Genomic DNA, 126,729 nt, shown 5'->3' with positions numbered 1-126,729 from the left:
TTCCAGGATCCCACAAAATGCTTTGTAAGGGGCGTGCAAATGTTTGATAACACACCGTGCGCTGTGCTCGTGGCGCTGAAACTCAAATTGTTGCAGAGCACGAGCAACACCTTGGGCAGAACGTAATGTGCAGCACTTGTATAGTCACTGGACCAGATATACTAAGGGTACAAGGTATTACAGATATAAGCAAATGGAGTTGTTTATGGATCACCATTGCTTGGGGATTTTTCTTTAGGGTCTTGTTTTACTTTACTTTGTTGTTGGGAAGCAAGAACAAGAGGAGGTGAATAAAGATTTTTTTTTTTTTTTTTTTTTTTCTTTCTGGGAATTAAACTGAGTTTCCTGGTAATTGTAGATTTTAAGTTTATCATAAGCTTGAGATGGCGTTTCACTAGCTAATTAATGGGACTTGGCTTCTGCATAAGTTATCAATGGAGCAGGTAGCTTGAAATTAATATTTGTTTCATAATCAATTTCTCACCGATGTAATTTCCCTTTTCTAGTATTTACAAAAAAATTATCAACATGTCAAATCACGCTGTAAATAATTTATTCACATTTTAATCGAAATTAAAATTCTTATAATATATTTTTTAATTAATTTTTTTTCCAAAGGCAGAATTAATTGAGGGAGCTCAAATGCCCGAGTAAGGGATTACATAGTTGTTTTGTATCAAAGGATTACAAAGAAAGAAAATATCATGGTGTTGTCCCAAAAATAGTCCAAGAGGGGGGTGAATTGGACTTTAACAATTTTTCGGCCCTTGCTTGTAACCTAATGAAAAATTGTGGCTATGTTCAACTAAGTATTTCTCTATATGTAATGAAAACAATATGAGCTTCAACAATGTGTTCCTAAGATGCAATTTAACCCTCAATCAATGTATATGGCAATATCTAACAAGGCATGCACCATACAATATACAATTGATTTCTCAAGTCACTTAATATGTCCACAAATTTATCAAATCAATCTATTTAACCAATATTCAATATCATGTATATGAAGAAAAATTTAAAATTGCACATAAGTAAAAGGGTAAAGGATAGAGAGATCAAACACAAGGATTTTTATAGTGGTTCGGCTTAACTAGCCTACATCCACTCTCTCAAAGAACCCTCTTTGAGTCTTCTCTCCACTATTTGCTCTTTTGAAGGCAAGAGACCAAAAGCCCTTTACAATTTCTCAACACCAAGCTTTTACACCAAGGTAGCTTGAAACCTTCTCAAGTGCAATCACAAGCACTAACTCTCCCAAGCTTCAATAGGTGCTTGTACAACCTCTCTTGAATGCAATTCAATGTTTCAACACTCACTCTTACTCAATACAAATCAAACTATAAAGAAGAGATGAGTTGATTTGCCAATGGTAGCTCAAAATCTTTAAAGCTCTTGAATAAAAGCAATAAATGAAAAATCAATGTTGGAGTTCAAATGTAAGCTTTCATTAAGTGTAAATGAAGTAAAGAATGTGTATTTATAGTCCCAAATCATTTTAGACCGTTTGAAACCCTTTTGGAACGTTATACACACTGTCCAAGACAAAATAGTCGTTATTTTGTCCTTTTGTGCGAAGTTGAGCAGCTCTGATAAATTAGCAAACTCATGAAATTTTAGGAGCAGTCAGTAAACTGGTTAGTAAACTAACGTTTTAGCAAACTCATTGGCAAACTGAAAAATTTAGCAAACCAGTTAGCAAAGTAAGTCAACAGCTACATATCTCAACTTGCAATGTAAAATGATTTAGACCTTTAAAAAATGTTTCAATAGTTGTGTTCAAGGTCATGATGAGAAAAAGTAATCAGAAAATAAATTTTCATTTTTGAGCTCCATATGACTAAATTCTCATCTATTCTTTTTCACAAAAAGACCTAAGACTCTAACACTATGCTTTTCATACCTTTGCTTTGAGTCTTGATTTCCATAGCCTTTTTCTCATTTTGGATTTGTCTTTAAATACCTTTGAGTATCCTTTCTCCTTAGATACAACTTCAAAGGTTCTTTATGCATAAGACAAAGAATCTACACATCACTTTAAGGTTAGGTTAGATAGATTCTCTTTGAGTTTTGTTATCATCAAAATCAATGCTCATTTTGAGCTACACGGGGTCAACAATCTCCCCCTTTTTTATGATGACAAAACTCAACTGAATCAATCAGTCAAAAATAAAAGTGTGTGAGAATTTATGTGAGCATGTAAATCCAAGTATAGTATACCGAAAATGCTCCCCCTAAATATATGCACATAATATCCAAGAAATCCATTTTCTGTACATAAGCTCCCCCTGAAATTATGCTATAAAACATATTCACACTTCACAAGTATCAATCACAAGTATAAGCATATATCCAGCAACACAAGTATCATCACATATATATATCACCACACTTCATAAGTATATATATATCAACACATTTCCATATTTTCATGGTCATCAACACATATTCACATATCCATAACCATTCTCCCCCTTTTTGTCATCAATCAAAAAGGAAACAGGAGAAAGTACCCAAAAAGAATCATGTGAGCCAGAATGTAAATGCAGTAAGATAGACAGTAGCAAACTAAAAACCAATAGCAGCAAACAGACTAGTAAACTAAATATGCAATCAGTAAACTAAAAATCCAGATGAGATGCTATTTAAGTCTGTTACTCCTGTGAGTGGATTTTGAAGGCACCATTTTCTTCCTAGGGAGTTTAATAACAGGGGGCTGAGGTGCTTGTTCAGCCACTTGATCATCTTTCTCGGGCTCATCTTCTTCAGATTGTGGTTGAAGAGCAGCAGCGAGGGTCTGGTATGGATTTGACACTATTGACTTGTACATTTTCTTACCTTTCTTTCTTTGCGAGGCGACAGCTGCAGAATCGAGTTTGAGCACTAGCTTGGTGATCTTTTAAAGAAGGTTGCTGGTGCTGCGTAGGAGCAGCAGCTGGCTCAACTGTTGGTGCAGGTGGAGGTTCAACAGCTTTTTCAGATTCTAGAACTTTTTCACCTTCCTTTGGTAACTCACTTTCAGCTTCTACAACCTTTTTGCCATCAAGCTCAGTAGGTACATCAGCTGTAGTACCAATCTTAGGTTCAATGACTTGGTGACCAGCATGCTCAACATGGGTTTCCACTGCAGGTTCAAGGTCAGGTTCAGCTACTTGGCCACTTTCATGTGCCATAGCAGCAGGAGACTCATCAACTTTGTTGCTTTCTCCCTTATCAGCAGAGACTTGAGTAGCAGCCTCAACTTTAGTTGGAACACCAGTTTCCTTGGCCTGTTGAAGATCCATAATCAACTTTTTCAATTCTTCATTTTGAGTGAGCAGGTGACTCACTTTGTAGTCAACCACATCCACAAACTTTCTGAGAATGTCAAGGGACTGATTTGTTGAACTAAAATGTTCATTAACAGTAGCTTTTATCCCTTGAATTTCATTCAAAACTTCACTAGCAGAGGCAGAATCAACCTTAGCAGAGGAGGAACCACCCTTTTCAAATCTTGTTTTTCTCCCATCAGTGTCTGAATGTATTTCTCTAAGCACTATCAAGTCAGCCCTAGAGCTTTCCTTAGTGACATTCACCTTTAGCTCTTTAAACACAGCAGTTAACAAATGTGCATAAGGCAGTTTTCCAATCCCATAGGCTTTGCACATGTTTTTGAAAATTAAGTAAGCTAAATTCAACCTAACTTTATTCACAATGTGCCACATAATACACATGTCCAAGTGACTCAAATAGCCATAACTGCCAGATTTCGGACAGAACACATAGTTCACCATACTGTGAATAATTTTGATATGCTGGAGGGCTTTGGTACTGGTGGATTTCTCATTTTTGGCAGTGTTAGCAGGGAACACCTCATTTTCAAACTCAACCAGATTGAATCCTGCTACTCTAGCAACATCCTTATGTGTGGAAATTCTATTTCCATCATTGGGCAATTTTAAAGCCGTGGCTATCAGTTCAACATAAACACTATATGTATTTGTATTTAAAATTACTTCAAATCGATCCTCATCATCAATAGTTCTCATGGTTCTATAAAACTCTTGAACAAGCCTAGGGTAGTACTCATTCACACATTCACATACATCCAACCATCCTTGAAACTCAAAAAGCTCTTTAAATTGAAAGTTTACCTGATTAAAGTTCTCCCATTTGATGAATTTGCAATCCAACAGTGCTTTATCCACTGAACCCGAAAGTTTTTCGATACCCATTTTTCTTTTGGCATCCATCCCTTGCTTTTGTACTGTCTTGTTCTTTTCTGGTGTCGATTTAGGGGATTCGACACCCTTGGACGAGTGAGAAGACTCACTAGCTGATTTTGATTTCGGCACGTTTTGCTTTCCTTTCATTTTCTTCCGCAATGCCGCGACAGGAACATCGTCAGAGGCTGACGAGGAAGATGAAGCAGCTGCAACAACAGGGGATTTTCGTTTGGTGCGAGCCATTGAAACAAAAATGAAATCGGGTAATGATGGTTCGGTGAGTGAAGAGAGGAAGAGGAAAGGAAACTTGAGATTTTTGGTGAGTTAGGGTATGTTTCGCCAGATAGAGGTATCGGGTATGGTTTGGGAGGTGTCGGAAATCGAAACAGAGGAGAGAGAGAGAACGCGTGGGGGTTTCATGTGGCAAAGGGTTTAAGTCCTCTTGAGTCCCGCGCTTTTCAGTGTCATTGTATTTTCAACTGAACCAGTTTTCTTACTTTTTATTTTATTTTATTCTATATTTCAAACAAGTTTATCTGTCCCTATATGCACACCTAAACATTTTTACATGACTGACATAGCACTGAGAATGTGATATCAAATGTGAAAAGATAAATGCATTGCTGGACATGCAGAAAAATTTCAAGAACAATCACCTTTCGGTTTGAAATTTGAACAGTACAAGATATAGCAAACTAATTTTCGTCACGCAATATTAGCATACAACTTAGTAAACTAATTTCACGAGTACACAAACAAGTTAGCTAATATTCTTTAAAGATTTCTTAGCAAACTTATATTACAGCAGTTCACTCACATATTAAACAAAATGTAAAACATGAAATTATTATGAATTAAATTTCAAATAAACAGTTCACACATACCAATTTCTCTTCTAATTCTACAAAATGTTTCTTCATTAAGAGGCTTTGTAAAAATGTCAGCAAGTTGATTTTCAGAGGTAACAAACTCAATTTTGATATTTCCATTTTGAACATGATCTCTAATAAAATGATGTCTGATCTCAATATGTTTAGTTCTTGAATGTTGGATTGGATTTTTGACCAAGTTTATGGCACTTGTGTTGTCACACCTAATTGGAACAAGATTATATTTTAAACCAAAATCTTCCAATTGCTGTTTCATCCATAAAATTTGAGCAACACAACTACCAGCAGCTATATATTATGCCTCAGCTGTAGATAAAGCTACTGAAGTTTGTTTCTTACTGTGCCAAGAAACTAGTGCAAGACCAAGAAATTGACAAGTACCTGAAGTACTTTTTCTATCCAGTCTACTTCCAGCAAAATCAGAGTCACTATAGCCAACAAGATTAAATGATTCACACTTTGGATACCATAAACCAATTGATTGTGAGCCAATAAGATATCTAAAAATCCTTTTAACTGCACTTAGATGAGATTCTTTTGGACATGATTGAAATCTTGCACACAAGCAAACACTGAAGTGTATGTCTGGCCTAGATGCAGTAAGATACAAAAGAGAGCCAATCATACCTCTATAAAGCTTGGTATCTACTTCTTCATCTTTTTCATCACTGTCCATTTTAATTGTTGAACTCATAGGAGTGTCCATGCTCTTCAAATCTTCCATTTTAAATTTCTTTAGCATATCCTTAATGTACTTTGATTGATTTATGAAGATGCCATCTTTCATTTGCTTAATTTGAAGTCCAAGGAAGAATGTGAGCTCACCCATCATGCTCATTTCAAATTCATTCTGCATAATCTTAGAAAATTTCTTGCAAAGAGATTCGTTAGTAGCACCAAAAATTATATCATCAACATAAATTTGCACAATGAGCATATCATCATGATGCTTTTTAACAAAAAGTGTTGTATCCACTTTGCCTCTTTGAAAATCATTTTGTAAAAGGAATTTACTAAGCCTTTCATACCATGCTCTAGGAGCTTGCTTTAAACCATATAAAGCTTTAGTGAGTTTATAAACATGATTTGGATGCTCATGATTTTCAAAGCCTGGTGGTTGTGCAACATACACTTCCTCATCAATATAACCATTTAAAAATGCACTCTTGACATCCATTTGATAAAGCATAAAATCCTTGAAACATGCAAAGGCACACAACATCCTAATAGCCTCAATTCTAGCAACCGGAGCAAAGGTTTCATCAAAATCAATCCCTTCCTCTTGGTTGTAGCCTTGAGCCACTAGTCTAGCTTTGTTCCTAACAACATTGCCTTTTTCATCCATTTTGTTTCTAAAAACCCATTTAGTACCAATAATTGAATGATCTTTTGGTTTAGGCACTAAATTCCAAACTTTATTTCTCTCAAATTGATTTAGTTCTTCTTGCATAGCAAGAATCCAACTTTCATCATTTTGAGCATCTTCAAAACATTTAGGTTCAATTTGTGAAACAAAAGCAACATTACCAAAATATCTTCTCAATTGAGCTCTAGTCATCATCCTCTGAGATGGATCATCAATAATGTCTTCTTGAGGATGATTTCTATGGAATCTCCATTCTTTAGGTAAATCTTCATGTTGGGGCTCATTTACTTGTAATTCTTCCAAATTTGGTATTTCTTCATTAATTTGATCTTCATTGGCATCATGGACATCTATTGTAGTTTCTCCTTGAGTTTCCTCATCTTTGTCATCAACTTGTTCCATTTCTTGACTTGATATTGAATTTTCTTTTCCAAAAATCTGCTCATTATTATCATCACAAGCATTTTTCCTTCTAATAGAAGGGTTAGTCTCATCAAACAAAACATGAATAGTTTCCTCAATAACCAAAGTTCTTCTATTGAACACTCTATAGGCTTTACTCTTTGTTGAATACCCAAGAAAGATTCCTTCATCGGATTTAGCATCAAATTTCTTTAAGTTATCCTTCTTGTTATTTAAAATATAGCACTTACAACCAAATGCTTTGAAATATGAGATATTTGGTTTCATTCCTTTCCATAGCTCATAGGGGGTCTTTTTCAAAATTGGTCTAATCAAAACTCTATTCAACACATAGCAAGATGTATTAACAGCTTCAGCCCAAAAGTATTTTGGCAAATTATTTTCACTCAAAATAGTTCTAGTCATTTCTTGCAAAGTCCTATTTTTCCTTTCCACTACCCCATTTTGTTGTGGTATTCTAGGAGCTGAAAAATTATGATTAATTCCATGTTTATCACAATATTTCTCAAACAAATGATTTTCCAATTCAGTTCCATGGTCACTTCTTATAGATGAGATGCAAAAGCCTTTTTCATTTTGAACCATTTTACTAAAAGAGGTGAATTTTTCAAAAGTTTCATCTTTATGAGCAAGGAAAAATGTCCATGTATATCTTGAATAGTCATCAACAATAACTAAAGCATATGACTTTCCACCAAGACTAGTAGGAGTTACGGGTCCAAATAAATCAAGATGAAGCAATTCTAATGGCCTAGTGGTAGACACAATATTTTTAGATTTAAAAGATGCTCTAGTATGCTTTCCTAGTGCACAAGCTCTACATTGAAATTCATTTTCATACTTAATCTTAGGAAGACCATTAACAAGTTATTTCTTAGACAATTTTGAGAGTGTATGCATGCTTGCATGACCTAGTCTTCTATGCCACAAATAACTAGAGTTATCAAGAGATACTAGACATGTACCATGATTAGTTTCAAAATTATTCATGTCAAGCAAGTAAACATTATTGGATCTATTGGCAATGAACAATGTATCATTATCTAAGTTATTGATTGTACACAGAGAAGAAGTAAACTTTACCTCAAAGCCTTTATCGCTGAGTTGGCTTACACTTAGCAAGTTGTATTTCAAACCTTCAACAAGTGATACATCTTCAATACAAGGTTTGGTTCCAATTGTGCCATTTCCAATTATTTTTCCTTTCCCTTTATCTCCAAATTTTACATATCCTCCATCTTTCATTGTGATTTTTGAAAACTTGTCCTTTTCACCAGTCATGTGCTTTGAACAACCACTATCTATATACCATTTATCACTTTCCTTCATCCCTTTGCAACAAACCTGAAATTTAATCATTTAGCTTTAGGTACCCAAGCAACTTTGGGTCCTTGGGGGTTAGTGACCTTAGGTAAGGTTCCCTTTGGTACCCATACCTTCTTTACCTTAAGATGACCTTTCCTAAGTGCACAAGAGCTAATCATATGACCTCTTTTATTGCAATAATAACATGTAACATTAGACAAGGAAGATGTAGATGCTTTAATGAAATGATTCTTGTACTTGTCATAGTTCATGAAACCATCAAAACCAATTCCATATTTTTCACTCGAAATTCTTTGGTTTCCAAGAAGTACATCTAGAGTTTCTTTTCCTTTTGTAAATTTTGTCAAATCATTTGTCAAAGACTCTACTTTAGTTTCAAGAACTTTATTTTTCTCAATGAGCATTTCACAAGTATCTTTTGAGATTTTCAACTCTAAATCTAGTTCTTTAAACATGGCAATTTGTCCTTTGTAAAATTCATTTTCTTTATACACATTGGACATGGCAATATTTTGTGATCTCAATGATTCAATCTCTAAATTCATTTTAGTGCACTTTCTCTTGTAATTTCTATACTCATCATATACTCTAGCAAATGCAAGTTCAAGTTCTTCTACATTAGGAGATTCATAAGAGTTTACCTCATTGTCACTTTCTTCTTCCTTTTGTGAACTTTCGACTTTCTCTTCAAGTGCCATCATACAAAGAAGAGCAGCCTCTTTGTCACTTGATTCATCATTTGAAGATTCTTCACTGTTGCTCCATACTACTTTATAGCTTTCTTGCTCCTATCTTCTTTTCCTTTCTTCTTTTTGAGCAATGGACATTTGGGCTTGATATGTCCAGGTTTGTGACACTCATAACATACAATTTCTTCTTTTGAATCTCTGAAGTGTTTATCCTTGGGAGTATACTTTTTCAAGAATTTCTTGTATTTGCTTCCTCCTTTCTTGAAAGCTCTTTTAAATTTTCTTGCAAGCATAGCCATTTCATCATCATCTTCACTCGAAGCACTTGAGTTGTCACTTGAGTCAACTTTGAATGCAACTCCTTTCTTCTTATCTTCATCCTTATTTGACTTGAGAGCAATACTTTTCTTCTTCTTTTGCTCATTTTCAACTTCATCCTTCTTGTATACCATCTCATGTGCAATGAGAGAACCAATGAGTTCATCATAGGTGAATGTTTTGAAATCTTTGGTATCTTGGATAACTGTTGTCTTTGCTTCCCAAGACTTTAGAAGTAATCTAAGAATTTTCTTCATAAGTTTAGCTTCCTCAAATCTTTTACCAAGCGCTTTGAGAAGATTTACAAGATCAGTAAACCTTGTACTCATATCCGCAATTGATTCTCCTGGCCTCATTTCAAACAGCTCATAATCTCGAATAAGAAGGTTTGCTTTGGACTCTTTAACAACATCAGTTCCTTCATAAGTCACTTCAAGCTTATCCCAAATTTCCTTAGCAGATTGACATCCTGAAACACGATTGTATTCATTAAGGTCAAGTGAGCAATGCAAAATATTGATAGCTTTGGCATTTATAGAAATTTTCTTCCAATCATTGTCATCATATTCATCTTCAAGTTTTGGAACTTTTGAAGTTCCTGGACCATTCTTTTGAGGAACATGTGGACCATTTTTAATAATTCTCCATGCATCAATATCTACAGATTGTATGAAATTTCTCATTTTACTTTCCAAAAAGAATAATTAGTGCCATTGAAAAGAGGTGGTCTAGTGATTGAGTAGCCTTCAACTAAAGGTGCAGGTATACCGACAGTATTACTAGATGAACTAGCCATTATGGATCACTCTAAGGTTGTAATATCCTAAGCAAGAGAGTCAGGCTCTGATACCAATTTGTTGTCCCAAAAATAGTCCAAGAGGGGGGTGAATTGGACTTTAACAATTTTTCGGCCCTTGCTTGTAGCCTAATGAAAAATTGTGGCTATGTTCAACTCCTAAGATGCAATTTAACCCTCAATCAATGTATATGGCAATATCTAACAAGGCATGCACCATACAATATACAATTGATTTCTCAAGTCACTTAATATGTCCACAAATTTATCAACTTAATCTATTTAACCAACATTCAATATCATGTATATGAAGAAAAATTTAAAATTGCACATAAGTAAAAGGGTAAAGGATAGAGAGATCAAACACAAGGATTTTTATAGTGGTTCGGCTTAACTAGCCTACATCCACTCTCTCAAAGAACCCTCTTTGAGTCTTCTCTCCACTATTTGCTCTTTTGAAGGCAAGAGACCAAAAGCCCTTTACAATTTCTCAACACCAAGCTTTTACACCAAGGTAGCTTGAAACCTTCTCAAGTGCAATCACAAGCACTAACTCTCCCAAGCTTCAATAGGTGCTTGTACAACCTCTCTTGAATGCAATTCAATGTTTCAACACTCACTCTTACTCAATACAAATCAAACTATAAAGAAGAGATGAGTTGATTTGCAATGGTAGCTCAAAATCTTTAAAGCTCTTGAATAAAAGCAATAAATGAAAAATCAATGTTAGAGTTCAAATGTAAGCTTTCATTAAGTGTAAATGAAGTAAAGAATGTGTATTTATAGTCCCAAATCATTTTAGACCGTTTGAAACCCTTTTGGAACGTTATACACACTGCCCAAGACAAAATAGCCGTTATTTTGTCCTTTTGTGCGAAGTTGAGCAGCTCTGATAAATTAGCAAACTCACGAAATTTTAGGAGCAGTCAGTAAACTGGTTAGTAAACTAACGTTTTTAGCAAACTCATTAGCAAACTGAAAAATTTAGCAAACCAGTTAGCAAACTAAGTCAACAGCTGCATATCTCAACTTGCAATGTAAAATGATTTAGACCTTTAAAAAATGTTTCAATAGTTGTGTTCAAGGTCATGATGAGAAAAAGTAATCAGAAAATAAATTTTCATTTTTGAGCTCCATATGACTAAATTCTCATCTATTCTTTTTCACAAAAAGACCTAAGACTCTAACACTATGCTTTTTATACCTTTGCTTTGAGTCTTGATTTCCATAGCCTTTTTCTCATTTTAGATTTGTCTTGAAATACATTTGAGTATCCTTTCTCCTTAGATACAACTTCAAAGGTTCTTTATGCATAAGACAAAGAATCTACACATCACTTTAAGGTTAGGTTAGATAGATTCTCTTTGAGTTTTGTTATCATCAAAATCAATGCTCATTTTGAGCTACACGGGGTCAACACATGGAGACACTTTCTTGCAAGATTGTGAGCTGCAGAATTTCTCATCCTATTAATATGAGAGAAAAAAAATGAGATTGAAAACATGTGGATAATTGCAGCACATCTGATAGAGGACCTTTGATCGAAAGCTGGGTTGACAATCCTTGCAGAGATTGAATAACCATCAAAGCATCTCCTTCGATAAGAATGTTAAGGATTCCTCTAATTCTTACAAGCTGCACAGCTTCCCTACAAGTAATGGTTCCAAAACCAGGGTATCAACAATTCTTGAGATCTTCTTGCAAATCCAACTGCATAGAACACTAGAGGAATCACTTGCAATAGCCGCAACAGAACCACAATTGCGTATTTTATCAATAGCACCATCGAAGTTGACCTTGACTACTCCAGGTGGGGGATCCAATCATTTTGGAATTGATGGAGCGCCCTTTGTAGAGGTATAGGGGTTGAGTCCTGCTATGGAAAGAAATTCTTGAAATATGATAAAGCGGAAGACAACATTTCTTGATGAAGTTGCACTTGATCCCTGAATATCAAGTTGTGGAATTAATTTACTTTTGATTGATATTCAAATATAACATGTTATCATTTTAAAAATAATTGTAATGATATTAAAAATAAAGAAAGTGTCCATGCTCTTGACAATATGTTCTCCAAAATTCAGCTATTGATATTCAAAATTTATTATATTAATAATATATTTATTATATAATATTTGTTACATAAATATATTTATTATATATAATAAATAATATAAATATATTCACTTTTTAAATATAAAACGTAAATAAAATTTCAAAAATTTAATTGTTTCAGATAAAAAAATATAATAAAGTGCATTTTGATAATTTTTAAAAATCAATAATAACTTAGACAAAAAAATTAAATAAATGACTGATTTATATATATGATAAAAAATAAGAATTAAATTATTTAATTTTAAAGATATAAAGATTAATTTATAGATTTCACCAAACCTTATAAATTATATTATAATTTATCAATTAACTTTCTCAAATTCAATTTTACTCTTTGATTATAATCAAACCCAACCAAAACACTAGACTTTATTATCTAAAATTAAAAAATTTGACTTTGGACTTTTAAATTCAAATAAAATAAAAATTATTTATTTAATTAAGCTAATTGAGTTAAATAATATAATACTTGACTGAAATTTATTTAGTTGTTTTAAAATTTTTTAATTAAAATATATTAAATTTAATTATTAATAATAATATATTTTAAATGATATTTTCATTAACGATAGCTCAAATAACATTATAAAAATATTTACTTAATTATACAGTTGGGACCAAAGCCCATCAATTTTGCAAAAGGCCTATAGCTAATGTAGGAACGGCCCACTCATCCACTCGTGGCCTGAAAGTCAAACAAGCTATCGTCAGTTGATCAAGTATCGTCGTGGATTTCTAACCCTTAGATTAACGTAAACGTATCGTGGCCCTCCAATCTTTTTATAGGAGAGAAATAAATGGCCGTCGGCTTTGCTTGGTTCTACAAATCTGAAAAGCTTCAATCTAGCTTGACGACTCCTACAGAGAAGACGGCCTTAGCCTTCTTCACCTTTCCAGGTTGGAACTCCTCTGATAACCTCACTCTTTCTATGATTCTCGTTTAATTAGCCCTTATTCTTTGTTTTCAGTTTCAATTTTTCAATTAAAATTATGTTTCGTGTTGGTGGATTCGATTTTTGAGGGTTTGTTTTTAATGGATGCTTCAAAAAGATTATATCTTTTCTCTCTCTCTCTCTCTCTCTCTCTCTCTCTTTTTGGGTTTTCAATCAAGATTTTGATATATAGATCTGTTCGCTTTCCTCTTGATACCTTTCGCTTTGGAGGTCTATCTGCACATATGTTCCTTTCCTCTTTCTCTCTCACTTAAAACCTTGAGCAATTGATTTCAAGAAGGGCTACTTTTTTAAACCTACCATGTATGTATGTATATTGGGTTCACTCTGTAATCATATGGAGCTGAGTTTGATTTTTATGGCTATGTTTTTGTCCACCATTAGGACTTCTTCTCCTTCCCCTTCTTCAAACTTTTTGGGAAAAGATGCCAATTCATCTCCTTGCGTAGGATGGGAAGTGTTTAAATTTGTTTAGGGATGTCTTATATTCTTGAAAAAAAGTCCTGGTTTCAATTGCTTTTTGTTGGCTTCTCCCATTATTGCTGAATTGTTTAATGGTCAGGCTTTTTCTGGTGTCGAATTGAAGAAACTAGGAACTTTGTTTCCAGATGTTCATTAAAACGTTGTTTGGAATATTCTATTTGCTGCAGCTTGAAAATGCCGCGTTATGACGATCGACATGCCAATACACGTCTCTATGTTGGTCACCTGGCATCTCGCACAAGGTCACGAGACCTTGAATACCTCTTCAGCAAATATGGAAGGTAAACTCTAGTTGAATGTTAAAATTTTTGGGTTTATTGGCTCAGAGTGGTATATATTGTTTTCTGCCTAGAAACAGTCGCAAGTGTTCTATTTATTCTTAACCAGTTGCAATAGCTCCTCCAAGTGAGCTCCGTAGCCTTTCCTAAATGCCATTTTAAGTATGCCTTTCTATCTTATGCCGCTCCCTGATTATTATCTTTCTGCTTTTTCGTTTAGCTGAATAAATCCTTGGATTAACAATTATTGGTCATAGGGTATGCAATTAGCCTCCTGAAAATAGGACAAATAGCTCCTCGGCAGCTTGTTTTGTGTTAACTGTCACGTTATCTGTGTGGGAATCTTGTGGCCCTAGGTGTCATGTTTTTTTTAACTTGAATGATCTTGTTGAAGGTTTCTGGGCTTTTGCCTAACCTGGAGGCCTATGGTGAGAGGGTTGCCATGGTGGAATTGGTGGAAATTCTTGCCAGAGTTATAGGAGAGTTTGGCGATACTTTCTATTATGTTATTGCGTGTTTTTATGGAATTGGCAACAATCTCAAACTGGTGTTTAGTTCGTCTATGAGGGGTGAAGTATCATACACTTGCAGTACTTAAGTAATGATGGCCTTACTGTTTGTGGAAACCGTTTCGCAGAGTACGAGATGTGGATATGAAGCGTGACTACGCATTTGTTGTAAGTGTTTTTCCTTGTGTTTTCCATGGCATTAGGTCTTCAAAGCTTTGATTGAGCACGTGTAATTTTATTTGCTATATAGATATGTTGTGCAAAATATAGTGTGCTTTTATGGTTTGTGTTCTTACATTTCTAAACAGGAATTTAGTGATCCTCGTGATGCTGATGATGCAAGATATCACTTGGATGGTAAGGAGTTTGATGGCAGCCGTATCATTGTGGAATTTGCAAAGGGGGTAGGTTTTTTAACTTAATCTTTCTTTAGGTAGAATATTTGTTGGCTTAAAGATTGAAATCATCCATTGTTGTTTTATGGAAAAATTGAAGGAAGGATTTCTGAAATTTTTATTATTGTTCATGTTACGTTACAAAGATTGCTTCTACAAATTATATGATTTAGTTCTTCACTTTTCCATTTATGAAGTTTGTTGATAATAATTAATGAAAGGGAAATTTGTGTTTTTTTACTGTGTGGTTAGGTACCTCGTGGTTCTCGAGAATATTTGGGCAGAGGTCCTCCTCCAGGATCTGGACGTTGCTTTAATTGTGGCATAGATGGCCATTGGGCTCGAGATTGCAAAGCTGGAGACTGGAAGAACAAGTGTTATCGGTGTGGAGAGGGGGGCCATATAGAGAGGAACTGCAAGAACAGTCCCAAGAAACTGAGGTAATCTCATTTTCTCTAGATTTATCCAACACCATCCTGTATTCCTGTTTTGGTTTGTGTATTTCGTTTTAGAGGAAATCATTCCCTGCAGATGTTCAATGCATTAAGTGCCCTTAATTTGTTATTGCCTGCTCTCCCTATGTTACAGGCGTGGTCGGAGTTATTCCCGATCACCAGCTAGATCGCACTCTCCTCGCCGTGGCAGAAGTCGTAGCCCAAGTTACAGCCGAGGTCGAAGTTACAGGTTTGTGGACTTTAGTCAGTGATCAAATGCTAATCTGCTTTGTTAGATTGTAGTGCTTGCTCTTTTTTTTTTATTTTTTTGATAAAATATAATATTATTGCATTAATTGGATCTCCTGTATTTGTTAGCCGGTCAAGATCTCCACCACCAAAGAGAGAGCCAAGTGTTGAGAATGATGACAGGTCCCTGAGCCATGAGCCAAAGAATGGTCTGCCCTCCAAGAGTAGGAACCGCAGCATAACGCTTGATGAAGGCAGCCCAAACCCTTCTGCCAAAGCTCGGAAACTGGATGACCAGCAAGAGAGATCAGAATATAGTGGTAGCCTAAGGGGGAGCAGAAGCCCTGAAAGACAGAGCCCTGGAGATGGGAGGTATGGAAGTCCAGCTCAAACTAATGGCCGCAGCCGCAGTCCCAGTCCCAGTCCCAGTCCTAGGGATGACAGGAGCCCTGTTGATGATGATTATGAGGACAACCGCCGCGCCCCAAGAGGCAGCGAGTCACCCTAGAAGTTTGGCCTAATGGAACTGGAAGTGCCTCAGTTGCACATGCATCTCATCTGCAACTTCTGGTGTTTTCCTCTTCTATTTAAGCAATTGTAATCATTTGATTGCTTTGGAAGTACGGAACTATACTTGAAAGCTCTTGACTTGGTTTAGGAAGCATATTTTGAATTCTGGTATTGGGAGCTATAGTTGTTAATCAATTTTATTATTCTGTTTAATATTACTTTTTCTGGACGTAGAATCTAGAATCCCAGGAAATTGCAAAGACATGAATAGGTAACAGATGCGGGAATTATGGAAGTGAGCATGAATGTAAATCAACCACTTTGAAGAAATTAAGTGCAGGTTTGAAATAGTGCATGCGTGTATATGGACTAACGCAAAAAGATTATAGGGTTTCTGTTCGGGGCTGTCTATTTGCTTGAGAAGGTGAGATAGGCTGCGGCTTGCCTAAGCAAGCAGCCCCGTCGGGGGCCAAGATAGTGGTCCATGGAGCTTGTGTGGGTTTTGGAACCAGGTAAGCCATTGCAGTTGCAGGTCTAGTGTTTCCATCAGAAGCTGAGATGTGGGAAACAAAGGGTAAAGTCTAGTGAGATGGAAAGATAAAAATAGTAATATCTTACTTATATCAAGGTGTACAAACACCTAATCTTGATTTTTGATTTTAAGGTGTATAAACGCCCAACCATAATTTTAATCAAGATAACAAATGGAGGGGATAATTGTGACCCACTAATACTATAAGACATGAAGATAAAAAAGCAGAGGGAAAATGGCTAATAAGCCCACTAATACTATAAGACGTGAAGATAGAAAACCACAGAGAAAAAGACCTGGTTAAAAGGAGCGTTGACATTCATCCAGAAGTTCAATTATTTGTGAACTCCACTCCGCTTCTATCTTATATTTAGGTCGTCTGGTTATAGCCAAAACATTTATCCAATTAATATGTCTTACTCTTGCGTCATCACTCTGCCGTCCTCTCTTAACGCCAGCATCTCGGCAGCGCACCGGCCATGGCATAGTGGAAAGAACAAGACCAGGCCCCAGGCCAAGAGGAATGAGCAGCTATGGCGCTGCGTGGAGGGCTGCGGTGCATGCTGCAAGCTTGCCAAGGGTCCTTCCTTCGCCACTCCCGAAGAAATCTTCACGGACCCTTCAGACATTGAGGTGCCGTATACTATATATGCTCAAATTTCAATTTCAAGAAATAAATGGCGAGAACTTTCAGAGACTATTAGTAACTGGTTTTCTGTCAGCTTTACAGAAGCTTAATGGGCCCAGATGGATGGTGTATACACTATGACAAAAGCACTCGCAAGTGCTCTATTTACCCTGGTCTTCACTCATCAATCCCGCCATGTATTGTTCTACAAATCTGGGTTCTTATATTTCATGCTTTACATATTTTTCTTTCTTTAAATAGATCGTCCATATTTTTGTCGCGTGGAGCCAGATGTATTTCTCTCACTCTATGGCATTGGCAAGAAGAAATTTAACAAAGAGGCTTGCAGGTCAACCCATACTCATCATCTCAATTCCCTACCATTTCGACAGTTGACACCATCTTTTCTTGCAGATCCTGTCGAGACACAATTAAGGCAATCTATGGTTCCCAGTCCAAGGAGTTGGGTAATTTCAATCGCTCCTTGAACAACTAGTCGCTACTAAAGTGGCTGTTTGGATGATAGCACAATGGTTCCAAAGTGAAAGATCACAGAAACACTTGTGCTATCCATCTATGATAATAAGGTCTTGGTTTAGATTTGTGAGGAAGTTCTATATTAGGCAAAAAAAAGCCCGCCTACCCATCTACAGCTCGTCATGCACAATTTTGTTCAGTTCTAAATTAGTCGCATAGCAGCACCATACATCATGTTCTCTCTCTGTTTTCTTTTCCCTCGCTTCTGCGACAAACAAACGTAAAGCTAAGGAGGGATGCTGCTGGCCAAAAGCGTCGCAGAAGTGCTCAATGTACTGATTTCACGTATTTATCCTAATATTGTTCATAGTTTACTAATTTTCTGTTTTTTTGGACGCACGCTCCCAATACCTTCACCTTTTGATACAATGATATAAATTGAAGAAGGTGAGTTTTCTAAGCATCTTAGTTCCTGGTGGCGTGATCCTTGTTTTCTTGGTTTAAATGCTTTCGAGCAACCTGTTTTGCTTTTTGTTGTTGGATCATTGTATTTCTAGATTAGGCTTAGTTTAGAGTTTATCATGAATTTATCATTGTATTTCTAGTCTGCCAAGTGTAATATTTTCTATCTTTGTGATTAAAATAGAACTTACATGCCACAGTCGGATGACAATCTTCTAGTTAAAATGCTATTTGCAGCTGAGCAGTGAGCAACTAAATGCCAACACCTATGTTGATAGAAAATAGAGGAATTTAATTGTAATAGGAGGAACAGAAATGGTGAGCGAAAGAGAAACGCCTCCTATTCCCATCCACCAAGTTGAAGCTGCTGCCTTGAGCTTAGTGGGTGAATGAGTATTTAGCGCTTCCCGCCTCTAGAGCACTGGCAATTTGTAAAATTTCCTGATTCTGCATAACCAAGTCTGAGGTTGTGGGTGGTGTGATATCCACCATGACCTCTTCCACTAATTATATGCAAGAACTAACTGTCACAAACGGTTATTCTGCTCCTTTTGGTCATAATTTTGATTCTGATGGCATGTATGAAGAGCGTCATCCGATATTAGAAGCTATAAGCTATCTTTGTTTGGTATCAGACTCATACTCCCCTTACGAAGAGGATGCCTTATGCGGCAACTCAATTTCTTCACCATATGAGAAAGATAAGGTCTATCTTGCAGCTAGCTACTATGAGCGAGACCAGCTGCCATACAACAGCTGGAGGAATTGGGATGGCGAATATGACAGTTGCTTAAGTGGCTATTTTGATGATAACTCTTTCTCCTACGGAGATGACAATAGATTGGAAAAGGCAGAATGTTGGCTACAAAGTGATGAACGTGGAGACAGTTACGGTAGTCATCATGACAATGCAGAAAGCCATCTTTCTTTTGATGATACTGCTTGGTGTGCCTATGAATCATGGTTTGGACGTGTGGAAGAGGATGATTTCTATTACTATGGAGGGCAAAATCTCACATACGCTTGTAGCTACAAGCCGGATGAAATGGGGCTTTTTCAAGGTATTTTCGGTTACTGGCCTTGTTTGCACCTGCAACACCCACAAGCATATGGGGAATAAAAAGTTCACATATAGATGCATCGGAGAGGATTCTATTATCTTTGAGTCAGAATAAAAGATAAAGGTCCGTCAAGGAGGCAGTGTTCAATAATACCTTTTTCCTGCAACTAGTCAGTAAATCCATCCAGCTTTAAGCAAAGGGGATCAGAGTTGAATATAAACTAATAAAAGTTTGCCTAAGAAATGTAATTCTAGATAGTAGACTGTACTAGTAATCATTAACCATTTACTTTTCCATTGTTCCCCTTTCTGAGCAAAATTCAATCTATGATGGGTGCATCCAGTACTCATTTTCATAATGTTTTTCAGTTCTAAATAACAGTTCAAATTCAAAAGATTATATCATGTCTCTATTGAATTACCATAGACTAACATAAGTTGACTGGCAGAGATGGGATTTTCTTAACATTTTTCCTGATGCAATACAAACGAGCTCTCTACAGACTGGTAACCACTAGTCTGATGTATCCCAGAAACATGTTCGGCAAGCAACATGATGTTTTTTTTGTCTGTCTTTTTCATTTGGCATATGTCTACACCCCCATCCCACTCCTCTGCGCGCGCGCGCACACACACACACACATAGCATTTTATTTGATGTTATAGTCCCTGGTAAAGATACTCGTTTCTAAAGGCAAACAAGATTGTTTCTGCTTCATTATGACTTTGGAGACATGATTAGGGTAACGTCTATGTTGAAAATCATTCGCATAGCAATTGCTTATTTTTTGCTAACCCCCCAAATGATCTGTTTTTAACAAGCAAAAGATCACTCTACACAGAATTTCAGTATAACTCCATCCAAAACGTGTATAAAATTAACAGGCTGTACAGATGATAACAAGTTAATACCATTCATCATATTACAGTGCCAAGTCCCAGTTCATCCTCAATGTCATCCCCATCTTCAAACAGCTTCAAAAATCGAGCTTGTTCTTGCTCCCTTTTCTTCTGTTGCCAGTGCTTGAACACTACCACTATCCCAAGAATCAATACAGTTGAAACCAGAGCACTAATCAATATTACCACAGCAACATGCATTCCTTTACTCCCTCTATTATGCGAGCCTGAGGCAGAGTTGGAATCTAAGACACATGAAGAATCCAATCATGACCATTCTTCTAAACAAAGAAAAGGTTATACATCTGAGTTTCGACCACACATACAAGCAAGTCAAAAATTAGCATGCATATTGCCAGTCACAAGATTGGAGGCAGAACATTTCAAAGCCTTCTCATTCTAATGGACTAAAGAGGTTGATTTACCTCCTCAACCAATGAGAAAACAACAGCCTGATTAAGGTATTCAGCAAAAGTATCAAGAGCATCTATAAATTTGGAAACATCATGAATGAAAAATTAGCGCAGGCAGCAGGATCATGCATAGATGTAAACTTACACATGATCACTCATGTTTGACACAAACCCCAGCACACAACTATAGTAGTCCTAGCCAAAACCCAGAAACAGATTTATTCCTTGCTAGTACTGCCAAAACTGTCTAGTTATCTGGGGCAAATTCCCCACAATCATTCATCAAAGTATCGAGCTCTCACTAAAGTAACATATAGAAAATTTTTTTTTCTCAAATTGGGATTAGAGCAGTTAATAATGTAAAGCACAAATGAAAAGCAATTACATACCAGCAGCTAGAGGTACGCACTGTGGACACAAGAACGTAGCATCAAATTCCTTGTCCTTAATTCGCCTATATTTTCCATCAGAATCCACAAAATCAGAAGGACAAAATTCCCATTCATCAAACACATCATCGGATTTCAACTTGTCTTCCTCGTAGAATCCACAGCGCTTGCACTTCTTACTTGTAAATTCCGTTAGAGGCTAAAATTGATGAAAAAAAAATGAACAAGATTATTGTTATCGACATCAAAATTAAGGGAGAAATCATTTAAATAATAAAAATTTACATTTACCTGCCAAGATTCTTCGCCTTTGAAAGCATAGGAGACATTAACTTCCTTGACATCGGGCAAATGGGTCTTGTTCTCCCTTTTACAATAGAAATACACGATTGGCTTTGAAGTTTTCAGCCATTCGTGAGAATTGTAAATTTTAATTGAATCAAGCGTCACAACAGCTGATATAACAAAACCTGGCAAGCATAAACATGCTCAATCAATCAGTCAATCAAAAAAGTACAGATTTTCCATTCCTCAATTATGAGAAAACAAATTTACCTGGAACACAGCTCACGAATAATAACAGATGCCAAACAGACATAGCGAGCTTTACTTTGATGAGACCTTGACGGCGGCTATGAGATTTCTGATTTCAGTTTCGTGGAGATGATTTCGAATTTGATTCCGTTCGCGTGCCAAGGACGGAGACGACTGGTTCGCGCTGCGAGTTATTAACAGGGTTGTTGTATATGATACGCTTAGGTGCGCAATTCGCACCGACCGGTTTATTGCCACGTGAGGCGTAGGGGTGCTTAATATAGGAGTAATTACATAGGAATGAATATATATATATATATAAGTGAATCTATGAAAATTATAATTGTCAAATAATTATTTAATAAATTTTTTATTTTTAAAATTTAATAATTATTTTTATTTATTTATAATTTATTTTTTATTTATTATTTTATATAAATTTATCTATATGAAATTACTGTAATAGGATATAATTTTTTTTAATATATATATATATATATTTTTTTTAAATTATAATTTTGTAAAATGATAATCCTAAAAGTGCGGGCTTTCGTGTCATTGACTGAGGTTTCTTGTCCATGAAAAAACAAATCAAATGCAAAAGAAAAAATAGTAGTAACATAAAAATTATATATCTAATAATAGGACCAATTAAACTCAAACTCATCCAGATAAAAAAGAAAACCATCCTTTTCCCTTGCCCTGTTGCTCGCTCTCGCATTCTGCAGGGGGCGACCATCATCTTCTCCATCTAAGCATGTCGCCATTTCGGTTCCTCTTCACCATACTCATTTCTTCCCTTTTCATCCTCTCCGTCTCCTCCATATTCCCACTTCATCGCCGCTTACCAGATGAATTGCATCCAGTCGTTCAACTAGGGAGAGCAGCAATGGCTCACCAATTCATCGTTGCCCACAACAACGTCAGGTCTGCCTACGGCTTGAAACCCTTAAGGTGGAACAGAACATTGGCCAAATACGCTCGCCGATGGGCCAACCAACGCATTGACGATTGTGAGCTGCAGCATTCTCCTGATAGTCCCTACGGCGAGAACTTGTTCTGGAGCTTGAAAGCCCACTGGGGTCCAGCAGAAGTCGTTAAGTGTTGGGCCGATGAAAACGTCTATTACAATCAGAAAACAAATGAGTGCATCAACGGGGAGATGTGCGGCCATTTTACGCAGCTTGTATGGAAGACCACCGAAAAGGTAGGGTGTGGGCGCGTTGAGTGCCGCAATAATAAAGGCTTCTTATATGTTTGCTCCTATGATCCTCCGGGGAATTACTATTTTGAGGGCCCATTCGGTGGCACTTTTACCAAATCCATCGTCTATCCTCCCCCCGGCAGTGCATAATTGCCAATCCTCCTTCTAAGATTTTCAGGGACCTATAAAATTTCACATATGTGGATTCCAACATACATATGTATTGGATATACAAGCAAGAATTTCCCAATATATTGGCTTGGATGGCTGAGTATTGTAACTATGTATGTTTTTATTCTTATTTATATCTAGTGTTAAACATATGTACCCTGCAGGCATCTTGTTCTAAATCTAATTAAAGCATGCCTGGCAAGTTTTTCAGCTTTTGATGGAATTTGATTTGTAATAATCTTTTTCTCCGATCTGTTCCAATTAATGATCTTTATAAATTGCCCTAGTTTCCAATTTATTATTGAGGTCACCCATAGTTTAACTGCAAGGGAAACTAGACTGGAGGATTGAGTCTGTCTGCAAATTGTTCTCCACTAGTGATCATTCAATAAAGTATTAAATTAGATAGAAACAAAATAATTATACAAGTTTTGAATGTAAACGAGGCATCCACTCTGAAATCCCAAAATTTTCTGGCAATTCAATTTGTTAATTCTAGGTTTCTAGCCACCCCCACAAAAAAAAAAAAAAAAAAAAGAGAGAGAGAGAGAGAGAGAGAGAGAGAGAGAGAGAGAGATTGTTCTTCATATTTGATCTCAAGGTATAAGAGGGAGAATCAATCATTAAGGAGTCCTCCTTGATCAAAGTGTTACTCGGAAAATGCTAGAATTTTTCACATTTCAAGCATTACATTCAAGGGATTGTATAAATGGTTTTTCTTTTTTTTTTTTTTAAAGAAAAAGAAAGACCAACACGAGAACTCAATCTGAGCTGAAGACCTTAGTTTCTAACTGATAAGCAGGTGTGAAGAATGCAGGCCAACAAAGGTACGTAGACATGATACTGCTAACAGTTGATGCGCCGATGAGCATGTTCATTACCACAATTTGTAGTTGAATGGCCTCCAATGGAGAAGCTCCTCCCATTATAAGGCCAGTCATTGCTCCAGGAAGCGAAATCAGACCCACAGTTTTGGCGTTGTCCAGCACTGGAGAAAGAGCAATGACCAGAGCCCTTTTCACTTGTTGAAGTGTGGCTTGGCGAGGAGTTGCACCAAGTGCCAATGCTGTCTCTACCTGCCAAACAATAGAAAGTTAGAAACCACCAAGTTCAATTCGTATCGAAGGCATTCACTGTAACTTGTGAATTGAGAATAAAGATCTAAAGAAAAGTTGTCATCAACTCTCTATACCAGACTCATTTGCACTTTAATATCATCTCGAAGTCGTTTCATTGTAACCCCAGTGACTGTCATTGCATTGCCAACCATCATTCCTGCAACAGGGATGATGTATCTCGGAGTAAAGGGGAAAACATTCAGAATAACAAGCACGAACATGGTCACAGCAGTTCCTGCCAGGATAGAAGCTCCAGCCACATACTTTCCTCGAGGAACATGCTTGGCTCTTTGACCAGCTGTATAACCTGCAACAGAGACCTACAGGGGAATTTCAAAACAATCTTAGGAACCCATCAAGCTTTTGTTATGGAAATGGTAAGAAGCAGCTGCCATGAGTAAATTTTCGAGGAAAAACGCAAGAAAATTTCTGGGTCTTTGAGGGATTTCTTGGTAGAACTAAGTAATAAGAGAGTAACAGAAGACTACCATCTGCTTTCCCTAATTTTCTGTTCAGTCATTACTGATAACATCAACATCTAAGCCTTAAACTCAAACTAATTGGTGTTGGCTATATGGATTCTTTTTTCCATTAAGCTGTATTTGTTTTAGATCAGTCATTACTGATCACTTAACAGAAATCATCCATGGTCAACTCAACTAGGAACAAATAAAACAGTGTAACTTTCTGTTTTTCATGTGGGCTAGGCTGGGGCAGAACAGAATGTGTCCGTATGATGGAATTCCGAGCTCAATTCACAGCCTAATCTGCAAGATATGGACAAGACAATACACACAATCTGCAAACTTATTTGAACCGCAACAGATGAACAGATAGGCCAACACCAGTACCAACACCAGTACTTTCTCTAATTAAATACAAATAAAAAAGTAGCAGTAGAGAAAAATTATGAATTCAAACAGAACTATTTACTGCTGAGAAAATTAAAAGGATATTAAATAAAAACTTCAATTCTCAATCTTTTAAGTAATGATCCCCAGGAAAAACCAATCTACCACCCCAATCAGATTCAATATACATGTCTATAATTTCATGTGAGTTCGTGGAAAGAGCAGGGACAATAAAGTTAAAATTCAACACTCTGTATTCCCTTCACCAACAGAACAAATAGACCTTTCAATTGAAAAATAACAAAAAGCAAAGAATCAACCAGGAAAAAAAAGGGGTTAACCATGAAAAGGTAAGCGACAATGATCCAAACGCTACGGTCCTGACTGAAAATGAACTGCAAAACAAACCCAATAACAGATAACTGAAGAAAAGCCCTAAATATGGAATAAATCATCTCTCCCTCCAAACCCAACTTCTGCATAAAGGATAAAAGCACCGCCATAAGCACCACTGCAAGGGCAGCCACCGGCTTTATCATGCCCCTAAGAAACTCGAGAAGCCACTCAACATCCATTGATGAAACTTGGAAACAGCTGCCAAATGCAGCAACTGACTCATAGACTGCAGACTAGTGCACACCCAGAGGGTTTTGTCTAGTAGGAAAAAGGGCTTGAGTTAACGACTTAACGGTAGGTTTTGGCGATGGTTAGATGAAGAAACGACCTTCCCCTAATAGATCAGAGGTATCTTGTGAAGTTACTATTTGAAGAAGACAAGAGAAGAAAAATTCAAGGGTGGGCAGGGCATGTCTCTTGATCAACAATTATTACTTTAATATTTAATTAATCACCCATCACTTATGACTGGAAAGTAACCGAACGTACGTACGATTTGCTACGAAATCTGCAAGAAAAAGTTTCATTGTCTTTTGTGTCAACTCGCTCTTCCGGCTGAAGGAAGGGCTTGACACGAATCCAGACCAGATTCTTTGTTTTGATGGCTTCACGCATCATATGTAATTTTACGCGGCATGCAAATTTGACAAGCAATGTAAGAGAAATAAAATGGTTAATTAATAAAAATAAATAAATAAGTAAATAATTGGAGAATATACACAGGATAAGGTGAATTTGGGCCAACAACAATACTCAATAAGGCCAACTGGAGAATATATATATATATATATATATATATATATATATATAGCTGTATCGATTATCATCAACTTAACTAATAGTATATTGTAAAGTTTTAAAATTTGCATGTGAAGTTGCAATTATAAACTCACACCTTGCAATATTTTCTGGCTGTGCTGCCACCTCACGTTATTGTCATCAAAATTATATATATATATATATATATATATATATATATGGGATGGGATGTCTACATACATACATATAGGTCTTAACTAGTTCATCGATTGCTTACATGTTTAATTAAAGAGGTAGCTTTTTTTATTATTTTTTTATTATAAACTAGTTTAGAATTTTTAATTTGCTGCCGTTTGTTGAATTTGTTAGTGTGAGATTTAAAATTATAATAAAATATTATATATATATTAATTTAAATGAGAAAAATATTTTTATTTTTTATATAATTTAAGATTTATATTTTAGTGTTATTAATTTCTATTTAAATGGGTTCTTATTAACATTAGGATTGAATATACTAACAGTACTATATGAGCATTTTAAGAGAGATAATTTAAATTTAGTTCATGGATGAAAAAAGAGTACAAAATTTAAGAGGATGTAACCCCTTATTGAATGGTTATTAATTATGCATTTAGTGAAATCATTCATAATGTATTGCAATGTTCAAGTAGATAATTTAATTGTGTAGAGAAGAGTGAGAGAGATATTATTTTATTTACTATAATGTAATGTGATGTGTTTGAGAGTGGTATTATTTGGATGTAATTAGATTAATAGGTAAAATTTGTAATTGTAACCGTTAATTGTAATGGGTCTGACCATAATTTATTGTATATATATTCGTTTCACTTGATAAAAATTTGTAAAATAGAGCTCTAATGTAACACCCCTAATTTTTAAATTTATTATTTTATGGGTAAATATTAATATTTTATTTTATTTAAATTTTAGGAAATTATTTGAAATTTTTTGGATTTTAGAAATCGGGTTCGATTTTTCAAAAATATAAAACTTTGATGATTTTTAAAAATTAATTTAAAGACCACGTGGTAAAACTAAAAATATATTTGGACTCTACGGATTTTTCTGAGTTTTCTAGAATTTTTTTCGAAATTTTTGGGCCTCATTTTCGGTCCCAAGGCAGAGTAAAAATTTAAAATTTTGTATCCTGAATAGGACCGGCCGAATCGAACCTGACCGGATCGGACCTGTCGAATCGGACTGGCCTTCTTCTTTTTTCGTCCCCCCCGCGCGTTCCCGTCTCTCTTCCTCTCTCTCCCGTTTTCTCTCTCCTCTCTCCCCCCCCAACTCCACGTCGCCGCCTCCCCACCTCGCTGGCGCACCGCCCCAGCCTTTCCCCACCGCCGGTCGGTGCTCCAAATGGCCGGAAAATGAGCGCGAACTCCTCCCCTGCGCACGCGCGACGCTTCACCTTCCCGGCCAAAATTCGGCCGATTCGCCCGCCAATCGGACCGGGTCTTGTGTCAAACTTCATCTACATCTCGAGAGCTTTACATAGACACCAAGAACACCAAAATCCATTGAGCGATTTGCCCAATTTTTGTCCGGGAAGTTTTAGCCCATTTCGACTTTTGGGCTAGATTTCTCGCAAACCGTGAACCCCACAAGAAAACCGAGAGTACCGGAGAGCTTCGTGACAATATAAATTTAAAAATTTTTCGGCATTATTTTTTGGTGGGTTTCATGAAACTTCGTAGTGTTTTTCTTAGTACTAAATGAGCTTACAAAATTTTGTAAAAATTATGTAATAACCCCCGTGTTGTGGGCTTCGTGTAGGTACCTTCAATTCGTGGAAATTCTACGGTTGCCCAAGTCTGCAAATTTCCGACGAGATAAACAGGCTACCAAAAAAGTCTTAGAATTGGGTCAAGATTTTGGCTACCCTACCATTGTCAGACGTCCCGAGCGCATCTCCGGAGTCGGAATCGAATGGAAGGTTTATCATGGACCCAGTTTGTAGAGCTGTTTATCAACAGGATTGTGCCAGAAAGTTTCAGAGACCAAAAGCAGTGGGCCTTTGAGGCCTTAAGGCAGAATAGCAGGTCTATAGATGAATATGCTACAAAATTTCTGGAATTAAGCAGATATGCCCCTACAGTAGTGGCTACAGAAAGTATGAAGGTAAAAAGGTTCCTAAAAGGGCTGGACAGGAGGTATGCAAACATGGCCATGATGTCTGATCAGTCTTTTGATATGGTAGTTGATCGAGCCCGACAGATTGAGATTAGCTATACAGGAGATGACAGTGGAAGGGCAAAGAAAAATAGAGCAGAGGGTTCTTCAGGTGTTTCTCACATGGGTACTACGGATAGCGGAGGCCAAAGTAATTACAGAAGAAGAAGTAGGAACAAGAAGAGTGGTTTTAGACACAAATCTCTAGGATTCAGGCTGTATTGATCCAAAGAAGGGTCACGATCCGATACAGCAGCCTGGTGCAGTTCAGGATCCTCCTTGGCACCTTATGCACAATGTGGAAGAAGACATTTAGGACCTTGTATGATGGGTTCAGGAGTATGTTTCAGGTGTGGCCAACAAGGTCACTTTGCTATGGAATGCCCCGTGTTCAGCGAGCCACAAATGGGGTCACAGGGTTCTACTGTAAATGTTCCTCGTCAGTTTTATCCTGGTGCTTCCAGCATGGCAGGCAGTCAGTTCAGTGGTCAATAAGGCTGAGGACAAGGAGGACATGGATTTGGAGGCAGATCAGGAGGTAAAAGTCAATATCAGGGTTCTACAACGCAGGGTAGGGGTCAAGCTCGGGTTTTCACCCTGACCCACTAGGATGCTCAGGCTTTCAATGCAGTTGTGGCAAGTATTCTTCTAGTATATTCCTATGAGGCTCGTGTTTTGATAGATCCAGGTGCTACACACTCATTTGTCTCCCTAGTATTTGCCATGAGATTGGATAGGAACCCTACTGTTAGTAGTATGCCCTAGAGCATATCATTTAGTATGTATCTTGTACATATTTTTAATAATAAAAGGCATTTCCACTTTTCTGTTTACATAATATATTTATGTGTAATAGAAAAGGTCCATTGATATTTTGTTAGAAATATTATTCTTAAGTTGTTAAGAATATGAGTGACAATATTTCTAGCACAAAGTATCATAAATAGGTTCACAATCGAGGATACTTCATAATAAGGACATGACTTATCCAGAAAGATTGTATTCATGTTTGTTCCCAAGTTATTTATATGAGATATAAATAAGATGGAATGGTGAGTCTCATGCCATATAACAAACATGATAGGCACTTATAAATGATAAGTAGGCCGAACCAGTGACACTTATGACAAGCACATGGAGTTTACTCTTGTCAATGTTTTGTCATAAATCATATCAGTGCATATAATCTTTAGACCTGAGATAGCACAGTTATCTTGTATATAGGTAGTTTGAGTTTGATATTGCTTTCATACTTGTACTATGTATGGGTATATGGGCATGTGTTGGCTCCTGCTAGTTATATATGGAGGTAGGTGTTGATCAAGAAGGAATCTGTTACTCTAAGTAAATAGAGATAAAATCCTATGTTCATTTAATTGTTCTTGATGTTTCAAGTTCCTGGCCAGGACAGATAGATTTATTCAGAAAAGAGTTTCTGATGAGAAAATCTTTTAATCAAGAACTGGAATTAAAAGAGAACATAATATTCATAGCAAATGGAGTTTGACATAAACAATGACTCCAGATTGAGTTGAGATTTTGTAACAGAGAGATTCTAGTGCATGGTAACATATGATTATAGGTTCATTTAAGGTAAATCTTATTACTAATTGGGTGGCCATGGCATGCTATGCTAGGTGTTAACCATGGTTTATGAGGTTCATAAAATGATTTAGAGAAATCATTTATGGTAAGAAAGAGTTCTGATGATATTAAGAGTTGATATCATGTCTCATTGCCAATTAGTGATGAGCCTAGTAAGTCACACACATACACAAGTTATCACCTATTTAAATATGATTTAATTAATTAATTAAAGAGTTTAATTGATTAATTAAATAGATTTGGTTTGCAATTAAATTGCAAAGTCCCTAGCATGACTTGAAACCAAATCTAGATTATTGGATGTGTAGTATAAATTAAATTTATATTTAAAGTGTTTAAATATGAATTTAATTGATGAGAAATTAATTAATAGAGATTAATTAATTAATTTATATTTGATATAAATTAATTAGAAGAAGAAAATAATTATTTTGGGTTAAGAACTCAAAATTAAGACACAGGGGCATTTTGGTCATTTTGCAGTGTGACACGTGGCACCATGAGATGGTGACACATGGCATAACACATAAGCTTGCCAAATGTTTTCTAATCATGTAAGATGATTAAAATCAAGATTAAATATAGGTTTGACACTTGGCACAATGTGATTGGGTCACTTAAACCTAGAGCTAATCAAAAGGTGACATGTGGCTAGGGTTTAATGTGTTAACCTAGCTATTTAAGTGTGGTTATGAAAAGAAAACATAACCAGCAGCCTCTCCTCTCATATGTCACGCCACTTTGAGCCTCTACAGCTATTTCTCTTCATCTCTCATCAATTCAAAGAGATTAGCCATCAATCTCTTGAATTAAGAACACTAGAAATTGTTTCTAGTGTCCTGTTTACATCTCTAATCTCTTAAAAGGCAGAACTTGAATTTCTAATTAATAGAAAAGGCTTTAGAAGCTGTTCAAGGGCTGCCATAGGTGTTCTTGGTGTGGACAAGCTAGAGGGACAACACCTGGTGTCCTGAAGACGAATCTCAAAGGCGCAGACACGCTGCAAAGACATCAAGAGGTTAGTGTAATCGTTCTTGATTTAATCTAGGGTTCTAAAATTAATCTGATTAATTTTAAAATCTTAAATGGCAAATACAGATCCAAAAACATATTAAAAGAGTTTTAATATGTTGTTTATCATTGAAATCAAATAGATAAAAATAAATCTTGCATGGTGCATGTGACCCTAGGTGAAAATTTTTGAATTCAATGGTATAATCGTGTGTTTTTCACGCCTGTTCCTTCAATTGGTATCAGAGCCACTAAATTTGCCATTTAGATTGTTGATTATATAATTTAATTGTGTGTATGATCATGAGATCAAGAGATTATTGCTGGTTGCAAAGCAAGGTGAGGCGACAAACATGGTGAAGCCACCAATGGTGGCGGCATGCAACAATGGTTCCATGGGTGATTCAAGGTTTGGCTTTTAATTCTGCAATTGTTGTATGATCTTAGGCTATTCTTTGACTAATTAAAGTGTTTAATTAGTTGTTTTAATCACACAATTAAATTATGATTCAAATCAGAATTTTAAATAATATTTGACTGTGATTCAAATGTGAATTTTAAAAGTTGTTTGAATGTGATTTAAATCTGAATTTTTATAGTTTTTTGAATCATATTTAAATGTGATTTTTAAAATTGATTCAATAAAATTCAGATCTGATTTTTAAAAATATTTGAATATGATTCAAATATGATTTTTTAAAAAATGTTTGAATGTGATTCAAATCTGAATTTTTGAAGTTGTTTGAATGTGATTCAAATCTGAATTTTTAAATTTGTTTGAATGAGATTCAAATCTGAATTTTTAAATTTATTTGAATCATATTCAAATATGGATTTTTAAGTTGAATATGAGATATTCAATTTAATATAAGTATGTATGTTTTATTTAATTGTTAAATAGTGATATGCATGATGGATGATCATGGACTATAAAAGACCAATGTGATTGGATTTATTTCTTTTATGTTTCTTTGGGATTGTAAATTAATTAATTTATTTTAATTTATTTTGGGCATGTATTATTAAGTTTGTAATAATTTTTGGGTTGTAATTTCATTTATTTAAGTTCTTGTAAATTCGCCTTGGTATGCCAAGGATTACTATGTAATATTGGATTGCAAGAAGTTCAAGGAGGTCAAGAGCATTGGTGGGACCAGTGGGAGGAATTCAAGATCAAGTGTTGATTATGTACTCCTTCAGCAACTCTTGTAAAATGAATGAATGAATGAAATGCACCTAGGAATGCCCTGATTCAATTCTTGGTGGCTCAGAATTGAATCCCTTAGAAAGTCCATGATCATAACATATTTACTACTTATCCATGAATGCATGAGATGTATGGGAATGTATGCAATTATATGATATATGCATGCTAAATGGATAATGTGCAAAGTGAGACCTTAATAGTAATTAGGATGGCTATAAAATCTTCCAAACAAATGATTAAGTTGGAAATGCTATAATTAAAGTAATTATAACATAAGCCCTCCATTGGGGCAATTATTTTAAGAAATTTTAAATAGTTGCATGAGATGCAATTAATTTAAGAGATTTTCTTAAGAATAATTGTTAAGCATGAGATGTTGTAAATATGTAAATGGTTTGGTGGCCAATATTGGATGTACCTGAGGACATTAAAATTATTTGCATAATTACTAGCTCAATGGGATCAACTTAACTAATGCAAGATAAGTCAATATTGGATGTACCTGAGATTTTGAGCATTAGGGGCTAGCAAAAGGATTGAACCTCACATGAGATGTGATGGGCAAGGAGTTGCTCACTTATAGTTTATTGTAATTCCAATAATGGATGTACCTGAGGATGATCAATAGAATTATAAGAATTCAATCACCCACTAGAAATCCATCCAACTAGGATTTCCGTTTTTCTACTTTGGAAGTGTAGGATTCGCTAAGTTAGTGGGAGGACCAATTTGATTAAAAGACCATAATCATTTTGGTTAATTACATGATACATTTACTAATTAATCTGGTTATTTTCTGCAGTTAATTTTATGATAAAAATGAGAACAAAACAACCACCACCATCCAATATCCTTGCAAGCATACATGATCACAACAGTTGACAGACCTAACTGCCTAATTGGCTAAGAAATTTGAAACTTGTCTGAACCTTGAACATATAGGATATGTTCTAGATTCAAATGTTCCTGGTCCCTTACCTCCAAAGGCCACACAAGAGGAACATGAAACTTTGGACAAGTGGAAGGAGCATAATATGAGAGCTAAGTGTTACATGCTTGCTTCTATGAGTAATGAGTTACAGAAGCAACATGAGAACATGCAGAGTGCGAGTGAGATCCTCCTTCACCTACAAGAGTTGTATGGTGAGCACAGTAGGAATGCTAGGTATGAGATATCTAGGCAGCTGTTCCGCATGAAGATCTCTGAGGGACAGAATGTTGGGGATCATGTCCACAAGATGATTCGGCTGATTGAGCAGTTGGAACATCTTGACTTCAACATGGATTTCCAACTACAAACGGATTTGATCCTTCAGTCCCTTCCTGAGTCTTTTGGGAATTTTGTGATAAATTTCCATATGACTAAACAGGAATGCACCTTAGCTGAATTACTCAACATGGTGGTTATTGCCCAAAAGAATATGCTGTGCAATAAAGGAAAAGAGGTAGCTTTGGTTACATCTTCTTCTCACTGGAAAGTCCAACAAGAAGAAGGGCAACAAGAAAAAGAAACCTCGATTCTGGTCCTTCCAAGAAAATAGCTAAATGTAAAAGGAAGACTAAAGCTGATAAAGGCAAAGGAAAGTGTCTCCACTGCCAACAGGAAAGTGTTTCCATTACCAACAGGAAAGTGTTTCCATTGTCAGTAAGAAAGTGTTTCCACTGGCCAGAGTATAGCAATCTAAATGAATGCAATGCCATGGTGAAAACCAACTCAAGTTCAAAATATATTTGGCACTTAAGGTTATGTCATGTTGCAGAAGAAAGGATTGCAAAATTAGAGAAAAATGGGGATTTTATCCTCATTGGGTTCTGAGCCTACTCCAACTTGTGAATCTTGGCTTCAAGGCAAAATGACTAGATCACCCTTTGTTGGACAAGGGCTAAGAGCTGAAAATATTTTGGAGCTAATACATAGTGATGTATGTGGTCCATTTAAAAAATGGCTAGAGGGGGCTTTCATTATTTTATTACCTTTAATGATGATAAATCAAGGTTTGGGTATTTGTATTTGATGAAATACAAACATGAATCTTTTGAAAAGTTCAAAGAATTTAAATCTGAAGTAGAAAATCAAACAGGAAAGAGTATTAAAGCTCTTCGATCAGATCGTGGAGGTGAATATTTGAGTACTGAATTTGATGAATACTTGAGAGAGCATGGAATTGTTTCTCAGCTGACTCCTCCAGGAACGCCACAGCTGAATGGTGTATCTGAAAGGAGAAATCGTACCCTATTGGATATGGTACGTAGTATGATGAGCTATACTGATATGCCAATCTCCTTTTGGGGATTTGCAGTAGAATCACTTTATATATTCGAATAGGATTCCATCAAAATCGGTTTCTTCCACACCTTATGAGATATGGCATGGAAGAAAACCAAGTCTTAAGCATGTTAAGATTTAGGGTTGTCCAAATTATATCAAAAGTCGAACACTGATAAATTGGAGACCAGATCAGAAAAAGGTCGATTTGTTGGATATTCAAAAGATAGTTTTGGATATTATTTTATTTGCCTACTTCACAAAAGTTGTGATAAGTAGAGATGCCACATTTCTTGAACAACAATTTGTCCAAGAAGGAGGCAAAGGAAGGCAAATAGAGTTAGAATTGGAGAATTCGACCAACCAATGCATCGGATGGATATAGATCCATCTAGTCAACCTATACCCATTGATGAAACATCTACACTGCTCCTCGTAGAACAACTGTGGTATCTCACCCACTGAGATATGGTTTTCTTCATGAAGAAGAACAAGAGTTGTCTACTCATGAAGAAGTAGATCATGGAGATGATCCACTTACCTATGAAGAAGCTATATCGGATATAGACTCTTCAAAATGGATTGATGCTATGAAATCGAGATTGATTCCATGTATAAGAATCAAGTTTGGGATCTTGTTGACCCACCAAGGTATTGTACCTATAGGGAACAAATGGGTTTTCAAGAAGAAAATTGGTTCTAATGGAAAGGTAGAGACCTATAAGGCAAGGCTAGTAGCGAAAGGGTTTCGCCAAAGGCAAGGAATAGACTATGACGAGACTTTCTCTTTGTTGCCATGCTTAAAACAATTAGGATTTTATTAGCAATAATGCATACTATGATTATGAGATTTGGCGGATGGATGTCAAAACGCTTTTTCTCAATGGATACTTTGAAGAAAACATTTTCATTGAACAACATAAGGGATTTGAATCCCAAGATGGTTCCAAGGTATGCAAGCTAAAGCGATCCATTTATGGGTTGAAACAAGCTTCGAGGAGTTGGAACATCCGTTTTGATGAAGCCATTAAATCCTTTGGTTTTATCAAAAATGAGGATGAGCCATGTGTATATAAGAAGGTTAGTGACAGTGCTATCACTTTCCTTGTCTTATATGTGGATGACATCTCGTTGATAGGTAATGACACAGGTATGTTGACGACTATAAAGGTATGGTTGTCAAATACATTCTCCATGAAAGACTTAGGGGAGGCAACCTATATTCTTGGGATTCGCATCTATAGAGATAGAGCGAAAAGAATAATTGATTTATCCCAAAGTCTATACTTGGAAAAGGTGTTAAAGAGGTTTAACATGCTTGATTCCAAGAGAGGATTGTTACCAGTGAGACATGGTATCCATCTTTCTAAAGAGATGTCTCCAAAGACACCTGAAGAAAGAGATAAGATGGCCAGGATTCCATATGCTTCGGCTATTGGAAGTTTAATGTATGCAATGTTGTGTACTAGGCCAGATATCGCATATGCTGTTAGTTTGACTAGCAGGTATCAATCCAATCCAGGTTTAGAACATTGGATATCAGTCAAGAATATCCTTAAGTACTTGAGAAGAACTAAGGATTTATTCTTGATTTATGGAGGTGGAGACTTGCAATTGGATGGTTATACTGATTCTGATTTCCAATCAGATATCGATGATAGAAAGTCTACCTCTGGATATGTGTTCATTTGTAATGGAGGTGCAGTCAGTTGGAAGAGTTCCAAACAGAGCACGACTGCAGATTCCACCATCGAGGTCGAGTATATTCTTTGCATCGATGTCGCAAAAGAAGTCGTTTGGATAAAGAAGTTCGTGACATAACTTACAGTAGTTCCTTCCATTGAGTCAGCAGTTCCACTACACTGTGACAATAATGGAGCAGTCATACAGGCTAAGGAACTAAGGTCTCACCCAAAATCCAAACACATAGAAAGGCATTATCACATTATCAGAGATATAGTTGGGCAAGGCGATATAGTCATGCAGAAAAATAACATCAGCTGAAAAATTCAGCTGATCCATTCACTAAGCCTTTGTCATAAGCTCAGTTAGACTGACATCTTGAGAAGATGGGTCTAAGATATTATAATGAATGGCTCTAGTGCTAGTGGGAGATTGTTAGTAGTATGCCCTAGAGCATATCATTTAGTATGTATCTTGTACATATTTTTAATAATAAAAGGCATTTCCACTTTTCCGTTTACATAATATATTTATGTGTAATAGAAAAGGTCCATTGATATTTTGTTAGAAATATTATTCTTAAGTTGTTAAGAATATGAGTGACAATATTTCTAGCACAAAGTATCATAAATAGGTTCACAATCGAGGATACTTCATAATAAGGACATGACTTATCCAGAAAGATTGTATTCATGTTTGTTCCCAAGTTATTTATATGAGATATAAATAAGATGGAATGGTGAGTCTCATGCCATATAACAAACATGATAGGCACTTATAAATGATAAGTAGGCCGAACCAGTGACACTTATGACAAGCACATGGAGTTTACTCTTGTCAATGTTTTGTCATAAATCATATCAGTGCATATAATCTTTAGACCTGAGATAGCACAGTTATCTTGTATATAGGTAGTTTGAGTTTGATACTGCTTTCATACTTGTACTATGTATGGGTATATGGGCATGTGTTGGCTCCTGCTAGTTATATATGGAGGTAGGTGTTGATTAAGAAGGAATCTGTTCCTCTAAGTAAATAGAGATAAAATCCTATGTTCATTTAATTGTTCTTGATGTTTCAAGTTCCTGGCCAGGACAGATAGATTTATTCGTAAAAGAGTTTCGATGAGAAAAATCTTTTAATCAAGAACTGGAATTAAAAGAGAACATAATATTCATAGCAAATGGAGTTTGACATAAACCATGACTCAAATTGAGTTGGGATTTTGTAACAGAGAGATTCTAGTGCATGGTAACATATGATTATAGGTTCATTTAAGGTAAATCTTATTACTAATTGGGTGGCCATGGCATGCTATGCTAGGTGTTAACCATGGTTTATGAGGTTCATAAAATGATTTAGAGAAATCATTTATGGTAAGAAAGAGTTCGAAGGATATTAAGAGTTGATATCATGTCTCATTGCCAATTAGTGATGAGCCTAGTAAGTCACACACATACACAAGTTATCACCTATTTAAATATAATTTAATTAATTAATTAAAGAGTTTAATTGATTAATTAAATAGATTTGGTTTGCAATTAAATTGCAAAGTCCCTAGCATGACTTGAAACCAAATCTAGATTATTGGATGTGTAGTATAAATTAAATTTATATTTAAAGTGTTTAAATATGAATTTAATTGATGAGAAATTAATTAATAGAGATTAATTAATTAATTTATATTTGATATAAATTAATTAGAAGAAGAAAATAATTATTTTGGGTTAAGAACTCACAATTAAGACACGAGGGCATTTTGGTCATTTCACGCAGTGACACGTGGCACCATGAGATGGTGACACATGGCATAACACATAAGCTTGCCAAATGTTTTCTAATCATGTAAGATGATTAAAATCAAGATTAAATATAGGTTTGACACTTGGCACAATGTGATTGGGTCACTTAAACCTAGAGCTAATCAAAAGGTGACATGTGGCTAGGGTTTAATGTGTTAACCTAGCTATTTAAGTGTGGTTATGAAAAGAAAACATAACCAGCAGCCTCTCCTCTCATATGTCACGCCACTTTGAGCCTCTCCAGCTATTTCTCTTCATCTCTCATCAATTCAAAGAGATTAGCCATCAATCTCTTGAATTAAGAACACTAGAAATTGTTTCTAGTGTCCTGTTTACATCTCTAATCTCTTAAAAGGCAGAACTTGAATTTCTAATTAATAGAAAAGGCTTTAGAAGCTGTTCAAGGGCTGCCATAGGTGTTCTTGGTGTGGACAAGCTAGAGGGACAACAGCTGGTGTCCTGAAGACGAATCTCAAAGGCGCAGACACGCTGCAGCACATCAAGAGGTTAGTGTAATCGTTCTTGATTTAATCTAGGGTTCTAAAATTAATCTGATTAATTTTAAAATCTTAAATGGCAAATACAGATCCAAAAACATATTAAAAGAGTTTTAATATGTTGTTTATCATTGAAATCAAATAGATAAAAATAAATCTTGCATGGTGCATGTGACCCTAGGTGAAAATTTTTGAATTCAATGGTATAATCTTGTGTTTTTCACGCTTCCGTTCCTTCACCTACAATGTTAAAATGCCCTTTGTCTATAGCTACCTCGCTTAGTGACAACATAGATGTAGATATAGTTTTTCTGGGTAGTCCAGTAGTAGTGGATGGAAGAATCCTCCCAACAGACTTGGTTCCTCTACCAGTAATGGATTTCGATGTAATTTTGGGAATGGATTGGTTGGCAACTCATTATGCCACTTTAGACTGCAGGAACAAAAAGGTGTATTCACATACCTGGTGTGAAAAAGTTTAGTTTTGATGGTGACAGGAGCGTAGCTCCATATAATTTGGTGTCAGCAATTAGTGCTAGAAAAATATTAAGGCGTGGATGTCAAGGGTATTTGGCATTGGTGAGAGATACATCTGTAGAAGGTGTCAACATGGAAAATGTTTCTGTTGTCAGAGAATTCATGGATGTCTTCCCTGAGGAGCGTCCAGGGTTGCCACCAGGAAGGGAAATAGAGTTCTGCATTGATGTTGTGCCAGGTACAAACCCCATATCAATGCCGCCTTACAGGATGGCACCAGCAGAATTGAAAGAGCTAAAGGAGCAACTACAGGAGCTTTTGGACAAGGGTTTCATACATCCGAGCACTTCACCCTGGGGTGCTCCAGTTCTATTTGTGAGAAAGAAAGATGGGTCATTGAGGTTGTGCATTGACTATAGGCAGCTGAATAAGGTGACTGTGAAGAATAAGTATCCACTTCCTTGGATCGATGATCTGTTTCATTAGCTCCAAGGGGCTAGATTCTTTTCCAAGATAGACCTATGATTAGGCTACCATCAGTTGAGAATCAGGAATGAGGATGTGTCCAAAACAGCATTTAGGACAAGATATGATCATTATGAGTTCTTGGTGATGTCTTTTGGACTCACTAATGCACCAGCAGCCTTCATGCACTTGATGAACAGGGTGTTCAAGCTATTCCTGGACCGTTTTATCATCGTATTCATAGATGATATTTTGGTATACTCTCAGACCAAGGAAGAACACGTGTGGCACTTGAGGATGGTGTTACAGACTTTGAAGGAGCACCAGCTATATGACAAATTTTCAAAATGTGAATTTTGACTAGAAATCATCTCATTCTTGGGACACGTGGTTTCTAGTGAAAGCATTCAAGTAGATCCCAAGAAAATTGAGGCTGTAACTGATTGGCTTAGGCCTACAATAGTCACTGAGGTGCGAAGTTTTCTGGGCCTAGCTGACTACTATAGGCGTTTTGTGCAGGATTTTTCCAAGATAGCAGCTCCCCTAACTAAGTTAACTCGAAAGAATGTTCCATTCATTTGGACAGATGATTGTGAGGAGAGTTTTCAGAAGCTTAAGGAGTGTTTAACCACCGCCCCGGTGTTGACACTACCGATGAGTGGTGAAGGATATACCGTGTACTGTGATACCTCCAGAGTTGGCTTAGGGTGTGTTTTGATGCAGAATGGAAAAGTAGTGGTTTATGCTTCAAGGCAGTTAAAGAGGCATGAACAGAACTACCCCACCCATGATTTGGAAATGGCGGCTGTAGTCTTTGCACTAAAGATTTGGAGACACTACCTGTATGGTGAAGTGTGCGAGATATACACTGACCACAAGAGTTTGAATTACATCTTCCAACAGAGGGATTTAAATTTGAGATAGAGGAGATGGATGGAGCTTCTGAAGGACTATGACTGCACCATCCAGTACCACCCTAGGAAGGCTAATGTAGTAGCAGATGCTTTGGGCTAGGTCTTGTGTCAAACACCATTTACACCTCGAGAGCTTTTCATAAACACCAAGAACACCAAAATCTATTGAGCAGTTTGCCCAATTTTTATCCGGGAAGTTTTAGCCCGTTTCAATTTTTTGGACTAGATTTCTCGCAAACCGTGAACCCCACTAGAAAACCGAGAGTACCGGAATGCTCCACTCATCGAGACCTTCGCGGCAATATAAATTTCAAAATTTTCTGATATTATTTTTCAGTGGGTCCCACGAAACTTCATAGTATTTTTTCGAGTACTAAATGAGCTTAGAAAATTCTGTAAAAATTATGTACTAACCCCCATGTTGTGGGCTTCGTGTAGGTCTGTAAATTTCCGGTCAGACAGATAGGCTACCAAAAAGTCTTAGAATTGGGTCAAGATTTTGGCTACCCCACCATTGTCAGACGTCTCGAGTGCGTCCCTGGGGTCAGAATCGGCATAGATAAACCCGAACCTTACTTTTTCTTAATTGTTTAGTGCTTGAATTGGATTAGAAATTCGTAAAATATTCATGGTAGCTCAGAAAATTATGATTCCTTTTGCATTAGCTTAGTAATATTGCTAAGGACCGCAGGGCAAAGTTTTAGAATTTTTAGAGCTCATTTGGTTAGTTTTTGCAAAAGGGTCAATTATAGGGACTAAACTGTAATTTTACATATTATGATTGATGACTGTTTGGATGGGCCCAGGAGGGGTTGTGTGATGTGATTGAGTTATGAGTGTATGATTTGTAGATATAGAAGTGCGTTTTTAGCCCTTTTGCAGGTTGGGTAGGTCCTAGGTACAGGGGAGACTCTGCTAGATTTTTGGCACGACTTAGGACATCTTTGATCTTTTTCTTAGTTTGTATTGAGTCAAAAGTATAAAATAATTATAATAAAATTTTCAGGTGAGCCGGAACAGCCTTCCTCCTCCGCCCAACCGCCACAGTGACTGCGGTTAAGTCTGTGAGTAAAATATTAATTTTAATTGTAATTTCAATATTATTATATGTTCAAACATGCCCATGCATCACTTATATATATATATATATATCTATATAGTTAAACTCTAGGCACGTTTTATGTTACATTCACAACTGTTAAAGTGCCATGGATGTTATTTGTGGTAATTTAGAGCAGTTTGCGTGCGTTGACGTGCATGTGATATAGTGTTGGATATGGACAGGACGGATAGACACGGCTTAAGATCTTCGCTGGGACCCAGTCCTTCGGGGTAGACACGGCTTGAGTTCTTTGCTGAGACCCCGTATTTGGTTTATTAAGCGAAAGTCCGGCTTGAGATCTTGCTGGCAGAGGTTGGATTAAGAGGGCTGTATAAGGGATCAGCTCCCATATATGTATTGTTTGACACTCTCGGGTGTGTGAGTGCTCCAAATTCCTTTTTGATGTGATTTGTATGAAATTTTTGACGATGTTGCATTTCACTCTACAGGGTGCATTAGCTTTAGATAGCTATAGAGATTATGGTTAAAATTGATATTTTACTCTCTGAGTCGAACGCTTACTCTTGTTCATTTATTTTTCCAGGCTACAGAAGGATTATTGTTGTGGTTAACCTGCTTGTATAATTCTGTTAACTCCTAGAAATTTCTTCATGTGTTAGAAATATTTATTTAATTGCGTCTGTAATATAATTGCCATGTTGGAATTGTAAACTTATTAAATGCATGTATGGTTGGATTGGATAAGGGAGCCAAGCTCCCATTTATTTTTACGACATTTGATTATGTGGAGAGTGAGCTGAGCTCCCCAGTTTATTATATATTGTGTTTACAGGTCGGGCGAGTCAAAAACTCCCCGTTAAATGGCCCATGTTATGGCCGGACTCTGTCCGGTTGAATTCTTAAAATTGGGCCCAAATGGGCCTTAGAGTTGAGTTGAGTAATAGTTAGGCTTACTATGGACCTCGGGAGCTTTAGGCTGGCCCAGGTCCTAGTTTCGGTCTGGCCCATAGTGTCACGACCCACAATTCTGAACTGTGACCGGCGCATAATTTAAGTATTCTTAAATCATGCAAGCCTTATCAGAGTATCTTGAATGAATATATTGTCACTTACTAATCCCAAAAATAGACAAAATCCAAATAAACAAAATGCTGAATAAATATCATAAATATCCCATAAGTAAACTGCGGAGCCTCTAAGGATTTCAAATAAAGACTTAAACTGTTCAATAAACTAAACTAATTATTAGCCCGAGAAAACATAAATTCGGGCATACCATGAGAACAAATCAAGTTATCCCTCTCCAGAAAATGGACTGAATATTTGGATCAGCTGCAGAATTCTCACGATGCAAAAGCAGATAATGACAGAAAACGTGGTTTGAGCTAGATGCTCAGTGAATGATAATTATAGCACACAACGAAATAGGAACAGGCAGATGCTTGATTAATTTCACAATAAATTTTCTATTCAATAAAATCATGCTCATGCTGTCAAAATCATTAATAAAATAACTTCATAAAATATATATATAAAAGAAATTCATTCAATAAAAATTTTATGGTACAGTGCACCAGGGTGATGATACCCCACATCACCAAAGGCCAGATAGTAAGCGCGCTATCAGATATTAGATACCTTCCTCCTCCTTCACAGATATCAATGCATATGATACTAATGCAAACCATAAACTGCAATGATGCATGACTCGACAATGCAACCTAATACCGTGATAGTCCACACGGTGGGGCCAAATAACAGAAACAGATACTGGGCACAGGTACCAATTCAAAATAGAAAAAATCAATTTGTACAAATCAATCAAAATCAATTAAAAAAATTTCAAATAGCAAATAATAACTGATAGTGCAATTCTAATAGTGTATTTTAATAATTTCAGAGAGTCAATAAAATCAAATCAATCTCAAATCAATTCAATGTAATACATCGGTAAATTTTATAATCAAGTATCAATCAATATAAATACATTAAAGGCCTGTTCTCGGAATCCTAATGGGTCTAATGCAAAGATAGTTGACAAAATCAATTATTTAATTAAAATTGAAATAAAATTCAATAATAAAATAAAACTCTAGAAAATCACATATAAAATAATTGTTAAAATATTGATTTAAAATTTCATTTAATAATAAACTTAATGCTAAGAAATTTTAAAAGAGACTAAAACGGTGTTATGTACTATAATTACCACTCACCTAGAACCTCCAAGACAATAGTTATTTTCAATGGAAGAGAGACAATTTCAATTGACTAATTGAATATTCAAATCTCCTACACACTTAAAATATTAAAAAATATCAAAAATAATAAAATAAAATAACATATATATATATATATAACAATCAATTATTGTTCAACAGTAATTAGATCAACCCAATTCAATACTAATGATCAAAGAAAAAAATAAATAAATTTCTAGGGTGGTTGTAACAAATCAATGAAAGAAAATAAAATCAAATTCACTCATTATTGAATAAATAATAAGAATTTTTACCTTGAAAATAAAATCGAATGTGATGAATAGAGAAGTAAAAATTTAGGGATTCTCTGTTGAGAGTATTTGATAGAAAAAGGAGGTGACAAATAAGTTTTGAGAGCAAAGTTTAGCAGAAGAGATTATTAGGGTATATATATATTTCAAGAGTTCTATTAGGTGTAGAATGGGATAAGAGTTATTATTGAACTGGTTGTTCAAATTGCAGATATATATTTAATTTCAAGAATAAAAAATATATATATATATCTAAAAATAAATAAACAGACCATCAAATGAAATATATATATTTTTTATAAATATATTAAATTATTGTTAGCTAATTAAAATAAAATAATAATAAATAATAAATGTATATGGGTTTCCACACATAAGTTGGGTCGTGACATCTAAACTTATTGATGTGATTACTTATACTGTATTTATTTTCTTTGAATAAATAACACACTTCTGCGATTCCAAAAATGTGGATTTCAAATATGGTAAATTAATATGATAATTTAGGGATGACTACAATGAGTTAAATAAAAGGTAGTGCTACAACAATATGAAAAAACTCACTTGCAATTAAGCTTATGGCTTTATAATTACTAAAATTAAAAAGCTCTTGATATGCATAATGAAGAAAGTTTACAACATGAAAATCAATTTTAAGAAAAAAAGCAATTTATACCCAAGATGAGTTGAAGATTGAAAAATTGGAAGATTTAAATCAAAACTTACATGAAGATTGATAAATCAAAGACATTTAATAATTTAAGGTTTACATTGTTGATGAATTTTGAGTCAATGTAAATATATAGTTGTTAGGGTGTGACTCAAAATCATAATGGAATTTGAAGAAGAAATATTTTCCTATTTTGAGTAGAATAATATTTTCCAAATGAATGAGAGCATTATAGGAGATGTTATTTAATTTTAATCCGTGGATGGAGAAAAAACAAATAGTTTAAGAAGAATAGACTCTTGTCCATTATTAAAAGGATATTACCTGTATAAAACATTCTTTATGGTGCATTGTTTATTAAGAATCTGAATAAGAAAAATATTGTTTGTGGTGTCGCAATGACTTTGCGGTCACCGGACGATTCTCACCGAAGTGGGAAAAGTGAGGAGTCGTCACTTTAATTTTGAGGGAAATTAAAGAAAACCATTTGTAAAAAAAACCACTTTGAAAACAGAGATTCTAGGTTCGAGGTCTGTATACGGGTAGAGAAGGTGTTAAGCACCCCACCTCGTCCCTCAACTAGGGTAAGCAGATTTAATGTTATGCTCTTTATAAATTGATAATTTAGGGGTTAGAATGATGATGTTAATCCTTTGTACGGATGAAAGGAATATTTAATATTTCACTATTTTATGTTGCCCAAGAACACGAGTACATGAGATGGCCCTTCAGTGAATAGGTGCTGTGTAATGAATTTTTATTGGGGGTTAATTTGAATACTAAAGTTGTGATATTTTAGTTTAAATTCAAGCTAAGAGAATTCGGGTAAGAACTCTCTCCCGATCTCTTAATGTATTCTGTTAAAATTTAGCGGATTTCGGGTAAGAATTCTCCTCCGATCTCTACATATTTTTAAGATTTTTTTTTTTGCCGAGAATTCGGATAAGAACTCTCCTCCGATCTCTTGATATGTTGCGTTAAAAAAATTTATGCTAAGTTCTGGTAAGAACTCTCCCCAGATCTTTTAATATTTTGCGTTAAAAAAATTAGGCTGAGTTCGAATAAGAACTCTCTCCCGATCTCTTAATGTATTGCATTAAAAATAAGGCTAAGTACAGGTAAGAACTCTCCCGATCTCTTAATGTATTGCGTTAAAAATTAGACTGAGTTCGGGTAAGAACTCTCCCCCGATCTCTTAATATATTGCGTTAAAAATTAGACTGAGTTCGGGTAAGAACTCTCCCCCGATCTCTTAATATATTTATTAGAATTAGGCTGAGTTCGGGTAAGAACTCTCTCCCAATCTCTTAGTATGTTGCGTTAAAAAATTAGGCTGAGTTTGAGTAAGAACTCTCCCCCGATCTCTTAGTATGTTGTGTTAAAAAAAATTAGGCTGAGTTCGAGTAAGAACTTTCCCCTGATCTCTTGATATTTTTATTAGAATGGTGTTTTATAAGAACTTCGAACTAAGGATTCAGGCAAAAGGTCCTTTTTTACCCCATTTATATGGAAATGAAGTACCGGAGACACAGGAGACTCATGTATAAAGCTTTTCCTAGCCTACGGGACCTTGTAACTAGATGGCAAACAATAGGCCAAACTCCTTGTTGATCTTTCACATGATCGCTTTGTCAGAACTCTTTGATTCGTGACATTCGATCTCTTTTTGGTCACTCACCCAGGGTCTGAACTTATCTTGATTCCCGATCTATTGTCTTATATCCTGGGTTCGTTCCAAGGCCCGATCTCATGACTTATTTGTTTGACCTAATCTTGTTTCCATCCTATTTGACCTTTGCTACACCTATCTTTCTTTATCATTTTTTATTTATTTAGACCAATAACCTTCATGTTAAAGTACTCCTGCCTATATTCTTTAGAGTATTCATGAGTCGCCGAGGACTCAAACTTCTACTCTCGAAAGGATTGAAAACAAGATAACGATAAATGGAGTTTACGAATGAATTAAAAAGAAGGCACAAGAAATAACTACGGGCCTAGATAGCCTATTCTGAGATTTAGTGTGACTGGATATGAAAAAACTTTAAAAGAAAACTGGGGAAAACAAACCAAGGGTATTCAACGAAATGACAGTTTACACACTTACCTGTGGAAAGTTGAGGAGGCAGGCGAGTTGACCCCGGTATCTACAAATCTTAGAGAGGTGAAAGCTGATGGCCAAAGGACTTGAGCTCACCTGAGGTAATGGGAATAGATTGGAACGAAATTGAGCTCGGAGGGTATTGCATAGATACTAGGGCAGTGGGAATGAGGCAGAGTGAAGATGGTTTCACAGAGTAGTGCACAATTACTAAAAATGAAAATTTCAACATTTAGAGCTCCTTTTGATGAAATATTTCAGAAAACTGGTTTCTAAAGTTTCTCAACACTTTGAAATTTCCGAATGACAAGCAAGACTTAATCAAAGCCCAGAATCTTTCCACGATAATCACCACCTTCCCTTTCTACAGTGTTGCATGCAGGTATTTATAGGGAATGGGTGTCCAAAATGGAGGGTCAGGATCTTATTAGGGGGAGACGGAAGACTGAGATTCAAAAGGACATAATCTGATGTCTGAGAATTAAAGAGAATCAAAATGAAGAGTCAGGATTCCGTTCAGAATATCTGTCCTTTTTCCCCTTAATCCAACAGTCAAAGATCTTGCCGTACGAAATGAATCCAAAGGCTGGGAATAAAAGGTGTCGAATCTGTCATCTGCTTTTGATCTAAGGGCTCCAGATCCATCCTTACAATTATAATCAACGGTGTAGATCAGGATGTACAGGGCTGCTTTAACCGTTTTGGCGTCTGGCTGCTAAGAGGGTGTCCTTGCTAATGAGATGTGTGGTGAGAATCTGATCATGCTTGCAATGCTTTAACTAACTCGGATCTAATGGTGGGGGAAGCTAATTGAAGGCCATGATTGGTAGTTATTCAACTCCCTGAGTTCTCCGATGTTACGGGTCATTCCTTGCTTTTCCGATCTTCCCATTATGACCATCCCCTTTTTAGGGTCATTATTCCGATCTCTATCTCTTATATCGGGTCCCTTCTTATTTCCCAATCTTTCTCATTCCTGATCTTTCCTTTCTATCTAACTTGCATTGATTATTTTTTCAATCTCCGATAAGTGTACTCGATCTGATCCCTAGACAAATCGCCATTCGCCGATTCGTAGATTTGGAAATTTGTTTAATCTGATGACCTTAGTTGATCGATCTCATTTATCCGATTTTTTACTATGTTTCTGGAACCTTCTTGTGACGTGTCAAAGAGGCGGCCCGATCTCGCTAACCGATGCGTTACTTGGGACTTCGTGAGCATTTAATGCTCAGAAGGGTATAAATAGGGGAGAGGTGAGTCATTTGTTTCCTTATGTCATTTTCAGACCTTCCCCTAGCGATTTCAACACTTTCTCTCACTTTCTAAAGTTTTCAGGCACCGATTCACACTCTAGTAAGGGTTTTGATCTTTTCTCAATTAATTTTCCTTTTTATTTTGTGAAAATGAGTGGTACTGAGGGTCAGAGAGCTGCGAGCCAGCCTTTCATCCATATTTCATGTACCTAGGAAGAAGACAACGCGATTAGACCAATCGGACTATCCAGCACAGCCATCATTCCTATTACTGGTCCGGCTATCAAACCAAAGCTTGGAACGTCTTCGAGAAAGAAGAACCTGCCAGTTGATGAGCTGTCGTCAGTCCTTAGAGAGACTGATCTCCAATCCATAAGTCAAGAATACAATCTGCGGATCGACTCTTTCGAACTGATCAGATGTTATGGCAATCTTCTGGCCGATAATTTCTTTGAAGAAGGCGAACTTATTATAGTGTACGAGGAGCAACTGAAGTCTGGGCTCCGTTTTCCCTTGGATGAATTTTACAAGGCCGTCCTAAAATTCTATCATGTCTCGGTAGCTCAAGTGCTTCCGAACTCCTAACGGACATTAGTAGCCTCCAGAGGCCTCTGCCGAGACAAGAAATTGGAGCCCATAGTTAGGGTCTTTGCCGAGATGCATAGGCTTGCCCGAAGAAAGGATGACGAATTCTGGTTCTTTCAGGCGAAGCCAAACTGCGGGCTTTTCACCGATCTCCCGTCTTCGCTGAAGAATTGGAAGGATCGATTTTTCATCCTTAGGAGCAAGGATCAAAATGGCTTTGAGGGGATCCCACGTAAATAGAATTATTTAGTCCCCCAAGTCCCTAAGAAGCTTACTTTAAATAAAGACGAAGATGCCATGGTGAAGGAATTAAAAACTCAGGCGACCACCCATAAATATTCATGCTTAGATGCGGTCATGGCCGAATTGAAATGGTGGATGATGCGGCTGATCTCCGACAAAGATTACGAGCTTCAGCTTTCTGACCTCGATCCTGCTACAGGTACAATCCAGATCTCTAGTCTCTCAATCTTAGCGAACTCACTGACTTCTCCTTTGTGCAGGTATAGCGGGTGGCGACGCTTCCAAAGAGAGCTGCAAGCGAAAGAGGGAGGTCTCCCAAAAAGTACGAGCGATGAAAGGGGCTACTGCCACCGCTGCTCAGACACCTCGACAAGACTTGGTAGAAGTATCGAGCTCCCCTCCTTAATCTCAGGAGTAGCCGGTCTCAGAAGTAGAGGTCGTCGTCTCTCCTCCTCAGCGGATTGAATGTCTGCCTCCTCCGATCTCTTCCAAACTAAAAGGGGAGTCTTCTGGCCCTACTGTTAGAACGCTCTTCCGAGGATCTCAACTTCTTATCCAATCGCTGGAAAGAAACCGTTCCACCCGAGGAAATCCTGGTCTTGCTAAGGTCATGGGTGCTTCCATCTGCTTCCAAGAAGATCGGAACTGGTTGGCTGAGGAGAGTATTAATGATATTCTAACTTAAACAATGAGTTTGGGCTTGGAGGCTTTTGCAAACCAACACGTGATCAGAGAAAAAGCCCACGTCTTAAGGAAGGAGATTCTTCAAGCGGTCTAGAATGCATCAGCTGCAAAGGCTTAGCTCTCCTCTGCCAATGATTACATCGCCAAACTGGAAGATTGGGTGAAGTATTGTGAAGAGAGGATAGCTGAAGTGGAGTGGGAACTTGAAGTCTACCAGGCTGGTCGATCTGCCAATCTCGCTCATTTTGCTAAGAAACTTCGGACGAAGGAGGAGGAGCTCCAAGCAAAGGAGGAGAAGAGCACTACAAAAGAGGCTGGGGCATATGTGAACGCCCATAATAACCTCCTGTCTAAACTAAAGAAGCGTTATCCTGAGGAGGACTTCTCCTGGATGGATAAGCTCATCTCATAGGTCGAGGAGGACAGTGATGAGGAGCCTGAGGGTGAGGAGGGAGAGAGGAATGTAACTGGGGCGCAGGGCGGAGCAAACCCCCCTTGCTAATTGACTTATATACATTTTATTTTTGAAATGAATTGAAGTCTTTTATATTCCAGTTCTTGACGAGAACGAAAAGCATCCAAACCAAACTATCTGAGTACTTAATTGATTGAATACAGTTAAACATTTAACCTAAGAGTGACTATTAAACAAAAGATATCAAATTACTCCAAGAGATCGGAAAAAAGTTACACGCGAACATGAGATCAGACGGAGCCATAACCAAATATCAACTGGAACTTTAGAATATTAGAATTGCAAAGATTTGACAATGACTTAAACTTTTAAGGTCGGAACCATTATTAGACCGAATAAAAACCTTTACTTCATTTTGAGGAATATCTAGGCAATTCGAGCGAGAAGCCCGATCACAATATTAGTCAAATGAAATTCTGCGATATTTGTATATAGAGAGATCGGAGAACAACAACAGGCAAGATTTGATGGTCCGAAGACCCAATATTGACTCGAATTCATCTGATAAAGACCAAGAGATCGAAAAGCAATCTAACTTGAGTGAGAGATCGATTTGTTCCAGGGACGAGCGATCAGCAATTTTGGAAAAACTACCTATGACTGGGACATCGGTCGAGAACAGATACTAAAGTTTCAATTTTAAAAGATTCTTGCTTTCGAAGGTCGGCCAAAATATGGTATCAACATGTGGTATATTGCAATATTAAAATATAACTAGTTTAGCTACGGCTAGAGGAGAATGATATATAAATATATATATTAAATTTTATATAAAAATTATAAATGTTAATTATGATCAAAGGTTTTTAAAAAGATTTATTAAATAAATTTTAACTTTTAATGAATCTGTATATTATCATTAAAAAAAGAAATCTAGTAGCTGTATATAGAATAAGTTATCAAATTATAATCATATATGCTAAGAGGCCGTTGAGATTCAACCTAACTAAAGTTTTTAATGATTATTCTTTTTATTTTTTCTTTTCTTAAAGAAGTTATTTTGAATTCTTTTTTATAATTGAATTTAGATATTTATTGACAAAAACAAAGGAATGTGTTATAGAGAAAAATAATAGCCCGAATCAATCACCATCATAATCAAGTTGGCATGTAAATGGAGGGAGCCATTACGTGGATTCCACCATCCCTCACCAACTTCAATATAAATAAAATCACTAATAATTATATCAATATTTTTATATCCATTAGGAGAGTGACACAGATCTTTTCAAAAAAAAAAAAAAAACTGTGAGTAAGTAAACCTTTGTATTCTATTTTGGCCAAGTTTCAAGACCTAAATAAGCTATTATTAGATGCTATATCTTGTGTAAAATAAGTAGCTACTTCATCTATTAGCTAAAACAAGCTGTTTCGTTATCCTGCTTAAGGAACTTGTCTTTCTGGATAGTGATTGAAAATCATTTGGAAGCAATTGCTGCCTTGATATACTTGCATTGCAAACTGTCTGTCCACTATGTTACAGAGAATCCCATAAGTTTACTTGGGTTGCTAGACTTTGCCAAGGTTCTGAATTACTGAAGACTCTCTGGGCATCCTGCTGAAGTGTGGATATTAAACACCAGGCTCTCTACAAGATTTCTCTGGCCTCATAGATGAGTTTCTGTTACCCTAATTGAAAATTCGCCACAAACATGCTGAGGTTTGCTTTGGTGTAGGAGATGATATTCCTTTTTCTACAGATTATATTTAGCATTTTGCATATTGTCTTTTGAAATTTGAAGACTGCTGCTAGAATGCAATAGTTCAAGCAGCAATGCCATCAGTTCATTCTTGCAGCAGGAAATCACAATAACTGGCGGAACAGATTATGAACAGGTTAAGATTCAACGACTACACAAATTTCATTTCAAAAATTGTACAGAAACAGAAGTTTTTCCCCTCTTCTACAACAATATATAATGCAATCACATACAATTTTGGTGTTCACATTACGTAGGATATAACGACAATGTAAAACATAACAATACTTGACCAGTGAAAAGTATTGCATTCTCAGTTTGATTCATCTTTCAACTTGGTTTTGCAAATTCAGCAGCCTTTATGCAGTCAGCGATTCATGTTCACCATCTGTTATTGATCTCTGGCTTTGAAATTTCTTTATGCACCTCTGTCTTCATTTCCATTACTTCCTATACTTTTAGACTTCCCAATTTTGCATCCAGTCACACTTTTCCCAGGTTTATAAATGGTTATCTGGCTCTTCTTAATTATTTTCAGTGCCAATGATTCAGCGGAACTACAACATCCAGAGGCAAAAGGACATCCTCATGCCAGTCAAGAACTTTGAATTCAACATCTTCATACACCACGCTGTAAACTTGTTTCCTTGTCAAACTGAGACACAGTACCAGTATAGTAATGGGGTCCAAATAACTTTTAACTGCCCTTCCATCCAACCATTCACCAAAAACTGTATTGCTAAGAAATTCTGCATCTAGACTTGTGTTTCTTTGCGATTCTGCATCACTCACATTTCTTGAGAGAAAAGAGAACTGTCACCTGGAGAGATGTCTGGCTACCCATTTATAACAATGGCAGATCCCCTGTAGCTCAAAAACACCCGTCGGTAAAGACTCTGATACTGGCTCCGTTGAACAGCTTGTTAAAGGAGTTGACAAATGTAAACAATTCTAAATAACTCTTCAATAAGTATTATTCAACAGCTGGAAGCTTTAGAGGCTAAGCGCTAATTAAATCATGCATGAAATGTGGAAAGAAAGGACTGGCAAGCACATAAATCGCGGACACACAATACATAGTTTCAAGCATTGTCTCTCTTAAGTTAAATGTCAGCCAGTCAAATTATTGGTGGATTGCCAGAAAACCTATGTTCATCGGTAAGATTTTCCCATTGCTGTAGTCATGGGTGACTTATTATGAAAGACAAGTCTATCATGCCTTTGATAAAGGCATTCTTTGGATGCAGATATGGCAAGCAGTCCTGTTTTTGAAAAACTACAGTGCAACAACTAAACAGCTTTCCTGGAACCAATTACTTTGTAAAAGGTTCCAAACAACCACCACAAAATATCTATGTTGAAGCTTCATATTTCCACGATCTACGCGTTGTATAAATTATTGTAGGTGTTTCAAATTCATGAAGTTCAAAGAAATTTACTTTCGCAATCTTTGACCTCTCCTACCTAACCTAATCTTGAGAAACTTGAGACCCTAATAAGTCATAAAAATGCAGATGTTGTCAATCATTTTCCACCATTTTTATCTGGTTGACTAAGAGAGCTTACTCTTCGAGCTTATTGAGCTTTGCCCTTGAACAGGCTATATAGCCTTTTAATATTACATCCTTCTGTGCTTTTACATTCTCCATATTCCCCTTCATTAATTTTCATAAATGATTCATTCATTCCAAAAGAAGACATTGCAAATGGCTAAGCTGCTACAAAGCCTGAAACATTACTGAAGCTATAAGTCAAAGATGACAAAGAAAGGCCCACATCAACACCAAAACAATTCACCCAGAGGGGAGGACAGAAGAAAAGTAAACAGCTTAAGCTAAACTAACTATGATTACAGCGAGCAGGAAGAAACAAGAGCAAAAACTCTACAGATTGCTCAAATAGCAGCAGCTAAGACTAAACATCAATTCCCCAAGTTCTACAAAGTGAAAGTTGGGTTAAGTTTTACTTGAAAGAACATAATCTTAATCATCCCTGAGATTGATTTCTTCTGGAGATGAGACTTCAGACTTGCCCCATAGATATCCCATCTGCCAGCCGCCTAAAGGTCTTATTATTTTGCTTTTCAACCATTAGATTTCGCAAAAAATTTTAAAAACGCTATGCTTTGATTCACATGGTTGCTACACATTATGCACTTGATATCATGAGTTACCCAACCCCATTTAATTTGATTATCCATGGTAGGCAAACATTCATGCCTAGGACTTGGAATCGAGTTTAAGCTCCACGACAGCATATACTAGCCAACTTTGTTCTTAAAGATTAAGAAGCGAACCCAGAAATGGTAATCACTAATCAAGGAAACACCTCACCATAAAAAAACTCAGCTTCTTCTTATAACCCTAGTTTAGTAATGATAAAATAATAAAAAATTATAAAAAAAATATTTTTAAAATAAAAAAATTATAAAATAAAGTAATTATTTTTTTAAATAAAACATTATATTTTCTCATATTATAATAATCTATTCAAATAATAATAATAAAAAAATTAAATTTTCTTTTCTCATCATTTTGTTTATTTGATTTCCATTTTATTTTTCCTGCATAATTTCAAGATTCAAACAAAAGGTCTTCTCCAAATAGCAAGTCAAACCCAAATACCAAGGCCCAAGCTCTTTTCAATACTCTCCTTAAAACGCCCCGTTTCACTAGAACCAAGTAAATGTTGATGAAGGGCCATCATCAAGCAAATGAATGATGAAATTTAACCATCTGATAAAATATTTAAATTTATTTTTCTTTAATATAACATTAAAATATTTATAAATATTATTATAAAATATGTTAAATTTAATTATTTATACATAAAATTTAAATGTCATCCCACCTAAATTTGGCACTAATATTATTTTTTAAATTTAATTATATATTATTTAAACTCTTTACAATAAAGTCTCATTAAATTAAATATCTAAAAATACTCGATTCATTATCATTTCAATGTGTATTCATAGAATGGTGGATAAGTTGGAGGTATTGAACATTGAGTGATGGTGCAAAAATTTAACAATTTGAAGAGTTTCTTTTCTTTGAGGAGAATGCAAGCAAGCTACTTCTAATAGCCAATGAATAATTATGCTTCCTTCTTGTATTCTTGTTTTTTCATTACCATTAGATTGAAATCATTTCCTACTTCTCCCCAAAGCATACTATCCCCTTCTTTTTTTTTCTTTGTAATAAAAAATTAAGTACGCACATCATTTGTAAATTAAATTAATTTGGTGTAAAAATTTTGTGTTACGAGTAAACCTACTCCCTTGAATTAGTTTTTAAGGCAAAATTAAGCTCTGTCATTTTCTTTATATGGTATCAAAACTTATCATACTTTAATGTTTGACCATTCACTCATAAATATATTTGCTTCGAATGTTCATGTCTAAATGTGAAAAGACGTGCGATCTTATATTTATTTGAAATAAAGACTTTATACTATATATAAAATTTAAATAAATTTTCTCTCTTAAACTAACTTTTGGGTAAAATTAGAACATGTATATTTTATATACAGTGGTATAATTATAAATAAATATATAATTTAATTTTGAATATTTTATATGCATATAATTATAGATGAAATCCACCTAATTTTTTTTTTAATAATGTGAATGTGGAAGCAAACATTTCATTGCTTTTGAATATAAAAATGCAAAAACCATTTATTATATATATATAAAAAAATGAAAACCCACATTTTAAAAAAGAAGAGGTGAATAAAGAAACAGGGACACAGTGGAGGAAGAAGACGACTTAAACTGGGTCAGACCTCACGTGACAGCTACAGGAAGAAGCTCGAATCAAAATGGAGTTCCTGTGATATCTTTCAATTTCAAAATTTGAATCTAATCTACATTGGTCACCTTCTTGTGTTGGGTGTTGTTGTACACCAATATAAATAAATGCTACTTAATATTTTCTCTATCTCCACTATTCTATACAAGATAACAATGGGTCAAATTTTTATAATATTAAAATAAATTTAAATAATATAAAATTAAATAATTTAAAATAAATTTAAATTTGAAAAATAGTATGAAATAAAAACAATCAGCTCAGAGAGGTGGCCAAAGTTTTTTTTTTTATTAGAAAATTATGATTTACATTGATGTCATCTTTGTATTTTTACTCAACGTAGATAGTTTAATTATAAAAATCCTCATTTTTTATTAATTAAAGTTGATGAATTTATTTTAAATATACATAAATTATTTCAAAAATATCACTAATTATAAATATCAAAAGGAATATGTTTGTATTAATTATTAGTCTTTCTAAAGAAAAAGAAAAATGGTTACATTTGCCACTTCTCCCTTCTTTCTCTTCATATAAATTTTTTTAGATTTGGGTCATTTCTCTGTCTTTCTTCTGCAGTTTTGGTCATTAAGCTCATTAAGCTGCTTCAGTGAGAACCAAGGAATAAGAAAATGACAACTCCTGCCAAGGAAGGCAAAAGATGGAGGTGGGTTCTTGTTAAATCTGTCTTCTTTTTCTTTTCTCTATCTCCTCGTTTCTCACATTATGATATGGGTCGTCTCTCAGTGACCACAAGAAAATGGAAGGAGAGGATAGCTTGAGGACTTTAGAATGTCTAAGAGGAAGATTGCTTGCAGAGAGACAAGCTTCAAGGGTTGCTAAAGAGGAAGCACAACGCATGGGAGATAAGGTTTGCTCTCTTCCTCTATTTGATGTTATTGCATGAAACATCTTTATGGTTCTAAATAGATATCTACAACGTACTGATTATGAGATCTCTGATTTCTTTCTTTCAGTTAATAGAACTAGAGAACAAACTAAGAGAAGAGACCAAATTGATGCAAAGGGCTGAAAAGAAGCTTAAATTCTTGAAGAAGAAGCTTGAGTCCTTGAAAATTTCTCCCACGTTTGAGGGATTAGATCTGTCAAGTTCATATGAGAATTGTGGGTCTTCTTGCACATCATCTACAAGCACATCAGGCCCCAAAGACCCTGAAGAATCTGCATTCTCTCAAGATATGAAGGATAATGTCCAAGACACAACTGCATTTTTTCAAAATCATTCTACTTTAGATTCTAACTCTGATCCTAAACTCAAAGATTCTCCACTGCACAAATCTAGCTGCCAGTATGCTTCAAGTTGTCAAGATTCAAAAGCAGATTCTCATTCTAAGAGGTAAACCCAATTCAACCTGCATTGCCTTTTTTTTAATTTCTTTATATTGTTAAAAGTAACTCATAATTTGCTAGATAGGAATTGTTTAATCTAATTGTAGATGAATGCTGATGATGTATTTCAGCTGTTCAACCTTAGAAGCTGCTAAGGAGAGAAATGGAAGATGTGAGAGTGACACAGAGGATTATGTGGATAACTCATTGGCATTAGTTCCTGTGAATGTGGCTGCACCGACCAAGACCAGTGAGTTGAAGATAGTGAACAAAAGTATTAGTGAAGTTCTTGATGCTTTAAGGCATGCCAGAGAAAAGATACAGAGCTCAATGGAGAGAAGAAACATGATTAGAGTTGGGCCAAGTTGAATGCATTGTGTGTTAATAGTAATGATGTTAGTTATAACACCTAGCAGAAAGGGACACTAAGATAGGATGGTCCTTGATTAATGTTCTTTTTGCACTGAAAGGAAATGGCCAAACAAAGATTAGGATTAGAGTGTTGGTCAAAATTAGTATTTTATTTATGAGACCACTAAATGGGTAATAAAGTTATGTGACTGTGATGATAAAGAACATGTGAAGTGAAGAATTCTTGGAGATTTTCTGTCTAGATGATGCTTTAAGCTGGGTCCCAACTTTGCTATCTACTTTTTGATTGAATCTTGAATTCTTGATGGGTTGGGTGTGGTCACTTGATGCCTGTGAGTGACCTGCATTCACATGTTGTACGATCTTGGGATTTACTAATTTGCTTTTGCAGTTTGGTGCTTTTGTTATCTGCATTAATAGAAGCTTATTCTTGACTAAAGCCTAAATGGGTCAAAAGAATGAGTTATGTTTCTGTAATTAACCTAGTCAAGCTCAAGAATATATTGTAGCAGGCGCAAGAGAATGTACAAATGCTTTTAGAAAGATGAATTAAGGCTGTGGAGACTTGGACAGTTGCAAGGGAACCATTTTCAAAGAATTCAAAGGTTTTGGAAGAACTCGAAAGTTAAAAAACATAAAATAGTGAATGAGGATTTTGTAAGTAATCGTAATTATGCATAAACAAACTTACATATAGGTGTGCTGTCCCATCATTATCATGTGATTCAGATTTCAGATAGTCTGGATTATGCACTCCCAAGTTAATGCAAGGTGTCCTATTCAAAGGCATTTCATCGATCCTAGGAGCCTCGTGAGTGAGCAGCCAAGCCTAGGAGTACCGTTTGTTTTTTTTTCCCCTCAAACCTGCATTTTTTTTTTTATAATGGATTTTTATCAGTACTCAATTTAAAATCTCATCAAATTTCATTGATTGCATATTGAATTATTATTGATAATGTAAAGATTTATTTACCTGGACTTGGTGAAGATTCTAAATTGAATTGAAATCAGCTTGAGTCAAATTCGAAATTAGTCTCGTCAATGGTTTAAGGGCATAAATCAACCTTGAACTTAATAAAAAAGTGTCAATTTTGATTTCTCTCCTCTTAACCCTAAATTGAAATAGGACAAGATTAATGATTTGGCCCAGTGATCCAATTATAGTACCAATTTTATTAAAAAAAATTAAAAGAAAAAAGCATGATGTGGTGGACATAGGAAGGTACCACATCGACAAAATCAATCCAAACCGCTTAAAAATCAAAATCAAAATTGAAATTAAAACTACTATTAAATGAGATTGAAATAGACTCTAAACCAACTTGAATCAAAATTTGCTAGAATTATCTAGGATTTATACGATTTTGATTCATTCATTTTCTCAATAATGAATCACCAGTCCAAAATCTACTCAAACCGAATCGGTTGCCAAGTCTATGTTCACCCATTATCCGAGGCCCTTGATATATTCATTGAAGTTAACGAGGCGCAGATGTAGCCTTACTGTAAACCAAAAAAGGTTTTAGAAAAGAGTAGAAAGTAGAAACAGCAATGAGAGAAAGGCTTAGTATACTATCCACCAAACCCAAACTACATCTTTTGCATCCAAGGGAGATTCTTTTTCCTTTTTGCCTACTTATGAAGCTCAATGCATAAAACTTGTTCCTCCAATTTCAATCAGCTTTAAACGCTAAAGAACTTAAAATTGGTGTTGAAGTTATAAAATTGAAGAATTAGGGTATCCTCTAAAACAACCACACCACCAAAATATATGCACGTGGATATACATCAGAAGAGTCTCTTCACATACATACATATATATATAGCATTGCCAGCTGAAACCACTTGACTGAGATATCAGGTATGCACTAACTGACATCCATTGTCTTCTTGTAACCATACAATAAATTATTATACTTTCATTAATGCCATTCAACTGGTGGTGCTTCTCTCTCATTTTTTTTTTTTTTTGGTTTTGTTTTCTGTATTTGGATGGCGGGTTGTGGCAGATGACATATGATATGAAGCAATATTTAGTGATAATGAAGTAGCCCAGTTGCAGACCAAGTTGATGTGAGTATATGCATTAGCTGTTTCAATATGCGGTGACGTTCTAGTGCATGTACCCACCACCTATCCTCTTCAGTTTCTCCACTGGACCCCCCTTGTCTCATGGTCCTGTTGTAGAGAATGCATCCATATGAATCCCTCTCTCTCTCTCTTTCGTTTTTCTTTTCTCTTTTTCTTGTAATAATAATGAACGAGGAAAAGACCCATCTTTGCTCCATGCAACAAGAACGTACAAAAATGTGGGACAATGGATTCTACTTCTAGCTACCTAGATAGCAAGTATTATAATGAGGCTGGCTTTGCTTAATTTTTTTTAGCTCCAACTATGCATTTGCTTGTTTATATTTCATATTTTAGAATTGTCTGACAACTGAGGATGGCTATCTATCCTAAACCCAAGAATGAGTTATCATTTAACTATTTTTTTCAATATAATTGAAGAAGAGAAGGAAAACAGAAACTGAGAATGGAAGTTGCCTAAGATGGTGGGTTATTAAACCCCCAAAAATCTCAGCCGTGGAATGGAAAACTATAGGAACCCCACTAGGCCACAACACAAAAGACAAAGCAACAAAAGAACAGCAATGTCAGGCATTTTAATTTAAATCTCTTTATTTCCCATGCTTGGATCTCATCTGACAACAGAAGTGAAGATCTTCTGCCTGAAAACTCCAAACCCTTCTCTTATCCTTTGCTCCATTGATCTCTCTGATCTCAGAACAGACTCTGTCACTACCAAATCCATGTCTTCTTTTACAGCTAAGTCTGTTTATTGAAATATGGCACACATGAAAGGACCAAACGTACTCTACCCAGATTCAAGGTACATAGCACCAGCACGCCTCCATGTTCTCTGAACTACAATAAAACCCATTGCCTTCTTGTCTCAATATACATTTTTCAGTTCACTTAGCCCATACCCTTTTGGTCTTTATTTCTCAATTGTACTTATTGATGCTATCCGGCTCAGGTCACCGTATAGCTTCAGTTTTGATTGGAGGATTGGAGCATAAGCAGAAACTGGATTTTGAGATTGGTTTACGTGGTCTTTTAAATAAATATGAATGTATAAGTTACATCCTAATCTTGCAGTCTTTGGTTTAAGTGTGATCTCTTGAAAATGGTTAAACCTTGTTGGAGGCCTCGTGTTGACGATGATGCCAGTGGGAAGGTTGATGGATTGTTGGGGTACAAAGACTTGGGGAACCATCTTTATGGAGAGTTCTCAATGGCTATAATTCAAGTCAAAAATTTATTAGAGGATCAAAGCCAACTTGAATCAGGGCCTTTGAGCTATAGCAATTCAGGTCCTCAGGGGACTTTTATTGGAGTGTATGATGGACATGCAGGAATTGAGGCTTCAAGTTTCATTCGTCACAATCTTTTCTCCAATTTCAAGGGTATGTTTCAGCTTTAATTGTTTTTGCTAATGTTTCTGCTAAAGCTAATTCTGTCGTTTGATCCCTTCAAAATGACTCAATAGCAATACAAATCAGCTCAATGATGTTTATCAAGTCAGACTATACATCATTTAATAGGTGAAGATAACTACACTTTGGTGATTTTTAGAACCAGATAGCTGAATGCTTATTGTTCTTTGTGATGCAGCATTTGTGTCTGAGCACCAGGAGGCATCAGAAAATGTTCTTAAGAAGGCTTTTTCAGCGACAGAGGAGAATTTTCTTTCTCTTATGAGAAAACAGTGGCTCAGTAGGCCCCAGATAGCATCAGTGGGATCTTGTTGTTTGGTGGGAGTTGTATGCAATGGACTGTTGTATGTTGCTAACGCTGGAGACTCTCGGGTAGTCTTAGGGAGAGCACAAAAAGGAAGCCGGAGAGTTGCAGCCATACAATTATCTAAAGAGCACAATGTAAATATAGAATCTGTGAGAAATGAACTTCGATCTTCACATCCTGATGATTCCCAGATTGTTGTCCTGAAGCACAAAGTGTGGCTTGTCAAAGGCATCATACAGGTAATATCCATTCCTAGAGCACAAAAAAGATTATCTGTATAGATGTTGCTTGTGTTAAATTGATGAAGCATTTTGGATTTCTTGATGCTTTATGACTGCAGGTTTCAAAATCCATTGGAGATGCCTATCTTAAAAATACAGAGTTCAACAAAAAGCCTCTACAGTCCAAGTATAGATTGCCTGAATCTTTCCACAAGCCAATCCTCAGTTCAGAGCCATCAGTCTTAGTCCATAAACTCCAACCAGAAGACCAGTTCCTAATATTTGCTTCTGATGGTTTACGGGAGCATCTCACCAACCAGAAAGCTGTCGACATTGTGCAAAATTTCCCTCGCAATGTAAGCCATGTTTTATAAAACAGATTTCATTACCTTAATTGCCATTATTAACGTCAAGTGTGATCACCTCAACACCTCTACTGCCGCGGATTTTTTTTTCCTGGTTTTCATGTCTAAACGACATTAGTTTTTATCCCTTGTAGAATTTATGGGTGTTCCGTAAGATGAGAAAGTAGACTATTATGTTTATTACAATACAGTTAATGGTATGGAATATGATTGTCTGAAGCCATTAACTAAGCATCTCTTTCAATGCAGGGAATTGCCAAGAGACTCGTTAAAGCCGCACTCAAGGAAGCAGCCAAAAAAAGAGAAATGAGGTATTCAGATTTGGAAAAAATTGATAGGGGGGTGAGGAGACATTTTCATGATGATATCACAGTTATGGTTGTGTTCATAGATTCTCACATGATCAATAGAAGCTCGTCCAATAATTATCCATTTTCAATTCGTGGAGGAATCACCAGCCCAGCTAACTTATAGTCTGCAAGATTCGGTGTTTCATCCCTCCAAACCCATCTATTATTTGTTGATAGAAGATGCGTTGGTTCTCCTGAGACCTAGAATGAGAGTTGTTAGAATGTTCCCTTTAACATGGAGCTTTACATGATGAATCCCCACTTGGAGAACCAAGAATGGCACTGGTGTTTCATCCCTCCAAACCTATCTATTATTTGTTGATAGAAGATGCGTTGGTTCTCCTGAGACCTAGAATGAGAGTTGTTAGAATGTTCCCTTTAACATGGAGCTTTACATGATGAATCCCCACTTGGAGAACCAAGAATGGCACTGGAAGAGTTGGGTGCAGAAAATTGGATGTGGAAACGAAGATTTAACACGCCGGGTACTTCGATATATCTTAATTGTATAGATATTTACAGCAATATGCATGCATGTTGAAAGTTTGAGGAGCCGCCAGTAGCTTGTTTTACCATGCCAATTAATCAAGATTGTGGATGTCTGATATATGCTTCATAACAAAAAAGACGGTCATACATTCATTTTCTCGCAAATATAACACCCAACTATTAGGAACACAAGTTTTTTTTTTTTCAACTACAATTTTGCTCTCACGTTATATACATACAATTATTATGGATACATTATTTAATTGAATGATATTGTATAGCATTTTCTATATCTATATTAATTTATTTAAAATATTTTTAAAATGTTTACAAAAGATAAAGTAAAAATATAATATAAAGAATAAATAATAACATAAAAAATAAAAAATAAAATGTATATAAAAATTCTTATAAGATAATATTAACTAAGTGATACCTTTTTGTGTTTATGATTCCTAATTTTCTTAGTATTGATTAAATTATAACTATTGTCATAAATTTTCTATTATGAGAAATTAAATACATAATTTTATAATTATAATAAATAATTAAAAGATAACACACCCATATATTGCAATCAGTGAAAATCACATTAATCCACAGATAAATTCAATACCATTTAATAATGTTATTACTGTTTTTAGGTAGATCAGACAAAAATCTACAAGTATCGAATGGTATTTTCCTAACTAAAACTACAAAAGCTTGGCATCATATAAAATCCTCTCTCACTCACATAAGCTTTTAATTAGGTTCCCTCCTGAAATGAATCCTACAAACCAAACAACATTCGTCTTATCTTCTCATAAAATGCAACAGCCTAGGTGCTATAGCGATGCTAGAATGCAACTATTAAAATAATAATATAAAAACATTATTATAAAACAGCATTAAGTTAAATTTCACAACCACGCCATATATCATGAGCATAGAGAAGCAAACTATTACCACGTACTTAAATAATATTCACAATACAACTACTTGAAAACAGGGAAAAAAAAGTACATGTTCCACCGATCAAACCCCCCGCTTCTTCCATCCCAAAATATCTTACAACCATAGAAACATGAACCCAGACGCTGTGTTCAATATTTTTTTAACAAAAAAACACTTCAAACAAAAATGCTAAAAGATTATACAGTTAAACAAAAATCCTGATTAACAAAATATCTTCTGTTCCCAAACCCTACCTTGCAGCTCGGCAATTTACTGTGAGGCCAAGAAGAAATCAACAACACCTTTGTAGTGTTCACTAATCTCAAAATAGCAACTAGAAATATCAGAAGCTCTGAAGCAATAGATTACACATATTCAATTTTGGATCCCACTTATCTGTTTGATAATCAATAATTACCAAAAGTTCACTGATACCTTCAAGTATGTTTAACTCACGTCAAACATGTCATTTCCAAACAAGCACCTCATGATCAAACTTCCAACAGCAGCATTAAGCAACATATGAGTTTATACAGTCCCAATTACACAAAGTACTGTTCTTAGAGTTCCATAAATACACAGGAGCACCTAATAGACTTGAACTAATGTCATCCAATTCATGATTAGCTATAAATGCAGTGCAAAAGCATGAAATAGGGAAAAAAATAAAATAAAAAAGAGTACTAAAAAAATGTAAAGCTACAGTCGAGTTGACCTATGAGTATGACTAAAAGAATATGCATGCTTTCTAGATCTCATTAATGCATTTCTTAATATGTGCGGCAGTTGCAGGCCTCAGAATGCATTGATCTTTTATGTTTCTACAACCTACAAATGCAAGTGCCCATACGACCATAGACCCATGCTTACATCAACCAAAATGAGACTTGTTACCAAGTAATTTGCAAGGTCAATTACCTATTCTCTAATTCAATTGGAAAATTATAAGCTATCCCCAATTTCCTCATGAACCAAAATAATACATTTTGAAATCTCAAGTTCTTCAATCAGATAATGCTACTTAATACTGCTGTTTTCTGATGGACCATAAGAGTGCAACTATATAAGAACAACACAAAGGCAACATGTTTTTGTGACAGGAGTTGTCAAATGAGAACCACCAATCATTAAGTACTTTGTACAAATCATAGGGATAAATTGATTTAAGAACTCAGAATTTCTGATATATCTAGTATATTTTAAGATAAGTTAATATACTTAAGTGGTTGTTGATTTCTTTAGGCCTCACAAGATAAATTTGATATTAGGCACATCTGAAGCCAAGAAAAATTCCTCCTCGTACCACAAAATCTAGTCCTCTGCTCTGTAGAGAATAATCTGTCTGAAAATTAAAACTGCTGCATCTGGGAATTCAGGTTGGAAAATAAAGAAATGGATGGAAGCCACTGAGGGAATCACAGGTTAGAACACTAGACCTGCCCAAATGACACCAGTGTAAACAAACAAAAGAATAAAGCAGCCCTAATGATATTTTTTAACAAACCAATGTGCAGGAATGATACTAAGTCAATGGTGCTGCAATTATCGATGAAAAGCATACACTAACAATACCTAACATTTAAGGAAGCTATCTCTTTTCAGGACCCTCCACCAGCCTTGCCTGCAATAGCTGCCTTCTGATTTAGAAACATGAGAAAAGTTAAGTTACAAAATAGAATAGTTACAAACACTAATGATATGCAAAAGTAATCTCTTAAGAAAAGGCATTACAGGTTCAATGTTTCCTTTGCCATTTATTGGCAGAGAATTAGAAGAGGGTTGTGAATTTCTGGAAGATAGAAAGTAATGTGTTAGTTCCAATTCTCAACTATATCATATTGTAAACAACACAAAGCATTTAAAGATGAAATGTTATATAACAATGATAAATGGAGTAAAAAGTTCATAAAAACCTGATATCTTTTGCCTTCCTTTTCTCTTCTCCCAGCACATCTGTTTTAGAAGTTGGTGCAAATCTTTCAAGTCGAGCTTTTTTCTTTGCTTCCTCATCAGCAGTCGCAAGAATTCCAAACCTATTAAAAAAAAGAAAAAAGAAAAAGAAGAGATTAGTAACCAACTGCTTGAAAAGTAATTAGTAAAGTTGCTGCAGTTCAACTTCCAAAAGCACATAATCAAAGACCTCTCTGCCCTAGCCTTCCTCTTCAGCTCCTCTGAGGTCTTTAATGCAACACCAGTGCCAAACCTGCGCCACATAAGTTTTGTGTTCAACAAGTTTAGCCAATGAATGGGAAATGAATTCAGGTCCTGTATGAAAATTTTAAGAGTGAGGCCAGTAGGGTGAGAGGTGAGGTGTACTTGGAAAAGAATTCGACAAAGCCAAAAAATAACATGCATACTGTCAAACACGCACCCATATTTTTTTTTGCACACTGCTCAAAGGAGCAATAAAGGTTCATGTGCCTAGCTTTCAAGAATGAGGTTATTATTTAGCAGGACCTAAAACTGGAGTTATGAGTGAAACAATGTGCACACCTGCTGCCATAAACAGCTCTAGATTAATGCCTACAAAATTTTAGAACAAACAAAATTAAAGTTCAACAACTACAAATAGCAAGTAGTGGATGAAGGTTCTATAAGTAATTCAGGCATTAGTATTACCTAGCCGCTACTGCAGAAGAACAAGTAACAAAAACAGTATCATTCAACAAACAAGATGGACAACCCCATTGCAGAGCTACTAGTATTATGACACATTAATAGTTAATATATGTGTATGAAGCAAATTACTTTGATTGGATCATCCAGAAACCTTAAAAAAAATTAAAAAAGAAAATTAAAAAAAAAACCTCAACATCGGATACACAAATCTAGCAAAAAAAAAAGTATAAAACGCGGAAAATATCTTAGATACCTTTCAGCCCGAGAATTGCGTTTTTCTTGCTCAGACAACTGAACAGTAATTCCAAAGCGCTCGGCGCGGCGGATCTTCTTCTCGGTGTCAGATACTGCAGCGGTATCCCCCGAACGCGAGACCGCGGTGCCCTTGCTGCTCTTCGAATCCTCGCCGTCGTTCTTAATAGTGTCCGTACCTGAACTAGCGATAGATGGGGAATTGATGGTGGAATCCTCTACTCGATCTGGCACGGAGGGGGCAGCGACTGTCTCGCCTAGGGTTTTGCTAGGGTTGTCTTGCAGAGCAGCAGCGGTTGTGGTGAGATTCTCCGTATCAGTGGCCATATCGAGAGAATAGTATAACGGAGAGTACGAGAGAGGGTTGTTTGGAATGCGCAGGGAAACTTAATGGGTTTGGTACCTTTTTATCGAGAGAAGACTTTAGACTCTCCTCCTATAGGCGGTCAAGCCACCGATTGGAGAAATTCTTTTTTATATATAAAAAACTGGCAGAATTCTTAATATTAAGATTTTTTTTGTTTTTTTAGCATTGTCACGCATCACTCATTTTATAAAATTATCATATTTTATAATTATATAAATTATTATTTTTTATATTAATTATCAATTTTTTATTTTTTTTAAATATTTTTATTATTATCAGTATTATTTTTTAATTTTTTTAAATATTTCTTCATCTTACAATATAAACAGATTATTTTTTAATATTATTACGTGACATCTATCTTATAATAATAATTATTATTTTTTATATTAATTATTTAATTTTATTTTTATTTAAAATTTTTTATTTTCTTTTTAAATATTATTGCTATTATTATTATTATTTTTTAATATTTTATTTAATTATAAAAAATTAAAAAATATATATATAAAGTAAGTTATGTCATCGTAAAATTTCCAATAAGTTAAAAGTAAAATTTTATCATGCGATCGGTCATGTTATATTGTAGTGAGTGTTGGACACTGAAGGAGTCGTATGTGTCTAAGATAATAGTTGCGGAAATGAAAATGTTAAGGTGGATGAGTAGCCATACTAAACTAGATAAAGTCCGTAATGAGAGTAATAAATAAAAGATAAAAGTGGTGTCAATTGAGGATAAGTTGAGATAATGGAGATTAAGGTGGTTTGTTCATATGAAGCGTAGACATACGGAGGCTCCAATTAGACAAGTAGAGCATATTAGGTAGGATAGAAATAAAAGAAGGGATTGACCTAAACTGATTCGGAGGAAAATAATATAATATGACCTATAGGAATTACACAATTTCGAGAATCTAATCCAAAATCGTTTAGAGTGTAAAAAGAGAATCCATATAGCCGACCATAAATTTTTTGGATAAATGCATAGTTGAGTATATATAAAGTAAGTAGAATTTTTTTTTAATGTTGCTATTTGAACAGGTTTTCTTTAAGTGTTATCACACGGCACTTACCTTATAAGAATAATTTATTTGGTTAAAGTTTATTGCTAATATTTTAGAATTTTAATATTTTTATAGTAATGTTAAATATTAAAATTCTTTTCATCAAAGAATAATCTTTTTTTAATTAACAATGATTTAATGGTCAAATTAAATCTAATTTGAATTTTCTCTATCTTTTTGCCTATAAATAGTTAATACATTCTGTCATTTAAAACTCAAATATTTTTTTTTTTATCAAATATTATCTCTACATCTAATTAGTCTTAAATTCTCTTTTAATTTGCTATATTATTTTTATTACTTTTTTTGAGAGTTATTGGTCTTGATTTATAAATCTTATTATTAATAATTCTTATTTTACTTTTTTCACTCCATTAAGTAGCTGAATTAAAAAATATATATATATATATTTTTAAATAGTTAAACAGACACAAATTATGAAATAAATTAAAATAAATTAAATAAAAATTAATATTATATTTTAATCAATTAATATAAAATCAACCTATATTTTCTATACAAAATTACTCAAATATACAATAGATACTCTTTTATATAGCTAATGTAATTGTTTTCTAAAAAGTGGAGAGTTACCTTTTAAATCTTCACTTTAATGGTTAGCTGTTGTTTTACACATTTCCCTTTTATTTTTTTTTATTCAATTATTTTCCTATTTTAGTTAAATAATTATATTTTTTAAAAAAATATCAAAGATATATGAAAAATAGAATTATATTGAAAATTTAACTATTAGTAAGAATAATTAGAAATATTAGCTGAAGTCAAATAAAAAAGTAAAATGTATATAATAATTTGGTCAACAAATCAAATATTAAAATAATTCAAATTTGTAATATTATCAAATTAGATAGTAAAATTTTAAATTATTTTTATAAATAAAATAATGTTATATATTTTAAATAAAGTAATTATATACATCAATTTATTTATAAACAAATTAAAAAATATTTTTTAAATAATTTTGCTAAAAATTAATTTAAAAAGTTACTATTAAATCAAAAGAAATTTTACTTAAATTAAATTAATTGAGAAAAATTTTAAACAAAAATTAATTTAATAATAAAATTTTATTATTATTATATATATGCAAATATTATTATCCACAGTACGAATATTCTATTAGTTAAATAATAAACTGATTCAGCTTCCTTTCCGTTGCTACATGAACGGCTATATATTATAATCTAAAAAATAATAAAATTTTATTATCAAATTAATTTTTACTTAATTAATTTAATTTAAATCAAATTTCTTTTATTTTAATAGTAATTTTTTAATTTAATTATGGCATGATTATTTAATAAAATTTATTATTGGGTGACGTTAAATTATTATTTAATCTGATAAAATTATAAATTTTAATTATTTTAATATTTAATTCATTGACCAAATTACTATATATATTTTATTTTTTGAATTTGTTTCAGTTAATATTTTTAATCATTTTTACTTGTATTTAAATTTTTTATGTAATTCTATTTTTCATGTGTATTTGGCATTTTTTTTCCTAAAAAAAATAGTTGTTTAATTAAAATATAAAAATAATCTAACGCAAAAATAAAAAATAAAAAGGAAATGAGAAAAAGTAACAGTTAATACCTTATAATGAACACTTGAAAAGTATCTCTTAATTTTTTTCAGAAGAAATTGCATTAATTGTATAAAATAGTATAAATAATGTATTTAGGTGACTTTACATAAAGAATGTAGGTTGACTTATATTAATTGACTATAATATAATATTAATTTAATTTAATTTATTTTAATTTAAGTTACAATTTGTATGAGATTAACTCTTTTTTACAAATAAAAATTAATTTATTTTAATTATCTTATGCTTAATAATAGAGTGAAAAAAGTAAAATAGGAATTAATAGTAATAGAAATAAAGTTATAAAATAAAATTATTGTGATAAGTGATTGTATATTTTTAAATTATTAGTTAATTAAAATTAACGAGTGAGCGGTGAATTATAAACTAATTAGGAAGAGCATATTTACTTCAATTATAAATAGAAAAGGATATGAAGAAATTAGTGGAGGTTAAAGAGAAATAAATAGTATTTGAAAATAGTAGTTATAAAATTGTAGAAAATAAAATATATATTTGAGGCACAGTGATGCTGTTTTAAGGATGATTCTAATACAAGCCACTGTCCCATAAAATTCAACAAACTCTTCTTAACGTTACAATGAAACAAGAATCAGCAAAAATATATAAATAAAATTTGTGAATCAAAACTAACAACTTTTGAAAAAAGCAATAAAAATAATAAAGCAAATCATAAAAGGATTTAAGAGCATTAAAAGAGAATATTGGTGAAAAGAACAAGATTTAACGTGTGTTAAATGATAGAAGGTATTAATTATTTATAAGCAAAGATAAAAAAAAATCATATCAAAATTAATTAGACTATTAAATAATTACTTATTAAAAAAATGTTTTTTTTTAATTATAAATTTTTAATGCTGCTATTTAAAATATTAAAATTCTTAAACGTTAGTCATAAACTTCAGGCAAATGAGTTAATAGATGCTCTTAAATTAATGACCTCAATGGCCATAATTTTTTTTTAATAACCTTAAGGTTTTTTTTTTTTTTATGACCATAAGTTATTATTTAATAATAATAATAATAATAATAATAAATAATGTGTTTAAAAAATTCTACTAAATAGTTTTGATTTTTTTTAAATAAACATGGGTTTTTATTTTACTGTCATTAATATTTTCAAATTAAAAATTAGAGAACATGATAATGGATGATAATTATATTTAATAATTAATATTTTTTCATTATTTAAATTTAAAAGATCAATTTAATTAAGGATTGTATTTAAAAAATTAAATTTTATAATAATTATATATTACAACGGTTTAGGAAATACAAAAAAATTAAATATATTCAATTAAAAATTATCACTTTACATAAATGTGTAAAAAGTATCAGGAGAAAATATATATGCTTTAATTCAATTTAAATTGCCACTTTGTAATGACCTAATCCTTGAAAAGGGATACATAGAATTCTGCTTGTTGAGAAGCTAACCTTTTTATATTGGGATACTCCCTTGACATGTGTCCATTTTTGACCACATCTGTAGCACTCATAAATTTCGAACCTGATGAGATTTCCTACTTCTAACACAACCCGCTCAAATCTTTACCATGACACAAGAGAAAGTCAATACCTCCAACATCGTAGTGTCGAGTAACCTTTGCATAGGAAGTTTCAATGTGCATACTTTTATTGATTCGGATGTATCACACTTTTTTTGTTAACCTGTATATAGTCTCAAGATTAGGATTGATAGTCTCAAGTTTAGAATATCCGTTGCTTTTTAGTAGACCCAAGTGTAACTATTTAGTAACATGAATGATTTGTTATGTTTGTCCAATGATTATTGAGGACAATTGTTTTTCAGCTGACTTAGTAATTATAGAATTGACAAATTTTGATATCATTTTATGAATGAATTAATTCTCAGTCAACTATGCTACCTTAGACTATAGAAGCATGATAGTAAAGTTCAGAGGACAGTATGGTTCGTTACATACTTGACATAAATGTGATAACTTTGAAATCTTACATGGCAACATCAAGGGAATCTGCATGCTTTATATATATAAAAATAAATAGATTATTTATTTATTTATTTATGAGTTTATTAAAAAAAGAAAAATCTCTTAATAAAAAAAATCTACCATTTGCAATTAAATGATACATTTCACTTAATGTTTCTTAATTTTAACTCTTACGACGATATTATCTCTAAATTTAGTTGGTAATATAAATTTTTTTAAATAATAATTTAAAAAATAATAAAAATTTTATTTATTTTTATCAATTTTCAATTACTAAATTAACATGACGTCCATCATATATAAAATAACTTATCTCTCCTCTCTTTTTTTTTTCCTATCTCTTTTCCACACTCAATTCTCTAGCCCTTATCTTTTTTTATTCATGTTTTTTTTTTCTTGAAAATGAAATATTTGCATCACTAAGGTTCATTGAGCAATAGTTACATGAAGGTGTAACAGTGGCTCATCCCAACCCTTTACAAGATCTAAAAATGTACGCCAGCTCATAAAAACTTGCCTTTCACCCATCAAAATCACCTTTGGCAAACTATTCATAGCAAAACCGTCGCTACCCTTGATGTAGACAAGCAGCGAAAATTGCCCAAACCACCTGTATAACATCGGTGACCATCTAAAGGAGTTGATGTATAGGCTAAGGCAGAAAAAAACATCGAAGACCAAGTCTCCTATCGCCTACCCATCTAAAGTAAAGACGGGGCTCCTTACTAGACCACCAACCTAAACAAGTTCAGAACACATAAGCAAGAACTAGCATAGAAAGCAGGCCCTTAACACCAAAGTCCAAGGCATTTCAGTCTCATAATAACCTTGGGTCGATTTTAATGCACTTTTGCTATGCAGGCTCCTTGTCAACTACACTCTTTCCTTGAGCCCACCTACTCCATGACAGAACTTTAACCAAACACAAGTTTAAACCGAAGCGCTCTCCTACATCTCCCAACTTGCAAAAACTAGTATGCAAAACATTTGTACACCCAACCTAGGGTGAGGGAGAGTAACACGGCCTAGTCAAAGACCACCACTAAAAACCTTACCCCGCCCATGGGTTAAGAGAAGCAAGGGGAAAAGAAAAAAAATACTTGGCTAGATCCAAGAAAATAAAGGAGACCAATGAGTTATTTAAGAGAAAATTCTCTCTTTAAATGGTGTCGTCTCTACCCTTTTATTTTTTTTTTCTTTTCTTTATCTTTATATGCAATTGTGTAACTCACTTTGCCTGGCCTTACTTGAGTCGTAGCTTGATATCCGCCATCTTATGGCATCCTCTCTTGACTTATTAGTGATTAGTAGCCTAGCTCATTCCCCCAAGGGCAAAACTAGAAATTTATTTTTGGGGCCAAAAAATATTAATAAAAAACTAAATGAAACTTTAATGAAAATATAAAGATTAAAGTAAAAATATAAAATATTAAGAAATCAAAATTATATAATATAAAAAAACAATGAAATTTACATAACAATAAAAATATTGGAGGGGAAAAAAATAATTTCCAAAAAATACACTAAAATTTATAGATAGAATATAAATTTTTAAAAAATTATAGGGAGCAAACAGTAATTAAAAAAAATACATTAAAATTGTGGGTAAGTCTTTAATTTTAGAAACTTGTAGTCATTGTTACCTTGTTGACGATGGATGTACATAGAGAATGTAATTAATAGATATAGATTGAAGCAATAAAGAAAAACTTTTGTCTTCATATCACGTTGGCTTAGAAATTAAAAAATTGATAAAAAAAAATCAATAATAATTCCTACCAAATAATAATAAAATAAAAAATTACGAGCGCTATAGTTGGTCTGCGACTGTAAACTGCTACTCGTCGAACCAGAGCTCTTAGGATAAGATTAAAGCCTCTCGCTTTCCTTCCATCTTCCTTCGTCGAATTTTCATTTACTCCTACACAAATCACATTTCTCATTCCTCAAATCTATGGGACTGGCTTCCGTCATCCACAATGGTTTTCATACTCCTCTTAAATTCGATTCTATTAGGGTTCCGCCATTCTCAGCGACAGCTCAAGCTCTCAAATGGACCAGAATTCACTTCCCTCCCTCCTATTCTGGTCTCTCCCTTTCTCTCTCCTTCTGTTTTTGCTCAAACTTGGAGTAAACAATCATCTATCAAAGTTTAATATATATTATATATATATATTTTTAATGTTGAATTGCAGTTACTCACATATTTCGTGATCAATATTATCCAATTGCTTGTTCTAGAGGCGCTGAACAGGAGGCTGATCTATCTACCTCAGGTTAAGATTGTCATGTTTAACTTTTATTTGTCCACTGTGCACTCAATTGCAAGAATTTTGTTTTCTGCCACTGAATTTATCTGCAGAATCTGAGGGCGGCAGTTCTCGGACGAATGATGAAGCTTCCCTTTATGTGGATAAAAAATTAGGGGAGAAAACTCAGGACCATGGAAATTATACAACCTCTATTAAAACTGTTGCTTTATGCGTGAGTACCTCTCAGCTTACTGTGACATGGGCATTTTAAGCAATTGGTTTTGTCCTTTCCTTAATTAAGATCTTTGTAGTCATTGATTCCATAGGTTTGCACTGCTGTGGCATTTGGCATTGGTATTGGTTTGAAAGATGGAGTTGGCAAAGCATCAGAGTTTTTTGCTGGGTATGCTGAATTTTACACTGTGAAAGTTATCCTTCAATTGTGTTCTTTTATATATGTATTTTGTCAACACAGAGAAACTTTCTTCATTTACGTTGTTGTACTATTATTATTTGCAAGTTTATATATTTATATCAAGCAATCTAACTTGGCATCATTTCCTGATATTGTTATGGAAGAATTTATCCATATATGCAACTGGACTGGATTTATGCTTTCTTGCAGCTTCTAGTTTCGCATTTCCACATATTTCTTTTTGTTAACCACTTTTCATTTTCATTAAAGAACAAGGAGAATATATTAGCTTCCCAAACTAATTAGAGAGTAAGTTTAGGGTGGTCTTTTGCTATAAATATGAGCCTTGTCCACTTTCTGTTTCTTTTCATTGTTAGTCCAAATAGGCTTTCTGTCTCTGGAAATACACAGTTACTATAATTTATGATCGGTTTGGTGGACTGCTGAGGTGTTGAAGTTGTTCCCTCCTCCTCCCTCCCTCCCTCCTCCTCCCTCTCCAGCATTGTTTCTTTTTGTGTTCGTTGTTGGGTAAAATTAGTTGAGAAACTACACCAGTTTGGCGCCTAATCTATGGCTTTAGGTCTTATGGTTATGACCAAAAAGAGTAGGCACTCTGGCTGTCTGACATTGCACATAGTTCCAGATTTCAGCATTTGTTTTTCCAAGAATAGGTTCATTACCCATATTGTTTTGTCTTTGGCTTGTCTGTCTGAAATCCTGCATTGAATTTGCTAGTTTTTTTCTGAAATTATTTTTAAGCTTCACTGTTTCCTCCATAATGACCATCATTGATTATTTCAGGTATATATTGGAGCAAAGTTTGTCAGTGGACAACCTATTTGTCTTTGTACTGATTTTCAAATATTTTAAAGTGCCACTCATGTATCAGGTGCCTTACAAACCTACTATTTGCTTATGAACATTATGATTATGCAATTTACCAGTCCATAGGTTCTCAAAATTATATATGATATTTGTTAACATTATTTTTTCTGCTAAATAATACATTGTATGTCAAGATGAGAATACGTGATGATTGAAAATTTGGTCTTTTTGGAAATATAGAATCGGGTACTTTCATATGGTATTGCCAGTGCAATCGTCTTTCGTTTGTCACTGATACTACTTGGAACAGCTACTCTGCAGGTAGGAGAGTTCATAATTTTATCTGTTTAATATTTACTGTTTGTTTCGGCACTTTCTGAAAATTTTCTGCCTTGTTTTTATAGAGGTTTGAGGCTGTCAACTTATTCCTGGCTATAATACTCTTGTACTCATGTTTCAAGGTGCCATTTTCTGGCTTGAATAGCAGCCATCTGTGAATTACATATGCTTTTAATTACTTTTTTAAATAGGCTGTTTTGTTTTATCAGTTTTCTCTGTTAATTCGACATGTTTGTGCAGTTAGATTTCATATGACACATCAAAAGATTAAGAATATGTAAACCACTTACTTGAGCTGGTTTTATTGGATTGCACTGCAAAGACAGGTATCAAGTCGCAGCTTGAGCCTGGATGCGACCTTCATTTGCCTTTCAAAGCTGCCACCCCAAAATAAAGAAGGGATGGGGAGATTGATTTACCTATTCCAACATTTTTAGTTCTTAAATCTATTATTTTGTGACAGTTCATATCAGCAGCAATTACTGCTGCTTCTGCTATTGTTATTATTGTTAATGTTATTATTTTTGCATGTGATTATTTCTGCTGATTTTGATTGCGTAAATGGTGAATTATAACCTTCTCTACTTTATTCTAGCTATTTGTCAGTGAAGAGGATGACACTGACTTATCCAACAACTTTGTAGTGAAGACATGCCGGAGATACATCCCTGTTACATGTAATCTCTGTCTAGCATTTATATTTTTGTATCTGTTCATCCAAGTTATGATATGTTTTCCTTCAAAAAAAAAAAAACGTTCTAATATGTTTTACGGATACATTCCATGTTTTATCACTTTGTAGAAATCTTTCAGTATTTTCAGGGCTTACAGAAATATGATGTTATCAGGGGAAAGCTAAGGAAGCCTAGATATGGTCAAACCCCATTAACATAAAGGCGTCCCTATGCAATTAGATATTGGTCATTCAGTTCAATTCTACTGAAATTAGTTATGGTTTGTCTGGATGAAAATAAATATAGTGCTAAAAGTAAAAAATCCTTTTTGGTATATTTAGAACGTGAATTTGTCAGTTGGTGAATATTCAAATAGTTGGGGAATGTGAGATTTCCAAATTAGTGGTCCTGGGCTCGATTCATGTCCCATTGTCATTGAGAAGGGAGTTGGTTTTATTTATGGGATGAAAGAGACAACCACCTATTACATGGCTTGAGATCCATTGGGCCTCCCTGATGGACAAAAAAGGAAAACAGAAGTTAGAAAAATAACAAAGCTTTTTCCTTGAGTTGTGCATTATGATATTATTTACCGTGCACAATCTGACATTTTTTTGGCATAAATTTTGAATTCTTCTTTTAACTTTTTCCTAATGTGGCAGCTAATTATGATGGGAATCGTTTCATAACAAATCAGGATGGTGTGTGGAAAGTAAGCCATTCATCAGACGTTGTTAACTGTTCAACATGTTACTCTGGCCTTTATAAGTATTATTATTGCATCATAAATCCAGTATACCAGCATTGCAGGCCACACCTTTGCTTCTCACAGTAGCAGTTATTGAGCTCAGTGATATAGCATTTGCTGTAGGTTTTCTCGTCTTCATCAATGTGATGTATATAAATTATAAAAGTACATAAATTTATGCGTTTGATTTTTTTAATAGAGCATTGATTCATTCTTCGTTTTTTAGGTCGATTCAATACCAGCTGTCTTTGGTGTTACGCGGGATCCTTTCATTGTTTTTACTTCTAATCTCTTTGCCATCTTAGGTAAATATTGTTTTATCCTTACCATAGGCTCAAAGGTGTTAATTGCATATTTGGAATTGGTTTTGGGCTGCCAGTGCCAACTTGTGAACTATAAATTTTGGCCTGCATTTTGGTTCCACATCATTAAATTTAAAAATACTTTTGTTTTACAATTTTGATTCTACATCTGAGCTACTTTGTAATTGAGTTAGAAATGTATTTGCAATTGCATTATAGAGATTTGTTGTGGAGTTGGATTTAATATTAATAGAGGCTAATTGGTCTCATCTCTATTGAATGTAGGTTTAAGGTCGCTTTATACGCTTATTTCTGAAGGTATGGCAGAGTTAGAGTATTTACAGGTAAAAGGTTTAATTTACCTTAATTTCCTATTCTTGTTGCATGACTTCTGCCTCATAATCTTATGTTTGAGCCGAATCATTGTGATCGTGGTGCACTTCTTATTCTTGTACCATCATGAAATGAATCAATATAAATGTAGGTGTTATACAATTGATAAAATGGATATCATAATAGTGCTTGTACACTGATTACACAATTTGTAATTATTATCAGATACTTGCACTATTATCTGGTGTTGGGATCCAAGTGTAGTATAGCCTCTCAAAAGTTGGTGTGGCCAAATCACATATGACTAAATGCATTTATCCAAGTAAGAGATCAGAAGAAGACAGGAAGCATGTGACGGCATTTTCTTTATTTGAACTCCAACAATAACTAAGAAAAGATAAAGTCTCAAGTAGTTTTAATGGAGTTTAAGTACTGGATCCAAAGTTGAATAACAGTTGATCTGTTTACCATCCGTCTAGTAATAATGTTGATGTGCTTAGTACTGTATACTGAGAATTGTAAATTTACAATTGACCTTTTTGGCTTGCTTTCTTCCCCTTTCTCAGCCTTCGATTGCTGTTGTTCTAGGCTTCATTGGTTGTAAGATGATCCTGGATTTCTTTGGTGGGTATCTTCATGCTCAATATTGTTCTTACATTCTGTTTGATTCTTAGTAATAAAAGAAGACAATTGAGATTTCTCAACTCTTAATGCAGGGATTCATGTATCAACTGAGGTCTCTCTTGGTTTTGTAGCAACGAGTCTTAGTGCAGGTGTGCTATTGAGTCTATTGAAGAAGTCTGACTAGTTATAGAAGCAACTGCAGGGTAGGTGGTAACTCTGCTCTATAAATTCTTTTACTCAACACAAACGACTGAATCGTTGTGCCTTCTTTTACCTGGTTCAATGTGCAATTCTTGTCTAATAAAAGGATAGCTGTTTGTCTCTTTCTTATGCTGAGAATTCATACTTGATTTATTATTCCGATATCAGTACATGTGCAAATCCAATGTGAGAATCTGTTCCATAATGTTAGTTAAAATGGACATGGCCTATTTCCAAACCTAAAAGGCACTTTTAGGGGGAAGATTGTTCAAGTCATATAAGAATCACTTTACCCATTTATCCATGTAGAGTCTCAACAGTTTTCATTGCATAAACTCCTTATTATCAAGAAGAGAGGGCGACCAAGGGAAAACGTTGGCTGTAATTGGAACTTGGAAGATCTGAATCTTCACTTTCACCACTTTTATCAAGATCCGAGTAAGAAACTGTAACTGTGTAGGAAACATTTAGATGCTTCTCTTCTTTGGATTGCGAATGCATTCCTTTTGACAGTGGCATCTCCTGTGATCCTAGTGCGCGATTTGAAAGTAAAAATGAGAAAAACTTAGATAATATTATTCCAAGATGGTGAAGAGGAGCTTCACTGTGTGCCATTGTGTCAGGAAACCTGCAAACTATGTGTCAGGATAGTCTAAAATTAAAATATTTCAATTCAATTTAATTTTTTTATTAATTTTTATAATTAAAAAGTTTAAAATTATTAGAATTTAATTTTTATATTTGAAAAATTAATTATTTTAAAATAGATAAATTCATGCCAAAATAACAGATTTCACAAGAATTTAAATTATTTAATAAAATTTTCTATTAGATATCTAAAGTACTCCTGCTTATGTTATATTTATTCCTTTATAAATAAAAGTGAAATATGAAAAATAAATGCATTTATTTTATTTATTAATTATTTCAAATAATAAAATTTAAATAAATTTTATCATTTAAAAAAAATATTTAATTTTTATTCTAGTTGAATCTTAAAATAATTTTATGTAATTATTATTTTAATTAATAATGTATAATATATTATATGTTATATTTTTAATTATTAACTATATAAATTTTAATTATAAAATACGTATATATCTAAAGATTAAAAATATATTATATAATATGTTAAAATATTTATAATTAAAAATTATAAGGTGATTTAATATTTTTATAATTAAAAATAATTAAGAAAAATTAAAAAAAAATGAAATATAGGATTAGATTGTATGTAATTTGTAATTATATTACGTAATATATAAATATATTTATAATTAAAAATTAAAAGGTATATATATATATATATATATATATATATATATATATATATATATATATATATATATATAAAACTGATTCTTCAATTTGTGATATAGTTTTGATTTAAATTTTTATAAAGAATTAAAATAATAAAATAAATTCAATATCATTTTGATCCGATATATATAAATCTTCCATTCAATTCAAAATTTATACCTGAATTTAAGATAAATCGATAACTCAATTTTTATATTTTATATTTTGATTAAACATTTATACCAAAATAAGAGATAAAAATAACTTTTTCTTCATATTTGAATTAAAAAAATAAAGTGGGCTAGACATTTCTATCATTAAGAGTAAGTATTCGGTTAATAAAATTGAATTAAATTAAAATTTTAATTAATTAAATTATTAATTAATTTTAAAAATATTAATTAAATCAAATTAAAATTAAGAAAAAATTAAATTTAATTTAAATTGAAAATATTTGTTCTATTATGGATTGTAATTGAATTAATAAAAAAATAAAATATATTTTTAATTTAATATTAAATAAAATATATTAATAAGAGAATATATATTTCGTCAAAAATACTAAATATAGTTTAATATTAATAAAAGAATAATTATAAATTAAATATTATTATAAAATTATAAAAATAATAATAATAAATAATATATTATTAATAAAATTATAATGAATATGTTAGTTGAAAGAAATTCTATTATTTCGGTTACACCACTCGTTAATGTAAACCCTAATTAAGATTATTACAAAAATGAAAAAAATTCTTGCCGGTAGCTGACATCACGTCGAAGCAATCGAAATCAGCACTGGGATAATCTGAAAGGTGAGATAAAAAGAACCACTATACCTGCTAAGGGACTACCCGCTTCAAATTAAATCCACTCTTTTTTTTTTCTCTCGAATATGCGGCTGTCCTTAACTGTAGCTTCACAGAATGCTGTGGACTCTGAGCAGCCCTAGCTGTCTCTAACTGACTGTCCCGCTCTGCACTTCGACGCAATTCAATATCAAAAGCACTCTACAGAAGAACAAGCATCAATCGATGGCTGCTACTCGTAAGAATTTCTCATTTTTCTTCCACTTTTCAATTCCATTTTTTTTTTTTTAACATTGTGCTTGAATCGGAGAAAGAAAAATAATTATAAAAAAAAAAAGATTAATAATAACAAATAAAAAATATATTTTTCTTATTACATTTAGATAATGGAAAGAAAATGTAAAAGAGAAAGTTATTTTATAAACAGTAAAATTATAATTTTATTTTTAAATTAAGAAATAAAAATAAAATAAAATTTAATTTAATTTTTATATTTATTGAAGATGTTTAATTTAGTTTATTTTTAATTTTGATCTAATTTAATTTATAAATTTTAATTTATACTTAAATTAGCCTAATTAATAAAAATGTGTAATTATTTAATTATTTAATTATTTTTTAAATATTAAAATATTATTTTTATATTGTATAATTAATTAATAAAAATAAAAATATTATTTTTATTATTCAATATTATTAATTAAACTGAAAATATAAAAAAAATATTTTTATATTTTCATATAATTAATTAAAATTAAAAATTATTACTATTTTAATTAATAATATTGAATAATAAAAAATAATATTTTAATATTAAAAAATAATTAAATATTAAATAATTTATTTAAATAAATTATTTGATATATAAACAAATTAATTAATTAATTATACAATATAAAATTAATATTTTAATATTAACAAAAGTCATTTTTTAATATTATTTAAATAAAATAATTAAATATTTTAAAAATAATATTAAAATATTATTTTTATATTGTATAATTTTTATAATTAAAATATTAAATAAATTATTTTTATATTATATTTTAACATTAAAAAATAATATTTTTATTAATCAGGCTAATTTGAGCATAAATCAAAACTTATGAGTTAAATTAGACTAAAAGCTAAAAATGGACTAAATTAAACCTCCCCAATGAGTGCAAGAGGCAAATTAAACCTTATTCCAAATAAAAACTTATATGATATAGGAATATATTTATAATTTTGTATAGAAGTGAATAAAATACCTTTATTTTTCTCTCAATTTTTTCTTCTTCTCTTATTTTCTCTCTATCCAAACACAAAATAATAGAAAATAAAAATATTTTACTCTCAAATTTTCTTCCCTCTCTCATTTTTCCTCTATCCAAACAGGCGTTAGAGTCCTGCTGCTGTTTCAATTGCCTCTCTCATCTCTTTTCCTCCCCCTTGGTGAGCTTCCCTCCTTCCCCTTCACATATGCTCACCTTTCTTCTTCCTCTGGTTCAAAGACACTCTTTATTGCAACTCAGTGTTCTAGTCCTTTTGTTGTATCCGAGTTTCGCCAAGTCTTATAATCCTGTCAGCATCTTCTTGTTCTCTGAAGCTTATGAACAATCATTTGCTGCTGCACAAGCACAACTGAACATTTGATCTAACATTTGAAATATTCCTTAATTCTAATATTGAGTAAGGATTTTGGAAAGAGTCATTGATGGTTGTTGTGCAAGAGGTTTAATTGTTGATTGGTAACTTGCCTCTTCACAAAATTCGGGTGCAGGAGATAAACAAGATTGAGGTTTACAAGCAGACAAAAACAGATCCTAAAGAGCTTGTTCAATATTACTCGAGTCGTCATCTGGTGAGCTATCAGACCTCGTCTCAATATGAATATTGCATTATAATAATTTGCTTTAGTTCAATGTGTTGGAAATCTTAAATATGAAAAGAATAGAGCAAATACAAGTGCTTGGGTTGCAACACTAAGAGACTTCATGTGAAGTATCTTGGTTGAGTAAAATGTTGTGTGCTTATTCGTTTGTCATGAATGCACGCACTTACTGATATTTGAATTATCAAGTTTGGTCTTTAGTTCTGTAATGGTCTACCTTGAATGCATAAATAAAGATAAAACTCGTACGGATTCCTTGAATGATGATAGAAGCAACTTAGACAACTGCTAGAGGATATATATACATGTGATTATTGACACTTCGTTTCTGTAAATATTTCTGCTCGAATCTGTTATGCAAAAGGATCATTGAGAACATCTTATTACATTATAATAATGAGCAAAAATACTGTTTGTTGGGATTTGTATAGTTATCATAACAGTTGAAGCAAACAACTCCTGATTGATTTTTTTTGATGAAAATGAATTATGAAGCAAAAATGATTTGATGGTGAGAAAAGGTCTCTGTAATTGGTTGCGTTTTAACTAATTCATACTAGTTATTTTGAGTAATTTCCTCATAAGATGCAACACTACTTGTGTCAAATTGATTGTCTCTAACCCAACCATGGCAACAGGAATATGAAGTTCACAGTGAGGAAATAGTCTTCTCCTCGGCAGGAATTGAAATTTTCTCCATTTTTTTCTCTTTGGAAGTACCCTTCCCTGGTTGGTAAAGGCAGAGCCAGAAAATTTATTTTGAGCAGCCTATGCTTTGTACAAATCTCTCTCTCTCTATATTGATTCGAAAAATAGGTAATTATACTAATTGATTATATGTTTTGAGAGAGTCAATATTAAATATTCAAAAATTATTATAATAGAGCATAAATAATTCAATTTAAAAAAAAATATTAATGATATAAAAATTTATTGAATATGTAACAAAAAAAAAAGTTTGATATTTTATATTTACTGTATATGTATATTTAATAATATTTTAGAATAGTTGGGAGTGGCAATCTCATTCCACCCACTGCAATATTTAATATTATCGGAATACCCGTACAAATTAATTTTTGTTCAAAATTTTTATTTAATTAATTTAATTTAAATAAATTTTCTTTTGTTTTAATAGTAATTTTTTAAATTAATTTATGGTAAAATTATTTAAAAATATTTTTTAATTCTTTTTATACATAAATTAATGTTAGTTTATATAATTATTTTATTTAAATATAGTAATATTATTTTATTTAAAAAATAATTTAAAATTTACTGATAATATCGGTGAAATAAATTGAGTGACACTAAATTTCTACCTAATCTGATAAGATTACAAATTTAGATTGTTTTAACATTTGATTTATTGATTAAATTATAGTATACATTCTATTTTTTTATTTGGCTTCAGCTACTTCATTTATTCTTGCTTGTTGTCAAATTTTTCTATGTAATTCTATTTTTATGTATCTTTGATATTTTTCAATTGCAAAAAAATATAGTAATTAAACTAAAATAGGAAAACAATCCAATAAAAAAAGCAAATAAAAAGGAATTTGGAAAAAATAATTGCTTACTCTTGTAATAAAAATTTGAAAGGTAACTTTTAATTTTTTAAGAAAAAATTATATTAACTATATAAAAAAGTATAGATTATGCGTTTGGGTCACTTTATATGGAGAATATATGTTGATTTTATATTAATTGACTGTAATATAATATTAATTTTTATTTAATTATTTTAATTTATTTCATAATTTATGTTAGCTGAACTTTTTTTTTAAAATTTATTTATTTTAATTTTACTTTACTTAATGAAGTGAAAAAAGTAAAATAAAAATTAAAAATAATAATATTTATGAATCGAGACCGATAACTTTTGAAATAACTTATAAAAATAATAAAACAAATTAAAAAAAGATTTAAGAACAATTAGATGAAGAGAGAATGTTTGACAATAAGAAAAAGGTTGAGTATATTTTGAGTGATAAAAGGTATTATCTATTTATTGGTAAAGAATTGAAAAAATTTAGAATTAAAAAAAAAATCCTATTCTTTAATTGAAGTAATTTTAACGTTGCTATTTAAAATATTATAATTTTAAAACGTTAGGTAAAAATTTTGGCTAAATAAATCGGCAACTACTCTCGAATTGACGAAAGTTTTTTTTAATGACTATAGGCTATTCTTTAATAATAATAATAATAATAAAATAATTCTTAATTTTTTATGATTTAATAAACTATTAAACGTTTGAATTTGTAAATTATTAGTAATTAAATGTTATATTTAATTATAATAAATGTGTTTAAAAATATTATATTTAATAATTTTGATTTTCTTTTACAATAAATGTGAGTCTATTTTACTCGAATTGATATTTTTAAATTAAAAATTAGGAATATAATAATGAATAATAATTATATTTTATAATTAATACTTTTTTAATATTTAAATTTAAAAAATTAAATTGATTAAAATTATATTTAAAAAATTAAATTATATAATAATTTTATATTTAATAAGAAATATAATAAATTTGAAAGTTTGTATGGCAGCACCAAGAGAAAAATCTACCTGCTTTATATAGATAAATGTATTGTTTTGCTCAAAAAGGAAAAGCATTGATTAAAAAAATAAATTTTAATTTTTTAAGAAAAAATTATATTAACTATATAAAAAAGTATAGATTATGCATTTGGGTCACTTTATATGGAGAATATATGTTGATTTTATATTAATTGATTGTAATATAATATTAATTTTTATTTAATTATTTTAATTTATTTCATAATTTATGTTAGCTGAACTTTTTTTTTAAATTTATTTATTTTAATTTTACTTTACTTAATGAAGTGAAAAAAGTAAAATAAAAATTAAAAATAATAATATTTATGAATCGAGACCAATAACTTTTGAAATAACCTATAAAAATAATAAAACAAATTAAAAAAAGATTTAAGAACAATTAGATGAAGAGAGAATGTTTGACAATAAGAAAAAGGTTGAGTATATTTTAAGTGATAGAAGGTATTATCTATTTATTAGTAAAGAATTGAGAAAATTTAGAATTAAAAAAAAATATTATTCTTTAATTGAAGTAATTTTAACGTTGTTATTTAAAATATTATAATTTTAAAACGTTAGGTAAAAATTTTGGCTAAATAAATCGGCAACTACTCTCGAATTGACAAAAGTTTTTTTTAATGACTATAGGCTATTCTTTAATAATAATAATAATAATAAAATAATTCTTTATTTTTTATGATTTAATAAACTATTAAACGTTTGAATTTGTAAATTATTAGTAATTAAATGTTATATTTAATTATAATAAATGTGTTTAAAAATATTATATTCAATAATTTTGATTTTCTTTTACAATAAATGTGAGTCTATTTTACTCGAATTGATATTTTTAAATTAAAAATTAAGAATATAATAATGAATAATAATTATATTTTATAATTAATATTTTTTTAATATTTAAATTTAAAAAATTAAATTGATTAAAATTTTATTTAAAAAATTAAATTATATAATAATTATATATGTAATAAGAAATATAATAAATTTGAAAGTTTGTATGACAGCACCTAGAGAAAATCTACTTGCTTTATATAGATAAATGTATTATTTTGCTCAAAAAGGAAAAGCATTGATTAAAAAAATAAATTTAATTAAATTATTGTAAAATTTTATTTTTTGAATAAGAAATTATATTTTTAAATATAAAAATTAATAAAAAAATAACTAAATCAAATACTAATACAATTTTAGCTTTTAAATAAAAGAAAAATAAATAAAAAAATTGTGATTTCTAATTGCATCCAATCACTGGTAGATTAGATTAAGTGTATATTTAATTAAACCGTTGAATACACCCAACAATAGCTGATAGATATATATATAAATAAATATAAAAATATTATAAATAATAATTAAACAAATTATAATATTCATTCTTATATGATAAAAATATATATACATAAAAATAATATATTTTTTTAGAAAACTTATGTTTAAAATTTAATATGTGTTATATGATAATTTTATTATTAATATTTTTTATACAAATAATAATAATTAGACATAATTTTATATCAATTTAGGATTTATAACATATCTGTCGTAACCAACAATTAAATCAAACAAAATTGACTAAGTGTGGTCTAACCCAAATTGTAAAGGTTATGCTCTAAGTTTAATTCAACTCATTTAATATAAATTAAAAAAAATTAAAATTAAATAAAATATTTAATACAAAAAATATTAAATATATAATAATTATATATAAAAATATTTTTGTAATATAAAAATTAATATTTAAATTGGACTAATCCTTGTCCAAAACTAATTCAAACATTTTGGATTGGACCAACCAGGCAGGGCAGGTAACGGTCCTGTGAAAATTGATTACATTATATAAAGTTAATTACTTACTTAATTGAACAAGCCTGTACATACCTCATTTTTTGGACAAAATTCAATCTCTTTCGTCACTGCTAAGATCACCGTAACTCTCAGCATCTCTATATAATGACCATTCCTCAATCTTCACTTGCCATCTCATCAGTCCAAATACCTTCACCCATTCTCATTTCTCCTTTGAAGAACTCGCTTCAACCAATGGCTGCTACTGCGTAAGAATCTCCAAATTTTCTCTTCTATTTTCCTTCTTTTTTTGTTGATTTCTCTAAATTTCTATCTTCCTTTCTTTCTTTCCATTTTAGTTTGGATAAGAGCGTGCCAGAGAAATGGCCTCCAGTGCTGGAACCCACTGCTGAGCAACCTCCTCTCTTCGATGGAGCCATAAGGTTTTCTTCGTTTCCTTTTTTTAATCAAACCCATCTGTCTTCGCTGTCTACTTTTATTGTTAATCTCAAATTTTTATTTTATACAAGTCCCATTTATTTTTGTTTATGTATTTGCTCAATTTTTTTTTCTTTCTTTCCCCTTCACTTGAAGGCTGTATACCGCCTACATATGTCCATTTGCACAGCGAGTGTGGATCACCAGGAACTATAAGGTTGCTTAATCTCTTTTCTCCATTATGTTCTCTTTTTAAAGATTTCTTCTTTAGGGAATTATGTGGGTTGCAGGGATTACAAGACAATATCAAGCTAATTCCTCTCAACCTTCAAAGTAGGCCTGCTTGGTACGGGGAGAAAGTTTACCCCGTCAATAAGGTCAGTATAATTTGCACAAGTCATATAGGTTATTTTTCATGAATTCATATAAATTTAGCTGCGATTGACCTATTGTTCTATTTTCTTCTGTGGAAATTGTAATTATTTATGAGGCATTTGAATATATAACCGTGAAGTCTGCTTTATTATGATCTATGGCACTTGGGAACCATTAGGGCAATGTTTGGTTTAATTTGGAATTGGACATGCAATGTAATTCTTAGAATATGATCTAATTTTCTTGTTTGGCATGTGACCATTAAATTATATTTGATTATCCAAAACTGAACTTTTAATGAGAATCAGCATTTATTTTCAAAGCAAACCAAATGTGCCCTAAAAGATATTGTCCTGGAATTTGTCATAGTTTTTGGACTTAAAATGGTTTTGCATTAGTTTAAAAAAATTTTGCTATTTCAGTACACTGCATTTTTTTGTCCGCTAATTGCATACTTTTGTTGATAGGATAAGAAATTGTTCCTAGTTTTCTTAGTTGATAATGAGTTCTTTATTTTTTATAGGTGCCATCTTTGGAACACAACGGCAAAATCATTGGGGAGAGTCTTGATTTGATTAAATACCTTGATAGCAACTTTGAAGGGCCATCTCTGCTCCCTGATGTAAGATGTACATAATTCTGTTTGCATCCGAGATGAAAGGCCATATTGTCTGTCTGTTTATGTTTGTGTGGGAAGTTGGGCTAAATTAATGCTGTAAATTACTGTAGGATCCTGCTAAAAAAGAGTTTGCTGAAGAGTTATTTGCCTACACTGATACTTTCAACAAAATTGTGTATACTTCATTTAAGGGAGATCCAGCAAAAGACGCTGGTCAGTTTCGGAACTTACTGAGGTTATATATGGGTAGCTTCCACTTATAAAATGTGCTAACTAAAGTTATTAAATTGCTTTAGGTCCTGCTTTTGATTACTTGGAAAATGCTCTTCATAAATTTGATGATGGGCCATTCTTGCTTGGCCAATTCAGTTTGGTAAGTTGCCTTCTCAATTTTGTGTTGATATTTCCTGTCTAACATATTAAATATTTATCTTTTAGTTTGCAATTTGGAAATGAGTGTCATAGTTAAACTATTGCCATAACACATTATTTGAGCATTCTTCTTGACTTTGGTTAAATTGTGTGTTGTTCAGGTGGATATAGCCTATACTCCATTTGTTGAAAGATTCCATGTCTTCTTATCAGAGGTATTCAAATATGATATCACAGCTGGCAGGCCTAAACTTGCAGCTTGGATTGAGGTATGGGCAATTTCTGTTACCAGATGACTTGGCCTTTCCATTTGTGCTTGAGATACTGTTTAAAAGATATCGATTCCCCTATTCAGTTAGTGTTACAGTTTAGAATAAGTATATTTTGAGATCTTCTAGTGTTCTCTCACTTTTCCATTTCCTCTTATTTGGCAAGCTTCCCCCTCCTTGCATACACACACCCTTGTTGTCTTAAGCTTATGAACAATCATTTACTGTTACACAGTTTATTGTTAGAACTTAAATTTCAAGCATTCCTTAATTCTTGTCTTGAAGAAGGATTTTGGAAATGAGCTGGTGTCGGTTCTTAGTTTTTAATTGTTGATTTGTAACTTTCCTTCGCACAAAATCCTTGTGTAGGAGATAAACAAGATTGAGGCCTACAAGCAGACAAAATTAGATCCTAAAGAGCATGTTGAATTTTTCAAGAAGCGCTTTCAGGTGAGTACATAATGTCAATATGATCATGACATTGTAACGATTTGCTTAAATTCATGGGAGTTGTGACAAAATAATTTATTGACTTCTATGTGTATCCTTGTTTGCAGGCTCAGTAATGCTCTAGGCAATGGTGGTTTTACTTATAGACTGAATAAGAGACTTAATGTCTCCTACATAATGTATCTTGGTTGAATAAAAATATTATGTGTATTATTAGTTTTGCAAGGATCAAACTCATGTTAGTAATGTATTGATGAATGGTTTGCCAATAAAGATCAAACTTATTTAGTCATATGTTTTTACGTTACTGTTGTTTCATTTACTTTGATCAAACATTAATGTAGTAAACTTTTAATCTTTCATGGTTGTTATTGAAGATTCTTTAGTTTAGGAGCACTGAGAATGAATAATATGTGCATGGGTTCCTCCAATGGTGATGAAAGCACCTTGACAGTTGCATAAAAGAGACATTTTTATGCTGTTGGTTGGGAAGCATGCCTGATTCCATCAATGATTATACATGAAGAAAGAAAGAAAAATACAGAAACATCTTGGAAACAACAGCCTAAAACAAGTATAACAGAAAGTTCTTCCTAGGATGGCCTGGCTGCTGTAAGTCTTCAGAATTCCTTGGTTGATAGTAATAACTGCATAATTATTAGAAGACTAAAGTCAATTGTAATATATTAAATTTAAATTTTAATGTTTTTTAATTAATATATTTAAAATATATGTTTAACAAAAATTTTAATAATAATATCAAATAAATTCTATATTAAAAAATAATTAAAAAAACTTGTTATTTTAGAGTTTCCAACAAAACTGCATTGTTAATTCAAGGTAAATTAAAAATAAGTATCTTGCAATTTTGCGCATAATAAAAGGAAAAATTGATCCTGTTACAATTTTGTAAATACAAAGCACTGGTAAAAAAGTAATAACCTTGCTCCTGTGGTAGAAATGGGTTTTATTATATATTATTTTAGTATTAATTAAAATAATGACTTTTATATTTAATTTTTTTTACAAATAAATAATATATTTAATGTTATTTTTAATTTGTTAAAGTTCATTAATTATGTTAGAAGAGGAACATAATATTTTTTATAAAGAAATATAATTAATGTTACTTTAATTTTCTAAATTTTATTACGTTAAAAGATAAAAATAATATTTGTTTATATTTAATTTAATTGATTTCAATAACAACACACAGTAATTTTTTTTTTATTTTAAATAATTCAAATAAAACAAAATTAAAAAATGCTGTTGTATTTCTAATGGTAATGAAATGTAGTTTTCATTAGTTATATAAAAAAAACAACAATAATATTTAATATTTGTAATTATCTTAAATTATAAATTAATATTGAATATATTATGTAATTTTAAGCAATTGAGTTTTGGAAATATTAATTTACATAATTCATGAAATGAAAAAAAAAAATCAATTGTAACATTAAGTATAATAATTTAAAAGTGCCAAATAATAGTATTATTATCTATATTAGATAATCAAATTAAAAAAGTACAATTAATTAAAAATTAGATAATATCTACATTAAATAATTTTTTTAAAAATTTATAAAAAGAAAATTACCATTAAAATTAATTGCAATTACAGTATACATTGGTATTAAAATGAGTTTAATGAATCACAAGAATATTGATAAATAATATTCAAAAATTTAAAAATTGTTTCAAAATATTAAAATTTTTCCTAGAAGTAGAGAATTTTATTCTATTAGTATATTTTTTTTTGTTTTCACTTAAATTTGAATTTCAAATATATAAAAAATACACAGAGCAATTTGAATTTAATTATGCTATGATAAAATTTTGAAATTTGATAAAAAGGCATATGATAAAATTAAATACTGGAATTTTAATTAAATATATAAGCACCTAAATAAAATTTTAATTTTTTTAATTTAGATGTAAATGAGAAATCAATTTAACCAATTAAAAATTAATGATTTATTAAATGATAATAAATTTTTATATCACTTTTTACTTAATTAAAATAGAGAACAATTTATTATTATCAAATTTAATCGTAGACTTTCTTACTTTTTTATATATTAAATAATTATATCATGTTAATTAGTTTAATGGTGTTAAGGTAAAAAGTTTTCTTTGCCATTGACGCATAACATAAGATACCACTTAATCAAAAATTTAATTTTTTTCAACTTAAAAAAATACTAAATAATTATACATACATATATATATATATATATAGATATATTTTATAATTTCTAATAATTAATTATAAGAATTTGTAAAAAAAAAACATGAAATATTAGTTAAAGATAATAATTGAGTAAGATATAATATATTATATTTAAAATATAAAATTTTAATTTAAATTATTAAATTTATAAAACTTTAATATATTAATTATTTTTATATTATTAATAAGTAAATATAATTTTATATTTATAATTTTTTAACAATATTTGTCCTATATAACTTATCTATTAAATTTTTTTTAAAAATATTATATGTATTTTTTTTAGTAAAAAAAATTTACCTTTTCTGTTAAATGTCTTTTTTGTGTTTAAGGAAAATTTATCATCTTATAGAAATTTCATTATAAAATGATATAAAATCATCTCATATTTTGTAATAATTACTTTGTATGAATTTAAAAAATCATAAAAGGCCGTTATTGTATCATCATCATCATCCTCCTCCACAGGTTACGTTCAATTTTAACTGGGCTAATCGAATTGGAAATTGAAAATTTATGCTCAAGAGTTCAATTCAATTCATGCAAATATCAATAATCAAAATATTCAACTATAGAAAACGCAATTGCACTGCGGCGTATTGCTCTCCCTTCCCTCTGTGATGACTGTTATGGTGGAAGTGGAAGACATTTTGCATGTTCTTAGTCACTGCCATCAAGCTCGGGGATTTTTGTTGGGTTTGGTTGATCCCAATTTTGTGGGACATTATTTTGATCCCAATTTGAAGGTTACAGAAGGGATGCAATTGAAATTAAGAAGGAACGACCTCGTGAATTTTAAATGTTCCAGGAATGGCTCACTGTCCCTTCCTCGGGCTGAGACGTCGGTGTCTTGGAGGGACCCTGATCATGGATTTAACAAGCTCAATACCGGTGGGTCGAGAAGAGAGAACACTGGAGAAGCGTCAGCAGGGGGTCTTATGCGGGATTTTGTGGGAAATTGCTGCAGAGGTTTTGTTTCCAACTTAGGTCGTTGCTCTATTCTGGCTGCGGAAATCTGGGAAAGGTTTGAAATTAGCCAAAGCGATGGGAATAACTCAGATCATGGTTGAGTGCTATAATGAAATTGCAGTGGTTATTTTGCAGGGAAGGATTGAGTTGCATACTATGGTTTATGCTCTGGTCAAGGAAGTCAAGAGATTTCTTGAGATGGATTGGGATGTCAGAATTCAGCATGTGTATAGAGAAGCTAATTTCTCTGCAGATTGGATGGCAAATTTTGCCTCGAGCTTTCCTCTGGGAACGCATCAGATTGCTCTTCCGCCTGTGGCTCGCTCACGATGCTGTTGGCACTGCCTATTCTAGGAATGTGGTTGCGTAGTTTGTTTTCTTAGCCTTTGGGCTCGTTGTTTCCACCCAAAAAATAGAAAGCACTTGAACAAACATGTACTCATCCCACTTTTCAGATAAAATTCAGTCTCCTCTCTGGCTGTCTCATTTTCTATTTCTGTGTATCTTACTCGTTGCTCACCTGGCATGTCGTCACTGCTAAGATCACTATAACTCTCAACATCTCTATATAAAGAGCATTCCTCATTCTGCACTTACCATCTCAACACTCCCAATACCTTCATCCATTATCGTTTCTCCACTGAAGAACTCGCTTCAACCAATGGCTGCTACTGCGTAAGAATCTCCAAACTTTCTCTACAATTTTTCTTCTTCTTGTTGATTTTCTTCTAAATTTCTTTCTTTCTTTCTTCCCCTTAGTTTGGATAAGAGCGTGCCTGAGATATTGCCTCCAGTGCTGGAACCCGCTGCTGAGCAACCTCCACTCTTCGATGGAACCATAAGGTTTTCTTCTTTTTCTTTCTTTAATCAAACCCGTCTGTCTTCTCTGTCTACGTTTATTGTTAATCTCAAATTTTTATGTTACAGGAGTCTCATTTATTTTTGTTTATATATTTACTGATATTTCTTTCTTTCCCCTTCACTTGAAGGCTGTATACCGCCTACAGATGTCCATTTGCACAGCGAGTGTGGATCACCAGGAACTATAAGGTTGCTTAATCTCTTTTCTCCATTATGTTGTCGTTTTAAAGATTTCTTCTTTATGTAACTATGTGGGGTGCAGGGTTTACAAGACAAGATCAAGATAATTCCTCTCAACCTTGACAGTAGGCCTGCTTGGTATGGAGAGAAAGTTTACCCCACCAATAAGGTCGGTATAGTTAATTTGTAGAAGTCATATATTTTCTTTTTCATGAATTTATGTAAGTTGAACTGCAATTCATTTTCTTGCTTGGCATGTGAGTCTTTTTTTTTTTTTTCTAGTAATATTTCAACTGCTTTATTGTAGGTAAAATTATACTGTTTCTAAATATATTTTTAAGGATACCATTAAATTATATTCGATTATCCAAAAATGAACTTTGAACGAGAATCAGCATCCATTTTCAAACCAAACCCATTGTGCCCTGAAAGATATTGTCCTGGAATTTGTCATTGTTTTTGGACTTAAAAAGCTTTTGTATCTGCGTAAAAAATTCTTGCTATTTCGGTACACTGCATTTTTCTTGTGTACTAATTGCATACTTTTGTTGATAGGATAAGAAGCTGTTCCTTGTTTTCTTAGTTGATGATGAAATCTTTCTTTTTTTTATAGGTGCCATCTTTGGAACACAACGGCAAAATCATTGGCGAGAGTCTTGATTTGATTAAATACCTTGATAGCAACTTTGAAGGGCCATCTCTTTTCCCTGATGTAAGATGTACATATTTCTGTTTGCATCTGTGATAAAAGGCCATACTCTCTTTCTGCTTATGTTTGTGTGTGAAGTTGGACTAAATTAATGCTGTAAATTACTGTAGGATGCTGCTAAAAAAGAGTTTGCTGAAGAGTTATTTGCCTACACTGATACTTTCAACAAAATTGTGTTTACTTCATTTAAGGGAGATCCAGCAAAAGAAGCTGGTCAGTTTTGAAACTTACTGAGGTTATATGGATAGCTTTCAACGGATAAAATGTGCTAACTAAAGTCACTAAATTGGTTTAGGTCCCGCTTTTGATTACTTGGAAAATGCTCTTCATAAATTTGATGTTGCGCCATTCTTGCTTGGCCAATTCAGTTTGGTAAGTTTCATTCTCAATTTTATGTTGATATTTTTTCCTATCTAACATATTAATTATTGATCTTTTAGTTTGCAATTTGGAAATGAGTGTCACAGTTAAACTATTGCATAACACATTATTTTTGAGCATTCTGCTTGACTTTGGTTAAATTTTGTGTTCTTCAGGTGGATATAGCCTATATTCCCTTTGTTGAAAGATTCCATGTATTTTTATCAGAGGTATTCAAATATGATATCACTGCTGGCAGGCCTAAACTTGCAGCTTGGATTGAGGTATGAGCTATTTCTTTTCCTTGATGACTTGGCCTTTCTGTTTGTGTCTTAAGATATTGTGTTTAAACCATTTTATTCCCCTATGTGATGCAATTTTAAGATCTTCTAGTTTTCTAGTTCCCTCACTTTTCCATTTCCTCTCCCTTGGCAAGCTTTCCCCTCCTTACATGCACACAATCTTCGTCTTCTTCCTCTGGTTGAAAGACGCCCTTGTAACTCAGTGTTCTGGACCATTGCCTTATCTGAGTTTAATCAAGCTATTATCGTGGTTTCTTGTTGTCTTAAGCTTTTGAACAATCATTTACTGTTGCACAACTTATTGTTAGAACTAAATTTTCAAGCATTCCTTGATTCCTGTCTTCATCAAGGATTTTGGAAATGAACTGGTGTTGATTCTGAGTTTTAAATTGTTAATTTGTAACTTTCCCTTTTATAAAATCCTTGTGTAGGAGATAAACAATATTGCAGCTTACAAGCAGACAAAATTAGATCCAAAAGAGATTGTTGAAATATTCAAGAAGCGCTTTCTGGTGAGTGCATAATTTTACTATGATAATTCATGGGAGTTGCAACAAAATAGCTGACAACTTCTATGTGTTTCCTTATTTGCAGGCTCAGTAATGCTCTTGGCAATGGTGGTTTTACGAAGAGACTGAACAAGAGACTTAATGTCTCCTACATAATATATCTTGGTTGAATAAAAATATTTTTCGTATTATTGGTTTTGCAAGGATCAAACTCATGTTAGTAATGTATTGTTGAATGGTTTGCCAGTATGTGCCTCGAGCGCATAAATAAAGATGATACTTATTTAATGATATGTTTAGGCGTTACTGTTGTTGCATTTACTTTTGATTGAAGATTACTGTATTAAACTCTTAATCTTTGATGCTTGTTATTCAAGATTCTTTAGTCTAGGAGCACTGAGAATGAATAATACATGCATGGGTTCCTCCAATGGTGATGGAAGCTCCTTGACAGTTGCATTAAAGAGCCATTGTATGCTATTGTTAGCCATTGGCCCTTTCTGTGAGTTTCTTAAAATGTTCAACAACCAAATATTGGATTTATACAAGAGTAAAAATGTTCAACAACTCTGTATTTTCTGCATCCTCATAACATTTATTTCCAATATCAAAAACGATGAAAAATGAATGAATTACAAGCTTATTGGTCGGGAAGCATGCCTGATTCCTGGAAGAGTAAAAAAATTAGTAGAAAATGCATCTTGGGAAAAAACAATTATAGAAGAAAGTTCCTAGAATGTCTTGGCTGCTGAATTCTTTTGCCCAAAAGGACAAAATATTACTCCTGCTCTCTTCCATGGCTGCTCAATTTCATATAAGGTAATATTACTTTATTATAAAAATAATTTAATTTAACATATTTTTACAATTTATCTTGTGAAATTTTTATAAAATGATTAATTATAAAAAAAATTTAATAACTTAAAATTTATTTACTAAAAAAAAAAATTTTTTTTAGTAATATTATAAAAATATTAATTATAAACAAACCAAATAAGGTATATATATTTAATATTTTTAATTAAAATTATAAAATTTTATAGAAAAAATTTAAAGATATTGCAGAAAATATGATAATTTAATATAATTTTACCACTCACTTCAGATTATTTTTATAAAATAATAATATTTTTATCAATTAATTAAATAATTATAAAAATTTTACCAACTTAAAAAAAATAGCAAAGAAAAAGCGCATTTAATATTTTTATAATAATACTATAAAGCAAAATATTAGTTAAAGAAAATAATTAATAAGATATAACATATCACATTTAAAATTTATAATTTTAATTAAAATTATAAAACTTTATCGAAAATTTTAATATATTAGTACTATTATCTATAATTAATGAGAACCTACTATATTTTGTGAGTAACTTATTGGTAAATATAATTTTTATATTAATAATTTTTTAATAAAATTTTCCACATGTAATTTATCTGTTAAATTTTGAAAAAAATATTATGTGTTTTTTTAGTAAAGTAATTTTTTTAAGTTAATAATTTTTTTTTTTGTAATTAATCACTTTAAGGGAAAAAAAAATACCATTCTATAAAAATTTTATAAAATTAGTTGTAAAATTATGTTATCATTAATTTTTTTTTATAAAAAATAATTTTATTTTGAATGAATCCAAAACAAAGTTATATTAAAATAAATAAATAAAATAAAAAACATTTTAAAAAATAATTAAGAAATATTTTTAAAAATAAATAAAAAAATATCTTTAACATAAAACTTATTAAATATATAATATTTATGTGAAATTAATATTTAATTCAATAATAAAATATATAAAATAAAAATAAAATGAACTAAATTCAAAATAAACAACCATATAAAGCAAATGCACTAACATTTCTATGTTTGGCAAAAACAAAAACAAACATGCATATTGTCCCATTTTGCTGATAAAATTCATTATCTCTCTGCGTTTCTTACTGCTCACATGGCATTTCGTCACTGCAAAGATCACTATAACTCTCAGCATCTCTATATAAAGAGCATTCCTCATTCTTCACTTATCATCTCATCACTTCCACTTCCTTCGCCCATTATCATTATTTCTCAACTCCAGAACTCGCTTCAACCAATGGTTGCTACTGCGTAAGAATCTACAAACGCTCTCTCCAATTTTCCTTCTTTTTTTGTTCATTTCTCTAACACTATGTTTGGGAGGACCATTTTCGAGCCAAGGTAAGGCTTTTGAAGGCAAAGCATTTTCAAAACATCATTTTCAACCCACCAAGGAGCGCTTGCGCGTCGCGTCGCGTCGCTTCGTGCGACTTTTGCCGGCATTCCAGGCGGCGGCCGGCGAGGGGAGGTGGCTGGGGAGGCACGCCGGCGAGCTGGGATGGCTGGGGAGGCGGCGGCGCGACAAGGGGAGGAGGGAGGAGAAAGAAAACAGGAGAGAAAGAGAGAGGGGTCGGGACGCACGCGGGGAGGAAGAAAAAAGGAAGAAGCCGGTCCGATTCGACCGGTCCGATCTGGTCCGGTTCGATTCGACCAGTCCGATTCAGGATACAAAATTTTGAATTTTTACTCTGACTTGGGACCGAAAACGAGGCCCAAAAATTCAGAAACAATTCTAGAAAACTCAGAAAAATTTGTACACTCCAAATATATTTTTAGTTTTGCCATGTGGTCTTTAAATTAATTTTTAAAAATCATCAAAGTTTATATTTTCGAAAAATAGAACCCGATTTCTAAATTCCAAAAAATCTCAAATAATTTCCTAAATTTTATTAAAATTAAAATATTAATATTTGTCCAAAAATAATAAATTTAAAAATTAGGGGTGTTATATTCTTCCCCCCTTACAGAAAATTCGTCCTCGAATTTTACATAAGGCAGAATAAAGTACAGGATTACACATTGAACAGATAAGGGTACTTGCTATGTATGTCCCGTTCTGACTCCCAGGTGCACTCTTCCACTGACTGGCTCCTCCACAAAACCTTAACTATAAGGATCTGTTTTGATCTTAGCTGGCTCACTTGGTAGTCCACTATGGCTACAGGTTGCTCCTCAAACGTCAAGTTTTCTTTTAGCTCTATTACATCCGGTTGTAGTACATGATAAGGATCATGAATGTATTTCCTGAGCATGGAGATGTGAAACACAGGATGAATATGAGAAATGTTAGGTGGTAGCTCCAACCGGTAGGCAACTGCTCCAACTCTGTCAGTAACCTCAAAAGGTCCAATATACCGAGGTGCCAACTTGCCCTTTTTTCCAAATCTCAAGACTCCCTTCATTGGAGAAACCTTCAAGAATATATAGTCGCCTACTGCAAACTCCACATCCCTCCGTCTGGGGTCTGCATAACTCTTCTGCCTACTGAAAGCTGTTTTCAATCGTTCCCTAATTAAAGGAACTATCTCTGAAGTGTACTGCACTAGGTCTACATCATGCACCTTCGCTTCTCCCATTTCCGTCCAACACAGAGGAGACCTACACTTTCTTCCATATAGTGCCTCATAGGGTGCCATCCCTATACTGGAATGGTAACTGTTGTTGTAGGCAAACTCCACCAAAGCTAGTTGATCATCCCATAGACCTCCAAAATCCAAAACACTCATGCGAAGTATGTCTTCCAGTGTTTGGATTGTCCTTTCAGACTTTCCGTCTGTCTGAGGGTGGAAAGCAGTACTAAAGTTCAACTATGTGCCAAGTGCCTCCTGCAACTTTCTCCAAAATCGAGAAGTGAACTGGGGCCCTCGGTCAGATATTATGGAAGCAGAAACTCCATGCAATCTGACTATTTCTCAAATGTAGAGTCGGGCGTACTGTGCCACTGAATATTTAGTATTCACAGGCAAGAAGCAAGCTGATTTAGTTAAGCGGTCTATAATTATCCATATTGAATCATATCCTCGCGTGGTACGAGGCAACCCAGTCACAAAATCTATAGTAATCATTTCCCACTTCCATTCTGGGATAGGGAGCTCTTGCAGCTTCCCTGACGGTCTCTGGTGTTCAAACTTCACCTTCTGACAAGTCAAGCACTTGGACACAAAATCTGCTATGTCTCTCTTCATGCCATTCCACCAATAGCTATCTTTCACATCATGGTACATCTTGGTGGAGCCTGGGTGGACATTGTACAGTGTATAGTGTCCCTCTCACATGATTTCATTTCTGAGATTGTCCACATCAGGCACACATATCCTAGAACCTTGCACTAGGGCGCCATCATTAGCAAATCCAAACTCACCACCTTCACCCTGCTGTACTCTTTCTATGATTTTTATCAATTGTTGGTCTCTGTGCTGGGAAACTCTAACTCTGTCTCACAAGTCTGGCCTCACTGAAAAATGAGCCAACAATACCCCCTCATCTGAAAGATCTAGGATTAAACCTTGATCCATCAACTCATGTACTTCCTGAATCAACGGTCTCTTTTCTGCTGAAATGTGCGCCAAGCTACCAAAAGATTTTCTGCTCAAAGCATCTGCTACTACATTGGCCTTCCTAGGGTGGTACTGGATGGTGCAATCATAGTCCTTCAGAAGCTCCATCCATCTCCTCTGTCTCAAGTTTAAATCCCTCTGTTAGAAGATGTACTTCAAACTCTTATGGTCAGTGTATATCTCGCACACTTCACCATACATGTAGTGTCTCCAGATTTTTAGTGCAAAGACTGCAGCCGCCATTTCCAAATCATGGGTGAGATAGTTCTACTCATGCCTCTTCAGCTGCCTTGAAGCATAAGCCACTACTTTTCCATTCTGCATCAAAACACACCCTAAGCTAACTCTGGAGGCATTACAATACACGGTATATCCTTCACCACTCATCGGTAGTGTCAACACCGGGGCGGTGGTTAGACATCCCTTAAGCTTCTGGAAACTCTCCTCACAGTCATCTGTCCAAATGAATGGAACACTCTTCCGAGTTAACTTAGTTAGGGGAGCCGCTATCCTGGAAAAATCTTGCACAAAATGCTTATAGTAGCCAGTTAGACTCAGAAAACTTCGCACCTCAGTGACTGTTGTAGGCCTAAGCCAATCAGTTACAGCTTCAATTTTCTTGGGATCCACTTGAATACCTTCACTAGAAATCACGTGTCCCAAGAATGAGATGCTTTCTAGCCAAAATTCACATTTTAAAAATTTGGCATATAGCTGGTGCTCCCTCAACATCTGCAACACCATTCTCAAGTGCCACACGTGTTCTTCCTCAGTCCGAGAGTATACTAAAATGTCATCTATGAATACGATGACAAAACGGTCCAAAAATGGCTTGAACACCCGGTTCACCAAGTCTATGAAGGCTGCTGGTGCATTAGTGAGTCCAAAAGACATCAACAAGAACTCATAATGACCATATCTTGTCCTGAATGCCATTTTGGAAACATTCTCATTCCTGATTCTCAACTGATGGTAGCCTGATCACAGGTCTATCTTGGAAAAGAATCTAGCCCCTTGGAACTGATCAAATAAATCATCGATCCGAGGAAGTGGATACTTGTTCTTCACAGTCACCTTGTTCAGCTATCTATAGTCAATACACAACCTCAATGACCCATCATTCTTTCTCACAAATAGAATAGGAGTGCCTAAGGTGAAGTGCTCGGACGTATAAAACCCTTGTCCAAAAGCTCCTGTAGTTGCTCCCTTAACTCTTTCAATTCTGCTGGTGCCATCCTATAAGGCGGCATTGATATGGGGTTTGTACCCGGAACAATATCAATGCAGAACTCTATTTCTCTTTCTGGTGGCAACCCTGGAAGCTCCTCAGGGAAGACATCCATGAATTCTCTGACAACAGGAATATTTTCCATATTGACACCTTCTACAGATGTATCTCTTACCAATGCCAAATACCCTTGACATCCACACCTCAACATTTTTCTAGCATTAATTGCTGACACCAAATTATATGGAGCCACGCTCCTGTCACCATCAAAGCTAAACTCTTCCACACCAGGTATGTGAAAATACACCTTTTTGTTCCTACAGTCTAAAGTGGCATAATGAGTTGCCAACCAATCCATCCCCAAAATTACATCGAAATTTATTACTGGTAGAGGAACCAAGTCTGCTGGGAGGATCTTTCCATCCACTACTACTAGGCTACCTGGAAAAACCATGTCTACATCTATGTTGTCACTAAGTGGGGTAGCTACAGACAAAGGGCATTTTAAAGTTGTAGGGTTTCTACCTAATCTCATGGCAAACACAGGGGAGACAAATGAGTGCGCAGCACCTGGATCTATCAAAACACGACCCTCATTGGAACAGACTAGAAGAATACCTGCCACAACTGCATTGGAAACCTGAGCATCCTGGTGGGTGAGAGTGAAAACCCGAGCTTGACCCCTACCCTGAGTGGCAGATTCCTGATACTGACTTCTACCTCCTGATCTGCCTCCAAATCCTCGTCCCCCTTATCCTTGGCCCTGTTGGCCACTGAACTGACTGCCTGCCATGCTAGAAGCACCAGGATACAACTGACGAGGAACATTTGCAATAGAACCCTGTGACCCCATATGTGGCTCACTGAAGACGAGGCATTCCCTAGCAAAGTGACCTGGTTGGCCACACCTGAAGCAGACTCTTGAACCCATCATACAAGGTCCTGAATGTCCTCTTCCACACTGTGCACAAGGTGCCAAGGAGGATCCTGAACTGCACCAGGCTGCTGTACCCCGAACTGTGACCACTGCTAGATCCATACCCTGGTCTGAACCCTCGGGATTTGTGTCTAAAACCACTCTTCTTGTTCCTACTTCTTCCTCTATAATTACTCTGGCCACCACTATCCGAAGCACCTAAGTGGGGAACACCTGAAGAACCCTCTGCTCTGTTTTCCTTTGCTCTTCCGCTGTCATCCACAGCATAGCTAATCTCTATCTGTCTGGCTCGATCAACTACCACATCAGAAGACTGATCAGACATCATGGCCAGGTTTGCATACCTCCTGTCAAGCCCCTTTAGGAATCTCTTCACCTTCATAGTTTCTGTAGCTACTGCTGTGGGGGCATACCTGCTCAATTCCAGAAATTCTGTAGCATATTCATCTACAGACCTGCTATTCTGTCTTAAGGCCTCAAAGGCCCACTGCTTTTGATCTCTGAAACTTTTTGGTACAAACCGGTTGATGAACAGTTCCACAAACTGAGTCCACGACAAACCCTCCATCCGAGGTAATATGTAGTCATTCATCCATTGTCTAGGCATAGGCCCTATGACATGCTGCATACACTCTATAAGTCTTCTATCAGTCAACTGCAATTCTGTTCCTGTCTGTCTGCAGGAATCCAAAAACTAATATGCATCGTCTGACACATCATAAGTACCAGGCACCAACTTTTTGAAATTGATTATCTGTTTGTAAGGTTCCCCTCTTGGTGCGATGGACTACTGCTGCTGTGGAGGGTGGACCATATACTACGCCATCATATCGATGGTTCTCTGCAACCCAGCTAGAGTAGCTGCCATTGGGTCCATTGAACCCTGTGCCATAAAAGACTGATCCTGAACTGGTGGCATCTGCTCTTCTACTTGAGCAGCTCTAGGCCTCCTAACCCGTCTCCTCGGGGCAGTTGCCTCATCCTGTGCTGACACCTCGTCAGGCACATCTGGTTCTGGTGCAGTGGCAGCTCTCCTGCATTTACACATTTTCCTGAAATTCAGCAGCATTAGCCCACAATATTCAAAACAACATGTTACACAGCTCTATAGACTTATATTTATACATAATTATATGAAGCAGAAACTAGAAGCAAAGATGACAATGCAAGACGAATGTGGACCCTATTTTTCGCATGTGACTCATAGTAGACTCTTCCCAACACTTTAGACAAACATTCCCTAAGAATCTGGAGCCTAGGCTCTGATACCACATTTGTCACGACCCAACCTATGGGCCGGACCGGCACTAGGACCTGGGCCAGCCTAAAGCCCCCGAGGCCCGTAGTAAGCCTAACTATTCATTAACCCAACTTTAAAGCCCATTTGGGCCCAATTTCAAGAAATCAACCGGACAGAGTCCGGCCATAAAATAGACCTTTCAATAAGGAGTTTTTAACTCACCCGACCTGTAAATACAATAAATAATCAATTGGGGAGCTCAGCTCACCTTCCACATACTCAAATATCATAAAATAAATGGGAGCTCAGCTCCCTCATCCAACCCATCAAACATTCATAAAATAATAAGTTTACAGGTCCAAAATAAAAATTTATATTACAGACCCAATTTAATAAATATTTCTAACACATGCGGAAATTCTAAGAGTTAACAGGTTTATACAAACATTAATTAACGGCCTGTGAGGGAAAAAAGCAGGTTAACCTCAAAAATATCCTCCTGTGGCCTGGAAAAATATTGAACAGGAGTGAGCGTTCGACTCAGAGAGTAAAATATCAATTTTAACCATAATCTCTATAACTATCTAAAACTAATGCACCCTGTAGAGTGAAATGCAACATCAGTAATAATTTCACATCATAACATCAAAAAGGTAATTTGGAGCACTCACACACCCAGTAATATCAATCATAATATATAGGAGCTGATCCCCTATACAACTCTCTTAATCCAACCTGTGCCATCGAAGAACTCAGCTCGGACTTCCACTTAAATAACCAAATCGGGGTCTCAGCGAAGAACTCAAGCCGTGTCTACCCCGAAGGACCGGGTCCCAGTGAAGATCTCAAGCCATCCTATCCATAGTCAACACCACATCACACGCACGCCAACGCACGCACACTGCTCCAAATTATCACAACAACATTCATGGCACTTTAACAGTTGTGAATGCAACATAAAACGTGCCTAGAGTTTAACTACATAGATATATACATATAAGTGATACATGGGCATGCTTGAACATATAATAATATCGAAATTACAATTAAAATTAATATTTTACTAACAAACTTGACAACAATCACTGTGGTGGCTGGGCGGAGGAAGAAGGCTGTCCCGGCTCACCTGACAATTTTATTATAATCATTTAATAAATTTGATTCAATATAAACTAAGAAAAGACCAAATACGTCATAAGTCGTGCCGAAAATCCGGCAGAGTCTCCTCTATACCTAGGACCTACCCAACCTGCAAAAGGGCTCAAAACACATTTCTATATTCACAATTCATACGCTCACAACTCAATCACATCACACAGCCCCTCCTGGGCCCATTCAAACAGTCATCAATTACAATATGTAAATTGACAGTTTAGTCCTTATAATTGATCATTTTTGTAGAAATTGCCCAGATAAGCTCTAAAAATTCTAAAACTTTGCCCCGCAGTCCCTAGCAATATTACTAGGCTATTGAAAAAAGAATCATAATTTTCTGAGCTATCACGAATATTTTATGGATTTTTAATCCTATTTAAGTACTAGAAAATTATGAAAAAGTAAAGTTTGGGTTTACCTATGCCGATTCTGACTTCAGGGACGCGCTCGAGACGTCTGACAATGGTGGGGTAGCCAAAACCTTGATCTAATTCGGAGACTTTTTCGGTAGCCGGTCTGTCTGGCCGGAAATTCACAGACCTGGACAACTGTTGAATTTTCGCGAATTGAAGATACCTACACGAAGCCCACAACACGGGGATAAGCACATAAATTTTACGGAATTTTCTAAGCTCATTAAATGCTCAGAAAAACACTGCGAAGTTCTGTGGGACCCATCGAAAAACGGTGTCGAAAAATTTTGAAATTTATATTGCCGCGAAGCTCTCGACGAGTGGAGCGCTCTGGTACTCTCGGTTTTCTCATTGGGTTCACGGTTTGTGAGAAATCTAGCCCAAAAGTCAAAATGGGCTAAAACTTCCCGGGCAAAAATTGGACAAACCGCTCAATGGATTTCGGTGTTCTTGGTGTCTATGGAAAGCTCTCGACGAGTAGATGAGTTTAGACACAAGACCCGGCTCAATCGGTGGCCGGATCGGCCGGATTTCGGCCAGGAAGACGAAGCAGTGCGCTTACGCGTCGTGTCGCTTCGTGCGACTTTTGCCGGGGTTCCAGGGGGCGGCCGGTGAGGGGAGGTGGCTGGGGAGGCATGCCGGCGAGCTGGGATGGCCGGGGAGGCGGCGGCGCGGCATGGGGAGGAGGGAGGAGAGAGAAAATGGGAGAGAAATAGAGAATGGTAGGGACGCGCGCGGGGAGGAAGAAAAAAGGAAGAAGCCGGTCCGATCCGGTCCGATTCGATTCGGTCGGTCCGATTCAGGATACAAAATTTTAAATTTTTACTCTGCCTTAGAACCGAAAACGAGTCCCAAAAATTCCGAAAAAATTCTAGAAAACTCAGAAAAATTTGTAGACTCCAAATATATTTTTTGTGTTGCTATGTGGTCTTTTAATTAATTTTTAAAAATCATCAAAGTTTATATTTTTAAAAAATCAAACCCAATTTCTGAATTCCTAAAAATCTCAAATAATTTCCTAAAATTTAATTAAAATTAAAACATCAATATTTGCCCAGAAATAATAAATTTAAAAATTAGGGGTGTTACATTTATTTTAAATGATCTATATTTAATATTAAAATTATTTTTAATTAAATAATTATATCATGTTAATTAGTTTAATGGTGTTAAGGTAAAAAGTTTTCTTTGCTATTGACGCATAACATAAGATACCACTTAATAAAAAATTTAATTTTTTTTAACTTAAAATAAATACTAAATAATTATATATATATATATATATATATATATATATATATATATTATAATTTATAATAATTAATTATAAGAATTTGCAAAAAAAAACATGAAATATTAGTTAAAGATAATAATTGAGTAAGATATAATATATTATATTTAAAATCTATAATTTTATAATTTATAATAATTAATTATAAGAATTTGCAAAAAAAAAAAAAACATGAAATATTAGTTAAAGATAATAATTGAGTAAGATATAATATACTCAACGCAACTCAACTCAACTAAGTTTTTATCTCAAAAATTTGGGGTCGGCTATATGGATTCGCTTTTTCCACTCTGAACGATTTTGGGTTAAATCCTCAGAAATGTGTAATGTTTCTAAGTCATGTTGTACTACTCTCCTCCAAGTCAATTTAGGTCTACCCCTTTTTTTCTTTTTATCCTCTAACCTAATGTGCTCTACTTGTCTAACTGGAGCCTCCGTATGTCTACGCTTCACATGACCAAACCACCTCAATCTCCCTTCTCTCAACTTATCTTCAATTGGCGCCACTCCTACCTTTTTTCTAATACTCTCATTACGGACTTTATCTAGTCTAGTATGACCACTCATCCACCTTAACATTCTCATCTCTGCAACTCTTATCTTAGATGCATACGACTCTTTCAGTGCCCAACACTCACTACCATATAACATAGCCGGTCGTATGGCTGTACGGTAAAATTTTCCTTTCAATTTATTGGGAATCTTACGATCACATAAAACTCCCGTGGCACGTCTCCACTTCAACCATCCGGCTTTAATCCTATGACTAACATCCTCCTCACATCCCCCATCTACTTGAAGGACTGAGCCTAGATATTTAAAGTGATTACTTTGTAACAGTACCACTCCATTCAAACTAACTCCTTCCCTATCACCAGTTTAGCCTTCACTGAACTTGCAATGCATGTATTCTGTCTTCGTTATACTTAACTTAAAACCCTTTGACTCTAGAGCACTTCTCCAAAGTTCTAGCTTTCTATTGACTCCTTCTCGTGTCTCATCTATCAGAACAATATCATCCGCAAACATCATGCACCAAGGAATACTCTCTTGTATATATTTTGTCAGTTCATCTAAAACTAATGTAAAAAGGTAAGGGCTTATGGCTGATCCTTGGTGTAATCCAATTGAGATCGGAAAATCTCTTGTGTCCCCTCCCACTGTGCGCACAATAGTAGTTGCTCCTTCATACATATCTTTCAATACTTGTATGTACCTAATAGATACCCTCTTTTGTTCTAACACATTTCATAAGACCTCTCTTGGAACACTATCATAAGCCTTCTCCAAATCAATAAAAACCATGTGTAGATCTTTCTTCACATCTCTATATTTCTCCATCAAGCTTCTAATGAGAAAGATCACTTCCATAGTTGAACGACCGGGCATGAAACCAAATTGATTGAGAGAGATAGAAGTATCATGACATAGTCGATGCTCCATAACTCTCTCCCACAACTTCATAGTATGGCTCATGAGTTTAATTCCCCTATAGTTTGAGCAACTCTGTATGTCTCCCTTATTTTTAAAAATAGGTACTAAAATACTCTTTCTCCATTCATCAGGCATTTTCTTTGAGTTTAGAATCTTATTAAATAATTTAGTTAACCATGCCACTCCCATATCTCCCAAATACTTCCACACTTCAATTGGTATTTCATCAGGTCCACAGGCTTTACCCACTTTCATTCTCTTAAGTGCTTCCTTTACTTCTAAAGATCGAATCCTTCTAGTATAATTTACATTCTTTTCTATTGTTTTATAATCTATATTCACGCTATTACCATTTTGACTATTATTAAAGAGATCATTAAAATAATTTCTCCATCTTTCTTTAATGTCCTCATCTTTCACCAACACTTTTCCTTCTTTATCCTTAATGCACCTAACTTGATTGAGATCTTGACATTTCTTTTCTCTACTCCTTGCTAATCTATAAATATCTTTCTCCCCTTCTTTAGTTCCAAGTTTCTCATATAACTTTTCAAAGGCCTGTGCTCTTGCTTGACTAACTGCCTTTTTTGCCTCTTTCTTTGCTATCTTGTACTGTTCATATGCCTCATTATTATCACATTTAGGTAATTTCTTATACCGTTCCCTTTTTCTCCTCACTGCCTTTTGTACTTCCTCATTCCACCACCATCTCTCTTTTGAGGGAGGTCCATGTCCTTTAGACTCTCCAAGTACTTTTCTAGCTACTTCTCTAATCTTTGATGCCATTTGTATCCACATATCATTGGCCTCCATATCTAGCTTCCATACTTCGGACTCGAGAAGCTCATTTTTGAACTTCACTTGATTTACTCCTTTGAACTCTCACCACTTTGTTCGAGCTACACTATTTCTTCTGACCTTACTTGAATTGTTCCTAAACTTGACATCCAAGACAACCAACCTATGTTGACTTGTTAAAGCCTCTCCTGGAATGACCTTGCAATCCTTGCATAGAGCTCTATTTGTCTTCCTGGTTAAGAGGAAGTCGATTTGGCTTCTATGTTGCCCACTTTTGAAAGTCACTAAATGTGACTCTCTTTTTATAAAGTAGGTATTTGCTAGTATTAGGTCATATGCCATAGCAAAATCCAGGATGCTTTTTCCCTCTTCATTTCGATTGCCAAAACCAAAACCTCCATGAACATTCTCATAACCTTGTCTATCACTTCCTACATGTCCATTCAAATCTCCACCAATGAAAACATTCTCTTCATTCGGTATGCTTTGCATTAAATCATCCATATCTTCCCAAAACCTTTATTTACTCTTACTGTCTAGTCCTATTTGTGGGGCATAAGCACTAACTATATTTATTGTTTCTCCTTCTAGTACTAGCTTTACTAGTATAATTCTATCTCCTACTCTTTTCACAGCTACTACTGCGTCTTTCAATGTTGTGTCTATGATTATAGCCACTACGTTCTTGTTTCTCTCCTTTCCGGTAAACCACAGTTTGTACCCTGAATTAACCACTTCCTTACTTTTCTCTCCTACCCATTTAGTCTCCTGAATGCAAGCAATATTCACCATTCTCCTTTCCAAGGTATCCACAAGCTCCATTAATTTTTCTGTAAGTAATCCAACATTCCAAGTACCAACACTAATCCTCCTCCTATCCTGCTCCTTCCTAATTGGTCTCCTTCTATGATATCTTCTATTATTTTCTATGTCTATCTTGTGTTCTGTTCCACTATTTGTTCTACTATCTGTCCTGTGGACTAACTTCTTTACCCACACCCGTCCATGATGTGGGAACCCTTGCTCACTTAACACCACACCCGGGCGCCGGCATGACGCGTTGCTTTCGGTGAACGCCCTACACCCTTACATATTTATCATTACACCCGGGCTCCGATGCAGCGCGTCGTTAGTAGAGGACGCCCCAACGTTTATATCATTTGAATCCGAGTAAGATATAATATATTATATTTAAAATCTATAATTTTAATTTAAATTATTAAATTTATAAAACTTTAATATATTAATTATTTTAATATTATTAATAACTAAATATAATTTTATATTTATAATTTTTTAACAATATTTGTCCTATATAACTTATCTATTAAATTTTTTTAAAAAATACTATATGTATTTTTTTAGTAAAAAAATTTACCTTTTCTGTTAAATGTCTTTTTTGTGTTTAAGGAAAATTTATCATCTTATAGAAATTTCATTATAAAATGATATAAAATAATCTCATATTTTGTAATAATTACTTTTGTATGAATTTAAAAAATCATAAAAGGCCGTTATTGCATGATCATCATCATCCTCCACTGGTTAACGGGGCTAATCGAATTGGAAATTGAAAATTTATGCTCAAGAGTTCAATTCAATTCATGCAATATCAATAATCAAAATAAACAACTATAGAAAAGGCAATTGCACTGCGGCGTATTGCTCTCCCTTCCCTCTGTGATGACTGTTATGGTGGAAGTGGAAGACATTTTGCATGTTCTTAGTCACTGCCATCAAGCTCGGGGATTTTTGTTGGGTTTGGTTGATCCCAATTTTGTGGGACATTATTTTAATCCCAATTTGAAGGTTACAGAAGGGATGCAATTGAAATTAAGAAGGAACGACCTCGTGAATTTTAAATGTTCCAGGAATGGCTCACTGTCCCTTCCTCGGGCTGAGACGTCGGTGTCTTGGAGGGACCCTGATCATGGATTTAACAAGCTCAATACCGGTGGGTCGAGAAGAGAGAACACTGGAGAAGCGTCAGCAGGGGGTCTTATGCGGGATTTTGTGGGAAATTGCTGCAGAGGTTTTGTTTCCAACTTAGGTCGTTGCTCTATTCTGGCTGCGGAAATCTGGGAAAGGTTTGAAATTAGCCAAAGCGATGGGAATAACTCAGATCATGGTTGAGTGCTATAATGAAATTGCAGTGGTTATTTTGCAGGGAAGGATTGAGGGCATCCTATGGTTTATGCTCTGGTCAAGGAAGTCAAGAGATTTCTTGAGATGGATTGGGATGTCAGAATTCAGCATGTGTATAGAGAAGCTAATTTCTCTGCAGATTGGATGGCAAATTTTGCCTCGAGCTTTCCTCTGGGAACGCATCAGATTGCTCTTCCGCCTGTGGTTCGCTCACGATGCTGTTGGCACTGCCTATTCTAGGAATGTGGTTGCGTAGTTTGTTTTCTTAGCCTTTGGGCTCGTTGTTTCCACCCAAAAAATAGAAAGCACTTGAACAAACATGTACTCATCCCACTTTTCAGATAAAATTCAATCTCCTCTCTGGCTGTCTCATTTTCTATTTCTGTGTATCTTACTCGTTGCTCACCTGGCATGTCGTCACTGCTAAGATCACTATAACTCTCAACATCTCTATATAAAGAGCATTCCTCATTCTGCACTTACCATCTCAACACTCCCAATACCTTCATCCATTATCGTTTCTCCACTGAAGAACTCGCTTCAACCAATGGCTGCTACTGCGTAAGAATCTCCAAACTTTCTCTACAATTTTCCTTCTTCTTGTTGATTTTCTTCTAAATTTCTTTCTTTCTTTCTTCCCCTTAGTTTGGATAAGAGCGTGCCTGAGATATTGCCTCCAGTGCTGGAACCCGCTGCTGAGCAACCTCCACTCTTCGATGGAACCATAAGGTTTTCTTCTTTTTCTTTCTTTAATCAAACCCGTCTGTCTTCTCTGTCTACGTTTATTGTTAATTTCAAATTTTTATGTTACAGGAGTCTCATTTATTTTTGTTTATATATTTACTGATATTTCTTTCTTTCCCCTTCACTTGAAGGCTGTATACCGCCTACAGATGTCCATTTGCACAGCGAGTGTGGATCACCAGGAACTATAAGGTTGCTTAATCTCTTTTCTCCATTATGTTCTCTTTTTAAAGATTTCTTCTTTATGTAACTATGTGGGGTGCAGGGTTTACAAGACAAGATCAAGATAATTCCTCTCAACCTTGACAGTAGGCCTGCTTGGTATGGAGAGAAAGTTTACCCCACCAATAAGGTCGGTATAGTTAATTTGTAGAAGTCATATATTTTCTTTTTCATGAATTTATGTAAGTTGAACTGCAATTCATTTTCTTGCTTGGCATGTGAGTCTTTTTTTTTTTTTTCTAGTAATATTTCAACTGCTTTATTGTAGGTAAAATTATACTGTTTCTAAATATATTTTTAAGGATACCATTAAATTATATTCGATTATCCAAAAATGAACTTTGAACGAGAATCAGCATCCATTTTCAAACCAAACCCATTGTGCCCTGAAAGATATTGTCCTGGAATTTGTCATTGTTTTTGGACTTAAAAAGCTTTTGTATCTGCGTAAAAAATTCTTGCTATTTCGGTACACTGCATTTTTCTTGTGTACTAATTGCATACTTTTGTTGATAGGATAAGAAGCTGTTCCTTGTTTTCTTAGTTGATGATGAAATCTTTCTTTTTTTATAGGTGCCATCTTTGGAACACAATGGCAAAATCATTGGCGAGAGTCTTGATTTGATTAAATACCTTGATAGCAACTTTGAAGGGCCATCTCTTTTCCCTGATGTAAGATGTACATATTTCTGTTTGCATCTGTGATAAAAGGCCATACTCTCTTTCTGCTTATGTTTGTGTGTGAAGTTGGACTAAATTAATGCTGTAAATTACTGTAGGATGCTGCTAAAAAAGAGTTTGCTGAAGAGTTATTTGCCTACACTGATACTTTCAACAAAATTGTGTTTACTTCATTTAAGGGAGATCCAGCAAAAGAAGCTGGTCAGTTTTGAAACTTACTGAGGTTATATGGATAGCTTTCAACGTATAAAATGTGCTAACTAAAGTCACTAAATTGGTTTAGCTCCCGCTTTTGATTACTTGGAAAATGCTCTTCATAAATTTGATGTTGAGCCATTCTTGCTTGGCCAATTCAGTTTGGTAAGTTTCATTCTCAATTTTATGTTGATATTTTTTCCTATCTAACATATTAATTATTGATCTTTTAGTTTGCAATTTGGAAATGAGTGTCACAGTTAAACTATTGCATAACACATTATTTTTGAGCATTCTGCTTGACTTTGGTTAAATTTTGTGTTCTTCAGGTGGATATAGCCTATATTCCCTTTGTTGAAAGATTCCATGTATTTTTATCAGAGGTATTCAAATATGATATCACTGCTGGCAGGCCTAAACTTGCAGCTTGGATTGAGGTATGAGCTATTTCTTTTCCTTGATGACTTGGCCTTTCTGTTTGTGTCTTAAGATATTGTGTTTAAACCATTTTATTCCCCTATGTGATGCAATTTTAAGATCTTCTAGTTTTCTAGTTCCCTCACTTTTCCATTTCCTCTCCCTTGGCAAGCTTTCCCCTCCTTACATGCACACAATCTTCGTCTTCTTCCTCTGGTTGAAAGACGCCCTTGTAACTCAGTGTTCTGGACCATTGCCTTATCTGAGTTTAATCAAGCTATTATCGTGGTTTCTTGTTGTCTTAAGCTTTTGAACAATCATTTACTGTTGCACAACTTATTGTTAGAACTAAATTTTCAAGCATTCCTTAATTCCTGTCTTGATCAAGGATTTTGGAAATGAACCGGTGTTGATTCTGAGTTTTAAATTGTTAATTTGTAACTTTCCCTTTTATAAAATCCTTGTGTAGGAGATAAACAATATTGCAGCTTACAAGCAGACAAAATTAGATCCAAAAGAGATTGTTGAAATATTCAAGAAGCGCTTTCTGGTGAGTGCATAATTTTACTATGATAATTCATGGGAGTTGCAACAAAATAGCTGACAACTTCTATGTGTTTCCTTATTTGCAGGCTCAGTAATGCTCTTGGCAATGGTGGTTTTACGAAGAGACTGAACAAGAGACTTAATGTCTCCTACATAATATATCTTGGTTGAATAAAAATAATTTTCGTATTATTGGTTTTGCAAGGATCAAACTCATGTTAGTAATGTATTGTTGAATGGTTTGCCAGTATGTGCCTCGAGCGCATAAATAAAGATGATACTTATTTAATGATATGTTTAGGCGTTACTGTTGTTGCATTTACTTTTGATTGAAGATTACTGTATTAAACTCTTAATCTTTGATGCTTGTTATTCAAGATTCTTTAGTCTAGGAGCACTGAGAATGAATAATACATGCATGGGTTCCTCCAATGGTGATGGAAGCACCTTGACAGTTGCATTAAAGAGCCATTGTATGCTATGGTTAGCCATTGGCCCTTTCTGTGAGTTTATTAAAATGTTCAACAACCAAATATTGGATTTATACAAGAGTAAAAATGTTCAACAACTCTGTATTTTCTGCATCCTCATAACATTTATTTCCAATATCAAAAACGATGAAAAATGAATGAATTACAAGCTTATTGGTCGGGAAGCATGCCTGATTCCTGGAAGAGTAAAAAAATTAGTACAAAATGCATCTTGGAAAAAAACAATTATAGAAGAAAATTCCTAGAATGTCTTGGCTGCTGAATTCTTTTGCCCAAAAGGACAAAATATTACTCCTGCTCTCTTCCATGGCTGCTCAATTTCATACAAGGTAATATTACTTTATTATAAAAATAATATAATTTAACATATTTTTACAATTTATCTTGTGAAATTTTTATAAAATGAATTTTCTTTCCGTAAAATAATTAATTATAAAAAAAAATTTAATAACTTAAAATTTATTTACTAAAAAAAAAATATTTTTTAGTAATATTATAAAAATATTAATTATAAAGAAACCAAATAAGGTATATATATTTAACATTTTTAATTAAAATTATAAAATTTTATAAAAAAAATTTAAAGATATTACAGAAAATATGATAATTTAATATAATTTTACAACTCACTTCAGATTATTTTTGTAAAATAATAATATTTTTATCAATTAATTAATTAATTATAAAAAATTTACTAACTTAAAAAAAATAGCAAAGAAAAAGGGCATTTAATATTTTTATAATAATACTATAAAGTAAAATATTAGTTAAAGAAAATAATTAATAAGATATAACATATCACATTTAAAATTTATAATTTTAATTAAAATTATAAAACTTTATCGAAAATTTTAATATATTAGTACTATTATCTATAATTAATGAGAACCTACTATATTTGGTGAGTAACTTATTGGTAAATATAATTTTTTAATAAAATTTTCCACATGTAATTTATCTGTTAAATTTTGAAAAAAATATTATGTGTTTTTTTAGTAAAGTAATTTTTTTAAGTTAATAATTTTTTTTTTGTAATTAATCACTTTAAGGGAAAAAAAAATACCATTCTATAAAAATTTTATAAAATTAGTTGTAAAATTATGTTATCATTAATTTTTTTTTTATAAAAAATAATTTTATTTTGAATGAATCCAAAACAAAGTTATATTAAAATAAATAAATAAAATAAAAAAAACATTTTAAAAAATAATTAAGAAATATTTTTAAAAATAAATAAAAAAATATCTTTAACATAAAACTTATTAAATATATAATATTTATGTGAAATTAATATTTAATTCAATAATAAAATAAAAATAAAATGAATTAAATTCAAAATAAACAACCATATAAAGCAAATGCACTAACATTTCTATGTTTGGCAAAAACAAAAACAAACACGCATATTGTCCCATTTTGCTGATAAAATTCATTATCTCTCTGCGTTTCTTACTGCTCACATGGCATTTAAATCCTTTGCAAAGATCACTATAACTCTCAGCATCTCTGTATAAAGAGCATTCCTCATTCTTCACTTATCATTTCATCACTTCCACTTCCTTCGCCCATTTTCATTATTTCTCAACTCCAGAACTCGCTTCAACCAATGGTTGCTACTGCGTAAGAATCTACAAACGCCCTCTCCAATTTTCCTTCTTTTTTTGTTGATTTCTCTAACACTATGTTTGGGAGGACCATTTTGGAGCCAAGGTACGGCTTTTGAAGGCAAAGCATTTTCAAAACATCATTTTCAACCCACCAAGGAGCGCTTGCGCGTCGCGTCGCGTCGCTTCGTGCGACTTTTGCCGGCATTCCAGGCGGCGGCCGGCGAGGGGAGGTGGTTGGGGAGGCACGCCGGCGAGCTGGGATGGCTGGGGAGGCGGCGGCGCGACAAGGGGAGGAGGGAGGAGAAAGAAAACGGGAGAGAAAGAGAGAGGGGTCGGGACGCACGCGGGGAGGAAGAAAAAAGGAAGAAGCCGGTCCGATTCGACCAGTCCGATCTGGTCCGGTTCGATTCGGCCGGTCCGATTCAGGATACAAAATTTTGAATTTTTACTCTGCCTTGGGACCGAAAATGAGGCCCAAAAATTCGGAATAAATTCTAGAAAACTCAGAAAAATTTGTACACTCCAAATATATTTTTAGTTTTGCCATGTGGTCTTTAAATTAATTTTTAAAAATCATCAAAGTTTATATTTTCGAAAAATCGAATCCGATTTCTAAATTCCAAAAAATCTCAAATAATTTCCTAAAATTTTATTAAAATTAAAATATTAATATTTGCTCAAAAATAATAAATTTAAAAATTAGGGGTGTTATATTCTTCCTCCCTTACAGAAAATTCGTCCTCGAATTTTACACAAGGCAGAATAAAGTACAGGATTACACATTGAACAGATAAGGGTACTTGCTATGCATGTCCCGTTCTGACTCCCAGGTGCACTCTTCCACTGACTGGCTCCTCCACAAAACCTTAACCATAAGGATCTGTTTTGATCTTAGCTGCCTCACTTGGTAGTCCACTATGGCTACAGGTTGCTCCTCAAACGTCAAGTTTTCTTTTAGCTCTATTACATCCGGTTGTAGTACATGATAAGGATCAGGAATGTATTTCCTGAGCATGGAGATGTGAAACACAGGATGAACATGAGAAATGTTAGGTGGTAGCTCCAACCGGTAGGCAACTGCTCCAACTCTGTCAGTAACCTCAAAAGGTCCAATATACCGAGGTGCCAACTTGCCCTTTTTTCCAAATCTCAAGACTCCCTTCATTGGAGAAACCTTCAAGAATACATAGTCGCCTACTGCAAACTCCACATCCCTCCGTCTGGGGTCTGCATAACTCTTCTGCCTACTGAAAGCTGTTTTCAATCGTTCCCTAATTAAAGGAACTATCTCTGAAGTGTACTGCACTAGGTCTACATCATGCACCTTCGCTTCTCCCATTTTCGTCCAACACAGAGGAGACCTACACTTTCTTCCATATAGTGCCTCATAGGGTGCCATCCCTATACTGGAATGGTAACTGTTGTTGTAGGCAAACTCCACCAAAGCTAGTTGATCATCCCATAGACCTCCAAAATCCAAAACACTCATGCGAAGTATGTCTTCCAGTGTTTGGATTGTCCTTTCAGACTTTCCATCTGTCTGAGGGTGAAAAGCAGTACTAAAGTTCAACTATGTGCCAAGTGCCTCCTGCAAATTTCTCCAAAATCGAGAAGTGAACTGGGGCCCTCGGTCAGATATTATGGAAGCAGAAACTCCATGCAATCTGACTATTTCTCAAATGTAGAGTCGAGCGTACTGTGCCACATAATATGTAGTATTCACAGGCAAGAAGCAAGCTGATTTAGTTAAGCGGTCTACAATTATCCATATTGAATCATATCCTCGCGTGGTACGAGGCAACCCAGTCACGAAATCCATAGTAATCATTTCCCACTTCCATTCTGGGATAGGGAGCTCTTGCAGCTTCCCTGATGGTCTCTGGTGTTCAAACTTCACCTTCTGACAAGTCAAGCACTTGGACACAAAATCTGCTATGTCTCTCTTCATGCCATTCCACCAATAGCTATCTTTCACATCATGGTACATCTTGGTGGAGCCTGGGTGGACATTGTACAGTGTATAGTGTCCCTCTCACATGATTTCATTTCTGAGATTGTCCACATCAGGCACACATATCCTAGAACCTTGCACTAGGGCGCCATCATTAGCAAATCCAAACTCACCACCTTCACCCTGCTGTACTCTTTCTATGATTTTTATCAATTGTTGGTCTCTGTGCTGGGAAACTCTAACTCTGTCTCACAAGTCTGGCCTCACTGAAAAATGAGCCAACAATACCCCCTCATCTGAAAGATCTAGGATTAAACCTTGATCCATCAACTCATGTACTTCCTGAATCAACGGTCTCTTTTCTGCTGAAATGTGCACCAAGCTACCAGAAGATTTTCTGCTCAAAGCATCTGCTACTACATTGGCCTTCCTAGGGTGGTACTGGATGGTGCAATCATAGTCCTTCAGAAGCTCCATCCATCTCCTCTGTCTCAAGTTTAAATCCCTCTGTTGGAAGATGTACTTCAAACTCTTATGGTCGGTGTATATCTCGCACACTTCACCATACATGTAGTGTCTCCAGATTTTTAGTGCAAAGACTGCAGCCGCCATTTCCAAATCATGGGTGAGATAGTTCTGCTCATGCCTCTTCAGCTGCCTTGAAGCATAAGCCACTACTTTTCCATTCTGCATCAAAACACACCCTAAGCCAACTCTGGAGGCATTACAATACACGGTATATCCTTCACCACTCATCGGTAGTGTCAACACCGGGGCGGTGGTTAGACATCCCTTAAGCTTCTGGAAACTCTCCTCACAGTCATCTATCTAAATGAATGGAACACTCTTCCGAGTTAACTTAGTTAGGGGAGCCGCTATCCTGGAAAAATCTTGCACAAAACGCCTATAGTAGCCAGTTAGACTCAGAAAACTTCGCACCTCAGTGACTGTTGTAGGCCTAAGCCAATCGATTCTGACTTCAATTTTCTTGGGATCCACTTGAATACCTTCACTAGAAATCACGTGTCCCAAGAATGAGATGCTTTCTAGCCAAAATTCACATTTTAAAAATTTGGCATATAGCTGGTGCTCCCTCAACGTCTGCAACACCATTCTCAAGTGCCACACGTGTTCTTCCTCAGTCCGAGAGTATACCAAAATGTCATCTATGAATACGATGACAAAACGGTCCAAAAATGTCTTGAACACCCGGTTCACCAAGTCTATGAAGGCTGCTGGTGCATTAGTGAGTCCAAAAGACATCAGCAAGAACTCATAATGATCATATCTTGTCCTGAATGCCGTTTTGGACACATTCTCATTCCTGATTCTCAACTGATGGTAGCCTGATCGCAGGTCTATCTTGGAAAAGAATCTAGCCCCTTGGAACTGATCAAACAAATCATCGATCCGAGGAAGTGGATACTTGTTCTTCACAGTCACCTTGTTCAGCTGTCTATAGTCAATACACAACCTCAATGACCCATCCTTCTTTCTCACAAATAGAATAGGAGTGCCTAGGGTGAAGTGCTCGGACGTATAAAACCCTTGTCCAAAAACTCCTGTAGTTGCTCCCTTAACTCTTTCAATTCTGCTGGTGCCATCCTATAAGGCGGCATTGATATGGGGTTTGTACCCGGAACAATATCAATGCAGAACTCTATTTCTCTTTCTGGTGGCAACCCTGGAAGCTCCTTAGGGAAGACATCCATGAATTCTCTGACAACAGGAATATTTTCCATATTGACACCTTCTACAGATGTATCTCTTACCAATGCCAAATACCCTTGACATCCACGCCTCAACATTTTTCTAGCATTAATTGTTGACACCAAATTATATGGAGCCACGCTTTTGTCACCATCAAAGCTAAACTCTTTCACACCAGGTATCTGAAAATACACCTTTTTGTTCCTGCAGTCTAAAGTGGCATAATGAGTTGCCAACCAATCCATCCCCAAAATTACATCGAAATTTATTACTGGTAGAGGAACCAAGTCTGCTGGGAGGATCTTTCCATCCACTACTACTGGGCTACCTGGAAAAACCATGTCTACATCTATGTTGTCACTAAGTGGGGTAGCTACAGACAAAGGGCATTTTAAAGTTGTAGGGTTTCTACCTAATCTCATGGCAAACACAGGGGAGACAAATGAGTGCGCAGCACCTGGATCTATCAAAACACGACCCTCATAGGAACAGACTAGAAGAATACCTGCCACAACTGCATTGGAAACCTGAGCATCCTGGTGGGTGAGAGTGAAAACCCGAGCTTGACCCCTACCCTGAGTGGCAGAATCCTGATACTGACTTCTACCTCCTGATCTGCCTCCAAATCCTCGTCCCCCTTATCCTTGGCCCTGTTGGCCACTGAACTGACTGCCTGCCATGCTAGAAGCACCAGGATACAACTGACGAGGAGCATTTGTAATAGAACCCTGTGACCCCATATGTGGCTCACTGAAGACGAGGCATTCCCTAGCAAAGTGACCTGGTTGGCCACACCTGAAGCAGACTCTTGAACCCATCATACAAGGTCCTGAATGTCCTCTTCCACACTATGCACAAGGTGCCAAGGAGGATCCTGAACCAGACCCAGAACTGCTGTACCCCGAACTGTGACCACTGCTAGATCCATACCCTGGTCTGAACCCTCGGGATTTGTGTCTAAAACCACTCTTCTTGTTCCTACTTCTTCCTCTATAATTACTCTGGCCACCACTATCCGAAGCACCTAAGTGGGGAACACCTGAAGAACCCTCTGCTCTGTTTTCCTTTGCTCTTCCGCTGTCATCCACAGCATAGCTAATCTCTATCTGTCTGGCTCGATCAACTACCACATCAGAAGACTGATCAGACATCATGGCCAGGTTTGCATACCTCCTGTCAAGCCCCTTTAGGAATCTCTTCACCTTCATAGTTTACGCAGCTCTTTGTGGGGGCATACCTGCTCAATTCCAGAAATTCTGTAGCATATTCATCTACAGACCTGCTATTCTGTCTTAAGGCCTCAAAGGCCCACTGCTTTTGATCTCTGAAACTTTTTGGTACAAACCGGTTGATGAACAGTTCCACAAACTGAGTCCACGACAAACCCTCCATCCGAGGTAATATGTAGTCATTCATCCATTGTCTAGGCATAGGCCCTATGACATGCTGCATACACTCTATAAGTCTTCTATCGATCCAAGCTGCAATTACATTCTGATGCATGCGAGAATCCAAAAACTAATATGCATCGTCTGACACATCATAAGTACCAGGCACCAACTTTTTGAAATTGATTATCTGTTTGTAAGGTTCCCCTCTTGGTGCGATGGACTACTGCTGCTGTGGAGGGTGGACCATATACTACGCCATCATATCGATGGTTCTCTGCAACCCAGCTAGAGTAGCTGCCATTGGGTCCATTGAACCCTGTGCCATAAAGGCGATCTGAGCGGTGGCATCTGCTTCTACTTGGCGACTCTAGGCCTCCTAACCCGTCTCCTGGGCGGTTGCCTCATCTGTCTTGACACCTCGTCGAGCACATGCAGTTACAGTGCGTGGCAGCTCTCCTGCATTTACACATTTTCCTGAAATTCAGCAGCATTAGCCCACAATATTCAAAACAACATGTTACACAGCTCTATAGACTTATATTTATACATAATTATATGAAGCAGAAACTAGAAGCAAAGATGACAATGCAAGACGAATGTGGACCCTATTTTCCGCATGTGACTCATAGTAAACTCTTCCCAACACTTTAGACAAACATTCCCTAAGAATCTGGAGCCTAGGCTCTGATACCACATTTGTCACGACCCAACCTATGGGCTGGACCGGCACTAGGACCTGGGCCAGCCTAAAGCCCCCGAGGCCCGTAGTAAGCCTAACTATTCATTAACCCAACTTTAAAGCCCATTTGGGCCCAATTTCAAGAAATCAACCGGACAGAGTCCGGCCATAAAATAGACCTTTCAATAGGGAGTTTTTAACTCACCCGACCTGTAAACACAATAAATAATCAATTGGGGAGCTCAGCTCACCTTCCACATACTCAAATATCATAAAATAAATGGGAGCTCAGCTCCCTCATCCAACCCATCAAACATTCATAAAATAATAAGTTTACAGGTCCAAAATAAAAATTTATATTACAGACCCAATTTAATAAATATTTCTAACACATGCGGAAATTCTAAGAGTTAACAGGTTTATACAAACATTAATTAACGACCTACGAGGGAAAAAAGCAGGTTAACCTCAAAAATATCCTCCTGTGGCCTGGAAAAATATTGAACAGGAGTGAGCGTTTGACTCAGAGAGTAAAATATCAATTTTAACCATAATCTCTATAACTATCTAAAACTAATGCACCCTATAGAGTGAAATGCAACATCAGTAATAATTTCACATCATAACATCAAAAAGGTAATTTGGAGCACTCACACACCCAGTAATATCAATCATAATATATAGGAGCTGATCCCCTATTCAACTCTCTTAATCCAACCTGTGCCATCGAAGAACTCAGCTCGGACTTCCACTTAAATAACCAAATCGGGGTCCCAGCGAAGAACTCAAGCCGTGTCTACCCCGAAGGATCGGGTCCCAGTGAAGATCTCAAGCCATCCTATCCATAGTCAACACCACATCACACGCACGCCAACGCACGCACACTGCTCCAAATTATCACAACAACATTCATGGCACTTTAATAGTTGTGAATGCAACATAAAACGTGCCTAGAGTTTAACTACATAGATATATACATATAAGTGATACATGGGCATGCTTGAACATATAATAATATCGAAATTATAATTAAAATTAATATTTTACTAACAAACTTGACATCAATCACTGTGGTGGCTGGGCGGAGGAAGAAGGCTGTCCCGGCTCACCTGACAATTTTATTATAATCATTTAATAAATTTGATTCAATACAAACTAAGAAAAGACCAAATACGTCATAAGTCGTAGAAAATCCGTGAGTCTCCCTATACCTAGGACCTACCCAACCTGCAAAAGGGCTCAAAACGCATTTCTATATTCACAATTCATACACTCACAACTCAATCACATCACACAGCCCTCCTGGGCCCATTCAAACAGTCATCAATTACAATATGTAAATTGATAGTTTAGTCCTTATAATTGATCATTTTTGCAGAAATTGCCCAGATAAGCTCTAAAAATTCTAAAACTTTGCCCCGCAGTCCCTAGCAATATTACTAGGCTATTGAAAAAAGAATCATAATTTTCTGAGCTATCACGAATATTTTATGGATTTTTAATCCTATTTAAGTACTAGAAAATTATGAAAAAGTAAAGTTTGGGTTTACCTATGCTGATTCCGACTTCAGGGACGCGCTTGAGACGTCTGACAATGGTGGGGTAGCCAAAACCTCGATCCAATTCGGAGACTTTTTAAAGTGCATGTCGGCGGAAATTCCTGACACTGACAACTGTTGAATTTCCGCGAATTGAAGATACCTACATGAAGCCCACAACACGGGGATAAGCACATAAATTTTACGGGATTTTCTAAGCTCATTAAATGCTCAGAAAAACACTGCGAAGTTCTGTGGGACCCACCGAAAAACGGTGTCGAAAAATTTTGAAATTTATATTGCCGCGAAGCTCTCGACGAGTGAAGCACTCTGGTACTCTCGGTTTTCTCGTGGGGTTCACGGTTTGTGAGAAATCTAGCCCAAAAATCAAAATGGGCTAAAACTTCCCGGGCAAAAATTGGACAAACCGCTCGATGGATTTCGGTGTTCTTGGTGTCTATGGAAAGCTCTCGACGAGTAGATGAGTTTAGACACAAGACCCGGCTCAATCGGTGGCCGGATCGGCCGAATTTCGGCCAGGAAGACGAAGCAGTGCGCTTACGCGTCATGTCGCTTCGTGCGACTTTTGCCGGCGTTCCAGGGGGCGGCCGGTGAGGGGAGGTGGCTGGGGAGGCATGCCGGCGAGCTGGGATGGCTGGGGAGGCGGCGGCGCGGCAAGGAGAGGAGGGAGGAGAGAGAAAATGGGAGAGAAATAGAGAGGGGTAGGGACGCGCGCGGGGAGGAAGAAAAAAGGAAGAAGCCGGTCCGATCAGGTCCGATTCGATTTGGTCGGTCCCATTCAGGATACAAAATTTTAAATTTTTACTCTGCCTTAGAACCGAAAACGAGTCCCAAAAATTCCGAAAAAATTCTAGAAAACTCAGAAAAATTTGTAGACTCCAAATATATTTTTTGTGTTGCTATGTGGTCTTTTAATTAATTTTTAAAAATTATCAAAGTTTATATTTTTGAAAAATCGAACCCAATTTCTAAATTCCTAAAAATCTCAAATAATTTCCTAAAATTTAATTAAAATTAAAACATCAATATTTGCCCAGAAATAATAAATTTAAAAATTAGGGGTGTTACATTTATTTTAAATGATCTATATTTAATATTAAAATTATTTTTAATTAAATAATTATATCATGTTAATTAGTTTAATGGTGTTAAGGTAAAAAGTTTTCTTTGCTATTGACGCATAACATAAGATACCACTTAATAAAAAATTTAATTTTTTTCAACTTAAAATAAATACTAAATAATTATATATATATATATATATATTATAATTTATAATAATTAATTATAAGAATTTGCAAAAAAAAAACATGAAATATTAGTTAAAGATAATAATTGAGTAAGATATAATATATTATATTTAAAATCTATAATTTTATAATTTATAATAATTAATTATAAGAATTTGCAAAAAAAAAAAACATGAAATATTAGTTAAAGATAATAATTGAGTAAGATATAATATACTCAACTCAACTCAACTCAACTAAGCTTTTATCTCAAAAATTTGGGGTCGGCTATATGGATTCGCTTTTTCCACTCTGAACGATTTTGGGTTAAATCCTCAGAAATGTGTAATGCTTCTAAGTCATGTTGTACTACTCTCCTCCAAGTCAATTTAGGTCTACCCCTTTTTTTCTTTCTATCCTCTAACCTAATGTGCTCTACTTGTCTAACTGGAGCCTCCGTATGTCTACGCTTCACATGACCAAACCACCTCAATCTCCCTTCTCTCAACTTATCTTCAATTGGCGCCACTCCTACCTTTTTTCTAATACTCTCATTACGGACTTTATCTAGTCTAGTATGACCACTCATCCACCTTAACATTCTCATCTCTGCAACTCTTATCTTAGATGCATACGACTCTTTCAGTGCCCAACACTCACTACCATATAACATAGCCGGTCGTATGGCTGTACGGTAAAATTTTCCTTTCAATTTATTGGGAATCTTACGATCACATAAAACTCCCGTGGCACGTCTCCACTTCAACTATCCGGCTTTAATCCTATGACTAACATCCTCCTCACATCCCCCATCTACTTGAAGGACTGAGCCTAGATATTTAAAGTGATTACTTTGTAACAGTACCACTCCATTCAAACTAACTCCTTCCCTATCACCAGTTTAGCCTTCACTGAACTTGCAATGCATGTATTCTGTCTTCGTTATACTTAACTTAAAACCCTTTGACTCTAGAGCACTTCTCCAAAGTTCTAGCTTTCTATTGACTCCTTCTCGTGTCTCATCTATCAGAACAATATCATCCGCAAACATCATGCACCAAGGAATACTCTCTTGTATATGTTTTGTCACTTCATCTAAAACTAATGTAAAAAGGTAAGGGCTTATGGCTGATCCTTGGTGTAATCCAATTGAGATCGGAAAATCTCTTGTGTCCGCTTCCACTGTGCGCACAATAGTAGTTGCTCCTTCATACATATCTTTCAATACTTGTATGTACCTAATAGATACCCTCTTTTGTTCTAACACATTCCATAAGACCTCTCTTGGAACACTATCATAAGCCTTCTCTAAATCAATAAAAACCATGTGTAGATCTTTCTTCACATCTCTATATTTCTCCATCAAGCTTCTAATGAGAAAGATCGCTTCCATAGTTGAACGACCGGGCATGAAACCAAATTGATTGAGAGAGATAGAAGTATCATGACATAGTTGATGCTCCACAACTCTCTCCCACAACTTCATAGTATGGCTCATGAGTTTAATTCCCCTATAGTTTGAGCAACTCTGTATGTCTCCCTTATTTTTAAAAATAGGTACTAAAATACTCTTTCTCCATTCATCAGGCATTTTCTTTGAGTTTAGAATCTTATTAAATAATTTAGTTAACTATGCCACTCCCATATCTCCCAAATACTTCCACACTTCAATTGGTATTTCATCAAGTCCACAGGCTTTACCCACTTTCATTCTCTTAAGTGCTTCCTTTACTTCTAAAGATCGAATCCTTCTAGTATAATTTACATTCTTTTCTATTGTTCTATAATCTATATTCACGCTATTACCATTTTGACTATTATTAAAGAGATCATTAAAATAATTTCTCCATCTTTCTTTAATGTCCTCATCTTTCACCAACACTTTTCCTTCTTTATCCTTAATGCACCTAACTTGATTGAGATCTTGACATTTCCTTTCTCTACTCCTTGCTAATCTATAAATATCTTTCTCCCCTTCTTTAGTTCCAAGTTTCTCATATAACTTTTCAAAGGCCTGTGCTCTTGCTTGACTAACTGCCTTTTTTGCCTCTTTCTTTGCTATCTTGTACTGTTCATATGCCTCATTATTATCACATTTAGGTAATTTCTTATACCGTTCCCTTTTTCTCTTCACTGCCTTTTGTACTTCCTCATTCCACCACCATCTCTCTTTTGAGGGAGGTCCATGTCCTTTAGACTCTCCAAGTACTTTTCTAGCTACTTCTCTAATCTTTGATGCCATCTGTATCCACATATCATTGGCCTCCATATCTAGCTTCCATACTTCGGACTCGAGAAGCTCATTTTTGAACTTCACTTGATTTACTCCTTTGAACTCTCACCACTTTGTTCGAGCTACACTATTTCTTCTGACCTTACTTGAATTGTTCCTAAACTTGACATCCAAGACAACCAACCTATGTTGCCTTGTTAAAGCCTCTCCTGGAATGACCTTGCAATCCTTGCATAGAGCTCTATTTGTCTTCCTGGTTAAGAGGAAGTCGATTTGGCTTCTATGTTGCCCACTTTTGAAAGTCACTAAATGTGACTCTCTTTTTATAAAGTAGGTATTTGCTAGTATCAGGTCATATGCCATAGCAAAATCCAGGATGCTTTTTCCCTCTTCATTTCGATTGCCAAAACCAAAACCTCCATGAACATTCTCATAACCTTGTCTATCACTTCCTACATGTCCATTCAAATCTCCACCAATGAAAACATTCTCTTCATTCGGTATGCTTTGCATTAAATCATCCATATCTTCCCAAAACCTTTATTTACTCTTACTGTCTAGTCCTATTTGTGGGGCATAAGCACTAACTATATTTATTGTTTCTCCTTCTAGTACTAGCTTTACTAGTATAATTCTATCTCCTACTATTTTCACAGCTACTACTGCATCTTTCAATGTTGTGTCTATGATTATAGCCACTCCGTTCTTGTTTCTCTCCTTTTCGGTAAACCACAGTTTGTACCCTGAATTACCCGCTTCCTTACTTTTCTCTCCTACCCATTCAGTCTCCTGAATGCAAGCAATATTCACCATTCTCCTTTCCAAGGTATCCACAAGCTCCATTAATTTTCCTGTAAGTAATCCAACATTCCAAGTACCAACACTGATCCTCCTCCTATCCTGCTCCTTCCTAATTGGTCTCCTTCTATGATATCTTCTATTGTTTTCTATGTCTATCTTGTGTTCTGTTCCACTATTTGTTCTACTATCTGTCCTGTGGACTAACTTCTTTACCCACACCCGTCCATGATGTGGGAACCCTTGCTCACTTAACACCACACCCGGGCGCCGGCATGACGCGTCGCTTTCGGTGAACGCCCTACACCCTTGCATATTTATCATTACACCTGGGCTCCGACGCAGCGCGTCGTTAGTAGAGAATGCCCCAACGTTTATATCATTTGAATCCGAGTAAGATATAATATATTATATTTAAAATCTATAATTTTAATTTAAAGTATTAAATTTATAAAACTTTAATATATTAATTATTTTAACATTATTAATAAATAAATATTGTCACACCTTACCCCTCTGTAAGGCATCACATGATCCCGTAGAATACCTAATGAACTACCGCACTTCACCTACCGATAACTCATTAAGTACCCTACAAGGGATTTTAAAACAATTTTCCTATTTTTGATAAGTGGTGA

The 126,729-nt window shown here is 34.3% G+C and overlaps 12 protein-coding genes across 21 annotated transcripts; 9 read left to right on the top strand and 3 right to left on the bottom strand.

Moving 5' to 3' along the window:
* The first annotated feature begins 12,883 nt into the window (after positions 1-12,883).
* LOC110633547 (serine/arginine-rich splicing factor RS2Z33) lies at positions 12,884-16,155 on the top strand. 2 transcript variants are annotated; one of them, XM_021782199.2, is made up of 7 exons: positions 12,884-13,028; positions 13,735-13,848; positions 14,483-14,522; positions 14,663-14,758; positions 15,002-15,189; positions 15,338-15,433; positions 15,562-16,155. In XM_021782199.2, the coding sequence occupies exons 2-7, from the start codon at positions 13,742-13,744 to the stop codon at positions 15,938-15,940; spliced, it is 906 nt and encodes a 301-aa protein (XP_021637891.2). In that variant the 5' UTR covers positions 12,884-13,028; positions 13,735-13,741; the 3' UTR covers positions 15,941-16,155. The 2 variants fall into 2 exon arrangements, with proteins under 2 accessions (XP_021637891.2, XP_021637884.2); XM_021782192.2 differs by having other exon boundaries at positions 12,914-13,028; positions 13,647-13,848.
* A 150-nt stretch (positions 16,156-16,305) lies between these two features.
* On the top strand, positions 16,306-18,042 carry LOC110633572 (uncharacterized). Of its 4 annotated transcripts, none has more exons than XM_021782262.2 (4): positions 16,306-17,107; positions 17,197-17,275; positions 17,364-17,451; positions 17,517-18,042. In XM_021782262.2, exons 1-4 carry the CDS (start codon positions 16,886-16,888, stop codon positions 17,596-17,598), a joined length of 471 nt encoding a protein of 156 aa, XP_021637954.1. In that variant the 5' UTR covers positions 16,306-16,885; the 3' UTR covers positions 17,599-18,042. The 4 variants fall into 4 exon arrangements, with proteins under 4 accessions (XP_021637954.1, XP_021637960.1, XP_021637947.2 ...); XM_021782268.2 differs by having other exon boundaries at positions 17,197-17,299; positions 17,394-17,451; XM_021782255.2 differs by having other exon boundaries at positions 17,364-18,042.
* Positions 18,043-19,936: 1,894 nt separating this feature from the next.
* LOC110633561 (uncharacterized) lies at positions 19,937-21,616 on the bottom strand. 2 transcript variants are annotated; one of them, XM_021782209.2, is made up of 4 exons: positions 21,359-21,616; positions 21,095-21,273; positions 20,804-21,002; positions 19,937-20,246 (listed from the first exon to the last, which is right to left on the bottom strand). In XM_021782209.2, the coding sequence occupies exons 1-4, from the start codon at positions 21,399-21,401 to the stop codon at positions 20,020-20,022; spliced, it is 648 nt and encodes a 215-aa protein (XP_021637901.2). In that variant the 5' UTR covers positions 21,402-21,616; the 3' UTR covers positions 19,937-20,019. The 2 variants fall into 2 exon arrangements, with proteins under 2 accessions (XP_021637901.2, XP_021637910.2); XM_021782218.2 differs by having other exon boundaries at positions 19,937-20,228; positions 21,359-21,587.
* Positions 21,617-21,956: 340 nt separating this feature from the next.
* On the top strand, positions 21,957-22,961 carry LOC110633615 (pathogenesis-related protein PR-1). Its single transcript, XM_021782292.2, has one exon. It carries the CDS (start codon positions 22,095-22,097, stop codon positions 22,689-22,691), a length of 597 nt encoding a protein of 198 aa, XP_021637984.2. The 5' UTR covers positions 21,957-22,094; the 3' UTR covers positions 22,692-22,961.
* Positions 22,962-23,275: 314 nt separating this feature from the next.
* LOC110633606 (protein ALUMINUM SENSITIVE 3) lies at positions 23,276-25,611 on the bottom strand. Its single transcript, XM_021782281.2, has 3 exons — positions 25,023-25,611; positions 23,905-24,150; positions 23,276-23,788 (listed from the first exon to the last, which is right to left on the bottom strand). The coding sequence occupies exons 1-3, from the start codon at positions 25,254-25,256 to the stop codon at positions 23,474-23,476; spliced, it is 795 nt and encodes a 264-aa protein (XP_021637973.2). The 5' UTR covers positions 25,257-25,611; the 3' UTR covers positions 23,276-23,473.
* A 29,945-nt stretch (positions 25,612-55,556) lies between these two features.
* Positions 55,557-57,380, top strand: LOC110633621 (uncharacterized). Its single transcript, XM_021782303.2, has 4 exons — positions 55,557-55,727; positions 55,808-55,931; positions 56,038-56,417; positions 56,542-57,380. The coding sequence occupies exons 1-4, from the start codon at positions 55,693-55,695 to the stop codon at positions 56,777-56,779; spliced, it is 777 nt and encodes a 258-aa protein (XP_021637995.2). The 5' UTR covers positions 55,557-55,692; the 3' UTR covers positions 56,780-57,380.
* A 1,243-nt stretch (positions 57,381-58,623) lies between these two features.
* Positions 58,624-61,750, top strand: LOC110633632 (probable protein phosphatase 2C 38). The gene is made up of 4 exons (XM_058147563.1): positions 58,624-60,252; positions 60,461-60,828; positions 60,930-61,166; positions 61,425-61,750. The coding sequence occupies exons 1-4, from the start codon at positions 59,973-59,975 to the stop codon at positions 61,647-61,649; spliced, it is 1,110 nt and encodes a 369-aa protein (XP_058003546.1). The 5' UTR covers positions 58,624-59,972; the 3' UTR covers positions 61,650-61,750.
* A 1,193-nt stretch (positions 61,751-62,943) lies between these two features.
* LOC110633638 (protein MODIFIER OF SNC1 11) lies at positions 62,944-66,292 on the bottom strand. Of its 2 annotated transcripts, none has more exons than XM_021782325.2 (6): positions 65,823-66,292; positions 65,091-65,153; positions 64,864-64,983; positions 64,682-64,739; positions 64,523-64,587; positions 62,944-64,386 (listed from the first exon to the last, which is right to left on the bottom strand). In XM_021782325.2, the coding sequence occupies exons 1-5, from the start codon at positions 66,146-66,148 to the stop codon at positions 64,549-64,551; spliced, it is 606 nt and encodes a 201-aa protein (XP_021638017.2). In that variant the 5' UTR covers positions 66,149-66,292; the 3' UTR covers positions 62,944-64,386; positions 64,523-64,548. The 2 variants fall into 2 exon arrangements, with proteins under 2 accessions (XP_021638017.2, XP_021638026.2); XM_021782334.2 differs by having other exon boundaries at positions 64,523-64,584; positions 65,823-66,243.
* A 6,360-nt stretch (positions 66,293-72,652) lies between these two features.
* On the top strand, positions 72,653-77,700 carry LOC110633651 (thylakoid membrane protein TERC, chloroplastic). Its single transcript, XM_021782358.2, has 14 exons — positions 72,653-72,945; positions 73,054-73,134; positions 73,221-73,342; positions 73,437-73,513; positions 74,327-74,414; positions 74,591-74,671; positions 74,755-74,811; positions 75,285-75,366; positions 76,026-76,075; positions 76,174-76,230; positions 76,338-76,416; positions 76,699-76,757; positions 77,313-77,370; positions 77,463-77,700. Exons 1-14 carry the CDS (start codon positions 72,813-72,815, stop codon positions 77,552-77,554), a joined length of 1,116 nt encoding a protein of 371 aa, XP_021638050.2. The 5' UTR covers positions 72,653-72,812; the 3' UTR covers positions 77,555-77,700.
* An 8,349-nt stretch (positions 77,701-86,049) lies between these two features.
* On the top strand, positions 86,050-88,750 carry LOC110633679 (glutathione S-transferase L3). Of its 2 annotated transcripts, XM_021782405.2 has the most exons (10): positions 86,050-86,204; positions 86,295-86,378; positions 86,530-86,590; positions 86,664-86,750; positions 87,272-87,370; positions 87,478-87,580; positions 87,664-87,740; positions 87,901-88,008; positions 88,378-88,458; positions 88,566-88,750. In XM_021782405.2, the coding sequence occupies exons 1-10, from the start codon at positions 86,101-86,103 to the stop codon at positions 88,572-88,574; spliced, it is 813 nt and encodes a 270-aa protein (XP_021638097.2). In that variant the 5' UTR covers positions 86,050-86,100; the 3' UTR covers positions 88,575-88,750. The 2 variants fall into 2 exon arrangements, with proteins under 2 accessions (XP_021638097.2, XP_021638091.2); XM_021782399.2 differs by lacking the exon at positions 88,566-88,750 and having other exon boundaries at positions 88,378-88,470.
* A 3,421-nt stretch (positions 88,751-92,171) lies between these two features.
* On the top strand, positions 92,172-94,874 carry LOC131179992 (glutathione S-transferase L3-like). Of its 2 annotated transcripts, XM_058147561.1 has the most exons (10): positions 92,172-92,335; positions 92,420-92,503; positions 92,650-92,710; positions 92,784-92,870; positions 93,315-93,413; positions 93,521-93,623; positions 93,706-93,782; positions 93,947-94,054; positions 94,504-94,584; positions 94,667-94,874. In XM_058147561.1, exons 1-10 carry the CDS (start codon positions 92,322-92,324, stop codon positions 94,673-94,675), a joined length of 723 nt encoding a protein of 240 aa, XP_058003544.1. In that variant the 5' UTR covers positions 92,172-92,321; the 3' UTR covers positions 94,676-94,874. The 2 variants fall into 2 exon arrangements, with proteins under 2 accessions (XP_058003544.1, XP_058003543.1); XM_058147560.1 differs by lacking the exon at positions 94,667-94,874 and having other exon boundaries at positions 94,504-94,596.
* A 15,048-nt stretch (positions 94,875-109,922) lies between these two features.
* LOC131179991 (glutathione S-transferase L3-like) lies at positions 109,923-112,737 on the top strand. Of its 2 annotated transcripts, XM_058147559.1 has the most exons (10): positions 109,929-110,199; positions 110,284-110,367; positions 110,514-110,574; positions 110,648-110,734; positions 111,178-111,276; positions 111,384-111,486; positions 111,569-111,645; positions 111,810-111,917; positions 112,367-112,447; positions 112,530-112,737. In XM_058147559.1, exons 1-10 carry the CDS (start codon positions 110,186-110,188, stop codon positions 112,536-112,538), a joined length of 723 nt encoding a protein of 240 aa, XP_058003542.1. In that variant the 5' UTR covers positions 109,929-110,185; the 3' UTR covers positions 112,539-112,737. The 2 variants fall into 2 exon arrangements, with proteins under 2 accessions (XP_058003541.1, XP_058003542.1); XM_058147558.1 differs by lacking the exon at positions 112,530-112,737 and having other exon boundaries at positions 109,923-110,199; positions 112,367-112,459.
* The last annotated feature ends 13,992 nt before the right edge of the window (positions 112,738-126,729 follow it).

This window comes from Hevea brasiliensis, chromosome 5 (assembly GCF_030052815.1).
Source record: "Hevea brasiliensis isolate MT/VB/25A 57/8 chromosome 5, ASM3005281v1, whole genome shotgun sequence".
Lineage (NCBI taxonomy): Eukaryota > Viridiplantae > Streptophyta > Magnoliopsida > Malpighiales > Euphorbiaceae > Hevea > Hevea brasiliensis.
Note: the sequence above shows the minus strand (reverse complement) of the source record. Positions and strands in the feature narration are given on the sequence as shown.

Excerpts from the sequence above, each read along its gene's own strand:
- LOC110633606 (XM_021782281.2), bottom strand. The coding sequence starts at position 25,256 with ATGGATGTTGAGTGGCTTCTCGAGTTTCTTAGGGGCATGATAAAGCCG. Across the intron at positions 24,151-25,022 it reads TTGTCGCTTACCTTTTCATG|GTCTCTGTTGCAGGTTATAC; the intron begins GTTAACCCCTTT and ends ATTCCCCTGTAG. Across the intron at positions 23,789-23,904 it reads TTAAAGTGCAAATGAGTCTG|GTAGAGACAGCATTGGCACT; the intron begins GTATAGAGAGTT and ends ATTGTTTGGCAG.
- LOC110633561 (XM_021782209.2), bottom strand. The coding sequence starts at position 21,401 with ATGTCTGTTTGGCATCTGTTATTATTCGTGAGCTGTGTTCCAG. Across the intron at positions 21,274-21,358 it reads ATTCGTGAGCTGTGTTCCAG|GTTTTGTTATATCAGCTGTT; the intron begins GTAAATTTGTTT and ends TATGCTTGCCAG. Across the intron at positions 21,003-21,094 it reads AAGGCGAAGAATCTTGGCAG|CCTCTAACGGAATTTACAAG; the intron begins GTAAATGTAAAT and ends CATCAATTTTAG.
- LOC110633638 (XM_021782325.2), bottom strand. The coding sequence starts at position 66,148 with ATGGCCACTGATACGGAGAATCTCACCACAACCGCTGCTGCTCTGCAA. Across the intron at positions 64,740-64,863 it reads AGGAAGGCAAAAGATATCAG|AAATTCACAACCCTCTTCTA; the intron begins GTTTTTATGAAC and ends TCTATCTTCCAG. Across the intron at positions 64,588-64,681 it reads GCAAAGGAAACATTGAACCT|AAGGCAGCTATTGCAGGCAA; the intron begins GTAATGCCTTTT and ends TTTCTAAATCAG.
- LOC110633651 (XM_021782358.2), top strand. The coding sequence starts at position 72,813 with ATGGGACTGGCTTCCGTCATCCACAATGGTTTTCATACTCCTCTTAAA. Across the intron at positions 74,812-75,284 it reads TCTTGTACTCATGTTTCAAG|CTATTTGTCAGTGAAGAGGA; the intron begins GTGCCATTTTCT and ends ACTTTATTCTAG. Across the intron at positions 75,367-76,025 it reads GAGATACATCCCTGTTACAT|CTAATTATGATGGGAATCGT; the intron begins GTAATCTCTGTC and ends CTAATGTGGCAG.
- LOC110633547 (XM_021782192.2), top strand. The coding sequence starts at position 12,929 with ATGGCCGTCGGCTTTGCTTGGTTCTACAAATCTGAAAAGCTTCAATCT. Across the intron at positions 14,523-14,662 it reads AGCGTGACTACGCATTTGTT|GAATTTAGTGATCCTCGTGA; the intron begins GTAAGTGTTTTT and ends ATTTCTAAACAG. Across the intron at positions 15,434-15,561 it reads AGCCGAGGTCGAAGTTACAG|CCGGTCAAGATCTCCACCAC; the intron begins GTTTGTGGACTT and ends TGTATTTGTTAG.
- LOC131179991 (XM_058147558.1), top strand. Across the intron at positions 111,487-111,568 it reads AGATCCAGCAAAAGAAGCTG|CTCCCGCTTTTGATTACTTG; the intron begins GTCAGTTTTGAA and ends AAATTGGTTTAG. Across the intron at positions 111,918-112,366 it reads AACTTGCAGCTTGGATTGAG|GAGATAAACAATATTGCAGC; the intron begins GTATGAGCTATT and ends ATCCTTGTGTAG.
- LOC110633621 (XM_021782303.2), top strand. The coding sequence starts at position 55,693 with ATGACAACTCCTGCCAAGGAAGGCAAAAGATGGAG. Across the intron at positions 55,932-56,037 it reads CACAACGCATGGGAGATAAG|TTAATAGAACTAGAGAACAA; the intron begins GTTTGCTCTCTT and ends TCTTTCTTTCAG. Across the intron at positions 56,418-56,541 it reads GCAGATTCTCATTCTAAGAG|CTGTTCAACCTTAGAAGCTG; the intron begins GTAAACCCAATT and ends GATGTATTTCAG.
- LOC110633572 (XM_021782255.2), top strand. The coding sequence starts at position 16,886 with ATGTCTTACTCTTGCGTCATCACTCTGCCGTCCTCTCTTAACGCCAGC. Across the intron at positions 17,108-17,196 it reads CGGACCCTTCAGACATTGAG|CTTTACAGAAGCTTAATGGG; the intron begins GTGCCGTATACT and ends GTTTTCTGTCAG. Across the intron at positions 17,276-17,363 it reads CAAGTGCTCTATTTACCCTG|ATCGTCCATATTTTTGTCGC; the intron begins GTCTTCACTCAT and ends TTCTTTAAATAG.
- LOC110633679 (XM_021782399.2), top strand. The coding sequence starts at position 86,101 with ATGACCATTCCTCAATCTTCACTTGCCATCTCATCAGTCCAAATACCT. Across the intron at positions 86,205-86,294 it reads CAACCAATGGCTGCTACTGC|TTTGGATAAGAGCGTGCCAG; the intron begins GTAAGAATCTCC and ends TTTCCATTTTAG. Across the intron at positions 87,371-87,477 it reads GGCCATCTCTGCTCCCTGAT|GATCCTGCTAAAAAAGAGTT; the intron begins GTAAGATGTACA and ends AAATTACTGTAG.
- LOC110633632 (XM_058147563.1), top strand. The coding sequence starts at position 59,973 with ATGGTTAAACCTTGTTGGAGGCCTCGTGTTGACGATGATGCCAGTGGG. Across the intron at positions 60,253-60,460 it reads TCTTTTCTCCAATTTCAAGG|CATTTGTGTCTGAGCACCAG; the intron begins GTATGTTTCAGC and ends TTTGTGATGCAG. Across the intron at positions 61,167-61,424 it reads TGCAAAATTTCCCTCGCAAT|GGAATTGCCAAGAGACTCGT; the intron begins GTAAGCCATGTT and ends CTTTCAATGCAG.
- LOC110633615 (XM_021782292.2), top strand. The coding sequence starts at position 22,095 with ATGTCGCCATTTCGGTTCCTCTTCACCATACTCATTTCTTCCCTTTTC.
- LOC131179992 (XM_058147560.1), top strand. Across the intron at positions 92,871-93,314 it reads AAGTTTACCCCACCAATAAG|GTGCCATCTTTGGAACACAA; the intron begins GTCGGTATAGTT and ends TTTTTTTTATAG. Across the intron at positions 93,624-93,705 it reads AGATCCAGCAAAAGAAGCTG|GTCCCGCTTTTGATTACTTG; the intron begins GTCAGTTTTGAA and ends AAATTGGTTTAG.